Here is a 144,179-nt window from a genome sequence, read left to right as displayed (position 1 = left end):
TTATATATATATACTAGCTGATGTTGAAGTATAAATCGACTATTGGAAGAATGGAAATAAGTAATAGAGAGAGAGATCCCGGTTGAACATTCGGAAAGATCAAATAAAATAGAGGGAGCATAGCTAGGCCACATGTATGGTGCTGAGTGCACATCATGTGTACAAGAAAGCTACGAGATACTATGTAGTAGCTAGGTCACATGTGTGATACGAGATGTATCCCATGTAGACAAGAGAGCTACGTGAGAGATAAATGTAGCTAGGTCGCATGCGTGATTCCAAGTGAAGGACACCATATAGACAAGAGAGCTACGAGACAAATCGGCTAGGTCGCATTAGTGGTACTAAGTGTTCACCATGTGTACAAGAGAGCCGAATTAAATGAAATATGATGGTGGGGCTGTGTGCTGAAACCATCAAGTATCGAGGATTAATCCGAATTGTTCAACGGGATGGCTTTGTGGTGACATTGTAGTCATGGGCCTATACTTGTGATGTATGAAATGTGGTGAAAATGATTTGTGATATATATATATAAGTTAAAATGAGGTTAGTACAAAGAATGTGTGAAAGAGTGAAATTAGCATTAAAATTGTTTTGGACAGTAGCAGTGACGTGATTTTTAAAAATCACCAAAAATAGATGAAATTTAATTAGAGGTTTAATAAGATGTGAAATTAAATCTTAATGGGTCTATTTTCATATAAAAGAAACAGATCAAGCAAATGATTTCTATATTTTGAGATATTTACAATTGTGTATGACTTGCTCAGGATGACTATGTGATCCCCTGTTCCAACTTTGAAAAATCATTAAAAATTGTACAAAACAAATTAAGAAATATAGTTTATATTCTTAAATTCCTTATTGAGTCTAGTTTTAAATAAAATAGGTTTCATAGTTATTTGAATTGTGAACTGAGAGAAATTTAATTCGAAGTGAACAGAGGTCAGATCAGTTGAGCTGTGTAACAGGGAAAACTTTAACTAATAAACTGTACTAATTGGCTAAACCAAAAATTCTATAAAACAATTAGTAAGAAGTTTTATGAGTCTAAATTCAGGGAAATTTTACGGATTTAAATTTAGAGTTTCGTAACTCGAGTTATGATTTATTTAGTGATCATGATGCAGGAGGGACAGCTTGATCAAATCGGAGTAAATAGTAAAATTAAAAATATGATATAATTGAGTTATGTTGTAAACATATTAGATTCCTTATTTGTTATTTATATACTTACTTACTAAGCTATAAGTTTACTTTCTTTTCTCTCTGTCTTATAGTGTCATCCATTATACGGGAGTTAGAGATCGTTGAAGATCCGCTGCACTATCAATACTCTTCAGTATTCGAACTCAACATTTTGAAATATGGCATGTATAGCAGACTTAGTTAATTTGTTACATGTCATAATTGTCTAGGTTTAAAATACTAATTATAGTATCAAACTAATCATTTTGTACGAAGCCTTTGAAATTGGTTTGTATTGTTAATGGCATATGTTATAATGATTCATGATCAAATTGCACGCCATATTTTTATTGGGTTTTATTTAATAGTATATATTATAATTTATTAATACCTCGTACCCTGTTCCGGCGATGGATACGGGTAAGAGGTGTTACATTTAGTGGTATCAGAGCCAGGTTTAGTCGGTTCTCAGACTAATAAAGTGTGTGTAAAAGTCTAGCTATACATGCCATAAAAATATTGTGATAGTGTGGTGACTCCTGATTATTCTAAATTGTGTTTTGTTTTAATATAGTAATGGATCCTAAAGGGCTGCGGTGATGATCTTTGCTAGTAATGCGGACTCACACAAGGGAACGCTACTGTGGAAAGTAGACGAGACATTGAGACAGGGAGATGAGGCTCGGGATGCCTTTCTCCAAATGATGAACAATTGGTATACTGAGTTTATTCGAGCAAATCCAAATGCTCAACCTCCTCCACCTACTCCCATACCTCAGACAATTCCTGTAGCTGCTCAAGGCATAGATTTGGTAAGAACGAACAAGCCTCCGGTTGACAAGATTTGAAAACAAGGGGCAGAAGAGTTTAGAGCAAAGATTGATGATGATCCTGAGAAAGCGGAGTTCTGGCTTGAAAACTCTACCCGTGTATTTGATGAGCTCTCATGTACACCCGAGGAGTGCTTAAAGTATGCTGTATCACTTTTGAGAGATTCGGCCTACCACTGGTGGAAGACTTTGGTAGCAGTGGTGCCAAAAGAAAGAGTTACTTGGGAATTCTTCCAGGAAGAATTCAGAAAGAAATACATAAGTTAGCGATTTATTGATAAAAAACGGAAGGAGTTCCTTGAATTGAAGGAGGGCAAGATGTCTGTGGCAGAGTATGAACGCGAATTTGTAAGACTCAGCAAGTATGCAGGAATGTGTGTCCACCGAGGCCATTATGTGCAGAAGGTTTGAGGATGGGCTAAATGAGGACATTAAAGTGCTTGTGGGAATTTTGGAGTTGAAAGAATTTGTAGTATTGGTTGACCGAGCTCTTAAAGCCGAAGAATTGAACAAAGAAAGAAGAAAAGCTGCTATTGAGGCTCGAGATGCCAGAAAAAGGCTAATAAGAAAGCCATTTCAATCTCAATCAAAGAGGTCCAAAGAGACAAACCCTCGAATAACAGTTTCAACTGGGGATTCACACAGAGATCATGGTAGAGCATATTCAGGGTCTAAAGCTCAAGCTACTTTGGTGGCAAGTGTGGGTAATGTGCGACCTAGAAAGCCCGAGTGTCAGCAATGTGGCAGGCAACATTATGGTGGGTGTTGGGGAAACGAGCGAGCTTGTTTCAGGTGCGGTTCTTGCGAGCATTTTATTAGAGACTGTCTAGAGAAAGTTAAAGAAGAAAGATTTCAGAGTGCTAGATGAATACCACCGCTAGCTAGAGGTAGACCACCGAGAAATCTTGGAGGTGGGACTAGCGATAAAACTACGATGAAAGATTCATGGCGAGATCGAAGCTAGGCGCTGCTAGAGCTTATGCTATACGTGCGTGCGAGAGGATGCATCATCTCCGATGTCATTCTTGGTACATTTTCTCTATGATACTATTGTTATTGTATTGATTGATCCGGGTCCACTCATTCCTATATTTGCATGAATTTAGTATCTAATAAAAGTTGCTGTTGAGTTCTTGAGTTTACGATTAAAGTGTCGAACCCCTTAGGCCAATATGTGCTAGTTGACAAGGTTTGCAAGAATTGTCCATTAATGATTCAAGGTTACTATTTTCCAGCTAATCTGATGCTGTTACCATTTGATGAGTTTGACATTATTTTGGGAATGGACTGGTTGACATTGTATGATGCCAAGGTAGATTGTAAACAAAAAACACTAGATTTGAAATGTGAAAATGGAGAAATTCTGTGGGTTGAAACAGATGAATCAAATAAATTGCCTATGGTGATTTCGCACATGTCTGCACAGAAATACATGAGGAAAGGGTGTGAAGCTTATCTGGCTTATGTAATGAATACTGAGTTGCCTCAACTAAAGTTTGAATCAGTACCGATAGTCTGTGAGTTTCCAGATGTATTTCTAGAGGAATTACCTGGGTTGCCTCCGAACAGAGAGATAGAGTTTGCCATTGATTTGTTGCCGAGTACTGCACCGATCTCGATTACTCCATATAGAATGGCTCCGACTAAATTAAAAGAATTGAAGGCTCAGTTGCAAGAGTTAACAGATAAGGGATTTGTGAGACCGAGTTTCTTTCCCTAGGGTGCTCCTGTATTGTTCGTAAAGAAGAAGGATGGTTCAATGAGACTTTGCATTGATTACCGTCAACTTAATAAGGTGACTATAAAGAACAAGTACCCATTGCTGAGGATTGATGATTTATTCGATCAGTTAAAGGGGGCCACAGTGTTTTCAAAGATTGATTTGAGGTGCAGTTACTACCGGTTGAGAGTTAAGGAGTCGACGCGTCGAAAACCACCTTTAAGACAAGGTATGGACATTATGAGTTTCTTGTGATGCCTTTCGGCTTAACAAATGCTCCAGCTATATTTATGGACTTGATGAACCGGATCTTTCGGCCATATTTGGATAAGTTTGTAGTAGTGTTTATAGATGACATTTAATTTATTCTCGGGATGAGTCTGAACATGCCGAACACTTGAGAACCATATTACAGATCTTGAGAGAAAAGAAACCGTTTGCTAAGTTTAGTAAAAGTGAGTTTTGGCTTCGTGAAGTCGGATTTTTGGGACATATAGTCTCAGGTGATGGTATTCGGGTGGATCCAAGCAAGATTTCCGCGATCGTTGATTGGAAACCACCAAAGAATGTATCCGACGTTAGAAGCTTTTTAGGCTTGGCCGGGTATTATAGACGTTTTGTTGAAGGACTTTCGATGATTGCCTCTCCTATGACTAAGTTGTTGCAAAAGAATGTTAAGTTTGAATGGACTGATAAATGTCAGCAGAGTTTTGAAAAGTTGAAAGCACGATTGACTAAAGCACCAATTTTAGTACAGCCCGAGTCAGGAAAGGAGTTTGTAATTTATAGTGATGCATCATTAACAGGCCTTGGATGTGTGTTGATGCAAGAGGGTAAAGTGGTAGTGTAATATCCTGAATTAGGGCTTAATCGGAATAGTGGTTTCGTGACCACAAATTCGAGATAGAAATAATTATTTTATAATTATTTTGATGATTATGATATGATTGCATGATTGTGTGAAAACTTCGTGATGAAATTCTATGCCTAAAGTGCTTAAATTGAAACTAGGGACTAAATCGAATAAGTTGCAAAACTTGCATTCTAGAAGTTTTTAGTATGAAATTGTTTTGGAATATTAATGAGGAGGTCTTAAATAGAAATTTGACCAATTTTAAGTTCATGGACAAAATTAGGACATGGAAGGAATTTTTGGAAAGTTTAGTTGTAAGGGTATTTTGGTCATTTAGTTATTAAAATGAATTAAAAACAAAATTAAAAGCCAATTTTTATCCATCTTCTTCATTAGGCTGAAATTTCAAGGGTTCTCCATAGCTAGGGTTTGTTTCAAGCTTCCAAGCTCCATAGTAAGTGATTCCAAGCCCGCTTTTAATGTTCTTTACGTTTTAGAATCCGGTAGCTCGATTAAGCTTATGTTAGCAATAATTCAACCTAGGGTTTATATTTGGAAAAATACCCATAGGTGAAATTTGTGTATTTTGATGTTTTATGATATAATATGAGGTTTTAAATTATGTTAGACAACTTGTGCTACTCGGTTTTGAGTGAAAACGAGTAAAAGGGCTTAATCGACAAAAATACCTAATAGTCACAAGTATATGTTAGAGAGAGAATTTGATGTTGCCATAGAAGGGAAAAGTGATCAGCATGTTATAAAACATAAGAATAAGGAATAAAGTTTAATTCAGAGCCTAGGGCAAAAGTGTAATTATGCAAAAGTTTAGGGGCAAAAGTGTAATTTTTCCAAAGTTCGTATTAAATGTTGTTTTGATGAATGTATGTATTAAATAAGATTAATTTGGCATCATAGATCAAGAGAAACGAGATTCAAGTCGCGATCGAGGAAAAGAAAAGATTGTGGACTAAATTGCAAAATCTTTATATTTTGGTACCAAGGTAAGTTCATGTGTAAATAATGTAGCATAATTGTTATTTTTAAGTTATTGATGTTAATTATATGATACGTTGATTTTTAATCGTGAAATATTATGCTTTGTGTTTAATGTTGAGTAATATGCAAATCATGTTTACTACTTGATAAATATGAATTGCTACCGAGTATTGGTTAGATATTCCATGGAAGGCGACAAATGTGAGATCGAGGAAAAAGCCCGTTTGAACCTTAGGAATAGATTAGGATACAAGTGACATGTCACTAGGATGGTTGAGCATCCGAACTCGTTGAGTTGAGTCCGAGTTCACCTATGGATGCGAATGTCCGAACTCGTTGAGTTGAGTCCGAGTTCGTGAGATGTAACTAGGCATCTGAACTCGTTGAGTTGAGTCCGAGTTCACTTATGGATGCAAACGCCCGAGCTCGTTGAGTTGAGTCTGAGTTCACTTAGGGGCGGGTTACATGATTGCTTGATTACATATGAGGCACTTATGTGCAAATTATCCGTGTATCCGAGTTGTATTCCGATGTGTTCAACGAGTGAAATTTCTAGTGAAATGGAAGAACACTTAAGATGCAAGTGACGTTTTGGTAAGTGTTGTGAAATGGACACTTTGGACAGGTATGTTCTTAACCCTCGGGTTGAAAATAGATACAACAACGATAAGGTGGTAAGATGATGAATGATGTTTAGAAATATGACATATGTTTTGGTGATACCATGCTAAAGTTGTTTGGTATATTTGTATTGTTATGTTACTTGTTCTTTACATATGAACTTACTAAGCATTTATGCTTACTCCTTCCTCTTTATTTACTGTAGTTTTGAACAAGCCAGCTCGGGAATCGGGACGGGTCGAAGGTTCGATCACACTATCCAAAGGACTTTCATCGGGTAAATGGCTTGTAAAACTTAAGTATGGCATGTATAGCAATATACTTATTTTGTGTAAATAATTTTATGATATGGCCATGTTTGGTTGAGAAAATGTTTGATATTGATAAGTCATGGTGATGGCTAATTTAGATCATGTTTGATATTATGGAAGTTTAATAGGTTATCTAGTTCATAAAAATTAATGGAAAGATGAAACTTGCCTTAAAAAATGAATATTATTGTCATGATAATGACATGAATTTGAAAAATCACTAAAATAGTATAAATGGAACTAAATAATGAGTAAGTTATGAAATTTAAGCTTAATGAGTCTATTTTCATGTGGATTGAACAAAACAGGCATATAAATTATATTTTATGAGATATTTAAACTTTTGTGAAACAGGGCGAGTGATTTCGGATCCCCATTACGACTTTAAAATTCATAATAAATTTTAAAACAATAATTATAAGTTTTTCTTTATATGTACAGATTCCTTATTGAGTCTAGTTTTAATAAAACAAACCTCGTAGTCATTGAATTCGTATAGAGAGATATCTGATTCGTAATACAGATGTCGAGCGGTCAAACCACGAAATAGGGAGACTTTAACTAATAAACTATACTAATTGGCCCAACGAAAAATTCTAGAAAAAATTAGTAAATATATATATGAGTCTAGATTTAGGAAAATTTACGGATCTTGATTTCAAGTTTCAGTAACTCGAGATATGATTTTTCTTGTAAGCGTGGCGTGGGTAGTTAGAAAGTGTGAATGTAGAAACAAATGATTTGAAGTTCTTAATTTGATAAATTATGTTCAGTAACCCCTCAAGCTCGACTCCGGTGACGGTTTCGAGTGTGGGGGCGTTATATTTAGTGGTATCAGAGTAGGTTTAGTCAGTTCTCGGACTACGTGTTGTATGTACGGATTTTGCGATACATGCCATATGTATGAATTGTGATAGTGTGATGACTTCTGACCTTTTAAATGAATTTTATATAGTAAATGGATCCCGATCCAGTTGTGGCAGATGAAGTAGAGAGTAATGCGCCACTCCGGCTAAAGGGCAAGACCGATCGAAAACCCACCTCCTACTTTTGGTCAGGGAGGAGGAGAAAGGGATCGGGAAGCCTTTCTCCAAATGATGAGTGCATGTTACACTGAGTTCGTTCGTACAAACCCAAATGTACGACCTCCCCCACCTCCCTCAATTCCTCAACCTATGCCTCCGATGCCTCGGGGAGTGGATATGATAAAATTTCACAGAAACCAGATTGATGAATTAAGTAAACAAGGGGTGAAGAATTTAGAGCAAATATTGATGATGATGCGAGAAAGCGAGTTACGGCTTGAAAATTCTATCCGGTATTCGATGAATTATCTTGTACACCGAAGAATGTTTGAAATGTGCTACATCTTTGTTGAGAGATTCACCTATAATTGGTGGAAGACTTTGATTTCAAAGTGGTACCGAAAGAGAGGGTAACACGGGAATTCTTTCAAGAAGAGTTTGGAAGAAATATATTAGTGAAAGATTTATTGATCAGAAATGTAAAGAGTTTCTTGAGCTGAAGCAAGGTAATATGACAGTCTCAAAATATGAAAGATAGTTTGTTCGATTAAGTAAGTATGCCAGGGAATATGTTCCTACAGAAGCCAAGATGTGCCGACGATTTGAAGACGGGCTTAACGAAGACATTAAGGTATTTGTTGGGATCCTTGAACTAAAAGAAATGGTGGTACTTGTCAATCGAGCTTGCAAGGCTGAAGAATTACTGAAGGAAAAGAAAAAGGTAGAATTTGAAACACGAAATTGGAAGAAAAGACCAATGAGTAATGCACCCTCACAAAGAAACCGGAAAGTCAAGAAATATGAATCCTCGTTCCCAAGTTTCATTTGGGCAATCATATGGAAATTTTAAGAAGCGAAATGTGGGTCCTAAATCTCGGACTATACTGCGGCTAGTGTGGGAAATACGAGATTTGTTAAACCCGAGTGCCGGTGTGGTAGAAATCATTTTGGTCCGTCAGAGCAAATGAATGTTTTCTATGTGGTTCTCCGGATCATTTTATTAGAGCGCTTGAGAGAGTGAGAAAGAAAAATTTGAATGTAAAATCTAGTGGTGCAGACTCGAGGAAAGGTATTCGAGAAAAGTGAAAGTGAAACAAGCGAGAAGAATGTAGCCAGAGATGCAACAGTTAGATCTGAAGGAAGAGCTCCAGCTAGAACTTATGCTATTAAAGCGCGTGAAGATGCTTCCTCACCCGATGTGATTACCGGTACATTTTCTCTTTGTAATACTAATGTTATTGCTTTGATTGATCCCGGTTCTACTCATTCATATGTATGCATGAAACTGGTGTCTAGTATGAATATACCTGTTGAGAACACAGAATTTATGATTAGAGTGTCGAACCCGTTAGGCAAATGCATGATAGTTGATAAAGCATGCAAGAAATGCCCTTTAATGATTCGGGGTCATTACTTTCCGGCTGACTTGATGTCGTTGCCGTTTGATGAATTTGATGTTATTTTGGGTATGGATTGGTTGACATTGCATGATGCTATAGTAAATTGCAAAGAAAAGGTTATAGAATTAAAATGTGAAAGTGGTGAAATCTTGCGAGTTGAACCAGACAAATCAGAGGCAATATTTAGTATGATTTCTTCGATGTCAGCTCAGAGATATTTGAGAAAGGGTTATGCAGCTTATTTGGCGTATGTAATTCATACAAAAGAAGTTGAAAAGAAAGTTGAATCAGTGCCGGTTGTGTGTGAATTTGCGGACGTATTTCCAGAAGAATTACCGAGTTTGCCTCTAGTCAGGGAAGTAGAATTTGGTATAGATTTGATATCGAGAACAGCTCCGATCTCGATTGCTCCATATAGAATGGCACCCACATTGTTGAAAGAATTAAAGTCGCAGTTGCAAGAGTTGACTGATAAAGGCTTTGTGAGACCAAGTTTTTCACCTTGGGGTGCTCCCGTGTTATTTGTGAAAAAGAAGGATGGTTCTATGAGATTATGTGTTGATTATCGGCAGTTAAACAAGGTGACAATCAAAAACAAGTATCCATTGCCGAGAATTGATGATTTTTTTGATCAACTAAAAGAAGCGACATGGTTTTCAAAGATTGACTTGAGATCTGGGTATTATCAGCTGCGAGTGAAAGAGTCGATGTGCCTAAACCGCTTTTAGAACAAGGTATGGTCATTATGAATTTTAGTTATGCCATTCGGGTTGACAAATGCTCCTATTGTGTTTATGGACTTAATGAATCGCATATTTCAGCCATACCGGACAGATTTATTGTGGTGTTTATAGATGATATTTTAATTTATTCAAAAGATGAGACAGAGCATCTTGAGCATCTTGAGCATTTGAGGACGCTTTGCAAACTTTGAGAGATAAGCAATTGTATGCTAAGTTTAGTAAAAGTGAATTTTGGCTCCGGAAGTTAGATTTTGGGTCATATTGTTTCGGTGATGGTATACGGGTTGATCCTAGTAAAATTTCAGCCATTGTTGATTGGAAACCACCGAAAAATGTAGCTGAAGTTAGGAGTTTCTTGAGGCTAATGGGTATTATCGGTGGTTCGTAAATGAATTTTCTATAATTGCTGCTCCTATGACTAGACTACTCGAAAGGATGTTAAATTTGAATGGACGGAAGAATGTCAATGAGTTTCAAGAATTGAAAAAGTTATTAATGAAGCACCGGTGTTGATACAACCCGAATCGGTAAAGAATTTGTGGTGTATAGTGACGCTTCTCTAAATGGTTTGGGGTGTGTCCTCATGCAAGAAGGAAAAGTGGTGGCTTATGCTTTGAGGCAGTTAAAACCTCATGAGAGGAATTATCCTACTCACGATTTGGAATTGGCCGCAGTGGTGTTTGCTTTGAGGATTTGGCGACATTATTTGTATGGTGAAAGTACCGAGCATATACCGATCACAAAAGTCTTAAATACTTGATGTCACAAAAAGACTTGAATTTGAGATAGCGAAGATGGTTAGAGTTATTGAAAGATTACGAGCTTGTTAGTGATTATCATCCGGGAAAAGCGAATGTGGTTGCCGACGCTTTAAGCAGAAAGTTGTTGTTTGCTTTGAGAGTTATGAAAGCTCAGTTGAAAATTTCAGATGACGGTTCGATTCTAGCAGAGTTAAGAGCAAGACCGATGTTTTACAAGAGATTTCAAGCTCAAAAAATGATCAAGATTTGCTAGCCAAAAGAAAAAAATGTGAAAGCGTCACGGATCGATTTGAATCGGTTCGATGGTTGTTTGATGTTTAAAATCAGATTTGTGTATTAGAAAAATGATGAGTTGATTCAAAAGATTTTGCATGAAGCACATAATAGTTGTTTGGCGGTTCATCCGGGCAGTACGAAGATGTATAATGACTTAAAGAAAATGTACTAGTGGAGTGGAATGAAAAGAGATATTTTCGAGTTTGTATCAAAGTGCTTAGTTTGTCAACAAGTGAAAGCTGAACACCAGGTACCTTCGGGATTACTTCAGCCTATTATGGTTCCTGAATGGAAATGGGATAGGATTACTATGGATTTTATATCAGGGTTGCCGTTAACTCCAGGGAAGAAAAATGCCATCTGGGCAATAGTTGACAGACTGACTAAATCGGCTCATTTTATTCCGGTACATACAGATTATTCTCTTAATAAGTTGGCTGAATTGTATATCCGAGAGATTGTTAGACTTCATGGGATACCTTTGTCAATCATTTCGGATAGAGATCCGAGGTTTACCTCATGGTTTTGGCAAAAGTTGCAAGAGGCATTAGGTACAAAGTTAAATTTCAGCACTGCCTTTCATCCACAAACTGATGGACAATCAGAGAGAGTAATTCAGATTCTTGAAGACATGCTCAGATGTTGCGTATTGGAATTTCAAGATAGTTGGGAAAGGTACTTATCATTGGTAGAATTTGCTTATAATAATAGTTATCAGACAAGTTTGAAGATGGCACCTTATGAAGCATTATATGGTCGTAAATGTCAGACGCCATTGTATTGGACTGAACTCAAAGAAAGTCAGATTTATGGAGTTGATTTAATAAAAGAAACCGAAGAAAAGGTGAAAGTGATTCGAGATTGTTTGAAAGCTGCTTCAGATAGACAGAAATCTTATGCGGATTTGAAACGAAAAGAAATGGAGTTTCAAGTTGGTGATAAGGTATTTTTGAAAGTGTCTCCATGGAAGAAAGTCCTTAGATTTGGACGAAAGGGCAAGTTAAGTCCGCATTTTATTGGACCGTATGAAATAATTGAAAAAGTTGGACCGGTAGCATATCGGCTAGCGTTACCACCCGAATTAGAGAAGATTCATGATGTGTTTCACGTATCTATGTTACGCCGGTATCGTTCGGATCCTTCACATATAATTTCACCGACAGAAATTGAACTGCGACCGGATATGACTTATGAAGAAGAACCGATTAAGATTTTAGCTCGAGAAGTCAAACAACTAAGAAATAAAAGTGTTGCACTTGTGAAAGTGTTGTGGCAAAAGCATGGGGTAGAAGAGACTACATGGGAACTCAAGAAACTATGAGAAACCAATATCCACACATTTCGGTAAGATTTTCGAGGACGAAAATCCTTAAAAGGGGGGGAGAGTTGTAATATCCTGAATTAGGGCTTAATCGGAATAGTGGTTTCGTGACCACAAATCCGAGATAGAAATAATTATTTTATAATTATTTTGATGATTATGATATGATTGCATGATTGTGTGAAAATTTCGTGATGAAATTCTATGCCTAAAGTGCTTAAATTGAAAGTAGGGACTAAATCAAATAAGTTGTAAAACTTGCATTCTAGAAGTTTTTAGTATGAAATTGTTTTGGAATATTAATGAGGAGGTCTTAAATGGAAATTTGACCAATTTTAAGTTCATGGACAAAATTAGGACATGGAAGGAATTTTTGGAAAGTTTAGTAGTAAGGGTATTTTGGTCATTTAGTTATTAAAATGAATTAAAAACAAAATTAAAAGCCAATTTTGTCCATCTTCTTCATTAGGCCGAAATTTCAAGGGTTCTCCATAGCTAGGGTTTGTTTCAAGCTTCCAAGCTCCATAGTAAGTGATTCCAAGCCCGGTTTTAATGTTCTTTACGTTTTGGAATCCTTAGCTCGATTAAGCTTATGTTAGCAATAATTCAACCTAGGGTTTATATTTGGAAAAATACCCATAGGTGAAATTTTGTATTTTGATGTTTTATGATAGAATATGAGGTTTTAAATTATGTTAGACAACTTGTGCTACTCGGTTTTGAGTGAAAGCGAGTAAAAGGGCTTAATCGACAAAAATACCTAATAGTCACAAGTATATGTTAGAGAGAGAATTTGATGTTGCCATAGAAGGAAAAGTGATCAGCATGTTATAAAACATAAGAATAAGGAATAAAGTTTAATTCCGAGCCTAGGGCAAAAGGTAATTATGCAAAAGTTTAGGGCAAAAGTGTAATTTTTCCAAAGTTAAGTATTAAATGTTGTTTTGATGAATGTATGTATTAAATAAGATTAATTTGGCATCATAGATCAAGAGAAACGAGATTCAAGTCGCGATCGAGGAAAAGAAAAGATTGTGGACTAAATTGCAAAATCTTTATATTTTGGTACCAAGGTAAGTTCATGTGTAAATAATGTAGCAGAATTGTTATTTTTAAGTTATTGATGTTAATTATATGATACACTGATTTTTAATCGTGAAATATTATGCTTGTGTTTAATGTTGAGTAATATGCAAATCATGTTTACTACTTGATAAATATGAATTGCTACCGAGTATCGGTTCCGATATTCCATGGAAGACGACAAATGTGAGATCGAGGGAAAAAGCCCATTTGAACCTTAGGAATAGATTAGGATACAAGTGACATGTCACTAGGATGGTTGAGCATCCGAACTCGTTGAGTTGAGTCCGAGTTCACCTATGGATGCGAATGTCCGAACTCGTTGAGTTGAGTCCGAGTTCGTGAGACGTAACTAGGCATCCGAACTCGTTGAGTTGAGTCCGAGTTCACTTATGGATGCGAACGCCCGAGCTCGTTGAGTTGAGTCCAAGTTCACTTAGGGGCGGGTTACATGATTTCTTGATTACATATAAGGCACTTATGTGCAAATTATCCGTGTATCCGAGTTGTATTCCGATGTGTTCAACGGGTGAAATTTCTAGTGAAATGGAAGAACACTTAAGATGCAAGTGACGTTTTGGTAAGTGTTGTGAAATGGAAACTTTGGACAGGTATGTTCTTAACCCTCGGGTTGAAAATAGATACAACAACGATAAGGTGGTAAGATGATGAATGATGTTTAGAAATATGACATATGTTTTGGTGATACCATGCTAAAGTTGTTTGGTATATTTGTATTGTTATGTTACTTGTTCTTTACATATGAACTTACTAAGCATTTATGCTTACTCCTCCTCTTTATTAACTGTAGTTTTGAACAAGCCAGCTCGGGACTCGGGGACGAATTGAAGGTCGATCACACTATCCAAAGGACTTTCATCTGGGTAAATGGCTTGTAAAACTTAAGTATGGCATGTCTGACAATATACTTATTTTGTGTAAATAATTTTATGATATGACCATGTTTGGTTGAGAAAATGTTTGATATTGATAAGTCATGGTGATGGCTAATTTAGATCATGTTTGATATTATGGAAGTTTAATAGGTTATCTAGTTCATAAAAATTCATGGAAAGATGAAACTTGCCTTAAAGCAGAATATTGCTACTGAGAATGACATGAATTTGAAAAATCACGAAAAATAGTATAAATGGAACTAAATAATGAGTAAGTTATGAAATTGAAGCTTAATGAGTCTATTTTCATGTGGATTGAACAAAACAGGCATATAAATTATATTTTATGAGATATTTAAACTTATATGAAATAGGGCCAGAGTGATTTTTGGATCCCTTGTTCTGACTTTAAAAATTCATAATAAATTTTAAAAAATTAATTATAAGTGTTTCTTTATATTTACATATTCCTTCTTGAGTCTATTTTAATAAAACAAACCTCGTAGTCATTGAAATTCTGTATAGAGAGATATCTGATTCGTAATACACGGATGTCGAGCGGTCAAACCACAAACAGGGAGAATTTAACTAATAAACTGTACTAATTGGCCCAACTAAAATTCTAGAAAAAATTAGTAAATATATATTTGAGTCTAGATTTACAGAAAATTTATGGATCTTGATTTGAGTTTCAGAACTCGAGATATGATTTTCTTATAACTATGACCCGGGTAGTTAGAAAGCTGTGAATGTAGAAACAAATGATTTGAAGTTCTTAATTTGATAAATTATGTTCGGTAACCCCTCAAGCTCGACTCTAGCGACGGTTTCAGGCGTGGGGGCGTTACAGGTAGCTTATGCTTCGAGACAGTTAAAACTGCATGAGAAGAACTATCCTACACATGATTTGGAATTGGCCGCTATTGTCTTTGCCTTGAAGATTTGGCGACATTATTTGTATGGTGAAAATGCCAAATTTTACCGATCACAAAAGTTTGAAGTATTTGATGAATCAAAGGATTTGAATCTGCGACAGCAGAGATGGCTTGAATTATTAAAGGATTATGAGCTAGTGATTGATTATCATCCGGGAAAAGCAAATGTAGTTGCTGACGCCTTGAGCAGGAAATTTCTTTTTACTTTGAGAACCATGAATACGGGGTTAGCATTGTCTGATGATGGGTCAATCTTAGCAGAGATGAGGGCTAAACCGTTATTTCTCCAGCTGATTTGTGATGCTCAAAAGAATGATAGTGAGTTGCGAACCAAGAGAACTCAATGCAAATCAGGTTACGACTCAGATTTTCGAGTTGGACCAGATGACTGTTTGATGTTTCGAGACAGGATATGTGTACCGAAAAACGATGAATTGATTCGAAAATATTACATGAGGCGACGGTGGTCGTTTATCGTTCACCCCGGTAGCACAAAATGTATAATGATTTAAAGAAGTTGTATTGGTGGCGGTATCAAAAGGACATTTCTGAATTTGTAACCAAGTGTTTGATCTATCAACAAGTAAAAGCTGAACATCAAGTGCCTTCAGGACTACTTCAATCGGTAATGGTGCCTGAGTGGAAATGGGACAAGATTAACATTAATTTTGTAAACGGTTTGCCTTTGACTCCTAAAAAGAAGGATGCTGTCTGGGTAGTGGTTGATAGATTAACAAAGTCAGCCCACTTTATACCAGTACATACCGATTACTCACTTGATAAATTAGCTGAATTATATATTGCTAAAATTGTGAGGTTGCACGAAGTACCTATGTTTATAATATCAGATAGAGATCCGAGATTTACCTCAAGATTTTGGAAAAAGTTACAAGAAGCTTTGGGTACAAAATTGAACTTTAGTACCGCGTTTCATCCACAAACAGATGGTCAGTTGGAAAGAGTAATCCAGGTACTCGAGGATATGCTTAGATGCTGCGTCTTAGAATTTGGAGGTAGTTGGGAGAAATATCTATCTTTGATTGAATTTGCCTACAATAACTGTTATCAGTCAAGTATACAAATGGCACCGTACGAAGCCTTGTATGGTCGCAAGTGTTGGACTCCTTTATATTGGACCGAACTTAGTGAGAAATAGATTCACGAAGTTGATCTAGTTAAAGAAACCGAAGAGAAAATAAAAGTAATTCGGGATTGCTTGAAAGCTGCTTTAGATCGACAAAAGTCATATGCAGATTTAAAAAGAAAAGAGATTGAATTTCAGGTGGGTGATAAAGTGTTCTTGAAGGTGTCACCATGGAAAAAGATTTTGAGCTTTAGCCGAAAAGGCAAGTTGAGTCCGCGTTTTATTGGGCCGTACGAGATTACTGAGAGGATTGGACTAGTGGCATATCGGTTGGCCTTACCGGCAGAGTTAGAAAGAATTCATAACGTGTTTCATGTATCAATGTTGCGATGTTATCATTCTGATCCTTCACATGTGATTTCTCCAACAGAAATTGAGATTCGACCGGATATGACCTATGAGGAGGAACCAATAAAGATTTTGGCTCGGGAAATTAAACAGTTAAGAAATAAAAGTATAGCCTTAGTGAAAGTATTGTGGCACAGACATGGGATAGAAGAGGCTACGTGGGAACATGAGGAAGCTATGAGGAAACAGTACCCGAACCTCTTTACCGGTAAGATTTTCGGGGACAAAAATCTCTAAAGGGAGGAGAATTGTGACAACCCGAATTAGGGCCTAATCAGAATAGTGGTTTTGTGACCACAAATCCGAGATAGAAATAATTGTTTTATAATTATTTTTGGGTTTATGATATGATTTCGTGATTTCGTGAAAATTTCGTGATGAAATTCTATGCATTGAGCGCTTAAGTTGAGATTAGGGACTAAGCTGAATAAATTGTAAAGCTCATGTTTTAGAAGTTTTTAGTATGAAATTGCTTTGGAATATTAACTAGGAGGTCTTAAATAGCAATTTGACCCATTCCTAAGTTATGGACAAAAGTTGGACATGGAGGGAATTTTTGGAAAGTTTAGTAGTAAGGCATTTTGGTCATTTGTATATTAAATGAAATAAAATGGGAAAAATAACACAAAATTGGTCATCATCTTCACTAGTTGCTGCCGAAATTTGCTCTCCTCCATAGCTAGGGTTTCTTCAACTTTCAAGCTTCATAATCAAGAAAGGCGTGGAATCGACCTCGAACGGGGGAAGGAGAAAGCTTTGGACTAAATTGCAAAATTCTCATATTTTGCACCGAGGTAAGTTTGTATGTAAATAATACATTAATTTCATTTACATTCTTATATTTCAGCCTATTATATATATACTAGCTGATGTTGAAGTATAAATCGACTATTGGAAGAATGGAAATAAGTAATAGAGAGAGAGATCCCGGTTGAGCATTCGGAAAGATCGAATAAAATAGAGGGAGCATAGCTAGGTCACATGTATGATGCTGAGTGCACATCATGTGTACAAGAAAGCTACGAGATACTATGTAGTAGCTAGATCACATGTGTGATACGGGATGTATCCCATGTAGACAAGAGAGCTAAGTGAGAGATAAATGTAGTTAGGTCGCATGCGTGATTCCAAGTGAAGGACACCATGTAGACAAGAGAGGTACTAGACAAATCGGCTAGGTCGCATGAGTGGTACTAAGTGTTCACCATGTGTACAAGAGAGCCGAATTAAATCAAATATGATGGTGGGGTTGTGTGCTGAAACCATCAAGTATCGAGGATTAATCCGAATTGTTCAACGGGATGGCTTTGTGGTGACATTATAGTCATGGGCCTATACTTGTGATGTATGAAATATGGTGAAAATGATTTGTGATATATATATATAAGTTAAAATGAGGTTAGTACAAAGAATGTGTGAAAGGGTGAAATTAGCATTAAAACTGTTTTGGACAGTAGCAGTGATGTGAATTTTAAAAATCACCAAAAATATAAGGAATTTAATTAGAGGTTGAATAAGATGAAAAATTAAATCTTAATGGGTATATTTTCATATAAAAGAAATAGAGCAAGCAAAGGAATTCTATATTTTGAGATATTTACAATTGTGTGTGACTTGCTCAGGATGACTATGTGATCCCCTATTCCAAATTTGAAAAATCATTAAAAGTTGTACAAAACAAATTAAGAAATATAGTTTATATTCATAAATTCCTTATTGAGCCTAGTTTTAAATGAAATAGGTTTCATGGTTATCTGAATTGTGTACTAGGAGAAATTTAATTCGTAGTGAACAGAGGTCAGATCAGTTGAGCTGTGTAACAGGGGAAACTTTAACTAATAAACTGTACTAATTGGCTGAACCAAAAATTCTAGAAAAATATTAGTAAGAATTTTTATGAGTCTAGATTCAGAGAAATTTTACGGATTTAAATTTCTAGTTTCGTAACTCGAGTTATGATTTATTTAGTGATCATGATGCATGAGGGACAGCTTGATCAAATCGGAGTAAATAGTAAAATTAAAAATATGATATAATTGAGTTATGTTGTAAACATATTAGATTCCTTATTTGTTATTTATATACTTACTTACTAAGTTATAAGCTTACTTTCTTTTCTCTCCTTTGTCTTATAGTGTCATCCAGCTAGTACAGGAGTTAGAGATCGTTGAAGATCCGCCCGCACTATCAATACTCTTCGTATTCGAACTCAACATTTTGAAATATGGCATGTATAGCAGACTTAGTTAATTTGTTACGTGTCATAATTGTCTAGGTTTAAAATACTAATTATAGTATCAAACTAATCATTTTGTACGAAGCCTTTGAAATTGGTTTGTATTGTTAATGGCATATGTTATAATGATTCATGATCAATTTGCACGCCATATTTTTGTTGGGTTTTATTTAATAGTATATACTATAATTTGTTAATACCTCGTACCCTATTCCGGCGACGGATATGGGTAAGGGGTGTTACAATATTTCTCACACTAAGTGTCATTCTCAATATCTCGCACACTAAGTGCCATTCTCAATATTTCATACACTGAGTGCCATATTTGATTGCCCGCACACTAAGTGCCACATTTAGTCGATATGTCGTCAGACATTAAAATATTCACGTATATAAAATTTATACAATATTAAAGCATTAGAAGCATAAATTTAACAATGCTTATTGCATACAAACTTGCCTGGCTAAATTGTAGAGATACCAAAATTTAGGGGCATTTTGGTAATTTTCCCATTTTCTTTTATTTTCCACCCGATCTTGATCTAAATTAATAATTTCATTCAATCTATTAATTTAGACAGTTAAACACTTCATTTCATACAATTTGGTCATTTTTGACATTTTTATAAAATTGCCCCTAAAGTTTTACTTTTATTCAATTTAGTCTCTGAGCTCAAAACATGCAATTGAACCATTTTAAACCAAAATTAAGCTTAGCTGAATGTTCATAGTTTCAAAACAGCCTATAATTCACTTTATGGTAAAATTATATTTTTCCCCTAATATTTCAACTTCTTTACAATTTAATCCAAAATTGACATTTTTACCAAAATTCACTTAACAAAACTCATTAATCTAACATCAAAGATTTATTTTCTATCATTAAACATCAAGATACTCAAACATTCAATAATGGCATCATCCAAATACTTTAACAATTTTAAAATCGGAAGTACGGGCTAGCTAGATTACGAAGCAACGATCTAAAAAATGTAAAAATCACTAAAACCCGAGTCAAAATGGACTTATCAATTTAACATGCAATGGCCGAATACTTTGAAGCTTCAATGGCTTCTTTTTCTTTTAACTTTCGGCAATAGATGATGAGAATGAAGCCAAATTTTTTATTTTGTTTTATTTATTAAAACACTTATTAGCTATTTTACAATATTAACCTTTAAAAACATTTAAAACTACTCCAACTACCCTTCCACTATCATCCATTAACACAAAAAAGGTCTAATATCCTTATAAGGACTTTCACTTTAATAAACCATAGCTATTAGACACCTTAACTAATAGCATACAAGTTTTAAACTTTACGTGATTTAGTCCTTTTTGCTTAATTTACTATCGAAACGACAAAATTTTTCAACAAAACTTTAATACCATCTTATTGCCACTCCGTAAATATTTATAAAAATATTTACGACTCGGTTTATAGAAATGAGGTTTCAATACCTCATTTTCTAAACCCACTTGACCTTAGGGTCATACCACTTAAATTTAATAAATCGCTTATAAAACAAAAATAACAATATCAAAAATATTTTTAAAATCAAAATTAACTAGTAAATATTAAATATAATATTTACAAACCTACTTGTCGAATTTGGTGGCCCCGAAACCACTGTTCCAATTAGCCCTAAAAACGGGCTGTTACAGTGATACCTGAGTGGAAGTCAGATAGAGTTACGATGGATTTCTTATCGGGATTACCCCTATCTCTTAAAAAGAAAGATGCTATCTGGTTATTATTGATCGTTTGATGAAGTCTGCACACTTTATTCCAGTACGTACGAGTTTGATATAGTTCTGGGTATGGACTGGTTGACTTTGCATGATGCTGTGGTAAACTGCAAAAGAAAGATTATTGATTTACGGTGCTAGAATGATGAGATTATTCAGATTGAATCTAATGATTTGAATGGTTTTCCGGCAGTGATATCTTCGATATTAGCTCAGAAATATGTGAGTAAGGGTTCTGAAGCTTACTTTGCGTATGTGCTTGATAGTAAAGTGACCGAAAGAAAAATTGAATCAGTACCAGTTCTGTGCGAGTATTCGAATGTGTTTTCCTGAAGAATTGTTGGGTTTGCCACCTATCCGAGAAGTAGAGTTTGTTATTGAGTTAGTGCCGGGGACGACTCCTATATCGATAGCTTCGTACAGAATGGTACCTACTGAATTAAAAGATTGAAAGCTCAGTTGCAAGAGTTGACAAATAGAAGTTTCGCGTGACCGAGTTTCTCTCCCTAGGGTGCACCAGTTTTATTAGTGAAAAAGAAAGACGGAACTATGAGAATATGTATCGACTATAGACAGCTCAATAAGGTAACTATAAAGAATAAATATCCGTTGCCACGGATTGACGACCTGTTCGATCAACTGAAAGGGGCTGCAATGTTTTAAAGATAGTTTTGAGATCAGGCTACTATCAATTGCAAGTTAAAGACTCCGATGTGCCAAAGACTGCTTTCCGAATGAGGTACGGACACTATGAGTTTCTGGTTATGCCTTTCGGACTTACTAATGCAACTATTGTTTTCATAGATTTGATGAACCGGATATTCAAAGAGTAATTAGATCAGTTTGTGGTTGTATTCATAGATGACATATTGATCTATTCCCGTGATAAATCCAAACATGTCAAACATTTGAGACTTGTGTTATAGACTTTGTGAGATAAACAGTTGTATACAAAGTTCAGTAAATGTGAGTTCTGGTTACGTGATGTTAGTTTTCTGGGACATGTTGTATCAGCTTCGGGTATTCAGGTTGATCCGAGTAAGATTTCGGCTATACTCGATTGGAAACCTCCGAGAAATGTTTCTGAAGTCTGAAGTTTTCTGGGACCTACTGGTTACTATAGAGGTTCGTGAAAGGTTTCTCTATGATTGCAACCCCAATGACGAAGCTATTACAAAAAGATGTTAAGTTCAAGTGGTCAGAAAAGTGTCAGAAAAGTTTTGATCAGTTGAAAGCCCTTTTGAATGAAGCTCTAGTACTAGTTCAACCAGAATCAGGTAAAGAATTTGTTATTTATAGTGATGCATCTTTGAATGGTTTGGGGTGTGTTTTGATGCAGGAAGGCAAAGTTGTAGCTTATGCCTCGAGATAGTTAAAACCGCATGAAAAGAACTATCTGACGCACAATCTAGAATTGGCATCTATTGTGTTTGCATTGAAAATATGGCGTCATTATCTATTCGGTGAAAAATGTCACGTTTATACTGATCACAAAAGTTTGAAATATTTGATGACTCAAAAATATCTAATTTGAGACAGCGACGATGGTTAGAGTTTCTAAAAGATTATGAGCTTGTGATTGATTACCATCCGGGAAAGACTAATGTTGTTGCCGATGCTCTAAGCTAAAAATCACTATTTGCTTTGCATACAATGAATGCGCATATGGATATGTCTGATGGTGGTTCGATTATAGCTAAGTTAAAATCAAGACCGTTATATATTCAACAAATTTGTGATGCTCAGAAAGTTGATAATGATTTGTTAGTAAAGTAGGGCTAATGTGATTCGAATGTTGATTCAGAGTTTCAAGTTGATGATAAGGGTTGTCTGAGGTTCAGAAACTGAATATGTGTTTCGAGAAATCCAGAGTTAATTGTAGATGATTTTGAATGAAGCTCATAATAGTCGATTATCTATTCACCCGGGTAGTATGAAAATGTATAATGATCTGAAACAGCTTTACTTATGGTATGGTATGAAACGAGACATTTTTTACTTTGTTTTGAATTGTTTAGTCTGTCAGCAAGTAAAAACCGAGCATCAGGTACCTTCTGGATTGCTTCAGTCGATCATGATACCTGAATGGAAATAGGACAGAGTCACGATGGATTTTGTATCTGGTTTACTGTTGACACCGAGCAAGAAAGATGCGATTTGGGTTATTGTGGATAGATTGACTAAATCGGCTCACTTTGTTCCAGTTCGCACAGATTACTCGCTTGATAAGCTAGCTGAATTGTATGTTTCTCAAATTGTGAGATTGCACGGAGTACCTATTTCTATTTTTTCGGATAGAGATCAGATGTTTACATCTCTGTTTTGGAAAGAAACTGCAAGATGCACTAGGTACCAAACTTTACTTTAGCACCGCTTTCCATTTGCAGACAGATGGTCAGTTCGAACGAATCATTCAGATACATGAGAATATGTTGAGATGTTGCATTCTCGAGTTTGAAGGTACGTGGGAATGATACTTACCTTTGATTGAATTCGCAGACAATAATAGTTTTCAATTGAGTATCAAAATGGCACCTTACAAGGCTTTATACGGTCGTAAATGTCGTACACCATTGTATTGGACTGAGCTCAGTGAAAATAAGTTACACGGTTTTGATTTGATCAGAGAGACTGAAAAGAAAGTAAAAGTGATCTGTGAAAGTTTGAAAATAGTGCCAGATCCTCAGAAATCGTATGCGGACTTAAAACGAAAAGATAAAGAGTTTCAAATCTGGGACAAAGTGTTTTTAAAAGTCTCGCCATGGAAGAAAATTATTAGATTTGGTCGTAAAGGTAAATTGAGTCTGAGATTTATTGGACCATATGAGATAATTGAGTGTATCGGGCCAGTTGCGTACAGACTGCTATTGCCACCTGAGTTAGAAGAGATCCATAATGTATTTCATGTTTCAATGCTTCGACGCTACAAATCCGACCCTTCACATGTGATTAATCCGTCAGAGATTGAGATTAAGTCTGATATGACATAGCAGGAAGAACCGATTAGTATTTTGCCTCGCGAAGTTAAAGAATTACGAAATAATAAAATTATGTTAGTGAAAGTACTGTGGCATAGGCACGGAGTTGAAGAGGCAATGTGGGAGCTAGAGGATTCAATGAAAGAACGTTATCCGAACCTATTCACTGGTAAGATTTTCGGGGATGAAAATCCTTAAGGGGGAGAGTTGTAACAGCCCGATTTAGACCCTCTTTGGAATGGTGGTTTCACGACCACGAATTCGAGTTAGAAAAATATTTAAAAATTATTTTCTGTGTTTATTATGTGTGAATTTATGTGTGTGAAAATTTCATTAGAAAATTTTATCGTTTGAGTGTCCTATTTAATAAAACGGCTTAATCGCATAAAATGAAAATTTGATAGTTTAATTTGTAATGGCTGAATTGTGGTTGTCTTTGCAATTTGAAGTTTTTAAGTTGTAATTAGACCATAGTTAAAGGTTATGTACGGTTGTGACCTTATTTTATAATGGTTACATATTAATTAATAAAGGTTAAAAATGTAAAATATTAAATAATATATATGTTATAATAAAACATAAAATAAACACATGCATTCATCTTTTTCCACCATGACCGAATGCTAAAAGAAAAGAGAAAGAATAAGCTTTGAAAGTTTCGGCCATTTGGTAGCATAATCAAGGTATGTAACTAGCTCAGTTTTTTACATTTTTACGTTTTTAAGATCGTTGCAGTGAAATGTACAAAGCCCATGCTTTAATTTTTTATTTTGATGAATATTTTCAGTTATGCCATTGATGAATAATTGAGTTTTGTGATGTTCGTTGATGAATTATGAATGATATGTTTTAGATTAATATGTTTTGTATTGGAATTTTCGATGAATTTGAGTAATTAGGGCTAAATTGTAAAAATAATAATTTGAGGGACTAAAATGTGAAATAAATGAAATATATGGACTTGTATGAGCATAAGGAAGATTCGGCCTAAGCATGGTGTACTCAAATTTTGCATGTTTTGTGTTTTGTGCAATTTGGACTAAATTGTAAAAAGTGTGAAATTTCAGGGGCAAAATAGTAATTTGCCAATTTATGTGTTTTTGGACTAAATTGAATGAAATTATGTTTGACGGAGTTTAATTTGAATATGTTTAGATCAAGAACCAAAGAAATCAGATTTAGATCGGGGGAAAATCAAAGTTGTCGAATAATCATCCCGTTCCGATTATCGTTGTCCAAGGTAAGTTTATAAGCAAATAGATGTTGTTAAATTTCAATATATATGATCTATAAACAATTGTAATGATTATTAGTAAGTTATGAATCGGCATTGAGTAATGAAAAATGTGAATGTGGTATGATTTGTGTGTTATATGATCTTATAATTCGATTTTATAATGGTACATTTTTTAGTTGGCATTGATATGTGATTCCGATATATGATTACGTGTAAGACCATGTCTGGGACATTGTCATCGATATGTGATTACGTGTAAGACCATATTTAGGACATTGGCATCGATATGTGATTACGTGTAAGACCCTGTCTGGGACAGTGGCATCGATATGTGATTACATATAAGACCACGTCTGGGACGTTGGCATTGTACGATATGTACAACTATCCGAGTATCCTATTTAATTCTGAATGGTTCAACTGGCAATGATAAGTTAAGGCCAAATGTAATATCAAGTTAAAAGGCTCAGGTATGTATTCATACTAAGTTATGAAATTATGATAAGTTGGATGTCTGAATTGATGATACAAAAGTTATATGTTAATGAGAACTATGTGTGTGCATATTTGGATGTATACATTCAACCAAATAATGTAATTTTGATGTAGAAAATGAAGGTTAAACATGCTAATGTTCAATTGAGTATTCGGCCAAAGGAAAACTTATGCAAAATTTTATGTCTTGAGATATGAAATTATAAGTTTGGAAATGTATATGAATTTATGAAGGTTTATTTTAGTTTAGCTAAATTAAATTATGAATGTGACTGAATGTCTTATTTGCTTATGACTTACTAAGTTGTGAAAGCTTACTGTGTGTGTTTGCTCTATGTTTTATAGATTGTGGAAGCTAGTTACGGGCTCAGGAATCGTCAGAGAAGTATATCACACTATCGACTATTTTAGTACTTTTATAAGTTTGAACTTGAACTTATGGCGTGTATAGGCTAGTTTATATATTTGATTTTGGGGTATGTAAATATGAGCCATACGAAAATGGCTTATTATTTTTTTAAGCTTGGATTTTATGCTTTGATCAAATGATAGTTATGTTTGGTTTTGGTGTTTCGACTATGGCTTATATATATAAGTATATTTATGTGAATCTTGTTTGATATGCTTTGTTAAGGTTTTGTTATGTGAATTGTTATTAAGGTAAATTTAGTTATGGCATATAGAGGAAGTGAAGTTGATATGATTTATTAATATTTGAGCTTTAGTATGTTTGATTATGGATGAGTTTATTTTGGTAAAATGTTAAAGATATATGTGTTTGATGAATGTATTCGGCTATGATTTTAAATTTAGGAAATGAATATAAGTTGTTTAAGATTCGACAATAGATTAATTAGGAAAATAATGTTTACTCATAAATGTCTATGATTAATATTAAATTTTATGCATTTTAACCATGTTTATATTTATATGATTTATTGATATGTTTGTTTTTATTTGAGAGTTTGGTTAAATTATGTATATATATATAAACTTGTGAAGTGCTTGACATGAAATGCAAATTATGGTTGATGTATGGAATTTATTTTATGAAATGTTACATGCGTGCGATATGGTTGAGTAAAATGAAAGTGGACATTGAATAAGCATATGTATTTAGCAAGTTTATATTCAGCTAAGGCATTGGAAAATGACCAAATGAATAGTAATTTAAGTTATAAGGAATCATGATTGTTTTAATGCAATTTAGGTAAGTTGATTTTTGAGTTTAAGTTATTAATCAAATGGTTCCTACTAATATGTACCATGTGCATAATGTTATAAATTTTGAAATTATGCTTAAGATAATTGTGAGATTTATTAATGTAGTATTTGTTTTATGTTTAATAGTTATGAATTAATAATTGTTACTATATGTTTCAAAGCATGGTTACACATTATATTTATATGACTGTTTTTGAAGATGACAGTGTTCGAGAATAAAATGAGATGTTTGTTTAATGTTAATGTTTCGTAAAATTTTACTATGTGTTTTATAAATTATTATGTATGCATTCGTAATGACCTAAGAGTTTATGTGATCATTTGGAAGTTGTGTCTAGTCTAGTAATACCTCATAATCCCATTCCGGTGACGGATTTGGATTAGGGATGTTACAAACTTACTAAGCTTAATTGCTTATTCTGTTTAATTTTTAGTGTTTTATAGTGATTCAGAAGCTCGCTCGATTTGGAAGTTGTCGGAGATTGCATCACACTATCAAGCTCTCATTTTGGTACTTTTGGACTTAATTTATTTTGGTTAAATGGCATGTATATGTCATTTGGCTAATGGAAAACTATATGTTTTGTTACATAACTAGCCATTTAATGTGGCTTGATTTGGTATATATTGGTATGTATATATATATGTGTGGCTAGCCTCATCTTGTATGATTTATGATTGGCATGGGAATGCTTTGGTTGTGTATTGGTAGATTGGTACTTAATAGGTGAACTTGATAAATGGTATGCGTGTTATATTTAGGCAATATAATGCATATATGTACTTAACCATTTAGGTAGTTTTTGGAGGTATTTTGCATGTTTTTAAAATGATCATTTGAGATGCCTAAGAGCTTAGGATTGTTGGTAATGAAATTGCATGATATAGACTTGGTTGTGATTGGTTTGAATGCCTATTGATAATATAGTCATATGCTATTTGGTATGTGTAGGTTGGTACCACATTGGGTGAGAAATAAGGCTTGGAAAATGACCTATTTTTGTCCACAAGGGCTGAGACACGAGCGTGTGTCTCAATCATGTGTGACACACGATCAGGTGACATGGTCGTGTGTCCATTGATACTTATTTAGAAACCAAGATAGTAGCTTCACACGGCCTAGCACATAGAAGTGTGGCTTGGCCATGTGGCACAAGTCAGTATACTCTCTAGTTTTCACTCAGCTTAGGACATGGCCAGGCACACGAGTGTGTGAGGCCAGTCCAAAGGGTACACAGCCTGGCACATGGGTGTGTGGTATGTTCGTGTGGCCCAAGTTAGTGAGTTACACGGGGTTAGACACGGGTTGAGACACGGCCATGTGATCCCATTTCAAATATCCAAATGGCCTGTGACACAAGCGTGTCTCTTGGCCATGTGAGACACACGGGTGTGTGTCCCCTACACTTTGAAAATTTTCCTTGTTTTTCTAAAAATCTCTTAAGTACTTGGTTTAGTCTTGAACCACTTCTAATGTTTGTTTTAGGCCTCGAGGATTCATGTTAAAAACTATATGACTGAATTTGAATGACTTGTGTTTGGGTATAAGAAATGAATATGAAATGTATGATTGTTTAAGTGATAAGTCTGGTAATGCTCCGTAACTCTATTCCGGCGATGGACACGAGTTAGGGGTGTTACATAATATGGTTGTGTCGTTTCCAATTCGAAAGAAGATTGATGCCCTCAATTGGAACTACTTTTTGATGCACAATCATTACCTAAAGAGGAATTAGTGTGAGAGTTCTATGCCAATTTGACTAAGCCAGATGCTACTAAAGTTCTTGTTCGTAAGAAAAAGGTACCCCTAACCTTCTAAGTTCATTAATGATTTGTTTAACCTACTTGATGTTGAAGAAAATAAGTACTTTGTCATGATGTCAAATATAAATTTGGAATTTCTTCAAAAAGTGCTTAATGTTGTGACAAATCTGGGATCCCAATGGATTATAAGAAAGTATGGTAATCATTCTTGTCGAAAGGAATATCTAAAACCATTGGCTAAGGTATGGTTCTACTTTGTTCGATATAACTTCATCCCTATCTCACATAGTTCCACCATCTCGATGGAGCGAATACTTTTGTTGTATACAATTATGATAGAAAGGTCTATCAATGTTAGGAATATCATTCTCAAGGTAATCCATGATTGTGCTAGAAAAAAGATCGGAAGTGCTTACTTCCCATCATTGATAACTTCACTTTGCTTAGGAGCCCAAGTTCAAACAAAAGCAAACCTGAAGGGCCTGTATGTTAAGGTTGCATCATAGCTCATGATCTTCAAAGGTTAGTGGAGAATGCCCATGAATTAAACCCACCTGAACCGAGTGAACCAACAAAATCAGAAACTGATGAATCATCGAACAAATTTGAAACTGAGGCTAACTCAGTTACGGAGACAAATAAAGCAGAATCTGAGGAAGAATCGAACAACCCAGAACTTATAAAAGAACCGGAGTCTCTGAACTAAGAGAAGAGTCGAATGCTGATGAGCTAGTTGAACCAAGTGTTGATCCTAAGTTGACAATTCCTAGGCCAACTTTTTCAAACACGGTGAAGAAATCAGAATTGTCAATTATGATGGATATGATGAAATTTATGCATAAGCAACATAGACTTATTGGATTTATGAAAAAATTAGAGATGATTTTGTAAGAAATTCTTTAAAAAATATCTCTAACAATTTTGTTCCTGAGTTCCCAGATTTTATCTTCTAGTCATAGAAGGAAGATGAGAATGAAAGGATTAAACATCAAAAGAGGAAGATGAGTAGAATAAGTCAAATAAATAAAAAGGGGGAAATTCTTCTCTTTATATTTATTTCTTTTTAGGTGTTTATTTTTATTTTCTAGTTAGAATTTTTCTTTCGCATAATAAATAGCAAGCATGAATAAAATAAGCTCTATGCCTCTTCAATAGGGAAAGCAAAGTGATGTGGTAATGAACATGTCTAGGATTGGATTGTTGAGAAAGATTTGGTACATAAGCAGTCTTTATGACTCACCTATCTTTTCTTACAACCCTACCTAGTGTTCAATTTTCGTTCATTACTTTGTTTTCGCAATGAGGACATTGCTTCTTTTTAAAGGGGGTAAGGCATTTTGCATGAATTTTAAAGTATGTTTCAATATTTTTACCTAAGTATGCTAAAATGAATGAATGTTTAGAGAGAATTTTTGTTCATAAGTTTGCTCAAATGCAAGCATGATTTCTGATTTTATCTAAGTTATTATTATGTTATCTTGAGTGATGGAATGCTTGTATGTTCTTTAGACTTATGTAGTATTTTCCATGAAAATTTTATTTCTTTAGAAATAGACATGTATGAAGGTTTAAGTCTTTAGGATTCACTTAGTAACTTTCTTGAGCTGAAATCCTAGGAGGTATAAGAATCTAATATGATATAGGCACACTTTCTTTGGATCGTTTAAGCCTTTCAAGCCGACCTTATTAAATTAACCTTTGAAACTTAATTATTGAGCTTGGTGGCTTGTTTATTGCAAATTACCTACATCATAAGTCGTATTATCATCTTTTTTATTTTATCCTATTCTTTTGCACATATCTTAACTGAATTTGTCTTGGTGATCAAAGTTTGAGGAAAAATACAAAAAGATGTACATGTTATTCTCATGTTTACAAAAAACACAAAAGAACAAAGGTAGGTTTTGTTCAAAAGAATAAAAAGCAAGGAAACTTTTTCTCAAAGTCTAAAAAATAAAGGTTGAGCGTGAGTTCAAAATAAGTTTGGGGGTGTTCCGAAGACCCATTTCATAAAGGTTATGATGCAAAAAGATATGAGACAAAGTTAAGGTTAAGATGATTGAACCTAAAAATTCACTTCTCTTTATCCCTACTTTTAGCCTAGTCCCATTAGAACCTAATAAAAGACCTATTGATTTGATGATTATACCAACTATATTAGTGGAAAGGAATTGCTAAGTTCAACATATGAAGACCAAGAATTAAACCTTGTTATTACTATGTTTAGTTGATAAGGAAAGCATACTGATTGGTGAATATCATATATGATTTGGAAATGCATGCATGCTATGTCTCATGTTGACATTATGTTGTACTTAGTATAAAGTTTGGGAAAATATTTACATTCAAGCTACTTATTAATAAAAAGTATTTGGAGCATGATTTTGTTGATGCATGATTATGTGCGAAGATTGATGATGCTTTATCATTTTGCAAAATCGTTTTAGCAAAAGTTGTGTTGCGCATGAACATTACTAGAGATGAGCAATGCTTTAAGTTTGGGGTGTGTAAACTTGAAATTATATAGTGTTTTTCTATATATTTTTACCACCTTTTGACTTAATAAATATGTTAATCTTGAGTAATTGTTGTTTAATTAAGTGAATTTTACTTAAATATTAATATTGGACATGAATTTATAAAGTATGTGAAATTATAATTTATTACATAATTTTTATGCATAATTTATATTATTTTCATGTTAATTATTATTATGTGAATTTTCACTATGCAGTAGGACCATGGAAGATGAGATTAATAAATGTTGCATGGACATGCATACATCCACCTCATCTAGACGGTAACACCATGCAAAACTAGGTCATAATGATGTTAATTTGACCCAATAAAAGTGCTACTATATGATGGACATGTCTGATTAATGATTGGACTAAGAAACCATCCAACAAGGAGGAATTAAAGCCCAATTTTGGCACAAGCAAATGGCTGCTCAAAAATTAGATTTGTGATCTTTTGTTGAAGGTCCCTGCAGTTGCAAAGATGTCATAAATTAGCACACAAGTTCACCCTTTGAAATCGTCCACCTTATGGCTATTAATAGCAAAGTTTTGAATTGAAAATGCAGGAACCAAGTCATCCTCTTTTCCACAAATTGTGGTTGGCAAAGCATGACAGAAGGAGGAATTTTCAGGCTCTTATTTTAGAGGAATTTTCAAACTCTATTTTTAGTAAACTTTACCCTTACCTTCACCTATAAATACCACACAACTTTCACCTTTCAAAGCATCCCTTAATCATTCATTCACTAGCATTCTATCATTTCCTCTCTTGTTCACTTTTCCCCACGCCAAGCTTTCCCTTTTTCTTTCAATTCTTTAGCCAACAAAAGCTTTGTCAAGACAATACCTTAGCCAGCCACATTAAGAAACCTTAGCAAAAGAGCAATGAGCAGAATGGATGAACACCTCAATCAGAAAGATCTAAAAGCCTGCTAAACTGAATTAGAGTTTACTCTTTCCTTCTTATTATTTCATTTAATTATGTTTGCTATGCGTTTATTGTTCTTGACATCAACAATGTTGTTTAATTATGTTTGCTGGGATGATTATGCTAATTTAATGATATTTAATGACTCATGTTTAACATGTTTGTGCCTCAGTCGATCATGTTTTCAATTAAAATCAAAATGTATTTCATTCATACGTGATTGGGTGCATTCAAATTAGTTGAGCGATCCTAATCAGATGATGGCTAGTAGACACATAATTAAAAATTACAATGCTCAATTTAGATCATTAAACCTGACTAAATTAAAGGTTCATAATATCTTTAGTTATCTCTATTATCTGGCATAGTTTTTAGTTTCTGTGATTAAACTATTTCAAACGTAAATGTCCCTATTACCTCACATAAATACTAAGAAACCCTTAGTTTAATATGATTACTAAAATGCATATTTCACTAAGTAAAAGATTCCGATAAGACTTAATTTGGTTTCCAAACTCATGAAAGATCGAGTTGTCATATAATGTTTTCTGAACACTGTTAAGCATGATGAAAATGAATTGAGTTGATTAATATAATTATCCTAACCTATTTTATGTTGATTGTTTTTGTTGCTAAAGCCATTCATTCATAAAATTTAGGTCATTCGCATTTAGATTTAATTGCATAGGGATCATCCTGTATTTAGATAATTTAATTTAATCATCCACCACTCAAAATATTGTGTTTTTACCACCAAATTGTGAATTTATAATTTTGCAAATAATCGATTAACATACACAGCCCCTGTGGAGCCGGTAACTCATTTTACTTATTACTTGAACGACTGTGTACACTTGCACAAATCTCGTTACAGTTGTAAAATAAAAAAACTAGGTGCATAATACATGCTGGATCATCAAATGTCAAATAAATTCATTCTTCAAGGTTCGTCTTTGTTTATGCATGTTTTGTTTGTTTGTGTAATATCCCGAATTAGGGCCTAATCGGAATAGTGGTTTCGTGAGCACAAATCTGAGATAGAAATAATTATTTTATGATTATTTTGAGGTCTATGATATGATTGCATGATTGTGTGAAATTCTCATGAAGAAATTCTATGCATAAAGTGTTTAATTTGAAGTTAGGGACTAAATTGAATAAGTTGCAAAACTTGCATTCTAGAAGTTTCTACTATGAAATTGCTTTGAAATATTAATTAGGAGGTCTTAAATAGAAATTTGACCAATTTCAAAATTTATGGACAAATATTGGACATGAATGGAATTTTTGGAAAGTTTAGTAGTAAGGGCATTTTGGTCATTTAGGGGTAAAATGAATTAAAATACAAAATTAAAAGCCAATTTTGCTCATCTTCTTCACCATGGACGTGTATACCAAGGAGACTCCATGGCTAGGGTTTCAAGCTTCCAAGCTCGATTGTAAGTCCTGTTCTAGCCTCGCTTTTAATGATTTTACGTTTTGGAGTCCGGAAACTTGATTTAGCTTATGCTAGCAATAATTCAACCTAGGGTTCATATTTGGAAAAATACCCATAGGTGAAATTTGTGTATTTTGGTGTTTTATGATATAATATGAGGTTTTAAATTATGTTAGCAACTTGTGCTACTCGGTTTTAAGTGAAAACGAGCAAAAGCGCTTAATCGGTAAAAATACCTAATTGTCATAAGTACATGTTAGAGTTAGAATTTGATGTTTCCATAGAAGGGAAAAATGATCAGCATGTCATAAAACATAAGAAAGTAGGATGAAGTTTAATTTCCGAACCTTGGGGCAAAAGTGCAAATATGCAAAAATTTAGGGGTCAAAATGAAAATTTTTAAAAATATGATTTTTGGACCCGTATGAATAGTGTGACTAATTATTAGGCTAAATGTGATATTATAGATGAAGAAAATCGAGATTCGGGCTTAAATCGGGAAAATACAAGGTTATGGACTAAAATGGTAAATTGCTGTTTCTGAATCGAGGTAAGTTCGTATGATAATAATAATGCAATGTTATGTTTGAATTATATTTCTTACTATTATTTCATATATTTTATGATTTAATATATTGGAAAAGTTGATGGAATGGTGTTTATGATGTGGAAATATGACATGAAAGAATGTTACATGAAATGCAAGAAAATAAAGATACATGACAAGTGATATATGAAATATGTGATATATGTTATGTAAATTCTTAAAAGCTGATTTGATATTTGAGTTGTGTCTTATTATACTATGAATGGACAATTGGTACTATGGATAGTGAGATCGACACTTGAGTAAATTGTACATAAATAATCTATCGATTCTTTTTATGTTATTATATTTTGATATCATATGAAATGTGGCTACCTATCAAATGGTTATTTGATGTAAATTATGAATTTAAATTGATTACGGACAATTTAGTAAAATGTTGAAAAGTGAGGAATTTCCGATTGAACCTTGAATAAAAACGATCTGAATGATCTATTGTGAGGTCGCATGTGTAGTACTAAGTGCGTGCTACTATGCGTGCAAAAGCTGTGATCATGTGTGTAGTACTAAGTGCGAGCTACTACGTGTACCAGATTGTTGGTCGCATGTGTAGTACTAAGTGCGAGCTACTATGCATACCAGATAGCTTGCTACAAGTGTGGAAATGGGAAAATGTGCAGCAATTGTGTATCTGTTATTATTCGATGAGTTCAACGGAAATCGATTAAATGAAAATACATGTGAAAGTGATTATGTGATGAACAAGTGCAAGTATATGTTTATTTGAATTTATGAGCAATATGCTCAATATTTGAGCGAACCTCGGTAAAATGGAATGGATTAAGTGAAATTGTGTAAAAGTGAACTTTAGTAGTAAAACAAGATAGACAAAGAAGATTGCTCGACTTTCAAAATTTACCAAAAATTGTGTAAGTTGAATTAAATTTAAAAAAAAATATGTAAATAAATCTTAATGAGTCTATTTTCACATGAAAGAAACAAGGGAAGCAAAAGAATTCTATATTGTGTGATATTTTAATTCTTGTGAAACAGGGTCTGAATGAATTCGAGATCCCCTGTTCTGAATTTAGAAATTCACCATAAATTGTAAAAAAATTATTGAGAGTCATACCTTACATGCATGGATTCCTTATTGAATATAATTTTAAGGGAAACAAATGACATGGTCGTTGGAATTCTGTATAGGGAGAAATTTGGTTCGTAGTGTACAGGGGTCAGAGTAGTCATACCCTGAAACAGGGGAGACTTTAACTAATAAACTGTACTAAATGGCCCAACGAAAAATTCTAGACAAAAATTAGTAAGTATAAATATGAGTCTAGTTTCATATAAAATTTACGGAATTGGATTTCAAGTTTTGTAACTTGAGATATGATTTTTTTTTAACACCGGGACTCCAGAAAATAGCCTATCCTGAATATATGTGTAATTGTACAATTATAGTGTTTTATCTTGAAAAGCATGGTAGTAATTGCTTATTATTTTCATATGAACTTACTAAGGTAAAGCTTACCCATCCTCTCCATTTCTTTAGTATTGGCGGGTCGGCTCGGGGTTGGAGATCATTGGAGGCAAAATCACATTATCAAACTATAATTTTTGGGAAAATTAATTCAAGCCACAAGTTGTGGTATCGAGATATCAAAGCTAAGGTAATGCAATACCACCTAAAGACTCGAAATGGAGAAGATTTGGGACCAAACTACAGGGTTATCAGGATATCCCCTTAGGGTATCTCGATACCCACCTCATGACAACTCTCCCTGTGTATTCTGACTAAGGTATCGCAATATCCTCACCTAGGTATCCCGATATCCCTACCGCGTGAGGACAAAAAATGACATTAGGGACAGAATTTGTCCAACCAAAGCACCAACCAAAATCCAATGTTTAAGGGCAATTTAGGCAACATTTTTAGGTAAAAAATAAGCTATTAAAAGCCACTCTTGGCTGAAAAAAAAAGGGAGGTTGTAGTTTAGGTTAGAAAGCTCCTTAGTTTTAGGGTTTCTTTCATCTTTTAGTTTAGGTTTAGTGTAGTTTTATTTTTAATAACTTAGGGTTTACTTTTCCTACACATTTTCTTGTTTTTCTTAGTATTAATGGCAGTTAGTTTAGTAATTACTGTAGCTAGGTTTATTTACATGTTTAGTACTTTAAACTTGGTTGTAATCATATTTTAACCTTTAGTTTAAGGCTATTTCAATTTTATTTCTTTTTATCTGTTAAAGATCTCATCTTTATTGATCTTCTTTCTTTATCTTTGTGTTAATTGCTTTTTATTTAAGTTTTGTAAGTTAAAAATCAAAGCTTTTACCTTTTTATTCAACTTTATGTGAATTGTTGCCATGTTTTCTTATTTCATGTTTATTAGCTTAGTTTTTAGCATGGGTAACTAAACTCTAAAGGGGATTGATTGATGAACATGTGGGTGACCTAATTTTTGGGTAAAAAACTAAATTGTAATAAATTGGTCTAAATTGAATGAACCTAAAAACTTAAGATTAACTACCTCAGGGGAACATCTAGGCAAGTGAAACTGAGAGGATATCTTGTTGGGAACCAAATCATTTGTCCCAGGTTAACCGATGAGATCAAGAGATAATCCAGATTAATTTGTCCAACTTGATAAGATTGAGACTGAGAGGTAAAATGGAGCCATTTTTGGAGTTCAAGTAGTTCAGGACCTTAGTTCAAAGATTAATGAACCTCATCAAAGTTAACCAACAGCCGATTGTTAGTTATTTGTGAATTTCTAGTACTTTTACAATTTTTACAATTTAACCCTTAGGGTTTATGGATTAGGGTTTGATTTCAAGCATGCATTATGCACCACGCTCTTTTATTGTACAATTCCTAAATTACTTCCTAGGGTTGTCAATCCTAGGGTTTAATTGCACATAATTTAAACCAACTCAGAATCAAACCCTAGTTCTTCCGTTAATTATTCCCACATCTGATCGTTAATATCCCTAAGGAAGTTAGCTACTTATGGATATTGATGCAATTTTCTCTAATTTCATATTCAACATACAAGACTGATAATTAAATAGAAAAAGGGAATAAGGAATTTTATTCATTTCAATATTGATTTGCACGTGAAAGCCGAAATTCCTTTGACATTTGCAAAGAAAATCTCAATTACAATTGGAATCCAAAAAGAAATTAATAAAAACTACTTAAATAAAAGATTGGATCTAAATCTAATCCAAGTTAAATAAAGGGAATTTTTTTGTTTTGTAACATAAAAGGACTAAATTGAAATAAAAGTAAAACTAAAATAAAATCTTAAAACTAAACTAAGCGACTCACTTAGCCAATCCTTCTTAAAGTGAGGCTAAACACCTCTATTTATAGCCAAAATGTTCTGCCCTAACTAGGTTAATTAACAGCCCTAAAATTGATAAATATTCATTGTGCAGACGAAAACACCCTTGACTAAAAATTCCAATTCATCACTCGGTGTCGCGACACTGTTGTATCGATGCCGCAAAACTACCTTTCAAGGGTGAATTATTTGGATTTTAAGTATGGTGTTGCGACACCGCATGCCAGTGTCCTAATGCTACCACTATCCATCTCTTTCACAGCCCCAAAATAGTATCTTGTGCACTTGGTTGCCTTGTTAGTTCATCCTTTGGCCTGTTAGGTCATCACATGGCTAAAAATTGTGTAAAAACACTTATTTTACTAAAATTAAACTAAAACCACTAAATATTGGAAAAGTAATAAAAACATATAAAAAGAGATAGAAAACAAGCTCGTTAAGTGCCAAAAAGACTCTAATTTGCCACAACAAGTTTTGTAGATTAGAAGGGAAAGTGGAAACACATAAAGCCAGACTTGTGAGGAAATGCTACACAGAGAAAGAAGGCATCGATTACGATGAGACCTTTTCTCCTATAGTCATGCTCAAGTTTATCAGCATACTCTTATCCATTGCGACTACTCCCGATTACGAGATCTGGAAAATGGATGTTAAGACAACATTCTTGAATGGCAAGACAATTTACATGGCTCAACCCACTACTATGTTGTCAAGGGAAAGGAGCAGAAAGTTTGCAAACTGTTGAGATCTATTTATGGGTTTAAGTCAGCATCTCACCCATGGAATAAAAGATTTGATCAAACGATCAAGACTTTTGGGTTTGAGCAATACATTGATGAACCTTGTGTTAATAAGCATATAAAGGACAAAAAGGTGGTCTTCCTTGTTCTATATATCGATGATATTCTGCTTATTGGAAACAACGTAGGAAAATTATCATCAGTTAAACTGTGGTTAACTCAACAATTTAACATGAAGAACTTGGGTAAAGCTAGTTATATTCTTGGAATTTGAATCTTTAAGGATAGAAAGAATAAAACAGTAACTTTATCACAAGCTTCATACATCGATAAGGTATTGGAACAGTTTGTAATGACTGACGCGAAGCCAACCTGTCACACCCCAAAATTGGCATATCTAAGAGTGAGGCAAATACATGTGAAGGTTACCTATTTCAGCACGCTATTGTACTATAGTCTGCCACATTTTAGAATTTTGGCAAGTTAAATCTTGGCCCATAATGTATTTTCCCTTGTAGAATCAGAGGTTTTCATCACGGGATGTTTCTTAGAAATGAAATAGTGCACCTATGAGAGTGTGCGCCTATGAAGGGATCTGCCCCAGAGTTTTGTATATTGAGAACCTATCAAGTGTGAGGAAATTGTAGAAGACGCCTTATGAAAGTTCTCACTAAAGGTATGGTACGTCGATTTGCTCGATTGTTGTGCAAAGTGGGTACTATAATGTGATTGGTTGGGAGCCAATTGAATGGATTAATTGGTCAAACAACACCCGTATTGGATTCTCTTTAATATTTCTCCCGATTCTTATATGGTATTTAAAGGACAATTTCTATATACATTTGACACTTATCAAGATCCACTAAGAGGAACTGAGTATATATATATGGTAAGAATGGAACATTCAACTGGTTTTTCTTCCTTTTGTTCTACACTCTGGTTTTTCTTATTAAACCTAAATATTCTCTTCTTCCTCATTAAACTAGAAGTTAAGGTTTTTGGGTTAATTGATAGATGTTTCAATATCCTAGTAAGTCTGATAGCTCTGCATGTTATGATTCTGAAAGAGTAAGGATATTAAGAAGCATAACTACAGTGGGTAATGAATAGGAGGCCCTACATGGGGGTTGTATGTAATTGATATATTGGTAAATTATCTGAAAAAAGGTTTTTACTGGTACTCTCATGTTCTTTTAAGCAGTTGTTGTTACTGGTTAGAGAAGGAAGATCTGATTTGGAACTCCGATCTACAGTAAAGGTGAGTTTCAGGTGAGTTTTTATCTTAACTCATACATGTTAGTTTATAGTGGTAAATTGTGTGTTGATGTCTTCTTATATAGTTGGTGAGTGTATGTGTGCCAAAATTATCGCAAACGTTTTGCATAATTGAAAATGAGATATATGATTTGCTGCATGAATAAGATGATGTGTGATACGCATGTGAAATCAGGTATGAGAGATTATGAATTCATCAGGAGTATGAATGAATTTAGGTAAGTGTATTTTATGTTAAATGAGTAACACAACCATTTGTGATGCCTCTAGTAGGGTAGGTACATTGCTACTCAGACTGACATATCTTGATATGAAAATATGTGTAAGACCATGAGGTAAAGACCCATAGCATCATATGATAATGAAAATACTCATGGTGTAGCCTCCAGTAAGATGTAAGCCAAACTGGCAGATCATAACATGAAAATATGTACAAGACCAAGTGAGAGAAACCCATGGAAACCTCTGAAATAGTCTGTCAGGACAATAAACACATAATGTTTTGTAAAGCCTTTGTGGTGTATTCTATGATTTCCTTTGTGGCATATTTTGTAAAGCCTTTGTGGTGTATTCTGTAATGCCCTTGAGGTAAAATCTAGATAACCACCTTTGTGGTGAGGTCAGGGTAAGTTTAGAGGCTTCTTCACTTAGATGACTCTATGGTAGAGACCTAGATAAGTTTGAAAATATATCTATTTTGATAGCCTTAATATGAATTTTGAATATGAACTAAGGGCATTTCCTAAAAGATTTCTCAACAGTGTTTCTGAAGGGGAAATCTACCAAAAATAATATTAGAGAGTACACCATCCTGGGTGAAGTGTTTAGCAACTATCTATGTGATAATCCATCAACAGTAGATTTTGTATTAATATCCTTCTAAGAAATGTATCTGTTTCTAAAAAGAAATGAGATCTGTATTGAGTGGTGAAATCTATACTCTACTTAAGGAGTGAATTGGGTATGTGGTGGTCAAGTATAGAAGTTGGCGTATATGTATGTGCCTATATTAGAAAGTATCCACCGAAAACTAAAAAGAAATACAGAATCTTCAAGTTGGGGAATGCAACAAAAAATATGCCAAGGTAATCTGGGTTAATATTCACTAAGTTCATTATAATTTACAAGCATCTATTTACAATGCAGGTTTAGATTTAAAGAGTAGGTACGCTAGGAGAGACCAAGAGAGGAATACACCAAGGTCACAATTCGAGTTGTAGTATTATGCATACTGATGGTGTTAGATCTAGTGCCTTAAGTGTAGTCTTTTTTTCAATATACACTTGTAATTTTTTGAACAGATTGGTTAATAAAACAAATTCATTACGATTAATATACTTTTTTATTATTCTCCTCAAATGGTTTTTGCACGCAAAGCAAAATGGAAGCAAATGTTGCTCATTGGTTGTCTAATGTTTAACTAATACTAAGTGGTATTATGTGGCCGAGTCATAATTTGGAAAGACAGCTTGTATTAGTATACAAACCTAAACATGCCCTTAGTCTAATTGGAAATAAGCAAACTGATTGAAAGACTAATATGTCGTGTATCAAGTCCAATTGGGAAGATGCCTTGTCTTGGGCATAGGAGCAGTTGACTCCTAGAAGATAGAGCAATAGATGTGACTGACTAGACTAACAATTCATCGGACAGGACCCAAGCAGAATAGATCCTGAATTCGTTTATGGAATTATTCACTTACGGTGTTAAAAGTGTGGCATACCCAAACCCTAAGTGATGGTGGACTATGTATGCGTGACTCATGCACTTTGATGTAAGTAAAAGCCTGAGTTTAAATAAATAAATGACCGAAAACTGGTGTGTTGGGTGTACAACTTATCTTGTATATAGCCCAAAAAATAGGTAAATGATATCCTCTCATTGGCATTATATGGTTGATATAAATGTGGCCATGGGTCGTTCCGCTTTGTAATGGATTACTTGATCACTATTTAATAGTGATTGAATTTTCATGAAGGAAGAAGTAATGGTTATCATGAGATAAAAGAGAATCATATTAGGAGAACGAATATTATCCCAAAGAGATCAAAGATATCCTATGAGGGTAACACACTTATGACAAAGTCATTAGACAAGCAATAAGTAGTTGCTTTCGTAATAGGATGTTGTTGAGGAGAGCTCAATCACAATAGTGGAAAATGAGCTTATAATTAATAGGCAAAAAGCCAGAAATTAATTGTAAATCATTTGACTCTCAATCATATATGTACGATCGATCCCTCCGGTAGCTCATTGAAATGAGAAATGAATTACGTGTTTGAATAGAAATGAACAGAATGAATAGAAAAAGAGAAATGGGAAACATTCAGGAATGATTATGGTTTTCTCTGAAATGGAGAAATGGAGTCATTGGGAAATGAATGTAGTTTTCCAAAAATGGAAATGAAAATGGAAATTTGCAATCCTATATAGGATTACTTAAAAAATGATGGAAGAATGAGTTTATGTTTTTGGACTATTTTTGAGCCCGAAAATAAAAATAAATCATTCAGCCATAATGAGCATGTTGAGTTGTGACATATTGAACAAAATTTCTCAAAATTTTACCAAGGGTAAAATTACCAAAATTTTTATTGGGGTAAAATTGTGATGAGAAAATTATGATCTGCTCATTTCTACCATTATTTTGAGCTAGGATTTATGTTTAAAAATTTACCCATGAATGATATGCATGCATTTTGATGTTTAATGGTAGAATATGAAGCTTGAAATTGTGTTAAACAACTTTTGCTAAGCGATTTTACGTGAAAACGAGTAAAATGGTATAATCGGTAAAAATACCTAATGTTCATAAGTACATGTTAGAGTGAGAATTTTATGTTGCCATAGAAAAGAAAAATGATTAGCATATCATAAAACATAAGAAAATAGGAAGAAGTTTAATTTTCAAACCTTGGGGAAAAAGTGCAAATATGCAAAAGTTTAAGGGTCAAAATGCAAATTTGTAAAAATATGATTTTTAGACCCATATGAATAGTGTGACTAATTAGTAGGCTAAATGTGATATTATAGATCAAGAAAATCGAGATTTGGGCTTAAATCGGGAAAATATAAGGTTATGGACTAGAATGGTAAATTGTCGTTTCTAGATCTGAGGTACGTGAATAATTATCGATTCTTTTTATTTATTATATTTTGTTATCATATGAAATGTGGTTGTCTATAGAATGATTATTTGTTGTAAATTGCAAATTGAAAAAGGACTATGAATAAATTGTAACATGTTGGAAAGTGAGGAATTCCCCAGTTGAGCCTTCGGAATAGAAACGATACGAATGATCTATTGTGAGGTCGCATGTGTAGTACTAAGTGCAGGCTACTATGTGTCTCAGATGGTTAGGTCACGTGTGTAGTACTAAGTACAGGCTACTACGTGTACCGGATAATTGGTCGCATGTGTAGTACTAAGTGTAGGCTACTATGCGTACCAGATAGCTTTGGCTACAAGTGTGAAAATATGTGCAGGTAACTGAGTACCAGTTATTATTTTGAAGAGTTCAACGGGAAAATCGATTAAGTAAAAATACATGTGAACATGATATATGATGAATAAGTGCAGGTATATGTTTAAGAAAATTTTGAGCAATATGCTCGATATTTGAGTGAACTTCGATAAGACAAAATGGATTAAGTGAAATTATGTAAGAGCGAATTTTAGTAGTAAAATAGTGTTGGATAGCAACAGTTTTGTGACTTTGAAAATTCACAAAAAATTGTGTAAGTTGAATTAAATTTCAAATAAATTATGGAATTAAAGCTTAATGAGTATATTTTCATATAAAAGAAACAAGGGGAGAAAAAGAGTTTTATATTATGTGATATTGTAATTTTTGTGAGACAATATCAGAATGAATTCGAGATTCCCTATTCTGACTTGGAAAACATTGTTAAAAATTGTAGAAAAATAATTATGGGTTATAATTTATATGCTTAGAATCTTTGATGAGTCTACTTTTAATAGAAACAAATGGGAAAATTATTTGAGTCTCGTACTATGAGATAAATAAATTTTAGTGAAGAAAGGTCGAAGCTGTTAAACAGCAAAATAGGGGAGACTTTGAATAATAAACTGTACTTATTGGCTAACCAAAATTTCTAAAAATTTTATGGTGGAAATATATATGAGTCTACTTTCTAGTAAAATTTATGGATCTTAATTTGGAGTTCTGTAACTCTAGATATAAATAATTTAGTGACTGTGACTCAAGAAAGTAGCTTAACCAGAACATGTGTAAATGTACAATTGGGTTAGTAAATTGGAAAGCATGTTAGTAAATTGCTTATTATTATTTCATGCGAGCTTACTAAGCGTAAAGCTTACCCCCTCATTTCCATTTCTTTTAGTGTTTTCAAGTTAGCTCAAGGTTGGAGATCGTCGGAGGCAGCATCACACTATCAAGCCAACACCTTGACAGTATAAACACATATGCTAGAATTATTAAGTGAGTGGCATGTATAGGGACCTAGTTTTATAACATGTGTTATTATAATTTGGCAAATTATATTGGTCTTTAGTGAGCTAATGATTCTGACTTATAAATCTAGCTATTTATGTTATGTTTGATATTGGTGATGTGCATAAGCTTGTTTGTCATGCATGGTTGGTAATATGTTATGTGTTGTTGTGAATGTTTAAGTCCGTTAACGCCTCGAACCCTGTCCTAACTTTGGATACAGGTGAGGGGTGTTACAACCCTAGTAGAAATACAAGAGTGAGTGTAACACCCTATACCCGGTCCAGTCACCTAACCCGAGCTATAAGGTATTATAACTATAAAACTTTAACATTATTCACTATCTTGCCATAAATAATTAAATAATTTGATTCATAATAAAATTACAATCATTTCCAAGATATTCAATCATATCCAAGATTAAATCGAGCATATGAAACATTTAAAATAACCTGGGAACAAATCTAGACTAAACTGAAACTTTTTCATAAATTCAGGTAAAAAATGAAAATAGGGGTCACGCGGCCATATGGTCAGGTCGTGTGACAAAGTTTAGTCTATGTGGTCCTAAAACATGATCGTGTGCCAAACCGTGTCATAACATTTAAATCGTGTACTCCAGGGTCACATGATCTTGTCCCAGGCCATGTAACTCTCTGTGACCATGTGAACAAACCTACACCAAAATTTAACTGTGTCATCCAGCTGTGTGTGTCACACGGTCGTGTGGCAGACCGTGTCATAGGCCGCATTCACCTAAAAGTATCTTCAAAATCAAGTCATTTCACCTACAATTCCTTAAGTCTCAAGTCATGCAAGTAGCATCACTTAAACCTACTCAAAATGTACCAAAACATGCCAAATAACATTCAACCTAAGTGTCTAACCATTCAAACATTAACATTAACCATTCAAATCAAAACATAATTTAACTTATCAAGCTTATTCACTCAACAACTAAACCACAAATACCAAATGCCAAAATCGTCCATTCATGACATATACATGTTTACGTCCCAAATGGCACAAAATATCACCAAAATACCTATTAACATACACATGCGAAAACCCCTATTTACATGCCATATATAATTGGGACAAAATAAACAACTAACTACCAATAGAGTTGTTGGATAGTGTGATCTCCAATGATGTTCCAATCGACAGCAAGAGTCCGACAATCTACAAAAAAGAAAACTAAAAAGAGGAAGCTTACGTAAAGTATAGTAATTTTGTAAAACAAAACATTACATACCTATCAATTTAAGTTTACAATTCATACATAACATAGAAATTACATTCATTTGTCTTGTTCCATAATTTCTACCATGTTAATGGTTAAGCCTGGATAAATAAAATCATCAGAACATAACATGCTGGATTCATATACCAAACTATACTTAATCTAACATAAATCATCATGTCATCTTATTTCACTATTTTCCCTAGAGAACTATAGTAAATTGACTTCAGATACGCGAGAGGATAATGCTCACACAAGCTGACAAATAGAACATTAACCAATACACAATGCTGCTCACACAAGCTTCACATAATTTGCAACACATGCAGGATCTCCAACCATCAATATGGTATCCACAACCGGTACATAGTACCTGAAACTGTAAACATCAGCACAAAGTGCCTGGAAGTGAAACACCGGTACATAGTACTTGGAACTATAATCATAGGCAACTAGTGTCTAGAATTCCCTAATGATATGTCATTTGTATCCTAGCTATTCGCTAAGTTCAGACAGGCTTTATTCTATTTTCTGATGTCATCACATGTTCAAACATTAACCATGATTGATAAACCGTAATTCATACATATTTTTATCCCATGCTTAGCACATTTTATGGATGATTTTTCCTTGAAATTGGTGAATTCGATGCCCATAATGCCTTAATTTCATGTTTTATACTTAGGTGAGCATAGTAATTTATCATACTTTTCCATTTCATAACTACCTCAATTAATCACATTAATTATGCATATATATATGATCACATACATAATTAAATTCAAAAATCATCAAACATATTGAACTTGGTACAAACTTACCAAACACAGTAACTACAGACACCTACACAACGACTATTCGATGACTTTTCCTTTCCTACAATTATCAACCGATTAATTTGTTTCTTGATCTAAGTATAATAAATTACTTCAATTAACCAATTAAAATATCTTAAAACACTTAAATTCACATATTAGACCCTTAATAAACATTTTACGCTTTTACCCTAAACTTTTACCTTTTATTCAATTTAATCCCTAAACCCGAAACTTTCAAATCTATCACAATTTAATCAAATCAATGCTAGTTTAATTCTATATAGTCCCTATACAACCCATATTTATCAAAACTTCACAAGAATTTCATGTAACTTTACTATTTTAACAACTTAATCCTTAAACTTTAAAATCAACCAAAACCACTTTACAAAATAGTCCTATTTAACTATCAAGCTTATAAATCTATCATCAAACTTCAAAAATATAAAAAATTCATCAATGAAATAAATCAAAACATTTAACAGTTTTACGAGTTAGACCCTAGGTTAGCTAGATTAAACTACAACGATCTCAAAAATATTAAAATCACTAAAAACGAACCCAAAAACACATACCATGCAAGAAACTTAAAGCTTGGTCAAATGCTTCCTTGCTCAACAATGGAGTTTCGATAATGAGAGGTTGAAGAAAGTGGAAAGTAAAATGACTATGCCTTTGTTTTATATTTCTAATTCATATAGAAATTATTAATCAATATTTTATTGATAAATTTTACACTAATTAAGCACAAAAATCGGCCACTAAAATCCAACAAGGTTAAATTGCCTTTTAAAACCCCTTAATTTAGATTTTATAACCACTATACACAAATAAACTGATAGCGATTAACTTTTGCAACTATTACGATTTAGTAATTTTTTCTTAATTAACTATCCAAACGTCAAAAATTTCTAGACCAAATTTCAATACACCTATGTTATCACTCCGTAAATATTTAATAAAAATAAGTACGATTTCATATTACAGAAATGAGGTCACAATACCTCATTTTCTAAAACCACTTGACTATAGGGGCAAACCACTTGTACTTAACTATTCATTCAATTAGCAAAAATTATCATATCAAAATTTAGTAAAATACTATATTTGACTCATAAATATTAAATAACAATATTTATGGACTCACTCTTCATATTTGTGGTTCTGAAACCACAATTTTTGACACCATTGAAAAATAGGTTGTTAAAGTGAGTCATCCACCCCTCCTACACCAAGTAGGATGTTGTTTTTCTATTTAAAATAAATCTCTACAACTCTACAAGGGTTCTACCTTCTCTTTTTATAAATAGACGGCATTAGTAGAGTTATTAAAGACAACTTTTGGGAGATTGTTATTTTGTCAAATAATAGAGAGAATTTATTTTCAACTTGTAAACATATTTTTCAGAATAACAATTTTACAGGTTTCTATTAAGGAAGAGAGAATTTTCATTTTCACCCCAAAAGGAAAGCTTTTTCTAGTTTTGTGTTTTAATTCAATTGGTTCAAGCCCACACTCGAAGCAGTTCGTGGTACAAGAATAGCGAAGAAGATATTTTTGGTTAAATGCCAAAAAAATCAAGGATCTATTTATCAAAAAACACATGTATGAACTCAATTAAGGTTTATTGCTATAAATATCACAAACCGAGTTGATTTTCAATATTTTTATTTTTCGCTGTGTAAGAAAATCATTTTTGAAATTGGGTTTTTTTTTTCCAACAAAGGGCACCATAAAGGTATGGCGCTTAGTACTTTATGCCATGTTGAGTCTGTCTTTAACATAGTTTTAAGCTATAACGTCATATGTTGCTTTTGAAATTTTGATGTATTCTTAAACATTTTATTTATTTAGTCTTTTGTTTTTATAAAAATAAATAAATAAGAAGTATGTCTAGATTTCCTATACATCTATTGTAAAACTTTTGGTTAAGTGTTTTTGAGTTGTAACATCTTATGTAACAGCCTATTTTTGGGTCAAATTGGAACAGTGGTTTCGGGACCACAAATCCAAAGTAGAAATATTTATTTTATTATTTCTTTAAGGTCCACAGCATGATAGAATAATTATGTGAAATTTTTGTTAACAAATTTTATCGATTAAGTGCTCAGTTTGACTAGAAGGACTAAATTGCAATAGGTGCAAAACTTGAATTCTACAAGTTAAAGGTGTCTAATTGTTATGAACTTTTAATTAGAGGTCCTTAAATGGAAATTAGACCATTATACCTTAGGATGGACAAAAATGGACATGGTTAGGTGAAACTTCAAATTTATGCATTAAAGGTATTTTAGTAATTTGGCTAATAAGGACAAAATTAACTAAATAAAAGATGTCCATCTTCTCAATTTCACCCCCCCCCCCCCCCGTAGCCGAAATTCACAAGGAATCCATAGCTAGGGTTTTGGCCACTTTCAAGCTCGACTGTAAGTCTGTTCTTGCCCTGTTTTTAATTATTTTTATGTTTTTGAAGTTGTCTTAACCTAATCTAGCCTTTCTAAGGACTATTTGAAAAAGGATTAAAGTCTAAAATTTGACCTATGTTGAATATGCTTGTATTTTGATGTTTGATGGTAGAAAATGCATGTTTTTTGTTTGTTAAACGACTTATGTAAAGTGATTTTCGGTAAAAACATCAAATAGGGACTTATTTGTAAAAGGTTGTAAAATGTGTGGTAATGTAACACCCCACACCCGTGCCCTAGCCAGGATGGAATACGAGGTATTACTAAACTTTAACACATACATTTCCAACATTTACAAATCATCAAGGCTTGATCAAATTTAAAACTTTTTCAAACTTTGTCTAAACTCCTTATTATAGGCTTACGAGGCCCCAAGCATCCATTGGAAATCATTCGGGACCAACCCGGGTCCTTTAACTAACTTTAGAAAAATAAATCTTGAAATAGGGCACACGCCCATGTGGTCATTATAACATGGTCGTGCTGATGGCCCATGTAACACATACGACCTAAGCACCTAGGGACACGCCCGTGTCCTATGCCCGTGTGAATTAAATTCTAAATTCGAACCTATAGGGATTTTCACACGGCCTGACACACAGCCGTGTCTATTTCCCGTGTCCCTTACACAGCTATGACATGCCCGTGTCCTAGCCCGTGTCTAAAAACCTTGACATTCTGTTTCTGACGTCAGTAACCTTTAAAGGTCACACGGTCAAGGCACACACCCGCGTGCTAGGCCGTGCCCTTCACACGGCTGAAACACACGGTCGTGTCTCCGCTCGTGTGTTTACTACCATACATATTGACTTGTAAAATTTACGTGCAAGGGACACACGGCCATGTAACATGCCTATAGGGCTGACTGTTTGTCACACACGGCCTAGACACACGCTTGTGTGTCTACCCGTGTGGACAATATAAGGCTATTTAGCAAGCCCTATACCACCCTAAAACAAAATTTTATACCAACCAACATACCAAAGTCTAACTTAATATGATTCCTCAACCAACAACCATAGCTAAGGCCTATATACATTTCATATATTCAACCATGCCAACAATTTCACATTAATGAAAGACTATCTTGTATTTATATAATGACTTTTAAAATTAGCCATTTCATGACCTTATACAAAATGAGTCAAATACTAAAACAAGCCAACACATTTGGCCCCAAAACAATGTGATAACTAAATAAAATCAAAAGTTCCTATACATGCCATAATCAAAATGATAAAACTCGCTATACTAAGTGCGTCAAGGATAGTGAGGCTGGCTTCCCCGACGTAGGCGATGATCTACAAGCTACTTTTGTGGCACTATAAGAAAATGGAAATGAAAAAGGGTAAGCATGGGAGCTTAGTAATTACATATATGCAAATAAGTGTAATTGAAAAAAAAAAATTCATCAAATAATGGCTTATCATACTTAAAAGATATATCATTTTAAGGTCACTATCTTACTCTTCACTACCTTTATGCATACTTACTACATCTCATCATACACTAAGGTCTTGTTCATGGGTTTAGTATACATACCTGTAATCATCCATAAAATATCTCAATTTCATTCTCTCTAATAACATACCTTATTCAAATTTTCCCCAACTCGTTCTTCAAACTACCCATTGAACACTCGAAATACTAATGGATACATGGAAAATTTACACTTAAGTGTCATATAAGTAGTCAGAGCTACCTCGTACTTTGTAATGCTTGCATTTTGAGTTACTCACGGGCCTTTTTGCGATGTCAGTACCGGACCCAATAACTCTATCATGTAATGCCCCCTCATTGAGCTACTCACGAGTCTGCATTTAAGGTCAATACTCGAACCCACATTACATATAACATTTATCTTATGAACTCAGACATAACTCATGAGTTCAAACCATATAGTTCCTCATGACATACCTTTTGTATCCTATAGTATTTCTGAGGTTCAACGGGATTTCATATTTAACCTAATGTCGTCATACTTATTCATCATGAAGATTACTCTTATATCACAATGTTTATCCTTCTATGATAACAAGTAAGATTATAATACATGATAATGATAAAACGTTTAAAAATAAGCTACAATGACACATTATTTACATATGTACTTACCTCGGCACATAGTGATGGGAACGAGCCTAATCCTCCTAAATTTTGTTCTTCCCTCAATCAAGACCCGAATCACTTTTCTCTTGATCTAAAACGTCAAAATTTAGCTTATTTAATACAAAAATCATTCAATTCAACTTGAGACTCATACTTTGGTAAAATGATCATTTTGCCCTTAAACTTCGCAAAAATTTCAATTTTACCCCTAGGCCCGAAAATCAATTTTTATCAAATTTCCTTATTATCCAAGCCTAACCGAATTCATTTTATAACTATAGCATCTCACATTTCTCATTATTTCACACATTTATCACCTATTTCATAGCTTATGCAAAATGGTCCTTAGTTAGGGTTTCCATGAAAACTACTTCACAAAAGTTGTTTATTTCACAACTAAGATTCATTTTCTTCCATAAAATTTTAGGAAACAACATGAATACTCTCATGAAAAAACCCTATACTTTTAACCAACTTGCAATATAGTCCCCTCATTAGCTAGCTCATGCCATAAGGTCCTAAAAATGCAAAAATCATTAATAAAAACCATCTAAATCACTTACTTGCAAGGATAAGAAGTAGCTGAAATTTTGAGCTTCTAAAATCCCTAGAATGGCCGAAAACTTCGATCGAGAGGTGAGGAAGATGATAGCCTTTTTTCTTTTGTTTTATTTTAATCAATTAAGTCACTAAATGTCACCTAACTTTGACATTTTGATGAATCTTGTCCGCTATGGCCAGCCACCTTTATTTAAAAGAGCCTAATTTCCTTTTAAAGGCCTTAAATTTTGGTTATCTAGCTATTTAACACATTTGGGTAGTAAAACAAAACTTTTGCCTTTTATATGATTTAGTCCTTTTTCGCAATTAAGCATGAAATAGCTAGAATTATCTCACCAAAATTTCCATGCATTCATATAATCATGCCACAACACATACAATATTAATAAAATAATTTCTCCAATTTCAAAATAGTGGTTTCTGAAACCACTATTCCGACTAGCCCCAAAATCGGGCTGTTACAAGTAAAATGTGAATAAATGGAAAATGTGGGTTATCATGAGCATGAAAAAGGTTCAATTAGGCTTGGGTTGTGAAAAAATTGAAAGAAATTCATTTAAGAACTTACGGACTAATTTGTAAAATGTTAAAAAATTAGGGGTAAAAATGTAAATTTTGCCATAACGTGTTTTTGGGCTAAATTGAATAATGTGATGGTTAAATAAGTTAAATGTGGTATTATAGATCAAGAAAAATGAAGTTCGAGTCTAGATTGGGGGAAAAGTAAAGTAATTGACGAATAGATCCTTTTGGCCATTTTTGTAACCGAGGTAAGTTCGTATGTTAAATATGCTTTATTGTAATTGTATTTTAAATGCTTTAATACTTATGAATTTTGTAAAAGACAATACGGACACGTTCAACGATGTTTTGGTAAGCGGGAAATCCCAGTCGAACCTTAGGAATAGATTAGGATACAAGTGACATGTCACTAAGGTTTTATGTTATGTGATCCGGGTGCTAGTCCTGTACGTCCTACCAGTGGCTGAGTATACCTACATATGTTACGGTTACCTGACAAATTGTGTGAACAGCACCGAGTAGCTACATCTTGACTGACATCTTGTGTGAGCAGGCCCGTTAATGGCTCGAGAATGAGCATATATGTGTTATGAGATAGAGAAAGCAATGGCTACATATGTGACACCTTGTGTGCAAGGTTTTCCCAAGTATCCGATATTATTATTCCAAGTGGTTCAATGGGTACATCAATGATGAGAATAAGTATGATGCCTTTATGAGTGGTACATGTATGTACACAAAACTTATGATTTATTAAATTCGGGAAATGAACTCAAGGTAAGATGTGATGGAATGAATTATGATTATGAGAATATGGTAAATTACATTTCCTTATGTTATATTACTTGAATGTTAATGTATGGTGAGGTTAGCTTATTTCTTTCATATGAGCTTACTAAGTTATATAGCTTACTCTGTTTTATTTCCATGTTTTATAGTGTCACCAAGCTAGCTCAGGTTGGAGATTATCGGAGTTCGCATCACACTATCAAATTATTATTTTGGGTACCGATGATTTTAAACATTTTGAGAATATGGTATGTATAGGGACTTGGTCATTTTGTTATATGTGTCATCATGATTTTAGCCAAACGTATCGGCTTGTAATTGTCAAAGGCTTGATTTGGTATTTGGCCATGTAAATTGGCTCATTTTGATTAAATTGGTTGTAAGCTTAATTATATTCGTACATGTGCAAATATCTCCTTTATGATGTGGTCTATATATGATTGGTGAATGGTTGAATCTGACTTAATGGTTTTGTTGTTGAATGGTTGAGATTGGCTCATTGGTATGTTTGAAAATATAAGAAGAATTATGCATGGTAAAAGTATTTGTGTTGGTACTTGTGGATGTGAGTTTGGTATGATTTGGTTTGGTAGAAAATGATGTTGTAAGTATGTTATGTGTGATAATGAAATGATATGTTCTAACCTTGATTATGAATGTTTTTGTTGCCTAAGTATACCATGATATATGCCATTGAACTTGTGTGTGAATAGGTGTAAATGAGGGTGACAAATGGCCTGGTAAATAGCCTTTATTTTGTCCTCATGGGTAGACACACGGGCGTGTATCTAAACCATGTGTGACATACGGCCCATCCGATAGGCATGTGTTTTGTTCATGCGTCCCCTGCACCTTAATTTTGTGAAACAGAATGCTTAGAATTGAGCACACGGGTAGACACACGGGCGTGTGTCTCAGCCGTGTGAGGGACATGACCTCAACCACGGGCATGTGTTCCAATCATGTGAAGTATGCACCTATTTTATGAAAATTAAATTAACCACACGGCCTAACACACAGGTGTGTGCCTTGGCCGTGTGACTTTAACTTGTTCATGCTTTGCAAAACAGAGAGTTACACGGGTTAGGGACATGGGTGTGTGTGACCACACGGCCTACCCACAGAGGCGTGTCCCAAACCACACAGGTATGTGACCCCTGTTCATAGCAAAAATCTTTTAAGTTTTGTAAAAATTTCCTAAGTTATTAGTTTAGTTCTGAACCATTTCCAAAGCATGTTTTGGGCCTCGTAGGCTCGTATTAGGGACTTTATGATTGAATACAAATAGTTTTTTTTATGAAAATTTCTGACTCAGAATTGTATGTTTGTTTGCGATGTAAGTCCAGTAATGCCTCGTACCCTGTTCCAGCGTTGAATATGGGTAATGTAACAGCTCATTCTTGGGTCAAATCAGAACAGTGGTTTCGGGACCACAAATCTGAAGTAGAAATAGTTTTTTTACTATTTATTTAAGGTCTAGAGCATGATAGAATAATTGTGTGAAAATTTTGTTAAGAAATTTTATCTATTGAGTACTCAATTTGACTAGAAGGACTAAATTGCAATAGGTGCAAAATTGGAGTTCTGTAGGCTAAAGGTAGTAAATTGTTACAAAATTCTAAATTAGAGGTCCTTAAATGGTAATTAGACTATTATACTTTAGGATGGACAAAAATGGATATGGAGTAGGTAAAATTTCAAAGTTTAAGTGAGGGGTAAATAGGTAATTTGGTAAATAAAGCCAAAAAAACTAAATAAAGATGTCATCTTTTTCAATTTAGTCCCTTATAGCCGAAATTTTGGAGGAGACCATAACTAGGGTTTTGGCCAAGCTTTCAAGCTCGATTGTAAGTCCATTCTTATCCCATTTTTAACGATTTTTATATTTTTTAGGTTGTTGTAACTTGATTTAGCTATTTCATGGACTAATTTGAAAGAAAATTAAAGTCCAAAATTTTACCCATGTAGGATATGCTTGTATTTTGATGTTTGATTGTAGAGAATGCATGTTTGTTGTTTGTTAAACGACTTTTACAAAGTGATTTTCGACAAAAAAGTCAAATAGGGACTTATTTGTAAAAGTCTATAAAATGTGTAGAGAAGTGTAAATAAATGAAAAATGTGGGCTGTTATGAGTACAAACAACATTCAGCTAGGCTTTGATTTAAAGAAATTGAAAGAAATTCATTTTACAAGCCTAAGGACTAAATTGTAAAATGTTGAAAAGTTAAGGGCAAAAATGTAAATTTTGTCGTAATGTGTTTTGGGGCTGAATTGAATAATGTGATGATTAAATAAGTTAAATTTGGTATTATAGATCAAGAAAAACAAAGTTCGGGTCTAGATTAGGGGCAAAAAAAAAGTTATTGACGAATAGATCCTTTTGTTGTTTTTGTAACTGAGGTAAGTACGTATGTTAAATAAGTTTTACTTTAAATGTGTTTAAATGCTTTAATTTATGCATGAATTATGTAATCGACCTTATGGACACATTTGACAACAATTTGGCAAGTGAGAAATCCCAATCGAACCTTAGGAATAGATTAGGATATAAGTGACATGTCACTAGGGTTTTATGTTATGTGATTCCGGGTGCTGGTCCTGTACATCTTACCAGTGGCTGAGTATACCTGTATATGTTGTGGTTACTTGACAGCTTGTGTGAGCAACACCGTGTAGCTATGTCCCGACTGACAGTTTGTATGAGCAGGCCTGTTGATAGCTCGAGAGCGAGCACATGTGTGTTATGAGATAAAGGTAGCAATAGCGACATATGTGGCACCTTGTGTGCAAGGTTTCTCGTGTATCCGATATTATTATTCCGAGTGGTTTATTGGGTATGTCAATGATCAGAATAAATATGAAGCTATTAGGAGATGCTACAGGTATGCACGCAAAGCTTATGTTTAGAAAATTTGTGGAATGATGATTTCAAGACAAGTTATGATGGAATGAATTATGGTCATAAGATTTTGGTAAATTGCATTAGCTTATGTTAAATTACTTGCATGTTAATGTATGGTAAGGTTAGATTATTTCTTTCATATGAGCTTACTAAGTTATATAGCTTACTCCGTTTTATTTTCCATGTTTTATAGTGTCACCAAGCTAGCTCAGATTGGATATCGCCGGAGTTCGCATCACACTATCAAACTGTTATTTTGGGTACCGATGATTTTAAATATTTTGAAAATATGGCATGTATAGGGACTTGGTCATTTTGTTATATGTGTCATTAAGAATTTGGCCAAATGTATTGGCTTGTAATTGACAAAGGCTTCATGTGGTGTTTGGCCATGTAACTTGGCTCATTTTGGTTGAATTGGTTGTAAGATATATATATTCATATATGCATGCATGTGCAATTACCTCTTGTTTGATGTGGTTTATAAATGCTTGGTAAATGGTTGAATGTAGCTTAATGGTTTTGTTGTTGAATGATTAAGATTGGCTCTTTGGTATGCTAAGAAAACTAAGTAATATTATGCATGTTATTAGTAGCCATATTGAAACTTGTAGAATGTGAGCTGGTATGACTTGGTGTTGAAAATGTGTTCAGTGAGGATAATGAATGACATGATTTGGCCTTGTTTTGTAGATGTTTGGTTGCCTAAGTATATCATGATCTATGCCATTGAACTTATGTGTGTGTAGGTGGAAATGAGTGTGACAAATGGTTTGGTAAATAGCATTTATTTTGTCCACACAAGTAGACGCACGGGCATGTGTCTAGGCCGTGTGTGACACACGGTCTGCCCTATGGGCATGTGTTCCGACTGTATGTCCCCTGTACCTTAATTTTGAGAAACAGAATGCTCAAAATTGAGCACACGAGCAGAGACACGGGCGTGTGTCTCAGTCGTGTGAGGGACATGGCCTCAAGTACGGGCGTGTGTTCCGATTGTGTGAAGTCTACACCTATTTTATGAAAATTAAATTAACCAAACGGCCTAGCACACGGGCATGTAACTCGGCCATGTGACCTCAATTTGTTCATGCTTTACAAAACAAAGAGTTACACGGGTTAGGGATAAGGGCATGTGTGACCACACAACCTGCCCACATAGGCGTGTCCCAAACCACATGGGCATGTGACCCCTGTTCATAGTAAATAAAATTTTCCTAAGTGCTCGGTTTAGTCTCAAACCACTTCCAAAGCATGTTTGGGGCCTCGTAAGTGTGTATTAGGGACTTTATGATTAAATACAAATGGTTTTAATTTGGATTCAAATTTATGACTCGATTTGTATGTTTGCTTACGATGTAAGTCTAATAATGCCTTGTATCTTGTTCTGGCATCGAATACCGGTAGGGGTGTTACATTTGATATACGAGTCTAGTAATCTAGGTCAGGTAAAGGGTGTTACACAGGCGTTCAATTGACTACATCGAGCTTTATCTTTCTTTGGATGACTATCTTAATACAATGGAAGAAAGAGAGCATTCGTAAGGTTTCATATGATTCGACAGTTGGAAGTCTTATGTATGCGATGCTCTGCACATATCTAGATATCTATTTTGTGGTGGGAATAGTTAGTCGATATCAAGCGAATATTGGTCTTAGGCATTAGCAAGTTGTAAAGCAAATATTACGGTATCTTTAAAGAACCAGGAATTATATGCTTGTGTATTCTGGGGAGAATCTTACTTCTATTAGATACACGACTCAGACTTTCAATTCTATAAAGATTCGAAGAAATCAACATCAAGAAGTGTATCCATCCTAGGCGGTGGAGTCATAGTATGGAGAAGTGTAAAACAAACTTACACTGCTGACTAAACTATGGACACCGAGTATGTGGCTACTTCTGAGACAACAGAAGAAGTCATATGGCTTCTGAATTTCTTAACTAATCTTGAAGTCATTCCTAGTATGGAAAAAGCTATAATATTATATTGTGATAATAGTGTTGCAATAGCTAACACCAAGGAAATGAGGAGTCACAAGAGGACCGACCAAACACATTGCTCAAAAGTATCACTTGGTATGAGAGGCAGCAAGTGAAGGGATAGTAGATATGGTGAAAGCAGCTTCTGAAGATAACCTTACGGATCCAATTACTAAGACTCTTGTAACTCGAAGTTTTAACGAACACGACGAGAATATGGGAATGTGAAACATGATGTATTTACTTCACTAGGGAAAGTGAGAAATTATTGAGAAATATGTCCATATTGTAGTAAAAATGTAATAGTGTTTTATGTATTTGAACAATGAATGAATAAATACAGTTAATATCACATTTCACTATTATATCTTTTATGTTTCTTTCTTTCATGTTTTGAATACATAGTAAATTTATGATAAACAAATGTTAGCTCATTGATTGTCTAAGTTCAAACTGATGATAAGTGACATGTAAAAATGTTTACAATGTGAGAAAGACAACTTACTTCAGTAGATAATCTAAACGAGTCCATAATCTCGTAAAAGAATCAAAATGAGCATTTGATTCAAATACTCAGAAGGATTATTATGTCATCTACAATTCCAATTAGGGAGATGGCTAGTCTTGGCTATCGGAGCAGTTGACTTCACGGGTAGAGACATAGATGTACTTATTGGGAGAATAATACATTAGACTAGGCCAAAGTTGAATTAATTCTAAATCCGTTTATGAATTAATTCACTTGTGACATTCATGGTGTGACTTACCTAAATCCTGAGTTAGTCACTGACCATGCGCATGTAACTCATGTATTTTGATATAAGTGGAGGTTTATGCTCTAAAAATGATCAAGTTGATAGCCGGTATGTTAGGTATAGGACTTGTGTATGGCATGACTTTACTAGCAATAATGGAATTCATAGCTTGATTAAAGAGTTAATGATATCTTCTCATTGGCATTGTGTAGATTGATAAATATAGAACGTGGTCACGGGTTGCTTGTTCTCGAACAAGAAATTTATCACAATCATTAGTTGACAATGGTTATATTAATCATTAAGAAGACACAATTGTGACAATGAGATAAAACAGAATTGTATTGAACGGACGAATTTAAATCAAAGGAATCAAGGATATCATATGAAAGAAACACAGATGGCGAGGTCATTGGACAAATTAGTTGGATGAATTGTTTTCGTAATGAGTATACAATAAGGAGTTTTCAATCATGGTACTTCTTGTAGACTAACTCCATGATTAAGTAAATTGTGAATTATCGGAATGATACTTTTAGACATAATTGCAATTAGTCGAGTCTTGTAACACCCCTTACCTGTATTCAATGCTGGAACAGGATAAGAGGCATTACCGGACTTACATCTCAAGCAAAGATACAATTCCGAGTCTTAAATTCCAACCAAATTAAAAACTATCTGTATTCAATCATAAAGTCCCTAATACGAACCTACGAAACCCAAAACATGCTTTGGAAGTGGTTCGGGACTAAACTGAGCACTTAGGAAATTTTTACAAAACTTAAAAAAAAATTCCATGTGCAAGGGTCACACACCGGTGTGGTTTAGGACACGCCCATGTGGGCAGGCCGTGTGGTCACACACGCCCGTGTCCCTCACCCGTGTAACTTTCTATTTTGCAAAGCATGAACAAATTGAAGTCACACAGTCAAGGCACACGCCTGTGTGCTAGGCTGTGTGGTTAATTTAATTTTTATAAAATAGGTGCAGACTTCACACAGTCGGGACACACGTTCGTGCTTGAGGTCGTGTCCCTCACACGACTGAGACACACGCCTATGTCTCTGCCCGTGTGCTCAATTCCGAGTATTCTGTTTCTCAAAATTAAGGTGTAGGGGACACACGACCAAAACACATGCCCATGCAGCAGACCGTGTGTCACACACGGTCTAGACACACGCCCATGTGTCTACTCGTGTGGACAAAATAAAGGCTATTTATCAAGCCATTTGTCACCTTCATTTGCACATACACTGTAACAGCCCGGTTTTAGCTAAATCGGAATAGTGGTTTCGAAACCACAAATTTGAGGTCATAAAATTATTTTAATATTATTTTTGGTGATTATATCATGTGAATATATATGTGTGAAAATTTTGTGAGCTAATTTTATTGTTTAATAGCTCAATTTGAGAAAAAGGACTAAATCGGGTAAAATGTAAAAGTTGCATTCTATATGATAAAGGTGTCTATTTGTAATGGCTTATTAAATGGGAGGTTCTTATGTTGTAAATAGACCATTGATAGTGGAATTTTATATAAATGACCATTTAATGAATGATTTAAATGGTTTTAAATAAGGTTAAAATGGTAATTAGATTATTAATGATATATTAAATAAAAACAAGTGAAATTATCATCATTTTAGTTCATTCTAGCCAAAAATAAGAAGAAGAAGAAAGCCATTTAGGGCTTGTGATATTCGGAACACATTTGGCTTGATTGAGGTGTGTATTTTACTCGGTTTTTAATGATTTTTACGTTTTTGTAACCGTTGCTTTGAGTACTAGCTAGCCCGTACCCTAATTTCTAAAATTTTTGATGAATTTGTGAGTTTCTATTGATGAATGCTTGAGCTTTTGAATGATTTTTGATGAATTTTGAAAGCTTGATGGTAGATATTAAAGTTTTGTGAAGTGATTTTTGACAAAAATGTCAAATAAATATTACATTGTGAAATTTGCAAATTGAAGGGTTGAAATGTAAAATAAATGAAAGTTTTGGGCTGCTAGGGACCTATATGAAGTTCATCTAGGCTTGGGTTTAGAGAAATTTCATGAATTTTGTGTATTTGTGAAATAGGGACTAAATTGAATAAATGTGGAACTTTAAGGGCTAAAGTGTAAAAATGCTTAAATATGTGTTTGTGGATTAAATTGAAAGTGTTGATGAATAAAAGAGTTAATTTTGAATTTATATAGATCAAGAAAGACAGGAATCAGATTTAGATCGGGGAAAATAGTTGATCTGATTCGTCAATTCTGAGTACGAGGTAAGTTCGTAGGTGTTAATTCCTTTATAAATGAATGTTATATGCTTTGATATTGCATAAAATGTGTTTATAAGATTTTGGATAATGCTTGAATTGTGAATATGACTATACGGAAGTGTTCAACGATGAAATCGACAAGTGAAACATCCCAGTTGAACCTTAAATACAGTTATGATGATAATAAAATGTCATTAAGTTAATGCATTGACTTTGGGCCATGATATCGAAACTTCGGGTGTGAATAATACCTTGATTTGGCTACGAGCCATGATATAGGTACATTGAGAAAAGCTACCCTAATTTGGCTATGGGCCATGGTATAGGTACTCCGGGATAAGTTACCTTGATTTGGCTACGGGTCATGGTATAGGTACTTATCGATTGTGATTCTTGAGTGTCCGATTTCTATCCCTAATGGTTCAACAGATAAATGAATGCTATGGTTGAGAAACAGGTTAGTACGAGGTAATACGGGTATGTACAGAACTTATTCAAGTACTACATTGAGAAAGTTTAATGAAATGGTATTTAATTATGTTTGAGATATGAATAAGGTTTGTGTTAAGGTAATGTTGATTTGGTAATGTGCAAATGGTTGAACTATATTATTTGATGAATTGAGTTATTTACTTACAAACTTACTAAGCTATGAAGCTTACTGTGTGTTATTTGTCTATGTTTTATAGATAGTCAAAGCTAGCTTGGACTCGAGGATTGTCAAGAGCATTGTCACATTATCGATCATTTTGTTGGTACTTTTGAAGTTTTGTATATATGGTATATGGCATGTATAGGCTGGTGTCATGTTGATATATTTTGAGCTATGATATTAACCATGTGTACTGGTTTGTTAATGATGTAAATGTTTTTGGTCTGTTTAGCCATTTAAGTTGGCTTAAGTTAAGTGTTGATAAGTAATATGTGTGATGTATATATATTGCCTTATGTGTTGACTTGTTTGGCATGATTCTGGTTGTGAATTTGAGTAGTGAAATGTTGACTATGAAATGGCATGAAATGTAACACCCCGTACCCGAGACCGTCGCCGGAGTTGAACACGAGGTGTTAACAGACTTAATTCATTACTTAAACAGCTCAAACAATTTATTTTTAAATTTTCAGTCAAGCTAACAATCTGCGTCATAGTCGCTTAAAAATTCATATCTCGAGTTACGAAACTCGAAATCCAATTCTATAAATTTTTCCTAAAACTAGACTCATATATCTATTTACCAATTTTTTTCTAGAATTTTTGGTTGAGCCAATTAGTACAGTTTATTAGTTAAAGTCTCCCCTGTTTCAGGGTTCGACTGCTCTGACGTCTGTGTATTACGAATCAGATATCTCCCTGTACAGAGTTTCAATGACTATGAAATTTGTTTCTAATAAAACTAGACTCAATAAGGAATCTGTACATATAAATTATGACTTCTAATTATCTTTTAAAAATTTATGGTGAATTTCCAAAGTCAGAACAGGGGATCCAGAAATCACTCTAACCCTGTTTCACAAAAATTTAAACATCTCATAAAATATAACTCATATACCTGTTTTGTTCCATCCATATGAAAATAGTCTCATAATTCTTCAATTCCATATTTTATTCACCATCTAATTGTATCTCTACTATTTTTAATAATTTTTCAAACTCACGTCACTGCTGTTGTCTGAATCTATTTTATGGTAAATTTTACCTATTTCATGTTTTCCATGGATTAGCTAGTAATTTAGCATACATAACACCAAATATGATCATGATTAGCCATTCCAATGGCTAATCATTATCAAGCATTTCCATACCACTCAATAACCATATCATAAGACCATATATACAAAATGATTATAATGCTATACATGCCATACTCAAAATATACAAGCCATTATGCCAAGATGGTATACAGATAGTGTGAGCGAACCTCTGACCGTTCTCAATTTCCGAGCTGGCTTGTCAACACTTCAAGGAATGAAAAGGAGGAAGTAAGCATAAATGCTTAGTAAGCTCACATGCAAATAGCAAGTAACACAACTATATAAGCAAACATAAAACATCATTTGCATAATCATCACCGAGACATTCATATCACATTTTTATTTATCATCTTACCATATTCTTGTTATATCGAGTTTTCAACCCGAGGGTTAAGTACATACCTGTTCAAAGTATTCATTTCACAACACTTACCAATACGTCCCTTTCATCTCGAGTATTCCTCCATTTGAGTGGAATTTTACCCATTGAACACATCAGAATATAATTCGGATACATGGAAAGTTTGCACATAAGTGCCACATATGTAGCCAAGCTACCATGTAACCCGCCCATAAGTGAACTCGGACTCAACTCAACGAGCTCGGGCGTTCGCATCCATAAGTGAACTCGGACTCAACTCAACGAGCTTGGATGCCTAGTTACATCTCTCGAACTCGGACTCAACTCAACGAGTTCGGACATTCGCATCCATAAGTGAACTCGGACTCAACTCAACGAGTTCGGATGCTCAACCATCCTAGTGACATGTCACTTGTATCCTAATCTATTCCTAAGGTTCAAACGGGCTTTTTCCCTCGATCTCACATTTGCCGTCTTCCACGGAATATCGGAACCGATACTCGGTAGCAATTCATATGTAACAAGTAATAAACATAATTTGCATATTACTCAACAATAACCACAAAGCATAATATTTCATAATAATAATCATCATATCATATAAATATCATTAAGTTACTTAAAATGACAATTATGTTACTACATTTACACATGAACTTACCTCGTATGCGAAAATGGCTAATTTTACCATTTCGTCCACAACTTGGTATTTTCCCCATTTTAGCCCGAATTTCAGTTTTCCTTGCTAATCGAGCTTGGAAGATTGAAAAACCCTAGCCATGTTTTCTCCTTGCTATATTCAGCCATGGGGTTGAAGATGAGCAAAATTGGCTTTTAATTTTGTATTTTAATTCATTTTATCCCTAAATGACCAAAATGCCCTTACAACTAAACTTTCCAAAAATTCCATCCATGTCCAATTTTTGTCCATAGACTTATAAATTGGTAAAATTTCTATTTAAGACCTCCTAATTAATATTTCAAATCAATTTCATACTAGAAACTTCTAGAATGCAAGTTTTGCAAATTATTCGATTTAGTCCCTAATTTCAATTTAAGCACTTTATGCATAAAATTTCTTCACGAAATTTTCACACAATCATGCAATCATATCATAGACCTTAAAATAATCATAAAATAATTATTTCTATCTCGGATTTTTTGGTCACGAAACCACTATTCCGACTAGGCCCAATGTAACAACCTGCTTTTAGGGTTAATCGAACGATGGTTTTGGGGCCACTAAATCGATGAGTAGGTTTGTAAATATTATATTTAATATTTATGAGTTAATTGTGAGTTTAAAAAGGTTTTTGATATTGTGATTTTTGTTTTATAAGCGATTTATTAAGCTCAAGTGGTATGACCCTAAGGTCAAGTGGGTTTAGAAAATGAGGTATCGAGACCTCATTTCTATAAACCAGTCGTAAATATTTTTATAAATATTTACGAGTGGCAATAAGATGATATTAAATTTTCGTTGAAAAATTTTATTGTTTTGATAGTTAATTAAGCAAAAGGACTAAATCGCATAAGCGTAAAAGTTGTGTTCTATAAGTTAAAGATATTAAATAGCTATGGAATTAAATAGTGGGAGTCCTTAAGTGGTAATTATTTCATAATTGTTGGTAGTGGAATTCCATGGCTTGGTATAATGGAAATTATTAATGTATATTAAGGTTAAATATGGTATTTGGTAATTATAATAAAATAAAATAAAACAAAAGCCAAATTACATGCTATCATCTTCATCAATAGCCAAATGTGAGAAAGAAAATAATGTTCTCAAAGCTTTGAAGGTTCGGCCATGGTTGTTCATGCATGTAAGTCCATGTCGTCTCGGTTTTTAATAATTTTTACGTTTTTGAGATCGTTGCTTCGTAATCTAGCTGGCCCGTACCTCTAATTTTAAAATTTTTAAAGTATTTGGATGATGCCATTATTTAATGTTTGAGTATCTTGTTGTTTGATGATGAGTAATAAATCTTTGATGTTTGATTTTCATGTTTGATTAAGTGATTTTTGATAAAAATGTGTATTAAGGACTAAATTTAGAAATTTGTAAATTGAGGGGTCAAAACGTGAAATAAATAAAAGAAATGGGTTGCTAGAGACCTAAGGTAAATTCGCCTAACATGGGTTTGATGAAATTTTGAGTAATTTGTGTTATTTTGAAATAGGGATTAAATTGTAAAAATGTGAAATGTTAGGGATAAAATGCAAAATGCCCAAATTATGTGTCTTTAGATAAAATTTAATGAAATGTTGAATAAGTGAGTTAATTTTGATATTAATTAGATTGGCAAAAGTAGAATTCGGATTTGGATCGGGGGGAAAATCAAAATGGTCGATTAGTCGTCTCGTTCTGATTATCGTCTTCCGAGGTAAGTCCTTAAGTAATTATATTTGATTTGCTGCACGCTTAAGATTATATAATATGATAAGTAATTATTTGACGTTTACAAGTTGGAATTGCAATAAGTATATTGAATTCCGGCTATAAAGCCGAATATGAAATGGATGATTTATGTATATAATGTGGCCGAATGACTATTAAGTGATGATGTGAAAGTGTGTAATATGTGTATACAATTTTATTGTACTTGTTTGTATAAAGTCGAATGTGAATTGAATGATATATATGTGGTGACAGAATAGCTATTATGAAACAAAGTCAAAGAATGGGATATTTGTATAATAGATGAATTGTGACTATTGTTCCTACTTGATCGAGGTTGTGTGTGAAATAATTTGTGAATATGGCATATAGTCGAATGGTTATTAAAAGTGAAACTAGGATAATGAAAAGATTATGTGTTCCTTGTGTATGATTATTGAACCGAAAGTTAAAAGGTAGGTGTACATTTTGTGCTTATATTCGAATGAAGCAATTAAATTGCTAATGTGAAATGTTATGTGAAATGTGTTAACATGTGAATAAATATGCAAGACATCGAAAATGTATCCGGCTAAAGTCCATGAGCTTCGTCTTTGAAATGTATCCGGGCTAAAGTCCCACAGCTTCGTCTTTGAAATATATCCGCCAAAGTCCCGCGAGCTTTGTGCTGGAAATGTATCCGGGCTAAAGTCCCACAGGCTTCGTGCTGGAAATATATCCGGGCCAAAGTCCCGTAGGCTTCGTGCTGGAAATGTATCTGGACTAAAGTCCCGCGGGCTTCGTGCTGGAAATGTATCCGGGCCAAAGTCCCGCAGGCTTCGTGCTGGAAATGTATCCGAGTTAAAGTCCCGCGGGCTTTGTGCTGATAATATAATTTCGGGTTTTATACCTAGTGGGCCAAGTGCCGATGAATTTGATAAAAGTATACAATTACAAGATCCTACACTAAGTTGACAAATTGAAAGTGCATTACATATTAAGTTGGCCAGGTATGTATCATGTACTCGTATGCGATTTTGATTTGAATTAAATTATAAATATATAAAGTGATGCATCTGTGAATAAGTGTTATGACTATAAATGTGATTGTGATATATTCAGTAAATATGTGAAGTTATGTGAAGTGATTCTATGTTTATATTCAAATATAAACACTTGGTCCTTGTGGAAAGGTTTGTGGAAGTATATGATTTTATTTTTAGGTGATTACGATCTTGGAAAATTAAATGTGAATATGATATTGTTTTTCATTCATTTCAATTGAACTAAAGCTGATAGTGAAGCATTTTAATGCCTATGTTATATGAGTTCGATCTTGAATGACATGATATACATGTTTAGATAATTTGAATGCAAGGAATGTGTGAAAGACCAAATTTGTAATAAATCTGCTTGGGACAACAACTGTAGCATGATTTTGGAAAATCACCATAAATTATGAAAATTGAATTAGAAGCTGAATAAATTATGAAATTAAATCTTAATGAGTCTAGTTTCTTATAAAAGAAACCATGTAAGCAAAAGAATTTTAGATAATGAGATATTTGAAGTGGAGTGAGACAGAGTCAAAATGACTTTGAAATCCCCTGTTCTGTCTTTAGAAAATCATTGTAAATTGTACAATGATGATTATAAGATAAAATTTATATTATTAGACTCCTTAATGAGTCTAGTTTCAAATTAAGTAAACGATAACATATTTCGAATTCTGTATAATGAGAAAATTGATTTGTAGTGAAGAGTGGTCAGAATAGTCAAACAGTGAAACAGGGGAAACTTCAATAAAAATCTGGTATTTATTGGTCAAACCAAAAATTCTGAAAATTTTATGGATGGAAGATATATAAGTCTATTTTCAGGAAAAATTAACGGACTTTATTTGGAGTTTCTTATCTCCAGTTATAAATAATTTAGTGACTGTTGCTCGGGAAAACAAATTGTAGTGAATTTGTGATTTTGTTGCAAACATGGTTAAAACTAGTTAATGAGATACTTTTCGAGTTCTTATGATCTTATTTGTGATTTCAATATTTGGTTTTAATTGAGTTCAGATTCAAGTGAGGTGAATTTGCTAAATATGCATTATGTTCATGGATACTTAGCCGAAATGGCAATTACCTAGGAATGATTTCTTGAAAATTTGAAATAATCGAGCTATAAGTAAATTAATTGTTTGCATTGCTTAAAACTTACTAAGCATTGAAGCTTACTCCGTGTTCTCTTTTCCATTCCTTATAGGTTTATCCTTTAGTTCGAGTTGGAAGAGCCGGAGATATCATCACACTATCAAGTCATTATGTGAGTTGAGAAGATGGTATATCATCATGATTTAAGGCATGTATAGGATAGACTATAGGTAGAATGATATTTTGTCTTTGTATACATTATAGCCATGCGAAGATAGCTCGCTTATTTTGTTTAGAAAAGCCTTATAATTGAACTAATGTGTTGAAATGTTTTAGTTATAACTTGATAGTAGTTAATTTGTTATTAGATATTCGGTTATGTTTTGATAGTTAGTCATTTTGGAAATTTATAAGAGCTCTTATGAAAAATCAATGAGACAGGTTGCATTGTTGATAATTTATGTCTGGTAAATATCTTTGACCTTATAGAAGTTTTGTTCAGTCAAGTAATACCTCATAACCTTATTCCGGCAACGGATACGGGTTAAGAGTGTTACACCCAAAATCAGGATATTACATGAAATGTGTGTGAATTGGTATGTTTTGGCTACCTATATATGTATTGAAATGATATCATATTGATGGCTAGGTGCGCATGAGAAAAGGGTGGCAAATTGGCTTTGTAAATGGCCTATTTTTGTCTACACGAGCGTGTGTCTCAGCCATGTGTGACACATGATCATGATACATGGCCGTGTGTCCCCTGGGGTACCTTTTGAATGAAGGCAATATACCCTACAAATTTGACACGGCCTAGACACACGGCGGTGTCTACTGACAGTGTGTGTCACACGGACTCACACACGGGCGTGTGACTGACCATGTGACATAAGTCAATATACCCCCTAAATGGCACATGGCCTAGGACACGAGCGTGTGTGGCTATTTTGCATGGTACACGGGCTAGACACACGGGCGTGTGGTCAGCCGTGTGACCCAAGTCAGTAACCCATCCAGATTTCCTACGGCCAAGGCACATAGGCATGTCTCCGGCAGTCTGGTGCAAGTCAATATATATGTCCTGTTTTCACATGGCCTATGACACGGGCGTGTCTAGTAGCCGTGTGAGACACACGGCCTGTTCACACGGGCGTGTGACCTATGATTTCATGAAATTTTTATATATGATCGGTTTAGTCCCAGACCACTCTTAAGCATGTTTTAAGGTCTCGTAGAACCTTATAAGGGACAATATGAGCGTTTGTGAATGGTTTATAATAATGAATGCATAAGTGTATGAGAATGAGATGTATTGTCAGGTACTGCCTCATAACCCTATTCCGGTGACGGATACAAGTTAAGGGTGTTACATCCACACCCACAATCTTAATGGTATAAACCATGGCATATTTAGGCAACCAAAACATTCACAAACAAGGCCAAATCATGTCATTTCACTATCCACGCTCAACATTTTTACGACATCATATTTTTCCAATCCAAATCATACCAAACTCACATTCTACAAGTTCCAATATAGCTACCAATAACATGCATAATGTTACTTAGTTTTCCTAGCATACCAATGAGCCAATCTTAACCATTCAACAACAAAACTATTAAGCCACATTCAACCGTTTACCAAACATTTATAAACCACATCACACAAGAGATAATTGTACATGCATGCATATATAAATATATATAAGCTTACAACCAATTCAACCAAAATTAGCCAAGTTACATGGCCAAATACCTCATCAAGCCTTTGATAATCACAAGTCAATACATTTGGCCAAATTCATAACGACACATATAACAAAATGGCCAAGTCCCTATACATGCTATATTCTCAAAATGTTTAAAATCATTGGTACCCAAAATAACAATTTGATAGTGTAATGCGAACTCTGATAATCTCCAACCCGAGCTAGCTTGGTGACACTATAAAACATGGAAAATAAAATGGAGTAAGTTATATAGCTTAGTAAGCTCGTATGAAAGAAATAAGCAACCCTTACCATACATTAACATGCAAGAAATATAACATAGGATAATGTAATTTACCAAAATCTCATGATCATAATTCACTTCCATCACAGCTTACCTTAAAATCGTCATTTCACGAATTAATAATCACAAGCTTTAAGTACATACCTGTACCATCTCGTAATAATTTCATACTTAGTCTCATCATTGTTATACCCAATGAACCACTCGGAGTAATAATATCAAACACTTGGGAAAACCTTGCACACAAGGTGCCACATATGTAGCCATAGCTACCTCTATCTAATAACACATATATGCTCGCTCTCGAGCCATTAACGGGTTTACTCACACAAGCTGTCAGTCAAGACGTAGCTACTTGGTGCTGCTCACACAAGCTATCAAGTAACTGTAACATATGCTGGTATACTCAGCTACCGGTAGGACGTACAGGACTAGCACCCAGATCACATAACATAAAACCCTAGTGACATGTCACTTGTATCCTAATCTATTCCTAAAGTTCGATTGGGATTTCTCGCTTGCCAAAACGTCGTCGAATGTGTCCATAGAGTTGTTTATACAATTCATACAATATTAAAGCATTAAAAATACAATTATAATAAAGCTTATTTAACATACGAACTTACCTCGGTTACAAAAACGGCCAAAAGGATCTATTCGTCAATTACTTTATTTTTCCCCCAATCTAGACCCAAACTTCGTTTTTCTTTATCTATAATACCACATTTAACTTATTTAATCATCACATTATTCAATTCAGCCCAAAAACACATTATGGCAAAATTTACATTTTTACCCCTAACTTTTCAATATTTTACAATTTAGTCCCTAGGCTCATAAAATGAATTTCTTTCAATTTCATCACAACCCTAGCCTAGCCGAATATTATTTGTACTCATAACAGCCCACATTTTTCATTTATTCACACTTTTCTACACATTTTATAGACTTTTACAAATAAGTCTCTATTTAACGTTTTTATCGAAAATCACTTTACAAATGTTGTTTAACTAACAACGAACATGCATTTTCTACCATCAAACATCAAAATAAAAATATATTTAACATGGGTAAAATTTTAGACTTTAACTTTCTTTCAAATTAGTCCTTGAAATAACTAAATCAAGTTACAATGATCTCAAAAATATAAAAATCATTAAAATGGGACAAAAATGGACTTACAATCGAGCTTGAAAGCTTGGCCAAACCCTAGCTATGTATTCTCTTGCAATTTTCGGCTATGGGGGACTAAATTGAAGAAGATGGGCACTTTTATTTGTTAATTTTGTCTTTATTTACCAAATTAATAAAATACCCTTAATGCATAACTTTGAAATTTCACCTAACCATGTCCATTTTTGTCCATCTAAGGTATAATGGTCTAATTTCCATTTAAGGACCTCTAATTAAAAGTTCATAATGATTAGACACCTTTAACTTATAGAATTCAAGTTTTTCACCTATTGCAATTTAGTCCTTCTAATCAAATTGGGCACCCAATCGATAAAATTTCTTAACAAAATTTTCACACAATTATTCTATCATGCTGTAGACCTTAAAATAGAAATAAAATAAATATTTCTAGTTCAAATTTGTGGTTTCAAAACCACTATTCTAATTTGACCGAAAAACGGGCTGTTACAAGTCTAATTGTATATGTCTGATTGGCCCCTCCTTTATCTCAATAAAAGCTTGATCAGACTAGATTTGAATCAGAATAAAATTCTATAACTTTGAAAATAATTTAATTGGTTTTATTTAATCGATGTGGAATTAAATTAGACAGTTGTGAGAATTTTTCAACTAGAGAATTTGATTAAAGAATTTTCTTGAAAAATTAATTTGGAAAATCTTAGCGATTTTTGGGAAATTAATTTTAATCTAGTAAAATTAAATTAATCAAATTAATTAAAATAAATATGATATTTTTGGAAATTAATTTTCAAGTCAAAGAATTGGCTCAATAGGTAATTGAACTTGAAAATTGGACTCGAGATCAAAAATTGAACCTGAGATCCAAAATCCGAGACTAAAATCCAAAAACTAGTTGAACCAAGCCCTGTGTATGAAACTAGGTCAATGGTTCAACTGGTGGCTGGACTGAATTGATCGATCTGTCACTGGCTCGGATTGAACTGGCAACAGTCGAATCAGCCATGCCCATCCAGGCAAAACAATGACGGTTCAAGGTGCCAGTAGAAGCCGTAGTGAGAGTCGTGTTAATGGATGGTCGACAGCGGCTGTTCTTTGGCAATAGAGTAGTGGAAAAATTAAACTCTTAGTAGGCCTCTACCGAGTAACATGATTTTAAATTAACTTTTTCAAAGATAATATTGTTTTAATGAATTTAATATTTAATTTAATATTTATCTAGATATTAATATGAGATATTAAATTAAATTAAATATTTATTTAATAGTATTTTATTAATTTAATATTTATCTAGATATTAATATGATATATTAAATTTAATTTAATATTTATCTAGATAATATTTTATTAATTTAATACTAATGTGATTAATTCTAATCCTAATTGAACTCTTTTAAACTCCCCTATATAAAGAGAACATGGGTCATTATTCTCATATACTTGAAATCAAGAAAAGTTATAGAGGAAAAGTAGTCTGAAGAAATTATTTTAGAAAATTTCTAAAGATATTCTTTTTGTTTACAACTTCACTAAGAAGTTTAGATAAATTATGATACTACCCCACTAGTAATTTTGTGAAAAAATTTCTGATTCGAAGCGAGCCCACACTCAACAGACATGAACTTGAGGATAACGTAGAAGACTACTCGGTCGAAGCGTTCCTCCTAAACGAATCATAAAAGTATGATTTTGATTAGGTGTTTATTACTTTAGATAAGACGATCAAATTCTTATTTTTGGAAAAAAATTTAACTCTAGTTTTCCCTTAAACCTATTTTCCGCTTCATTTTTCGAACCCGGTTTTCCAACAATTGAGAGTACGGATTTATCCCAAAGAGATTAATGATATCCTATGAGGGTGACACACTTATGACAAGGTTATTGACATATATTAATCGAGTTGCTTTCGTAATGATATGTCATTAGGGAGAGCTCAATCATGATACTATAGTGGAATGACTTTGTGACTCAATGAGTTCATAATTAATAGGCGAAAAACTTAAATTTAATTATAAATCATTTGAGCCCTAATCAAATATGTCCAATCAGTCCACCCCCGGCATTAGCTCGTTGAAACTATAAATGAATTGCATGTTGAATCAAATAAACAAAAATGATAAAGTTGGAGAAATGGGAAACATTCAAAAATAAATTTAGTTTTCTCACTAAATGGAAATTATCTGAAAAATTAATTTATGGGTTTTCAAATAATTAATTAATTAATTAATTGAAGTTTGAAAATGGAATTAAATTAATTGGTCATAGTCAATCTGTTGAATTTAGAAATACTAAATATATTTTCTCATAGATTTTTTATGGTAAAGTTGCAATGATTTTAATGAGATTAGAATTGGGTTGAGAAAATTATTTAATTTAAATTAATTTATAATATTTATTTTGAAAAAAAACTTATATTGGGTTGGATTAATTATAAAGTACTGGGTTAGAATTTCAGGAAGTACTTCTAATTAGACATAATACAAGAGAGGCCCAAAAGCCCCTTATGCTAATACATGGGATGACAAACCCTAGTATATTTAACTAAGGTTGTCGCCTCTCTCTCTCCTAGTTAGACTAAGATTTTTATTAATATTGAAATAAACTTCTGCTAATGCAACAAATGTTTCACTTCTTCTCCCTATAAATATATAGCATCGGTACGGTTAAACACACAATTTTGAGATATTGTTATTCTGCTCAAAAATAGTGAGAATTTAATTTTTAAGTATAAATTCTATTTTCCGGAATAACAATTCTACCTATTTTTATTAAAGAGAGATTTGATTTCCCACTGATAATAAAGGAAATAATTTATGGTTCTATGTTTGATTCGAATTCGTTTGAGCCCACACTTGAAGTAGTTCGTGTTACGATAGTAGCGGAAAGGTCATTTTGTTGAAATTCAGGAATGACAATGATCCCTTTAGCTGAAAACACATGTGCAACTTCGATAAAGAACATATTGATATAAATATCACAAATCGGCTCGATTTTTCTTACTCTTTAAAAAATTACTCAAAATAGTAAAAACTGCAAGAAAAATATTTACTTAATTAAAAAACATATTGGTAATTATATTATTTTATATATCACTTAATTAAATGTTATTGGCTATTGATTAGCATTTGTGGTGATAATATGCTGGGTCTGAATTCAACTTAATTGATATAAATTTATTATTAATTTAGTGTGAATTGATTGGATTTTCTCTTAACTTTAATTTTAAAATTAAATAACAATAAAAAATTCAGGGTATCATTTATCAGTAATAATTGAATTATCAAATTCAATTCATTAATAACATTATAAAAAATAAAAATAAAGAAGCTAAAACCATACTCATAACGATATAGTAAAAACTTTTGAACTATTTACTAGTTTAACTAATTTTCAGTGCGCAAATATAGGTCAGTAGTATATAAATGGCTATACAAGACTAGTTTTTCCAACTTGACAACAAACCCACTACTCCATCGCTATATATGTAAACAAGAAAAACACAAGACCTTGAACAGGATGACCTGTCTGGTTGTTGTATTGTTATTCTATGAGTAGCTTGGGAATAAATTATTCAACCAGAAAGGTTCTTCATTAATCTGCACAGAAAATTTGTAAGAATCGAAGTCCAAATTTTGGGCTTAGCCAGCTGAATATATATCGTTTCATTTAAGTAGCAGTACCTTATGGCCTTAAGATTCTAGTTTGGAAGGTACGGGATGACTTATGGTTAATGAAATTGATGTTATCCGACCGAAAAATTAAAAGAACCGTCGCCTGAAAGATTCGAACTCTCGCGGGGAAACCCCATGTACTTAGCAGGCACACGCCTTAACAACTCGGCCAAAGCGACTTTATCGATCTCTGCTGTCCATCCAAGCTTATATATTTAATTAAATAGTTGTTGATTAAAAATATTGCTTCTTTAATATATATATATTTTCATAACAATCTTTTCTTTTCTGGGTATATATGTAAGAGGTGATTAATTTTCATTCATCAGAAAGAATGAGACCCATATAAAGAAAGTGATGGTAGAGAATTTTCACTTGGGCTCAACTCTCAATACATGAACCGATATTTTATAAACCAAGAAAATGTTAAATCAGAAACGGTCGCATTAGTTGCTATTCAAATAACAATCAATCCTATCAGGTTTCTCTGGCAACAAAAACCGGTCGCCAAGATTGTGACTTATTCAGCTTAAATCTAAGGACATAATAATTGCCTTTTTTCATCTGCAGTAAAGGGTATTTTATCAGCCTCTCGTCTTTTAGCACGGGAATCGAAATCAGTCGCGCCTTGCAAAATAGCCTATCCCTCTTGGTGGAATCAGAGCACCATCAACAGCCTAAGGGGGAATGAATTCTCAAGGATATAAGCAATGTCCAATGCAGAAAAATGATTTGAGGATTATGCATAAAACCAGTACCACCATTTGGAGCAACACTAACAACTGACTTACCTCCTAATTCTTGAGAACTTTAGGACATCATGGCCTTCAAATCATCCCTTGCTTAGAAAATGGGTTTATTTGCCTTGGGGTGTTTTTTAAGCGTGGATCTTATCTTTAGGGTTATTGGCTACTGTCCGGTCCTCTACGTTTTTCTCGATTTCGAGCAGTTCGGACATGTTCTATTCCTTTGCCTTTGCCTGAGCTTGCAACAGCTTGACTTGAACCACGGCCTTTCTCATTGTCTGGACTTTCATTTGCAGTCTGGCTTCGCTGTTCCTATGGGAAGTTAAACCGAGTAATCAGTTTTGTAAGTGCTGAAGTTGTGAATCGACTCCCTAAATAACAGTCACATTACCAAATTGCACCAAAAGAAGTAAAACATACCTCACCCTTTTTAGCTAACTTCTTGGAATTACTCGAAGCATGGGATTTCTTTGAATCTGTCTCTGCTTCATTCATACGGTTGCTGTTATTTTCTGAATGATCTACCTGTTGGTTCGGAGGTGGATGTTTACTTTCCAAAGATGATTCCTGCTTCCTCCCTTTCTCAAACTCTGCTTTGTCCACATACATATCCTGCTGAAACAGATTCTTGGTTCAGAGAATTTTGTTTAAAACAAATACTTGGATAACACACAGCTAAGCTTAACTTGAATGCTTATAAAGGAAAGCCCCAAAGTATGAGGCATATTTTGATGATATCACTAAGTTCACAACTATTAAAAGAAATTTATAACTATGAAGCAGTAGATATATTAAATTCAACCATATAACTGATCAAATCCCTCGGAGCCTGTCCAATTTTTTCTTCAACTTTCCACATCAACTTTCACAATCACAATTTCTCTTGAGGTGAGTGCATCAAGAATCTTCATACATCCATAAGCAACAACTAAGGTTTATGCACTGACAGAGTAGTGGCTTATCCCCCATTTGACCATTCATTGGAATTTATGCTCAGATGACTTTAAGTAAAACTGATTTTGCTAACTAATACTATTTCCATACTAATAAAGGCAGACACTCAAAAATTCAATAAATAGGTAGAGTTATTTGGATTTTGGAGAAAATGGAATACAATCATCAAAGTAAAACAACAGGATCAATTCCATTCGTTTTCTAGTAAACTACAGTACTGCATGCTGTCTCAAATGAATGTGAGTTTACCTTGCTTCCTGACCCTTTAACAACAGCTCCAGTACCCTTTGGCTTATCCTCTCTGTATAAAGTGTAAAAGCAGCATAAATATAGTTAAAAAAAAGTTAAAACAACTCCAGATGAGGATGTGAATTGTAAAAAATATGTCAAACAACTCCAGATGCATTTTACATTAAAGTTTAAACAATTCCAATCACTACAAGGATGACAAGTACTTATCACCAAAGAGACAAAAAGAAGAAATGTTTTGCTACATATACCCAAAAAAATATGACATTGTGATAGAACCAACTGAAAGCTTACATTTTTGCATGATGATTTGGTTGACGTTGACTGCATGAATCATTCATGGAAGCATATCTTTTCTCAAGCTGTTGATTAAGCTGCACCTCCAGATCTTCAACCGTCTTTTTCAAATTAATTATATCTGCCTCTGCTAGAGCTATGTCATTGAGATCTGCCTTTGTCTTCATAATAGTCGCAAGTTAAAATTTGATGCAAGTTAAAGATTAGGTGGATTACTTAAATCAGAGTCAGGCCATCGTATACCTTTTCGTCAATCTTAGCTGGGAGAACTGTGGGTTGTTCTTGAGATGAGTTAAGAACGGATTCCAGAGCTGTCCTCTTATCTCTCTCCCTTTGCAACTCTTCCTTTAATATTGCTACCTATTAAGTACAATCAAGAGCAACAATCAAGGTTCACGACGGTTAATTTATAAAGCAAATACAAATATTAAACTCCATATGTTGCAAAAAAAGAACCAAAAGAGCTTCACATTACAAACGTACTTCTTTCTCAAGACATAGTTGACGCCCTTGCAATGTCTTCTTTCGTTTTTCCACACTGGCTTTGAGTTTGGTATTACCTTCAATCTGTATGAGAGAGATGCCTTTGTTATGAAAAGTTTCCATACAAGTCAAGATAATAATAATAAGTTTTCGAAAGGTGGATAGGTAGCAGAACCTCTTCTCTGAGTCTGTTTTGCAAGTCAGATTTTTCATCCTCAACTGTCTCAATTTCAAACCTAAAATAAGGCCAAATTGATAAATACAAAAAAGAAAATAGAGCCGTTATCAATATAAAAGGTCTGACTCTAATATTTTTGTTATTTCACTTTTAGCCATGTAAATTATGTTATGTGAAGGATAGATTCCATCATCCTAAGCTTGAAAGAATACTTTAAAAGATGCTTGCAAATTTTAGTTGGTATTGTGTCTTTGTAAGGTATATGAAAAATAACCAGGAAAACAAGTCGTTGAAGGCTAATTTATACAGGGCTTTTACATACAGATCATAGGAACATTGCTTACTCTTCTCCAAATGGATAATCAATGGATTCCATAGAAAGGTTCTTCCTTGCCTGAAGAAGCAAACCCAATAAATTAATAATTAGTAAATGCATGACTATAAACATATTGACCAATATGAGCAGTTATAAGTTTTTTTTTTCTTTTTTTGGTTCATTATAAGTTGATTAATCTAAGGTAACTCCCTAATGCTCAAATTCATTCTTGGAAATACTTGTTAGCTAACAAGGCAAGTCAAACGAACCAGGCCAAAAGCATAACACATCAAAAATGCAGAAAACAAACACTTACAGAGGTACGTCCCCAAACAGCATTACGCCTAGCTCTGTGTGCAGCAGCTGCGGATTGCTGGCTGATTGGGATTTGAGTATGATGAGCTAACCTATCCTCCACATTGGTTGGACCATGAACACCTTTTGATAGCTCAGCAGACTTCTTGATCAATGTTGCTGTACTTTTACTATGATTACCCTTGCTCCTCTGTGAATCATCATTTTCTGACGATGGGTTGTGAATTGAACTTGAAAGCCTTTTGGTGGCTTTTACATCATGACCAGTTTCAGAGGACTCAGAACTTGAGCTCGAAGAATCAACATCCTGCAATTTTACACTCGGTGTGCATTAAATTTTATTACTGATTTATTGCTCTTTTCACCTTTACAAAAGAAACAGAAAGAATACTCAAAATCTACCTGAGGACCAAAGAATGTAACAGCATGCATGTTACTGGCCGAATCTATGTTAGGAAAGGCAGTTTAATTTGGGTTCTTTAATTAAAGCTAAGAGTACATTTTTATTCCTTTCCTTAGGTTTATTGATTATGTTTTTATTGTTGTTGATTTATTTTCCTTAGAATAGGTTTTCTATTTATGTAATAAGACTAGTCCTTATTTAAAAGGATGTATGAAATAATAAAACTTAAGTAGAACTTCTATTTATGTTTTTAACGAGTCCTAAAATTTCAGCCTCCCCTTGATGATAAAGGTTTCAATCTCTTTCATGAGTAGAACTATCAATTACATAGATTGTAACAATTTGGCATCAAAGCCAACGATCCCTGGCAATGGTAGAACAATGACCCGCAAAATGGCACACCGGAATACACAAGAAGCTTGAGCATATACAAACAAAAAAGGATCATATATTAGATTGTACATTGCAGCATGCTCATGAAGTATTGCTAATACCAAAACACAACTGTTTGATCAAATGCGTAAAGGAGTGGATAAAATAATTGCTTGTAAACAGGTTAGTAACTCTGGTATACACGAAGTTAGATTCTTTAACCGAAAAAACCAAACCTCAACAGTCTTTACCAATCTCTCTTCATTGTACTATGCCTAAAACCCTTCTAAACCCATCTCGACAAAAACCATGGTAACCACAACTCACAACCAACTTCACTTCCTTGTCTTATTAATTAACCGCTCCTAAATTCATATAAAAAAACCGATTATACCCAATCCAAAGAACCTTTAACTCATATTGGAAAAGTTTAATGGGTCTGAACTTTCTGTGTTATTTTTGAAAATATTCATGTTGGTGAGAAGTTTGAAAAGATTTATTCAATGGTGTTGATAAATGAGAATAAATTTGTGGTCTATGACCCGCTATTGATTTCGACTATTAGCAACGTAAGGGATCTTTGCAAAGTTAATCCTGACTTCGAGATTGATGACAAGCTCTAACCAAAGCACTTTCCAAGAACAAGTTTGAGTTTCAAAGGATATTGGAAAAGTTTCAAGAAAAAATCTTAAGGAGTCTTAGGAATTAAGAATTTTTTGGAAACTCCAAGATTTAGCAGATGCTTTTTGGATATTTTGAGTTATTTTTATTTGATAGTTTCTTATGATGTAATGAGTTGTAAATTATGCGACATGTGCTATTTTGTTTAATATTAGATTTTTTTGCTAATTGTGTGGCTGTAACCAAACATTTATATATTTAAAGCTTTGTAAAAAGATGATGTAAAAAAATTTGTCAGCAATTTATTTTCTGAAGTTAGTCTTCTCCACCTTCATCTTTTGATTTCTGTGGCAATTTACAGCTGCAATTTGATGTTCTGTTTTTTTCTGAGTTTACCAACAGAAAGCTTTTAGCTGTTCCAAAATCCATATTAAATTTATTGCTTCCACCCTTTTTAAATTTTATAAACTATAATAAAATGTAAATTCCATTTGAAAACGGTAGAGGAACAAACCTTATCAACATCCACATCATTGGTAACAGAGTGACCACTTTCACTGCCTGTTTCACTTGCTGCATCACCATCATCATCATCATCATCGTCACCATCCTCATCCTCATCATCATCATTGGATACATCAGAGCCTTCTGTTCCATCATCGCATTCATCGTCTTCATAAGATTCATCTTCGTCATAGGACTCACTATCATCTTCAGCTGCCTCCTCACTTTCACTGCCACTCTCTTCTGAATCAGAGTATATATCAGAGGAAATAGAACCTTCCTGCCAACAAAATTCTGATCTCGTAACTACAATGTAAAAACCAAATCCAAACCAAAGTAATAAGAATTTGGAATATGAACAAGACTCATATTTTTTATGTTTTTAAGAATATTGGGAAAAAGAAACAATTTTGACTTAGTGATCATATTTGCTCAAGAAGAACAGATAGAAAATAAAACAGATCGATAGTGTACATACTTGTCTTTATAGCGACTACAGAAAGCCATATTGAAGTTTAGTGAAAAAGAAGAAATAATTGGGGCTCACCCCAAATATTTGATCATACTCTTCCAATAGTGTTATAACAATGGCTTGAGCATGATTAGCTGCAGCAGCGGCTTGTAGCAATTGCATAGAACCATCACCACCCACATCAAAATCGGTTTCAATCTCACAATCACCAGCTAGAAGGGGTCGAAGAAGTAAGGGTGCCATGCATGCCGCCACGGCTGAAGTGCTCATTAGGTTTTCATTTTTGTGAGAAGCCACAACTTGCATCATCATTAGAATTCTGAAATAAAGGAACAAGACAAGTAAAATACGGATAAAGCCACAACAGGGCAAAGAGTGACAGCGATGAATCAATTACCTCTGTAGCAAATGACGGTTTGGTTCAGGAAACGTGTCCAATACTGCCAAACGCATAGCATTGACTCTAGAACCACGTTGAGTTCCTAATCATTGTATGATGTCCAATAACAGAATAAAAATAAAGAATAAGGATTATCCAACGTATACTTCCCTTTGGAATAGGAGGCATCAAGAATCCAATTACTGTGAAGCATGTTATCAACTGAATTTGTTAAACAAAGAACAGTTGAACAAAAGACTTACGGCATGCTTCTAGTAGCGCATTGCAGCATGATGCAGGAACAGGAGATGATGGCAACTCTCTGAGGATATACTGGAAAATGGCATTAAGGAAATTAGAAAAAAAAGTAGCAGGAGCAGTATATGTTGCAATTTAAATGAAACAATCTTCTGGAAACCAATATAGCATACCTTGACACAATCACCAATGACATGTGCATCCTCCTCGGAAGAAAACTCAGTTTTTCCTGCATTAAAAAGCATGGCCTAAAAGAGTTAGAAGGCTGAAGAGAATAGTTGAACTACAAGTATATATATTCTACTTTTTACAAAGCTACCCTTGACAGCATTGTTTACAGCCGAACATTAAATATTGAATATGTAAATCCAAAGAAATTGTAAGAACACAACCTATGGTATATGTAACCAGTGTTAAAAAAAATGAATATAGAATATAGTCAAGGAGAATGTGTCTGAACAAACCCTGTTCATATTCCTGAATTCGACGCTTAACATCTTCAACATCTGCGGCTTGTCGTAAGATCCCTTCTACTCTGACACCTTTTAAGTTATTTTAACATGATTATATATGCATAGACAGCTATCCAGTATAGGGAATTAGAAATTTAGAATATTACTTAAATGCAATTGTAGTAATTAAAAGAAAAGAAAAAACTCACCATGCTTTTCAATAAATTTAAGGGCCTTCTCCAAAAATGTTGGAGCTCCGTCAACGTCTTCCAGGGCAAGTAAAACTGGTCTGCCTATGACTGTAGATCTAACAGGCGGTTTATCATTTGCTAACGAAGAAATAGAGAAGAGCATCAATATCTCAAATTTGAGGAAATCAAGTTAAAAACTTGACAGGCTTGTGAAAAAACACAACAGAAAGAGATAAATGAAAACTAGAAGAAAAGGACCATACGGTTAAACAAGGATAGAAATAACTGACAGCCAAGAATCAAAAGCACTAACATGCTTGAATTCTTCTGATAATTTACATTGTTCCAATAAACTGATAGCTCTCTCACACACACACACATATATATATATATATGCATGTGTGTGTATCAGTTCAAAGTTGCACAAAACTCAAAAAAAGAGGCTGCAGAATACCTGGTTCCTTAGAAGCATCAACTTCCTCTGATTGATCATTCCTAAAAATGCCATTTTGTCCCATCGCATTAGCAGAACTTGGTGCTTGAGACAAAGCATTCTCAAGTGCAGCTTTCCACTCATACAAATCGTCCAATGTTTCAGCCTGGAACATCAACAAAAGAAATCATCATGTCATCTAATTTCTATCTATTGAAGTAAAGAGAGCCTTATGAAATAGCTCCATTGATTTATTGATAAAGGTAAAGATAGATAGTTACATATAAATTCAAACTACTAATTCAAAAATATAAAAAATTGTTAGATTACAGTTTCCTAATTAAGGAATATTTAAGTGTATCAGATAGGAGTCTGTAAATATTTTATTGATTACTATCCCTAACTTTAAGGCTGTTTTTAGGGACAGCATCCCTAGAATTAGTCTGTTTCCTAGTATAGAGTTTCCTAAGTTAAGCTTGCTATGTGTATAAATATTTATGTAATTTCTTATGAATAAACAGAATGAAAATAGTCTTTTTTTGGTATCAGAGCCAATTTTTTAGCTCAAATTCTGGCCTTTTTTTTTTGTCTGACAACTTTTTCTCATTCTCAATCAACCCTCAAGACAGTAGAATTTGTTCAAAAGAAACATGGCTGAAATTGTCAAAACCAGCAACACTAGAGAAGGAAATTCTCAAGAATCATCTGTTGAGTTCAATAAAAAAAATTGAGAAGTTGAAGAATCTGTTGGGATCATTAGAAAAATCTCCTTCAAAAGGTACTTGTGGTTTGGTTTTTTCATGTATATCCTCTTCTCAAGATTCTATAATCTCGGATATACCCACCAAAAGTTCTTGGGTCATTGACTCTGGAGCTACAGACCACATGACCTATTCCTCACAAAAATTTATTTCATATATACCTTGCCCTAGTAATAGAAAGATAACATTGGCCGATGGTTCTGTGATCACAGTGGCTGGTTAGAGTGATATTGTTATAAATAAAAATCTTACTCTTAGAAATATCCTCCATGTTCCAAAACTGTTTACCAATCTTCTATCTATCAAGAAAATTACTAAAGACTCTAACTGTAGTGTGGTTTTCTATCACAATTGATGTCTTTTTCAAGAACATAATACGAGGAGAATGATTGGACATGCTAAGGAAGTAAATGGCCTATACTATCTTGAAGAATCCAGTGGAGAAGTTAGTGCTCTGAATTCCTCACCATTATCTTTCATATTCGAATCTATTAAAACCAATAAAGACCAAATTTGGCTCCATCACCTCTGCCTTTGTCATCCATCGTTTAGAGTCCTTAAAATTATGTTTTCTTCATTGTTCAAAGGATTAACTGTTGAAAAATTCTATTGTGATGTCTGTGAATTTGCAAAACATAAACGTACCTCTTTTCTGGTAAGCAATAAAAGAACATCCGCTCCTTTTACTCTTATTCATAGTGATGTTTGGAGACCATCCACTATTTTAAATATTTCTGGGGCTCGATGTTTTGTATCCTTTATTGATGATTATACCTGTGTGTCTTGGATATTTCTTTTAAGACAAAAATCTGATGTAAGGTCTGTCTTTCCAACCTTTTATAGCATGATCAAAATACAATTTGGAGCTGAAATAAAAAGGTTTAGGTCAGACAATGCCAAGGACTATTTCAATCAATTTCTCTCACCATATTTCCAAAAAAAGACATTATACATGAGTCATCTTGTATTAGCACACCTCAACAAAATGGTGTTGCCGAAAGAAAGAATGGTCACATTTTAGCTATTACAAGAGCCCTCTTGTTCCAAAAAAATGTCCCTAAACAATACTGGGGGAGGCTATTTTAACTACTACTCATATGATAAATAGATTGCCTACAAAAGTCCTTGAATCTCAAAGTTCTATGCAAGTTCTAGCAAAATTCTTTCCTGATTTCAATACTTCAAGTAACCTTACTCCCAAATTTTTTTGTTGTGTTGCCTTTGTACATATACATTCTCAAAAAGAGGAAATTTTGATCCACGAGCTGTCAAGTGTCTTTCTCAGTTATTCTTCCACTAAAAGGGGTACAAATGCTATCATCCAGCCACAAAAAAAATTTATGTTACTTTTGCAGAACAAGAGAATTTCTTTACTTGTCCTTATCTTCAAGGGGAGATCTTATTCACATAAGATAAGGACAGAGAATTCTTTCTTCTTGACATTCCAGCTCCTGTCCAGCAACCAAACACTCACATTCTAGCTCCTGTCTAGCAACCAAACACTTCCACTCAGTCCTTGCCTGTTAACCAACCTGCCCTACTCAAAACTATGGCCCCTATGCAACCTGAAACAAAGCCTAGACCCAAATCACAAAGAGGGATTCAGGACACTACTCGTCTTTTACTGGTTTACTCAAGGAAGAAGGCACCGGTGCAAGTTCAATCATCTTCTTTTTCTATACAACCTGCTACTATACAATCTGAGGTAATTGTTGAACCTACTTTGAATACTAATACTAAAACTACTGAAAATTTAGATGATTTTCCCATTGCTATTAGACAAGGGACTAGAGCCTGTATAAAACATCCCTTGTACTTATTCATGTCTTACAAAAATTTGTCCCATAACCACGAAGCCTTTCTTACTAGCCTAAATTCTATCTTCATTCCCAAAACTGTATCCGAGGCATTAGAAGATGAGAATTGGAAAAATGCCATGAAAGTTGAAATGGAAGCTCTTGAAAAAAATAAGACATGGGACTTGGTGAAATTACCGAGAGGAAAGAAACCAATGGGATGTCGTTGGGTGTACACAGTGAAATATAAGTCAGATGGTTCTTTGGAGAGGTACAAAGCAAGATTGGTTGCTAAAGGGTACACTCAAATGTATGGAATAGACTACCTTGAAACATTTGCCCCTGTTGCAAAGATGAACACTGTGAGAGTGTTGTTGTCACTAGCTGCCAACCGAGGTTGGAAATTATAGCAATTCGACATCAAAAACGCCTTTTTTCATGGTAATCTTGAAGAGGAAGTCTATGTGGATGTTCCACCAAGATTCAGTCCAAAAACAAGATAGGTAGTTTGCAGACAAAAAAAGGCTTTGAAACAGTCCTTGAAGGCTTGGTTTGGAAGATTTACCAAAGTAATCTCAAGTTGGGGTATAAACAGAGTCAAGGAGATCACACTCTGAATGTAAAACACTCATCTTTAGGGGGAGTGATTGTTTTATTAGTCTATGTAGATGACATTATAGTGATTGGTGATTATCTGGGAGGAATGGAGAATTTAAAAAAATGCCTAGTAAAAGAATTTGAAGTCAAAGAGCTTGGTAAGTTAAAATACTTCCTTGGTATTGAAGTGGCACACTCTCTGGAAGGAATCTTCGTATCTCAGTAAAAATACATAGTTGATTTGTTCACAGAGATCGGCAAGTTGGGATGTAAACCAGTAGAGACACCCATAGAGGTGAAACACGGACTCGGAGATGCACTAGAAGATGCAGCAGCTGATAAAAGTTCATATAAAGACTTGTGGGGAAGCTCATTTACTTGTCTCATACCAGACTGGATATTTGCCTATGCAGTCGGTGTTATAAGTCAGTTTATACACAACCCCAAAGAATCACATCTTAGAGCTGTGTATCAGATTCTATAGTACTTAAAAGGCACACCAGGCAAAGGAATCCTATTTAAAAAGGGGAAGAATTTAACCCTTGCAGCCTATACTGATGCAGATTATGCAGGGTCTATGGTTGATAGAAGATCAACCTCAGGCTATTGTACTTTCCTAGGATGCAACCTTGTGATTTGTAGGAGTAAAAAATAGAATGTTGTGGCTAGATCTAGTGCAGAAGCTGAATTTAGGGCGATGACTCTTGGAATTTGTGAGTTATTATGGCTAAAAATTATTTTGAAAGATTTGAAGATCAAGTGGGAAGGTCCAATGAAGTTGTATTGTGATATTAAGTCTGCTATCAATATTGCACATAATCCAGTTCAACATGATCGTACGAAGCACGTTGAGGTTGACAGACATTTTATACAGGAAAAACTGGACAATGGCTTAATTTGCACTCCATTTGTGTCCACTGATGGTCAACTAGCAAACATACTACCAAAGGATTGTCTGGGAAGTAGTTTCAGAAACTAGTAAGCAAGCTGAGAATGGATGATATCCACTTCCCAACTTGAGGGGGAGTGTTAGATTACAGTTTACTAATTAAAGAATATTTGAGTGTATCAAATAGGAGTCTGTAAATATTTTATTGATTACTATCCCTAACTTTAAGGATGTTTTAGGGACAGCATCCCTATAATTAGTCTATTTCCTAGTATAGAGTTTCTTAAGTTAGGCTCACTATGGGTACAAATATTTATGTAATTTCTTGTGAATAAACAGAATGGAAATAGCCTGTTTTTAACAAAAATAATAATAATTCAAAAATAATTTAAATTTAAGACAACAGTTTTTTTGAATATTTGAATGTTTAAAATACTAAAACCAAGCTATTATGCTCCTGCAAGACTGATGGTCAATAGAGAAACAATCTTGGATTGATGATGACTAAAAAGCACAAATAGTTGATGAAAAAATAGGGGGATTTTCTGACTGAGGGTGCTATGATAATGGGCCATTGTTATGAGTTACGTCAACAAGATCGAGAATATTGTGATTTTGGAGACTGCTGATTGTGAAGTAATATTGTGAGTTATGGAGCTGCAGTTGGTTTATCCAATACATGGTTTGATATCCATTAAACGAAGTCCCTCGACCGGCTGCCAAGAAAGTCGGGCACAAACCTGGCCTCTTGGAACTGGTAATTTGTTGGCTTTGGTGAATAAGAATTGGCATTGTTTCAGCAGAAAAAGTATTGGAGTCATATGAAGATCAAAGAATATGCTCATTTGAGCAAAGGAGTAATAAAACATGTTTGGGCCAAGATTGAGAACTAAGTTGTTAGACAGAGTACTCATATAAAATTGAAGTAATGAGAGGCTTATGAAATAGCTCCATTGATTTATCCATCAAAGTCTCTATTAATAGAGAATAATAAATTGAAATTTAGAAATTCAAACTAGTAATTCAAAAATATGGTAAAATAATATTTAAAAAACAATTTAAAAGATAATAACAATTTATTTGAACATTTGAATGTACCAAATTCTAAAGCTAAGTTATTAATTTCCGAACATCTTACTGTTTCTTTAAAACCAGTGATCTTGCTAAAGCAGTTCGTAATAATGGGTTTCACAGGATAAAAAAAATGCTCTGTAGGGTATTAAGTGACAGAGTTAAATAAAACTTCTATAAAGATAAAAATTTCATGTTCATGGCATTCTGATCACATGCAAGCGTTGGTCACTCAGAACAAGGTCTTCTGCTTTCATTAGAGCTCAGTGTTGGTCAGATTCATTTGATCATTTTTACATGCAAGAATGTCCTTTTACTGTTTTGGCAGAATCATGATATGTGCTGTTCAAACAGAAAGCTCACAACTATTTATCAAGCTAAGGAAATGTAAAACTAAAGGGCCATGAATCTGACAAACCACTCAAATAAACAGTAGAGTTAAAATAGTATAAAAAGAATCAAAGAGAAATTATAGATGAAGAATGGGAGGAAGAACCTTGAGTGTGAAGGTTCGTCCATCGGGGCCATCTTGAAACTGTACTGTTATAAGTTTTTTATCAGCTTTGACAATCACACTAGAAATGTTGAAAGCCACCACAAGTTAGTAATTCCAACTTTAAAGATATTTGCAACTTGAAGAAGAGACCAAGAATTGGTAATCTTTCAGATATGCAAGCCAACCTGCCTGAATTGTTGAGATCAATACCGCCAAGAGTTAAGTTCACTTCATTCCCCTTCTGAGAAACGGCATTCTGAGAAGTAAAACAAAAGTAGATTAATCTTCTAAAACCTTATACATACAAAATGCAGCAAGAAAGAGAGAGAGAGAGAGAGAGAGAGAGAGAGAGAGAGAGAAATTGAGCTGTGCATGGGAATGTGGAGACAAGAGAACAGGTTACCATCAGGATAATAACATCTAACCAATAAATATCAACACTTCTAGACTTTATTTCCCTTTTTGATTCAGAGATTGCATACTGAAATTCTTCTCCAAATCGAAGCCTAAGTCCTTTCCTCAACCAAAGCATCATTTCTTTGTATTATTCTTCAAGGTGAAGCTCTCGAATGTCACACATTGTAGAATAGTGCATCTAAATAAAGTCTAACCCAATTATAAATTAGGGCCAACCTAATGCATTTCCATCTTTCATTTTTAGGCTTAATTTGCTGGTGAACCAAAGAAGAATTGGCAAGTGAAATGATATATTAACTGAAGTACCATAACTATCAAATAAGCAGTGTTTAATAACAATCAATTTTCTAGTACACTAAAAATGTACGTTTGTATAAATTACCATAGGTTCCACTAACTTAGCACTCTATCCTACTTGATAAGTTTATAACTAAGTTCCATTAATTTATGTGGAGTAAAAGTTACCAGTAAAGTTTAACTTTGAACTATTAGCTTCGAGTCCTACAATCTATAATTCATATGTGGGTTTTCAATCAAATTTATCACGATTAGTTAATTAGTTAATTTGAGTTGAGATATTTATTGAGATAGTTGTTTAGTTTAATATTTGTAATTATTGATTCTGATAAAAATGATTAATATAAGTATAACTTTTTTTTTAAAAGAAAATCTCCTTCACTATTTAGAGGTAAACTTTATTAATTTAGAGCCGCAAGAATGATTTAATTTTGAGGTCATATTTCCCAGTTTCTTTATGTTTAATCTAGCTTGAGAGTTTCCAGAGCTTATTTAGTCTGTCCAAAAACAAACTAAAAACTGCAAAATCACCGACGAAACGCGCAGCATGAAATAAACATGAAAGTTTCATATTCTAGCCACTAATAATTATTCATAGAAGAGAACATGAAACTCAAAATCAGATGCTCTAATTGACAGAGTAGTGCAAATAAAAGATAATCATAGCAAATTAATATCATCTCGATGATCTTAAAACCTAGTAGAGTAAAAAAAACAGCAGATCGCTTTATCTTTTACTGTATCCTTACAATAATTCAATTGTTGTGCCAAGAAAAGAGCAACAAATATGTAAAAAAAAAATGGATAAGCAAGCACAAACATCCATGTTGAGAGTTTAGACCGGCACTGCCAGAGTAAAGGAACTTACAGGGTCGCTTCTAAAGAAAACCAACGAAGTATGTGTCAAAATAAACCATCTTTTCTTCCATGACGTCCACCCAATTCCTTTAATCAAAGAAAAATAGGAAAAAGAAAGAAATAATAATTCGTAAGAATTCAAACTATTGTCCTGAAACCTTGATTTCAACATAATGCGTATTTTATAATAAAAGTAAAAATTGCTTCACAAAACTGTAAGATGAATGGCAAACGAAGAACTGAGTTTAATTGCAAAAGCAAAGTTAACAAACCTTTGGATGATAAAAAAAGTGGCCCACTCTTTAAAACCTGCGAGAAAGTTTAAAAACCTTAAAATGCACTAACTTTAATAATTTTAAAAACTACATGCTTAAGAAACAGGGAATGCAGGTCGGGAAGGTAAAATCTAGCAAACACTTAAAATAAAGAAGACAATTCATTCTCTAGCATCAAAGTTCCTGATGGCCGCTTAAAAGTCTAGGATTAAACTTAGTGGTTATTAAAAGCTAAAATATACTGCGCAACAAAAAAAATAGTTGCAATCTACTTGATAATAAACAGAGAATAGCTTATATACAGGCAGTCCTTCCATGAAATGGTTCAAAGCGTTTAGTTGACATCTCTCAATGCCCAAGCACATAAGATGTTGTCGAGTGATGAACAAAGATAATTGTCGACATGATCTTAGTGATGGCAAAGATTACCGAATGGTAATTTAGGGAACCAATGCTCACCTACAACTCTCAATCAACAACTCTAAATTCAGAACATTAATTAAACAGTTCATAGAGGAGAGAGAGTGGTTTACCGTATTTCCGGACCGAGAGTTCTGATGCTCCAATGAGCCTGGAGCAGCAGCTGCTGCAACATCTCCCTTAAGAAAAAAAAAAATGATTTTCAACCCATAGTCAAACTTTAAAAATTAGAGTTTAGGTTTTGTTTTCTCCTGAAGGTTGAAAACCTTTCCTAAAAGAAAGCAAGATTGATCTACACCTGATGTCCTTGAGATGGCTCTCGATCTTCCCTTTTGGAAGCCATCCTCTGCAAACAACATTACACCCAAACAATAAAGAGCAAAACAAAGAAGTCCAATTTCTTCATAAAAACTATAATGTAAACCAGAAAAGAAAAGAAAAGGAAAGAAGGAAAGAGAAAAAATGCCTGTTGTAATACAGAAGGGTCTTCCTTTTTGTTAGCCATTTTCTAAACAAGAAAAAAAAGAGAGAAGGAATTAACGTAAAATCTCCGTAAATCTACAGAACACCAAAATCTTCGAAAAACGAATAGAAAATTAACAGAAGGGGAAAAAGAAGAGAGTGATTGATCAAAACCAGTTGCCCTGGAGACGGCTCTTCCTTTCTGCTAGCCATTTTCTGAAGAGGAAAATTAAAAATAAATTAACATAAAATATAAGTTAAATCACAATGTATTTCTTCCCTGTTTCTGAACACCAAAATCTTCTAAAAACGAATAGAAAATTAACAGATTGAGAGAGAGAGAGAGAGAGAGAGAGAGAGAAAGAGAGATTGCTCGAAACCAGTTGCGCTGGAGACGAGTCTTCCTTTCTGCTAGCCATTTTCTGAACATGAAAATTAAATATAAATTAACGTAAAATATACGTTAAATCACAGAGTATATTTTTCCATGTTTCTGGACACCGGAATCTTTAAGAAAAAAAAAACAACGAATAGAAAATTAACCGAATGCAAAAGAAAGAGAGAGAGAGCACAACCAGTTGGGATTGAGACGGCTCTTCCCGTTTGCTATGTATTCTCTAAGGACATTAAAAACAAAAAGTAAAATCTCCGTTACAAACACAAAATATAGTTCTTTCTCTTCGACACAAGTAAAAGCAAAAAAGAAATAGGTTGATGAAAACCTGCTGTATCAGAGATGGTTCATCCCTTTTGGTAGCCATGATACTCTGATAACTCAGAATCAGAAAATCACATACCAAACAATTCACAAAAGGAAATGATCAGCAGCCTCTGCATCAATTTTAATTACGCTACAATATTTTTAAACAAACAAATACAATTTCAAAACTCAAAAAAGAAAAACATTTTGAATTAGGAACGTACTTTGTGAAAAAAAGAGGAAAAAAGAAAATTAAAAGGAGATAAGGAGAAGGCAAAGGGGAGAACGGAGAGACATTTTTTTCTTTCTTTGTTTGAGAGTGCGTTGGCTCAGAATTCTTTGCTAGGCGGAAACCCCGTTCGGTCAACCAAAGGGATAGCCTAAAAGCAGTGAGGCATTCCCTCCATAACGGAAATGGGATGGGAATTATGTTGCTGTTGTACACGTCAACCCCTATTTTTTATCTCTATTTTTATTTTTCTATCCCTTTTTTTCTTATGAAAATATTTGTGTTTTAGGAGGGAAATGGCGTTTCCGGTAAATTTTGCCTGTTTACAACGTTCCTTTTGTCACTCGTGAATTGACGTGTTGGGCCCATCGGCAAACATTGCTCAGTCTGTTATGGGCCCCTTTGCGTTAAAACTCAAAGGTCAAAATTTTCTATCAGACCTTATACTTTGCATAAATTTACAATTTAATTTAATTAATTTTAGTTATTGTACTTTTAGAAATTTGAAATCTACATCTAATTAAACGGTAGCAATTAAGTATGTCTGTTAAATTTTATTATTAATAGTGTATTATGTGTAAAATTAGATATTTAGTCCATGTTTTCACTTGAATAATTTTTAGTCATTATTTTTTTATTTTCAAAATTTCAATTTTAATGTAAATAATAATCATTAAATCTATTAACTATTTTTTCATTAATATGTAAAGATAGTAAGCTAACATGATATTACATATGTGATAATATATTTGACACATTAAATTTTCAAAATAACAAATTTTAACTTAATGAATTTAATAACCATCATTTAGTCATGACTAAAATTTTAAGATTATAAAAGTAAGGAGATTAAAATGACCAAATTAAAATATAAATACTAAATTAACAACTTAAGCAAAGTATAAAATCTAATAAAACCAAACTTAAAACACAAAGTATAGGATATAAAGGTTCTTTTTTTCCTCTGTAAACAAAGAGTGCAAAGGAAACCCAAAAAAAAAAAAACGGAAGTGTGAAAGCTAAACACCAACTAAAGAAAAGCTTCCTTTGAATATGAAACCTGATTATAAGTTAACAAAGCTTCTTAAATAAGTAATTTTTTAATGGTATTAAATAATTTCTTATTATTTGATAATATTAAAATATTTTGGTTAAAATGCTCGGTTACTATAATTTATAAAAGTTGTGGATTTAATTTTTGTAATTTATTTTAATTATTTTTAGTTCTTATACTTTTTAAATTTTAAAATTTTAGCTTTCACCAAACGATAAATGTTAAATTTTGTTATTTCCAAAATCTGATGCGCCAAATATATTATTATATGTGCAATGTCATGTCCACTTATTATTTTCACATATTACTCACTAAAAATCTAGTTAATGAGTTAATGACTATCATTTGCATCAAGACTGAAATTTCAAAATTTGAAAAGTATAGAGACCTAGGAATGGTCTAATTGGAGAATGTGGACTAAATCTTCAACTAAATGCACAATACAATACTAGTGGTTGAATTTAGCCAAACGAATTTAACTCTTATTGTAACACCATTTAACCCTAATTCGTTGCTAGAACAGGGTTACGGAGTATTATCGAACAGTTCAAAACAAATACGAACAATCATATAATAATATAACATACACATCATAATTTAATCATAATCTCCCTTTATTGAGCCCTCGAGGCCTAAATCATGTGTTAGAAACAAATCAGGACTTAATCGGAAGTTCAGAAAATTTTTCGTGAAATTTCAAAATTTTTCCTAAGGACAGGGCTCACATGCCCGTATGGCCCAGGGGCCCGTGTTTCAGGCCTTGTCCGACCTAGTGTAACTCTCTAACTTAAGCCACACGGCCAGCCACATGCTCGTGTGCTAGGCGGTGTGCCTCACATGGCTGAGACACACGACCGTGTGCTAGGCCGTGTACCTCACTTGGCTAAGACACACGCCCATGTCTCTACCCGTGTGTAATTTCCTGGGCATTCTGTTTTAAATTTTTAAGATGCAGGGGGCACACAGCCAACCCACACGCCTATGCGCTAGCCGTGTGTCTCACAAGGTCTGGTCATACTCTCGTGTGTCAGGCCATGTGGACTGAAAATGAACCTTAAACATCAAGTTTACCAACCCTGCAAACTTAAACAAAAAGCAATTCAATAACCAAATGTTCAACCAATCCAAAACACATTCAAATACATCTAAAATATATCAAAATCATTAGTCTAATGACTTAACCAATGTACTCTCATAGGTACTTCACATATATTATTCAATTCAATCTAAATGAACACCATTCAAACCAACTCTAATTTCATATAAATTTTCTACTTTAACTTATCATTTGATAACCTTAGCATGTCATATATAACCAACCATTATCATTGTAACATCCCAAATCCGGCCTAGACATTATGGCCGAATCTAGCAGTGTCACATTGATGTGTTTTTCATAAAGTGTTATAACATTGAAAAACCCTTAATATAATTGTCCTCTTTATGTGCTCCTAATGGTGAGACTGAGATATTGACGTTCATTTCAAAAATTACGTCACAATCAAAAGGTATTTACTTTAAAAACGTTTTGAATATCAAAATATCATTTTATAGCGGAAGCTTTTAAAACATGTTGCGTAATATGGTGTTTGAAAAATAGTTATCTTTTTGAAAACTCGTGTCCTACTGCTAGCAGTTATAATTCAAAACAATTAAAACCCCAAATTAAAGATTAAAAATTTAAAGAGACCTTATTACAGTCAAAATACCCAAAATAAGATTACTTATAAAAAATAAAGGAAATATGATAGTAAATGCGGTTGTGTGGCCGCCTTTGATTCCCTCACAGCACCTATCCGCTTAAGCTTGGGGATTACCCGTACAGATAAACAGATAGGTGAGTTTACGAAAACTCAGTGTGTAATCCAATATAAGCAAATAGTCAGAAAACAATCAGAGTCTGGGCCTAAGCCCTTTTTAGTAACAGTGACAATATCAGTTTGGCTTTAGCCCATCTCAATACAGAAACAGGCATGTGTTTGGGCCTTGGCCCATTACAGTAATAGTAATAGTATACAAGTCCTACCCATCCAGCCTCTACACTCCATCTCCATCCAACCCTACACTCCATGTGGGGATATAATCAACCCACCTACCCCTACACTCCAAGTAGTACCGATTGTGGCACTAAACAGTATTTGCAGTAGAGCTGCCAGTACAATACACTTCCTCCAATCATAATAAATCCATCCCCATGCAATGCATCATACAATCATGTCATGTCATATCATATAATCATACATGTAACCAATATAGTTTAAATAGCATGCTAAAATACAGTCATACATGTACATATATATATGTGCATCACATAGGGGCAAAACAATCATCTTACAATATAAGGGTAAAATAGTCATTTTATCATATATAGGGGGTCTAGGTAAACTTACTGACCCAACAGTAGGTCCACAGTCTCTCGGGTGACCCGTGCAATCTTAACAGTCAAACAGTGAAAATGGGCCTACGAAGCCCAAAAATGGCATTGGCCGTGTGGATTACACAGCCTGGTCCAACATCCTCCACACGTTCGTGTAGGGCCCACATACCCGTGGGCCTATAGAGCTTAGTTCGGCCCAAAATAGCCCAAAATGGCCTTGGCCCATGAAATCGCTCATGGCCGACCTCAACGATTATATGCCCTTGTTTAGGCATGCGGACTACCACACGAGCGAGCGCACGCTTGTGTAGCGTCGACGGTCACTTATTTTGGCTTTTGCCGATTTACTATTAGGGGCAGTGTTTTTACACACCCACACACCTGGTTTCGATTCGTCACGCAATGTCGCTCAGGCCCACACGAACCTCTAATCGAACCACTGTGATTCCCGAGGATTTAATCCCTGGCGATTGATTAAGAGTTTTCTATACCTTCCTCAACGAAAAGATCAAAAGACCCAACTGATGGAAGCAAAAACGTGATGGCCAAGGAGTGAAACGAAAATAGTGAGATTAGTGAGAAAGCAAAATCAGCACCAGCACAACCCCTCACCCTCGATTTACAACTGTCAAAAACCATTAAACAAAACCCCAATTTAACAACTTAAAAACTGAAACTTCAAGTATTATACTACTTACCAAAAGAATTACGATTAACCCCTGCACACAGTGGAGGCTCGAAATGTAAGAGGAAGGAGAAGCAATATCAATTCAGTAGAGGAAGAGGAATGAATTTTCGAACAAGGAGAAGGGAAAAAGGACTTTCGGTAGCGACAAGAAAATGGTAGTCAGAAATGAAGAAGAAAAAAATAATTGTTTAGCAAAAGCAAACAAAACTGGCAAGAGCAAGACTCTAGCCGAAACACACCTCCCAAAATTTAACAGACAAAAGAAGAAAAGAGGGGAACCGACAGACTTAAGAACAAAGATCACCAAAAATAAACTCAATTTGCAAAAGAGAGAGAAAAGAGAGAGGAAGCAGTAGAAGCAATCTCGACCAAAAGAGGATAGTTGGCCGAATGTTGAGAGGACAAAAGCCAAGCCAAATTCTATTGAGAAAGAGTTCAATTTTGGCACACTACTCTTCCACTCCGTTCAAAATCCCGAATTTTCCTCCCCAAATCACTCAAACCGTCCACCAAACCCTTAATCCACTCTTCAAATCTATCCTCCAATCTCTCAATTATTCAATTCAAATTCCACTACAACTCTGCAGTATTTCGGTCAAACTCTACGACCCACACGGCATAGGCAGCAAAATAAAACCCTCTTGCGCAAACTAGGACTCAAACTTCAGACCTCAGACATTAGTAACACGCCACTTATCCCCTAGACCAGCAGGCCCATTCTGTCATGTTATACCCACATTTATGTAAAAGCCTACTGCCTAGAGACAGTGTTTATTCACATAAAAACAAAAATTTTGCACAAGCCAAGACCCAAGACTTCTCAGACATATCCAGAACACTGAACCACTGAAGCAGATACACACTTGTGTCACTTTCTTGCACAACTAAACATTTATGTGCAGCCTCCTACCTATTCCCATGCTCAAGACCTAATATTTCTAGGCCCAAAATTCGGGGTGTTACCATCATATTATAACATCATTTATAAGCATTTCCCAAAATGACAAACAAATCATCCTAGGTATATGCCATTATCGAAAAAAATTACTTCACCACTTTGAGTTCGGGATCGGCCTTTGATGCTGATTCAACAATTTGACTTCAACCTAACCTGCGCACGGAAATCAAATCGTATGCTGAGTTTAAACTCAGTGGTATTTCTATAATCTGAAAACTTTAAATAAATTTATAAAATTAATGTTATTTACACATTCAATCATACAAATACTATAATTATACAATAAACAATTCATAGCTAAATCATTTATAACACATTCACTTCCGGTTAATTGCTATCCCAGATAGCTTTTCACAATGTCAACACATATCACTTGAGCCATAATATTGATTATTCGTATTCAATTCAAAAATTCTCAATTCATATATCTCTAACTATAATTCATTTCATTATTCAATATCATTCATATCGATCAAATCTTCCAATTCATTATATACCCCTATTAACACAACTCAGACTTTGGCGGATACACGGATCCAACCAAAAAACACCAATATGGCACCCAGTGCCTCATCGGATAATTCGAAGTAATAAATTGACACCTAGTGTCTCATCGGCCATGTCGAAGTAAGTTGGTACCTAGTACCTCGTCAAATTTATCTGAAGTAATAGTTTGACACCCAGTGTCTCATTGACTCGAAGTCCAAGTATCCTTGAACACTTTCAATCCTATGGCATGCCAACTATATCTGACTCAGCTTGGTACAGTTAATAGGTTTCAATTTACTTTTCAATTTCCAACCAATGTATACATTTCAATTTCAAATATTCACAAATACTTATAAATTCAATACAATTTGTTTCAATACCATAATACCAATTACTTACCTTAATCTACTTACCATACACATTAAGTAATAAACTCAACAATTATGTATTAAATTCAGATTATAAAAATACAAACCGTAATTTATCGAGTTACTCCTCGTCAACTTTTTCCTTTCTCTTCTTAGCCGAGGTCTCCAGTACAACATTAGCTACGAAAATTAAATTAGTTTAAAATCATCAATACACACAATTTCACATTAAATATTTCAATTGTTATTCAACTGTTGCTCACATTTCAATTTAGTCCCTAATCAAAACTAACTTAATTTTATTTAAAACTAATTTCATATTTTCATTCAAATCACACTTTAGATTAATTTCAATTTTCAAATTTCACCATAAACCCTAATTTTGAAATTCTCTCAATTTAGTCCTTATTACTCAAAACTTATGATTTATTTTACAATTCAATTCCTTTTTCACTTCTAACTTGAAATTCTATCAATTTAACCCCTAACACTTAAATTTATTCAACATGAACAACTTCTAAAAATTCACTAACTTCAAAAATTTTAACATAAATCAAGTAGTATTTTGTTCTAGAATTCTAAAAACATCGAAAATGGGCTAAATTGACTTACCAAATTAACTTTGAACCTAAAAGTGTAGTTTTTCCTTTTTCTTTTCTTTCTCATTTCTCCTTCTCTGTTTCGTTTTCTATTCTATCTTTTTATTCTTTTTGTTTCTTTATTTATTTGTTTTAATTATAATAATATAATATAATAATATAATAATATTTATATATACTTAAATTTTAAAAATGTATATATAATATAAATAAATATATGTACATTATATATACACATGGAATTATATTTTCCATACACTTGTCACTTATGGTTTAATTCCTAATTTAGTCCCTTCACTTTTCCTTTAATCTATAATTAAACTTTTACCCTTTATTCAATTTAGTCCTTACACCTAATTACCCTTAATTCAAACTAATTCACCTAACTAATACCTTATTAACCATACAACTAGCTTCGTAAATATTTATAATAAATATTTACGAATCCATTTTTCGAAAACGAAGACCTCAAAGTACACTTTCTGGTAATCGTAAATTTCGGGTCATTACAATTTTCTCCCCATTAATAAATTTCGTCCTTGAAATTTACCTGAAAAGAGGTGGGGGTACTGAGATCTCATTGTTTGTGGGGGTACTGAGATCTCATTGTTTCTTCCAATTCCCAAGTTGCTTCCTTTATACTATGACTTTGCCACAACACTTTTACCAATGGAACTCATTTATTGCGTAATTCTTTCACCTCTCGAGCTAATATCTTAATCGGTTCTTCTTTATATGATAAATCAGGTCAGATTTCAATATCCTCTATCGAAATAACATGAGAGGGGTCTGATTTGTATCTTTTGAGCATTGAAACATGAAAAACATCGTGAATCTTTTGTAATTTCGGAGGCAAAGCTAAATGATATGCTACCGGTCCAACTCTTTCCACAATCTCATACGGCCTAATAAAATGAGGACTTAATTTTCCCTTTCGACCAAATCTCAAAATTTTCTTCAAAGGCGAGACTTTAAGAAATACTTTATCACCAACAGAGTACTCAATATCCCAACATTTCAGGTCTGTATATGACTTCTGTCTGTTGAAAGCTGCTTTTAGTCTGTCTCGGATATTCTCAACTGTATTCTCTGTTTCTTGAATCAATTCCGGCCCAATCATTTTTCTTTTATTCAATCCCATCCAACACACAGGTGATCGATACCTTCGACCATATAAAGCTTCATACGGAGCCATTTGAATACTTGATTGGAAACTATTATTATATAAAAATTTAGCTAATGGAAGATAACGTTCCCAACCTAATTCAAAATCAATGACACAAGCTCGAAGCATATCTGCTAAAATCTGAATAACTCGCTCATCAGCTTGTGGATGAAACGTTGTGCTAAAGTTGAGTCGATTACCAAGTAATTCATGCAACTGCCTCTAAAATCTCGATGTAAACCGCAGATCTTGATCAGAGATTATCAATACAGGAATACCATGTAATCTCACAATTTATCGAATGTAAACTTCAGCAAGCTTTTGAAGTGACCAATCAGTTCTGATTGCTATAAAATGAATAGATTTTGACAGCTGATCAACAATCACCCAAATAACATTTTTCTCACTCGCTGATAATGGTAACCCCGTTACAAAATCCATTGTGATACAATCCCTTTCTATTCAGAATATTAATAAGATGAAGTAGCCTAGTAGGAACCTGATGCTCTACCTTTACTCACTGACAAGTCAAACATTTAGCCACATACTCAACTATATCTCTTTTCATACCTGGCCACTAATATAATTCTTGTAGATTTCAATACACTTTTGTTCCTCTAGGATGCAAAGCAAAAGGACTATTATGAGCTTCCCAAAGTATCAACTCTTTTAGTTCAGAAACATTTGAAACACAAATTCGATTACAAAATCTCAAACAAACATGTTCATCAATGCTGAAATTCTCTATCATGCCATTTTAAACCATTTCTTTATTCTTTACTAACTTGTCATCTTCTAACTGTGCTGATTTGATTTGGTCAAACATAACTGGTTTAATTCTTAATTTAGCCAACAGACTTCCATCATCATTGATACTGAGCTGTGCAAACATTACTTGTAATTTAATTGCTACTTTTCTACTCAATGCATCAGCTACAACATTTGCCTTTTTTGGATGATAATCAATAACACAATCATAATCTTTTAAAATTTCTATCCACTGAAGTTGTCTCAAATTTAACTCTTTTTGAGATAATAAATACTTGAGATTTTTATAACCGGTATAAATATAGCATTTCTCACCATACAAGCAATGTCTCCAGATCTTTAGTGCAAAAAACATGGCAGCTAGTTCCAAATCATGCATTGGGTAATTATGTTCATGCAGTTTCAATTGTCGAGATGTATATGTTATCACTTTTCCACCTTGCATCAGAACACAACTGAGACCATTTAAAGAAGCATCACTATAAATAACAAAATCCTTTCTCGACTCTAGAAAGTTAAAACTGGTGCTTCAGTCAGCATTTGCTTCAACTTCTCAAAACTTTCTTGGTATTGATCATCCCAAACAAATGGAACATTCCTTTGCAACAGTTTTGTCATTAGTAAGGCTATCTTTGAAAACCTATTTACAAATCTTTGATAATAACAAGCCAATCCCAAAAAACTACGTGTGACACCCCTAATGTGACCCTAGTCGGAAAGTGGTTTCGGGACCGCAAAACTGAGTCACAAAAATAATTAGATGTTATATTCTGTGCTTATTATATGTGGGATTTGTATGTGTGAATATTTCGTGCCTTGATTTTATCAATTAGGTGCTAATTTATAAGAAAGGACCCATGTGATAGGACTTGAAAATGTGATAGGTGAAATTTAAAGTGGCCAAATAATGCATGAATTATTGACATGAGGGACTTGCATGTCAAATTAGCCAAAAATCTAAATGGTGGCCGCCATGCTATGGGGTAAGGCATATTATAGACATATTATGTTAAAATGTGTGGGAAGAATAATAAATAAAGAAGGGAGTGGGAGGAGAAACCAAAGTTGTCTCCCCCATTGCCGTGAATGGAAGAAAGAAAGACTTCAACTTTCATTTTCTATCTTGCTTCCTTGTCTCTTGCAAAGGAAGCTAGAGAAGATAGGCCACTGCATGTAGTGGAAAACCATGGAATTTGTTTGCTTCTAAGTTGAAATTTTCAAGTAGAAGGCTAAAAAGGGGGATTAAGGTATGTTAATGCTCTTTCATTGAAAATCTTTGTATATTTGGAGGGGTCATCAAGTATAGAAGCTAGCTCATGGCAAATGATTTTTTTTTAAATGTGTGAAGATGACAATCGGCTATGTTGAAGTGCTAAATGAGTGCTAAATTGAGCTTAAGATAGTAATTAGAATTTGGGAAATTCATGCATTTTGTGGTCCAAGGGTGATAAGAACCATACGGTTATGGCATGTAAGCATGAAGATTGTGGAAGTCTTAGAATTGACTCAAGTGTTTTCGTCATTAACATATATATATTGCCGAATGTATGCTTGAAGGGTTGGTTAAGTACATTGTTGTTAAATGCTTGTTGATTTGTATAATTGTTGCTTAGCTACTAAATGAACTTAGGATATTATGGATAAGTTCAAGAATGGCAAAATTGAAATGAAGTTGCTTGTGCGAATGTACATATAAGTAAGGGAGTTATGTTATAATAGAACTAAGTGTGGCTAGTAAAGCCTATTTAATTTTCTTGCTATGTTGGACCATAAATATGATACATATTTAAATCTATTGTTCTAGATATAGATTAAATGATATGTGATTGCCAAATGTGATTGTTAAGTGAATAATATTAGTTAAGTACCTAAGCAAATCTATTATTGTACTTAAGCTTAAACGCAAAGAGGACCAAAGTTGGATAAGGAAAAGGAAAAAGTGATCAAATAGCCGCCGAGATCGTTCGACCACATCCGAGGTAAGTTTTAAGTGATCAAACGTTGAGTAAATTCAATCAAAATAGGACATAATGAGTTGATTTAATAAGATATGATGTGGTCATGATATGTTTAAAGCTCAAATGGTAAGTTCATAAGTGTTTGGACTTGGAAATTTAAGAGCAAATTGTAATAGTTTGCTTAGGACAGCAGCAGTAACGTGATTTTAGAAAATCACCATAAATTGTTGGTGTGGAATTATAGGCTGAATAAAATATTTAATCAAAGCTTAATTAGTCTAGTTCCTTATAAAAGAGGCCGTGTGAGTAACGAAATTTCCTATAAAGAGATATTTAAAGTTGTGCGGGACAAGTGTCGGAATGACTCGAAATCCCTATTTTGTTTTTGGAAAATCACTATAATTTGTACAAAAATGGTTATGAGATAAGATTTATATGCTTAGACTCCTTAATGAGTCTAGTTTCAAATGGAATCAAATAGAACACATTATGAATTCTGTACAATGAAAAATTTGATTCGTAGTGAAGAGTGGTCAGATTAGTCAAACAGTGCAACAGGGGAAACTTTAAGAAAAATCTGGTATTGATTGGCCACACCTAAAATTCTGAAAATTTTATGGATGAAAGATACATGAGTCTACATTCGGGGAAATTTAACGGTAATTGATTTTGAATTTCGTAGCTCCAGTTATAAACAATTTAGTGACTGTTGCTCAGGAAAACTGCTTGTAGTGAATATGTGATGTTGTTGTAAACTTTGATGAAACTATTTGAGTTGCTTATAAGCTATTGCTGAAATTGATGTACAAGAAAAATATGAAATTTGTATGAGGTATATATATGTGATAAGGCCTAATGGCCGATGTGATGAATGTGAAAGTGTATATATATGTGATAAGGCCTAATGGCCGACGTGATGAATGTGAAAGTGTATATATATGTGATAAGGCCTAATGGCTGATGTGATGAATGTGAAAGTGTGTATATATGTGATAAGGCCTAATGGCCGATGTGAAGAATGTGAAAGTGTATATAAATGTGATAAGGCCTAATGGCCGATGTGATGAATGTGAAGGTGTATATATGTGATAGGGCCGAATGGCCAATGTGATGAATGTGAAAGTGTATAAATGTGATAAGTCCCGAAGGGCATGTGTCAAGATTATATCCGGTTAAAACCCCGCAGCTTTATGCGAGAATATTATCTGATTAATGTCCGTAGGCTTCGTGCTCGCATTATATATCGAGCTTTAAAGACCCGACGGCTAAATGCTAGGATTCAAGTAAGACTTTGATATTGAGTATCTCGCATTAAGTTACCATCAAATAAGTATTATGTACTTAAGATGTTCAGTGCACGTATCACTTACTCATCGGTGGAGTGATTTGAGGTGAATTATCAGTATCAAAGAGGTAAGGATTATGATTTGTAAGCTTAAGTATGGATGTGATTATAAACAAGTGGAAAGGATTATTGAAAGTCGATAATCGATGAAGCATGTGCTTTGGAAATATTTGACCATCTAGGTCATTATTATTCGAAAGTATATATGTGGCAGCCAAGTGTTGCGTTTAATGACATTATAGATCGAGATGAAGCTCTAGATTAACTTCATCGAACAGTTGAAATGAATGACCAATGATAGTGATTGAGAACACTTTGTTTTACTTAAAACTTACTAAGCATAAATTGCTTACTCCGTTTCTTTGTTCTTTGTTTTATAGATTTTGCTCGTTAGTTATCGGATTCGGGATCATCGAAGTCGAAGTCATCCACACTATCAAAGCCCCCTATTTTGGTACAATTTTGGTTGCACTTTGAAATGGCATGTATAGGACTACCCTTTTGCTGTAGGTCATGTACCTTTTGGTTTGTGTAAACTTGGATAGCCATGCGAAAATGGCTCATATACATTTTTAGCATAGTACTATAATCGTTTGTATGTTGATCATTATGAGGTATGATATTGTTTTGAAACGGTTAGCCATTGGAATGGTTAATCATGATCACTCTTTGTGCTATGTATGCAAAAAGGGCCAATTGAATCATGAAATCATGAAATAGGTAAAGCATACCTTAAAGGCAGATGCTGACAGCAGCAGTGATGTGGATGTGAAAAATCATTAAAAATAGTAGGAATGGTATTAAATAGTGAATAAATTATGTAAATGAACTTGGATGAATCTACTTTCATATGGAAGAAACGAAACGGTCATATGAGTTATATGTTAAGAGATATTAAAGTTCTCGTGAAACAGGGCCAGAACGGTTTCTGGATCCCCTATTCCGACTTTGGAAATTCATTGTAAATTAACCAGAGATAAGTAGGAGTCATGCCATATATGTATAGATTCCTCTCTGAGTCTAGTTTATATAGAAACAAACGGCATCAGTATTGAAGCCCTGTACAGGGAGATATCCAATTCGTAACGCACGAAGGTCAGCATAGTCGATCCCTGCAACAGGGGAGACTTTAACTAATAAACTGTACTAATTGGCTCGACCAAAAATTCTAGAAAAAAATATGTATATGGACATATGAGTCTAGTTTCAGGGAAAAATTACAAAACTAATTTTCAAGCTTTGAAACTCAAGATATGATTTTTAAGGCGACAGTGACGCAGTAACCAGCTTGTCTGGAAATTTCTAAATGGACTGTGAAAATAGTTAAGTCTGTGTGCACCTTGTGTTCGATTCCGGTAACGGACTCGGGTACGGGGTGTTACACTACGTACCTCTAACACATTTCTCGGTGCTTTCCACTAAACTATTTCTTCATTCTTATTCGAATCAACTCTAATTCCATCTACCGAAACCACATGTCCCAAAAATACAACCTATGATAATCAGAATTCACATTTTCTAAGCTTTCCATACAACTATTTTTCCAGTAATATTTGTAAAAAAAATTTGAGATGCTGCTCATGTTCAGATTCAAACTTCAAATAAACCAAAATATTATCAATAAAAACCACAACAAACTAATCCAGATACAGTTGAAAAATACAGTTCATAAAATCCATGAAAGATGCTGAAGCAGTTGTCAATCCAAAAGGCATTACTAAGAATTCGTAATGACCATACCTTGTACGAAATGTTGTCTTCTGTACATCACTTTCTTTCACCTTCAACTGATAATATCCCAACCTTAAATCAATCTTTGAAAACATAGAAGCTCCTTTCAACTGATCAAATAAATCATCAATACGACGTAACAGGTATCAGTTCTTGATTGTCACATTATTCAATTGCCAATAATCAATACACAACAGCATTGAACCATCTTCCTTTTTAACAAACAGTACTGGAGCTCCCCAAAGTGAAATACTGGGACGTATAAATCCTCGATCCAGTAAATCATGCAACTGTACATTCAATTCTTTTAACTCTGTAGGTGACATATGGTATGAGGGTATTGATATTGGAGTTGTACTAGGATAAACTTCAATTGCAAATTCGACTTCCCGATCTGGTGGTAATCCCGGTAATTCTTTAGGAAAAACTTCAGGAAATTCACAAATAGTTTGAATTTTACTGCATTAGCATTCAACAAAATCTGAATTGATAACGTAAGCTAGAAAAGCTGCACAACCCTGATGAAGAAGTTTATTAGCCTGAATCGCTGAAATAATACGAGTTGACCCCCTGGTTCGAATACCATTTACTTCAATCTTATCCTCGTTTTCACTTTGAATAATAAACTTCTTTTTATAACAATCTAAAACCACCACGTGCTTAGATAGCCAATCCATTCCCAGTATTATATCAAAATCTCCAATTGGCATTATCAACAAATTAGCAAAGAAGATTCTATTCTGTATCATTAATGGACATCTTTGACATACTTGATCCATTAGTATAGTTTGCCCCAATGGACTAGATACCGCTATTGACACTCTAGACATTTCATATTTTAAATTTCCAGACTCAACTAATTTTGTATTAACATATGAGTGTGAAAATCCTAGATCTATTAAAGTATAAACAAGTTCTGAATGTAATAAAAATATACTTGTCACTACATCATGTGCATCACCCTCTTCACGGGTTCGTACAACATATGCTCGAGCTGGTATTCTGGCTTTTGATTGTTGAGTAGCAACATCACTTCCTCTTCTAGCACCACCCTTGGAAAATGAACCACTTTTTCCTGATCCTCTACCTCTAGAAGTAAATACAGATCTCTAATATGTAACAGGTACAACATTTTCATTCTTCAGATAGTCTCTAACAAAATGATCTGTAGATCCGCAACGGAAACAACCTCGAGTCAATTTCCAAAATTCACCTCTATGCTTTTTCCCGTAATGTTCACAATCTAAAATTTCAGTATCCCAAGATGGACCTTGTATACTACTAGTAGAAACTATCATCTGTCTTCTACAGTTTCTATCACCTCTGTTTGATTTGAAACTCGATCTCCAACTACCCCAGTACTTGTTCAACCATCTTTACCCTCTCAACCAAATCTAAAAATTTAGTGATTCTGTGGGATACCAGTTTCACCCATAACTGATCACGTAAACCCCGTAAAAATCACTTGTAACTGTTAGCTTCGATTGGCACAAATTCAGTTGCATATCTACCGAGTCATGAAAATTCCCATTCATAGTCAACTACAGACATCTCACCTTATTTTAGCATAAAAACTCTTATATTCTATCATCAATGTACAACTCACCCATATACTTCTTCTGAAATTCTCTTTTAAAGAAATCCCATTTTACCTGTTTTTCCGGTACATGTAACCCCCTTACCCGTACTCAATGCCGGAATAAAGTACGAGGTATTACTGTACTTGAACGCAATCAAACACCCAAAATCGGACCATAAAATTTCATTCCAATTAAGGTTATTCAAAAACATACTTAACATCCCTTATACGGGCCTAAAAGACCCAAAACATGCATCGGGAAAGATTTGGGACTAAACCAGGAATTTTTGGAACTTTTACAATACTTAGAAAATTTTCATGTTTTGGAGAGTCACGCGCCCGTGTGGGTAGGCCGTGTAGTCACACACGTCCGTGTGGCTTGGGACACGCCCGTGTCCTCAGCTTGTGAAACTCTCTAACTATGACGTCATAGCTAAAAAAATGTCACAGGCCAGGGTACATACCCGTGTGACGAATTAAATTCCAAATTTAGGTGCAGACTTCACACGGCCTAGGCACACGCCTGTGCTCTGAAGTCGTGTCTCTCACATGGCCGAGACACACGGTCATGTCTCTGCCTATGTGTTTACTACTGGGCATTCTGTTTTGCATTAATTAGGGTGCAGGTGACACATGGCTGGATCACACGCCCATAGGGCAAGCCGTGTGTCACACAAGGTCTAGACATACGTCCGTGTGTCTACCCGTGTGGGCAACTTTAAGGCTATTTCCTAAGCCAATTGCCACCCTTATTTATACAAACACATATATGGTTTCAATGATACCTTAACACTCATAAACATAGCTTATGCATGACAAATTCTCCTTACATTATACTTGTTTAAGACTCCCTATTATGATAAATCAAATCTTACCAACATACATATACAAATAAGCAATATTTCTTAGACTTTCGTGCATGCATTTCCATACCATCTTATACACACACATATCATTCACCAACATTCAATCATCAATAACCATATGCCATATCATAATGGAATTGGTACATACATACATAGATGAATAGGTTTACAACCCAATAATCATTATGAGCCATATCTCATGGCCATACACAAAATAAATCAACTATCATTATAAGCCAACACATTTGGCTAGACCAATATGACATATAACAAAAAGTCCAAGTCCCTATACATGCCATAATCAAAATATTGAGACTAACTATACCCAGTTAATCTAATTGATAGCATGAACGTGCCTCCGATGCACTTTGATCCCCGAGCTAGCTTGGCGATACTATAAGAAAATGGAAAAAAAGGGGTAAGCATAAAGCTTAGTAAGCTTGCATGTAATTAATAAGCAATAAGAATATGCATTTTCATACACATACACAACATAATTTGACTCATCTCATTCTCAATAATCATTGTAGTCATACCCTACCTCATACAATTTACATAATATTCAATAGAACTCAAGATCATAATTTCTTTATTCTCCTCTTACCGAAGTTTTATCATTTCATAATCTCAATAACTACTAACTTGATGTACATACCTGTACTCTTTCAACATGATCATACCTTGTCATTTTTTTTGAAAAATCCTTGGACTACTTGTTGAGCCACTTGGAATACTAGGGGCACTCGAAATTATCATAAACAATAAGATGCCAATGTCATGTCCCAAACATGGTCTTGCATGGGATCTCACATCGATGACAAATATACAATTCATACAACATTAAATGCTAAATGCATAATAAAAAGTCGTATCAATCACACACAAACTTACCTCGGTACAAAAATATGGACAATTAATTCGATTTAGTCCAAGATCTTGCTCTTTCCCCGGTCTAGGCCCGGACTCTGTTTTTCTTAATATGTAGGGGGTTTATTGTGCTGAAAATTTCAAGCTCTCGTGGGGGTTTTTCTCCTTAAAATTTCGGTGGAAGAAGATGGAGATGAAAGATGACCATTTTTCTATTGTCATCAAATACCAACCCTACCAACTTTGACTTTTTGACTTTTCTTCTCCATGTACATCTATTCGCATATAATGGCCTATTTACTTATTAAGGACCTCAACTTTTAAGTTTTATAGCTATTTAACATATTTAGCTAATAGAACACAACTTTAACACTTTACGCGTTTTAGTCCTTTTTCACAAATTAAGCATTCAAATGATAAAGTTTCTTAACAATTTTTTTTTACACAATCCTATTATCATGCTATAGACCTCAAAATAATAATAAAATAAATTTTATGATCTTGAATTTGTGGTCCCAAAACCACTGTTCCTACTAGGCCCAAAATCTGGATGTTACAGTACATGTCGGGTTACTGATTCCCACCAAACATAGGCTTCCCCTTGAAGTAAAGAGACAACACACAATAAACTTTCTTGGGAAGTACATTCAAGCTGCTGTAAAATTCTTTTTGTAGATTCTATCCAATTTTCAACTGTAGATGGATAAGCTCCTTTTAAACCCAGAAATTCAGTTGCACTATACTTACGCAATTCTTTAATCGGGGCTTGTCGGGTAGTAAGAGCAGATATCGTAGTAGATGCAGTTCCTGCTAATCGTTGAAGAGCATCAGCTATAACCCTAAGTAACTGTGAGTCATCTCTCTTTCTAGCATTACTCCGTTCAACATTAGGTGGTTGATTACCCACTAGGTTTACTCTCGGTGTTGCAGACTCTGTTTCATCTAATTCATGAGACTCTTCATCTCTAGTATACAATTTTTTATCAATATCATCATTATAATCATTCGAAAACTTTAACTATAAAACATAAATAAATAAATATATATATCAACATCCAAATCCCGACTCAAACTTGACTCAATTATGGCATATACCTCTAGACTCAATTTCAAGCTCGATTTAGTCCAAGAATCGATTAAACTTGCATAGCTCTGATACCACTAAATGTAACACCCCTTAACCCTTATCTGTCGCTGAAACAGGGTTACGGAGTATTACCAAACATTTGAGAACAAATACATACAATCATATAATAATATAACATACACACCATATTTTAATCATAATGTCCCTTTATTGAGCCCTCAAGGCCCAAATCACGTGATAGAAACAAATCAGGATTTAATCAAAAGTTTAAAAAAATTTTCGTGAAATTTCAAATTTTTTCCTAAGTACGGGCTCACACGCCCGTGTGGCCCAAGGACACGCCTGTGTTTTAGGCCATGTCCGACCCCGTGTAACTCTCTAAATTAAGCTACACGACCAGCCATACGCTTATGTGCTAAGCCGTGTGCCTCGCACGACTGAGACATACACCCGTGTCTCTGCCGTGTGCAATTTCCTGGGCATTATGTTTTAATTTTTTAAGATGTAGGGGACACATGGCCAACCCACTCGCCCATGCTCTAGCCGTGTGTCTCACACGGTCTAGTCACACGCCCGTGTGCCAGGCCATGTGGACTAAAAATGAACCTTAAACATCAAGTTTACCAACCCTGCAAACTTAAACAATAAGCAACTCAATAACCAAATGTTCAACCAATCCAAAACACTTTCAAATACAACTAAAATATATCAAAATCATTAGTCCAATGCCTTAACCAATGTAATCTCATAGGTACTTCACATATATTATTCAATTCAATCTAAATGAACACCATTCAAACCAACACTAATTTCATATAAATTTTCTACTAAAACTTATAATTTGATAACCTTAACATGTCATATATAACCAACCATTATCATATTATAACATCATTTATAAAAATTTCCCAAAATGACAAACACATTATCCTAAGTACATGCCATTATCGAAAAGAAATTTACTTCACCACTTTGAGTTTGGGATTAGCTTTGGATGCTGATTCAACAATTTGACTTCAACCTAACCTGTGCATGGAAATCAAATCGTACGCTGAGTTTAAACTCAGTGGTATTTCTATAATTCGAAAACTTTAAATAACTTTATAAAATTAATGTTATTTACACATTCAATCATAAAAATACTATAATTATACAATAAACAATTCATAGCTAAATCATTTGTAACACATTCACTTCTGGTTAATTGCTATCCCAGATAGCTTTTCACAATGTCAACACATATCACTTGAACCATAATATTGATTATTCGTATTCAATTAAAAAATTCTCAATTCATATATCTCTAACTATAATTCATTTCATTATTCAATATCATTCATATCGATCAAATCTTCCAATTCATTATATACCCCTATTAACACAACTCAGACTTTGGCGGATACACGGATCCAACCAAAAACACCAATATGGCACCTAGTGCCTCATCGGATAATTCGAAGTAATAAATTGACACCTAGTGTCTCATCGGCCATGTCAAAGTAAGTTGGTACCTAGAACCTCATCAAATTTATCCGAACTAATAGTTTGATACCCAGTGTCTCATTTACTCGAAGTCCAAGTATCTTTGAACACTTTCAATCCTATGGCATGCCAACTATATCTGACTCAGCCTGATACAGTTAATAGGTTTCAATTTACTTTTCAATTTCCAACCAATGTATACATTTCAATTTCAAATATTCAAAAATACTAATAAATTCAATTCAATTTGTTTCAATACCATAATACCAATTACTTACCTCAATCTACTTACCATACACATTAAGTAATAAATTCAACAATTATGTATTAATTTCGAATTATAAAAATACAAACCGTAATTTTTCGAGTTACTCCTCGTCAACTTTTTCCTTTCCCTTCTTAGCTGAGGTCTCTAGCACAACGTTAACTACGGAAATTAAATCGGTGTAAAATCATCAATACACACAATTTCACATTAAATATTTCAATTGTTATTCAACTATTGCTCACATTTCAATTTAGTCCCTAATCAAAACTAACTTTATTTTATTTAAAACTAATTTCATATTTTTATTCATGTAACGCCCCGAATTTGGGCCTAGAAGAAATGGGCTTCGTGTATTGAAGGAATTGGAATTTAGTTGTTCAAGTGAATGACACAATTTATTGTCTGCTGCAGTGGTTAAGTGATTAGGAGTGTTTAGGAGTGTTGGAGAATTCCTGGTTTCAAAATTGGGCTTTCGTAAAATTTTGGTTTTAAGTGAATAAAACCCTGGATGCATGGATGAAGGCCTTTTAAATTATTATGTTAAATAAATGATACAAGTAAGCATGTGGTCTAGTGGTTGGGGTGTCATTAAGGTTGTAAGGGAGCCTGGGTTCAAGTTTTGGCTCTTGCAATTTATTTTAGTTTTTATCTTATGTGAATCTGGATGGTAGCACATATGTCTTATAGTTAATTGAGAATAAAATGTGATACAAGAGGAGCCTGTGGTGTGGTGGCAAGGTGGCGTGTAAGGGAACCTTAAGGTTTGAGGTTCTAGTATGGCACAGTACAAATGAGGTATTTATTTTGTAATTGGGTTCGACCAGTGGTTGACTTGTAGTGGAATTCTTATGGAGGAGGTTGTTGAGGAGAGAATTGAGGAGTGATCTTAGGAGTGGATCATGGAGAGATAAGGGGAGGATTATGTAGAGAAAATTGTGGAGTTTGATTGGGAGAGGAGTTGCCAAATTTGGGAGTCTATGGGTCCCTATTCGGTCATTGACTTAGTGCTGCATTAGTCATGGACTTTGGGGGTTTCGATAGTTGTTTTCTTTTGCATTCGTTTTGCTTTTGTTGACTTGGCCAAATATTTCATTTTGGGGATCGTTCTATATTACGTTTTGGTTTAGCCGAATGTGTCTGTCAATTTGAGTTCCTTTCACTTTGCTATCTTCTTTTGCCGAAAGTGTTATGTGCCAAGCCTCTTCTTGACTCTTCTTATCTTCCATATTCCCCTTTCTTCTAAGATTATTGTGTCTTTTATATTACCATTCTCACATTTCCTTAACAGTGGTCGAATAGTCTCTCTTGGATCATCTCTGTTTTCGATTCTCTTCTTTTTTTCTTAAGGAAATAACCGAATATATTTTCCCTTTCTCCCTAACATTTCATTCTTTCTTTCGATCTTTTCTGAGCCGACCGTCCCTCCTTCCCCTCTTATTTGTTTTTGGTTTTTTGTCCTTTATTCAGTGTTTGGTTGATCGTTCGGTGCACTGTGATATAGTGGTTCAGTTTTGCTGAAGATTTAACAATCGGTATGTGGTTGTAAAGTTTATTCTTTGTTTCTCTGACAATTCTGTATGCACTTTATTTGTCTTCTTCTATCTTTTTCGAAAGCCAAATTCTTCTTAATATTATTGATCGTGATTTTTATTGTTCCCTCCCCTCAAGGTGGGGTGCGTTGGGGTAAGAAGTCCTGAGGAGTGGAAAAGGGCAAAGATTATGCAAGGTATCAAACTCTGCCGCTCATTATTCGTATAAGGTAAGATCGCTACCTTATTCTTACTTTGGGCCATATATTCCTGTGGTTGGTAAGTTAACGTCTGTAGACTGAGGCCACATATTTGATCACTGTATGGGTTAATAAGATCTATTTTAATACAGATATTCGACATTCACGTGTGATCAATCCTGATCAGAGGTCTTAAGAGATTAAAGTCATTCGTTAATCAATGTTGGGACTTGGAGATTTTTATCACGTGATTCTGCAAACAGGTGTGTAACTGTACACTGTAAGCCATTACTATTGAAAAGCCAGAAAAGGTGTGTAACTGTATACCATGTTCGCTAATCGGCTGAAAAGCCAAAAATGTATGTGTTGTTTACTCTGCTATGACTGTAGATCAGCAAAATGCTGAAAAGCCGAGAATATGGCTATGGTGCCATATGAGCGTGCGATCGCGCGTGTGGTGAACTGAGCTCACGAAACGTGGGCATGAGACGAGGAAGGTCACCATGAGCGAATTCATGGGCTTAGGCTGTAGTGGGCCACTGGAGCCACGAAATGGGCCGAATAGGCCCAATGGGCCTGTGGGCCCGCTTGTGTCAAATTAGCTGCTAGGTGGAATATGGTTGGTGCGTACATGGCATAGGCCGTTCTGGGCAACGTTGGCCTGGACTGGGCTGTGTGGGCCCAATGGGCTTATGGGCCCACATGGATAAAATGTATGTTATATGGTATGCTTTGGACTGGGCTATGCCATTCATACAGCCTGAATAGTTCTGGGTTAAATGGGTCGTATGGGCCCAATGGGTCCGCGGGCCCGCATGGGTAAATTGCGCTATTAAGCGGGAAGTAGATAGACTTGTCATGTCGCGCACATGACCTAGGTTGTTTTGGGCCTCGATGGGTCGAAATGGGCCGTGTGGGCCCAATGGGCTCGTGGGCCCATACGGATAAAATCTGCAGTAAGTGACTATTAATGAATCAGGCTATGGTGTACACATATTCTTATCTAAATTTGGCTAAATTGGCACACGAGCGTGTGGGCCCACTTGAGCCGAGTAATGGGCCTTAGGCCCATTTACACCGTTATGTTTGTTTAGGTTACTTAAGTCACTCGAGGCGACGGTGGACTATCTGTCGAGCCGTTGAAACCCTAAATTTTAAAATTATCGAAATACTCTCGATAGGGTAAAATGACCGTAATGCCCTTGTAGGGTAAACTGACGATTTTGCCCTTTTGTTCAGTATGACTGATGTCTTATGATTTACATATATGATTGTACTGAGTATGACTTTGCATACACATAATATTTGTGACATGACATACTGCATGGGGTTGGGACTTTGATACGGAGGAAGTTTTGTACTGGTGACTAAGTTACATTCACTGTTACTGATAGCTTTGCCACATTTACTATTTCTGGCAGCTATGCTGCATTATTATTACTGGCAGCCTTGCTGTGATATTGGTGTGCTAGCTAGGTGGGTCGATTTATATCCCCACATGGTGTGCTGGTTGGTACAGGTGATGCGTTGGTTGCATTCGGGTGGGATGCATAACTGCATTACACGGTATTGATACTGCATATGACTTAGGCCCACACTACTACTGTATAGGGCTAAGGCCCAAATCTGACTGACATCAGATAGGGCTAAGGCCCGCATCAGATCGACATGAATAGGGCTCGTGCCCGCATCATTCCGATCTAGGATTAGGCCTAAACTGTGTTATTCACTGTTTGTTTGTTATTGGGATTACACATCGAGTTTTCGTAAACTCACCCATTTGCTTTAACTGTTCAGGTAATCCTTAAGCGGATTGGTGCTGCGAGGGACTTGGAGATGGCCACACTACTGCTTATGTTTCTTTTATTTGCTATTAGATTTTGTTTTGGGTTTAATTTATGTAATAAGGCCTCTCTAAATTTCTAGTTTGTAATTTGGGATTTTTGATTATCATGTTGTATATCTGTTAAGAGTAGAACGTGGTTTTCCAAAACGATAACTGTTTTCAAAACACTACGTTTTCGCAACACTTATGAAATGCTTCCGCAACAAACAAATGTTTTAAAGACAATGACAATTTTAAATGAATAACGAATTTTAGAATGTTTCAAGTTCTAACAAAGAGACTTTAAATTTCCAAATGGGTTTTCATCAGTAAAAGCAAGTCTTCGAAAAGCACTCCAATGTGACACCGCTAGATTTGGCCATAATGTCTAGGCCGGGTTTGGGGTGTTACAATTCAAATCCCACTTTAGACTAATTTCAATTTTCAAATTTCAATATGAACCCTAATTTTGAAATTCTCTCAATTTAGTCCTTATTACTCAAAACTTATGATTTATTTTACAATTCAATTCTTTTTTCACTTCTAACTTGAAATTCTACCAATTTAACCCCTAACATTTAAATTTTATTCAACATGAAAAACTTCTAAAAATTCACTGACTTCAAAAATTTCAACATAAATCAAGTAGTATTTTGTTCTAGAATTCTAAAAGCATAAAAGATACAAGAAAAAGGGCTAAATTGACTTACCAATTTAACTTTGAATCTTAGAACCCTAGTTTTTCCTTTTTCTTTTCTTTCTCTTTCTCCTTTCTGCTTTTGTTTTCTACTCTATTCTTTTTATTCTTTTGTTACTTTATTTATTTGTTTTAATTATAATAATATAATAATATATTATATAATATTTATATATACTTAAATATTAAGTATGTATATATATAATATAAATAAATATATGTGCATTATATATACACATGGAATTATATTTTCCATACACTTGTCACTTATGGTTTAATTACTAATTTAGTCCCTTAACTTTTCCTTTAATCTATAATTAAACTTTAACTCTTTATTCAATTTAGTCCTTACACCTAATTACCCTCAATTCAAACGAATTCACCTAACTAATACCTTATTAACTATACAACTAACTTCGTAAAAATTTAAAATAAACATTTACGGATCCATTTTTTAAAAACGAAGACCAAAAAATACACTTTTCGGTAATCATAAATTTTGAGTCATTACAATTATTGTTTGGGTTAGGACTAAATTTTTTGTAATAGCCCACCCGACGTAGATCATTCCGATATGCTGTTGGCATATAATTGAGTAAGCCAGAGTAGTAATAGGGTGAATAATCAGTTAAAGTGTTAGGTTAGCGTGTTGCGTGAATTTATCAGTACGCCCTTATGAGGACGTATTGCTAGAATTCACCATTTGGTGAACTTTAAGATTGTTGAACTCTAGGGTTCGACAGACTCTTTTCTAAGATGATCCGCCAACCCTAGATGTTCTAGGTGAACTTGTTAGGTGAAGTGATAGGATTGTTTTATGTGGAAACCTAACTAAGTGAGTATCGTTAGAGTTTAGTTGAGACCTAGTTGGAATTGAACTAGAGTACTGTTGTAACATCCCGCTTGGTAGAGTCTTAGTATCCAAACACTATTCAGAGAATGAGTCAGATGAGATGAGTTAGAAGTGAATAGTGTTAAAACTAGTTTAAAGGTAAGAACCATTGTGAGTGTGCCTGTGACACCTTAATGCTGACAAACATTAGGTTAGAACAAAATGAATAATAAGTAAGTCGTTAAAGAAAAGATTGCCCCTAGAAATCTTTATTGGCGTGCATAGGATAGGTGGAGTCTATTATAGGTAATGAAGAAATAAGTCTTGCATTGAGAAGTTTATGTCAATAATGATGGCATTTAGTAATGATGGCCTTGAGTCGGTTAAGTTATAAGGAAACAATAGTTAAAGTTTAACTGAATATGAACAAAATAGTTAAGAACGAAAGGAATGCACTTGATTAATTTCTTGGATTTTGTAGGATTTGGATAAGACCACCAATTGACTGATGTGACATTTTGTTAAGTCCTAATAAAGTCAAGGGACAAGTCCAAGTGTATAAGATAAGAAAAATATCTTATCTCTCTTCTAAGGAGAGCAAAATCAAAAGAAGATGGAAAATCTTTTCTAGGTTAAAGGATTGACGAATGGCAGGCTCTGTAGCCTATAGGAAAGCAAAATGTTATCCACCCCACTAAGAATTTTGACGTACATGAGGGCAGACAGTCTATAATGAAACTTGATGCAAAACATCGTTAGGAAATAATGCCCAATAAAGCACATAGTGGACTCGAGTAATAAAGTCACCACCAAGAAGGTGTGATGTGCCAACGCATGATCAGTTGAGCTATCAACTATGCCCTAACGAAGGATAGGTTAAGGCCCAAGACTGATTATACCCGTACGTGTTTCTTTTACAGCTATCATGCATCTGACTAGTGATCATGAGGATTATTACACGTGTCAAACATCCACTGGAACAAAGGAAAGTATCTAGTTGAGCGGTTAAGTGCTAGGAACTATTCATTACTTCCTTAGGAAGTATTCTCTGCCTATACAAGGATGAATTGAGTGGAGAAACCCTCTCATCCTTTAGAATGAGCTGGGAATGAGAGGATCAGCTCTGAAATGCCCCTTGTAAGGTAAGTTTCCCAACCTTACATGATAAGCTGCTGAAGAGTGGATCTGTTTAACTTGATAGAGCAAGTTTGGTAGAGCTTTACTATGAAATTTTAGTGTTGGAAGGAAAAGGAAAAATGAGTTAGGTGAGTAAACTTTGATAAGGTTTTTGTGGTTTAACATTTAGGGGCTTTTGATCTACTCGATGGAAGCCCAAGACTGATGTTTGAAGCTGCCAAAAGTGAGTAGTGTGAAGTTGTTAAGGTGAGGATTATGTGAGGATATCATGAAGGTCCTGTGAGTACATTACGAATCTCTAACTGGTCTCATTGTGTATACATGTATGTTTGTATATTTATATGTTGATTTCTCCGTGTTTATGATTGTTTTGTGAAATGAGAAATAAAGGCATACAAATGTGATATGCCGATGTTGTGAAGATGAATGCTTGATAAGCTATGCTAGTGTGATATGTTGATTCTATAAAAATGTGTATCTAATAAGTTTACATGTGTTCCTTGATGCCTAAATGACAATGCGCCTTTATTAAGAAAGAGAAATGTATGCACAATGAATGTGTAAAGAAGGCGTAAGCCTGATGATATGTTTCTACTCCGCAGAAGAAAACGTAAGTGTAAAGAATGCATATGAAAGTATGTTTATGTCCACTATAAGTATGTACATGCATAAACACACTTGAAATTTTGATGGAGTCTCTGCATGAGTAATGTTGGGATCACCGGTATGCCCCGTGGCACAATAGAAAAATTATTCCAGCAATCCACAACAAAGGTCCATGTACGAGGAACGAATCGGGTTGAAATAGGGTTGAAAATATACCTTCTTTGGAGAAAACTTTGAAAGAATGTTTCTAATTCGATGTCAATTCCAAGCAACAATGAAAACATCTCGACCTCTACGTAGTCCACCCTGTAAAAAACAAACAACCATTTTCTCTTAAACTTTTCATAAAGAATAAAAAACAGTTGTTAGACCTTTATTTTATTAAGTTGGTAAGCTTAACACATTAAGGGATTATCATCCTTTTATCCTCTTTGTGTGACTGCCCTAATGTGACCCTAGTCGGAAAGTGGTTTCGGGACTACAAAACCGAGTCATAAAAATAATTAACCGTCATATTTGATGCTTATTATATGTATATATGCATGTGTGAAAATTTCATGTTTGAATTTTGTTAATTGTAAGTGAATTTTATTAAATAGGACTTGTGTGAGAAAATTTAGAAATGTGCTAGGCAAATGTTAAAGTGGCCTATTGATGCATGTTAGAAAATGCTTGTACTTGCATGTCAAATTGGCCAAATTCTAGATGGTGGCCGGCCATGTTATGGACTAAAACATATTATAATTATTTTGTGTTAATATTTTATGCTAATAATTTTATGTTACAAAATGAAATAAGGAATAAGGTTAATAAAATACTAGTTAATGGGAGGAGAAACCAAAGTTTCTCCATCCTTGCTCCTCATTGCAGTAACTAGAAGAGAAAAGCTTTGAGAAATTCAGCTATGGTGGTTAGCTAAATCAAGGTAAGTTCAAGGATGATTCTTGGATTTTTAGCATTCTTTTGAGTTAGTCATTAAGTTCTTTGCTTAACCCATGACCAAATTTGAAATGGTGTGGTGTCTTGAGCATTCGGCCATGGTAGGAAATGGAAGAGATATATGGTTGTTTTCATGTTTAATGAATAAGTTACAAATGGTTGTTAATTAAGATAGTTTAAGGTATTTGTAAGTAGTTTGAATAAATGAACAATAATAATAATAATAAATCATCTAGTGAATTGGTGTAATTGTCGAATTTGAACTAGGAAATTATTGAGTAATGTTTGTATTTTAAGTGATAGAATAGAGTGAATGCTTGGAATGTGATATGTATGAATTATAAGTTGGATTAAATGTTGTTATATTGCCTTATCAGTTTCGGAAATGTGCTTTGTCAAAGAAATTGAGGGTTGATGTTTAAGTGAGGTAAGTATAGGTATATTCGGCTTGTACTTTTATAAATGTGATATGAGTATTTTGTTTTGTAAATGAGTAGTAAGTATGTTAAGAATGGTTCTTGTATATATACGTATATGCAATGATGTTTAAGTACGAATGTATTTGGATGGATGTGCTTATAAGAATGACTTGAGACAAAATGGTATTTAGTCAATACAAATAACCATATTTGTAGAATGTATTAAATATATAATCGGCCTTAACATAGATATGCATATATCTATAAAAATTGTTAATGCCTAAGTAAGAAGTTGGGTTGTGCATGACTAGAGAATATATATATATATATATATATATGCGTATGGTGTTTGATAGTTAACCATTAAGTCATATGTACCTCAACCTTATAATATACATGTATTATATTAAATCGCCTATTTGATTTGAAATTAAATGAATTCAATTGTTTTAAATTAAGCTCAAGAGCAAAGAGGATCTAGATCTGATAAGGGAAAGGAAAAAGTAATCGAATAGCCATTGAAGTCGTTCGACAACATCCGAGGTAAGTCTTCGAGTAATGGAACTTAGTTTATGATTTGATTAAGTCATGACATATAAGCATAACAAATAAACGGTGATATAATGATTCTACTTGAATTATATATTGAGGTAATTGGTTTATACTTATGACGGGCAGCCGAATGCGTATAGAGATTATGTTATAAATCAAATCAAAATCATGCCCTTTGTATGTGGCTATTGAGCTGAAAATGGTAATGGATGATAAGTGTCTTGTGTTTGAGTTCTAGTAATGAAAATGAAATATAGATGTGTTATGATTTATTGATATATGTGCATGATTATTCGGATGATAACCGGACTAAGATCCGAAGGCATTTGTGCTAGTGACTATATCCGGGCTAAGTCCCGAAGGCATTCGTGCGAGTTACTATATCCGGGCTAAGTCTCGAAGGCAATTGTGCGAGTTACTATATCCGGGCTAAGTCCCGAAGGCATTTGTGCGAGTTGCTATATCCGGCTAAATCCCGAAGGTACTTGGGTTTGGAAATGAGCGATCTTGCTGTAATAATTTCAATTAATATGCTCATAAAATCCAAACGATAAGGTATGTTTCGTATATGTATAGGACTAACCTTTGTTGTTAATCAAGTACCTTTTGGTAATGTATATATTCTGATAGCCATGCGAAAATGGCTTATATATATTTTGAGCATAGAATTATAATCATTTTGTATATTGTTCATTGAGTGGTTGGAAATGCTTGGTAATGATTAGCCATTGGAATGGTTAATCACGATCATTTTGGTGCTATGTATGACAAATGGCTAGTTGATTCATGGAAAACTATGAGATAGGTGAAATTTACCTTAAACTAGATGCTGACAGCAGCAGTGATGTGAGTTTGAAAAATCACTAAAAATAGTAGAAATGTAATTAAATAATGAATAAATTATGTAATCTAATCTTGATGAGTCTATTTTCATATGAAAGAAATGGAACGACCATATGAGCCGTATTTTATGAGATGTTTAAGTTTTCGTGAAACAGGGCCAGAGCAATTTCTGGATCCCCTGTTCTGACTTTGGAAATTCACTATAAATTAACCAGAGATAATTAGAAGTCATGATTTATATGTAAAGATTCATTTTTGAGTCTAGTTTCATTAGAAACAAATGGCATAACTATTGAAGCCCTGTACAGGGAGATATCTAAGTTTTAATGCATGAAGGTCAGAGTAGTCGAACCCTGAAACAGGGGAGACTTTAACTAATAAACTGTACTAATTGGCCCAACCAAAAATTCTGGAAAAAAATTTGTAGATGGATATATGAGTCTAGTTTCAGGAAAAATTTACGGAATCAGTTTTCGAGTTTTGTAACTCGAGATATGATTTTTAAAGTGACTGTGATGCAGTTAGCCAGCTTGTCTGGAAAATTTAAAATGAACTGTGTAAGCAAATGAATTAAGTCCGTTAACACCCCGTGTTCGACTTCGGTAACAGTCTCGGGTACGGGGCGTTACACTTTGATATCACATATTAAAAAGGAAAACCAGGATTATTCCTTTATTAATAGAGAAGGCAAATGAAAAGTTAGAAAAATAAATTACATTCTTTCCAAAAGAATACTAATTTCTATGTCTTCTATATTTTGATCGAAATTAATTAATATAACTGTTTATATTAACAAATTCAGTAAAATATATTTGAATCAAATTCATATATTAATTATATTCTTTCCAAAAGAATATTAATTTCCATCTCTTTATATTTCGACCAAAATTAATTTTATTAATTAATTTCGGTCAAAATATATACAATTAATATTTTGTATGAATGAAATTCATATATTAATTATATTCTTTCCAAAAAATATAAATTTTCATGTATTTTATATTTTGACTAAAATTAATTATATTAATTAATTTCAGTCAAATATATATAATAATATTTTGTATGAATCAAATTCATATATTAATTATGTCTATGTTCTTTATTTGTGTACAACAAGTTTGTACATATAATGTGTTTAATGTTTAACCATCAAATTAAATAAATTTAAAATTAATTTAATTCATCGACAACTAAATACAGTACCAAATGTATTCAGATTTTGTTCATTTCAACTATAGGGTGTGTCCCTGTAGGCTCTTGTAATGTTGGTAGTAATAGTAGAACATTTTTAACATTACGAGCAACGAGTGACATCTAGCAATGCACCATTACCACTCAAATTAGAAGAAGTCGTGATTCCACATAACCTTTTTATGATAATCTTTTCATGTATTATATCCTTTTATCCTTAATATCTAGATTGGACACAAGCCATGGAATAGTCACACTTGTATAGTCCAATATCATATTTGTTAATTTTCTGAGTATACTACAATAAACAAAAAAGTGTGATATTTCATATCAACTTATTTGAGCATAGCTATGCATTTCTGGTCTCAGACCATCAAGAGGCCTAAGATATTGCTCCTATTATGTAGGAGGGATAAATCCTACCTTGACCAACCATATCTGTAACAGCCCTCACCCGTATTCAACACCAAAATAGGGTTACGGAGCATTACCGGACTTACAATACATTTAATCATACTTTTCACATACATTCAATCATTACAAACAATCATCATTCAATATCTATCAATTTGTCCCTTATACAAGCCTACGAGGCCTTAAACATGCTTTAGGAGTGGTTTGGGACTAAATCGATATCTCAAGAAACTTCCACGAAACTTTGAAAATTTCACTCAAAATAGTGGACACACGCCCGTGTGGCTAAGCCGTGTGTCTCACACAGCCACCAGACACGCTTGTGTTATAGACCATGTGGACATTCAAAATTGGAGCACATGGCCGTGTCCCAGCCTGCGTCTGACCCCGTGTAACTCTCTGACTTGGGTCACATGGCTAACACACACACCCGTGTGCCTTAAAAATGGCCACACACGCCCGTGTGCTAGGCCATGGCAAACCTATAGGGTATACTGACTTATGCCACACGGCCAAGTCACTTGCCCGTGTTGAGGCCGTGTGGAGCATACTGACTTGATTTTAATTTCTACACCAGGGGACACATGACCGTGTACTTGACCGTGTGTCACACACGGCTGAGACACACACTCGTGTGGACAAAAATAGGCTATTTACCAAGCCAATTTGCCACCCAAATATGCATATACCTACACAACCCAAATGTCATGAAACTTAGCATCAATAGACATATAATTCACTTCCAAACCAAGCATGATTTATACCATTTTCAACATCAATCACTACAAAACATAAAAACTACAAATAGTCATCTAATTTCATACCAATCCTTGATTTTTCAATTCACTAAATAACCATTATCAAATATGCATTATTTGACATAATTTCACAAGCATACCTATATCCACAAATCATCAATTTACCATTCATAGTACCTATTATCACCAATCATCACATAACCAACAACCAACTCAATTCACAAGACATAACTATACTTATATGTACATTATTCAAACATACCATACAAACCAAAATAAGCTATCACACATGGCTATATATATACATGGAAAAACATAAACATTTTGTAACACCCCATCCCCGATACCGTCGCCGGAGTCGGACACGAGGGGTTCTAGGACCAACTCTCATGTGTCACACAGACTATTTTTCACATTTCCAGCCTAGCTGGCAAACTGCGTCCCTGTCACCTTAAAAATTATATCTCGAGTTACAGAACTCGAAAACCAGTTCCGTAAATTTTCCCTGAAACTATACTCATAATTCCATCTACACATTTTTTTCTAGAATTTTTGGTCAAGCCAATTAGTACAGTTTATTAGTTAAAGTCACCCATGTTACAGGGGTCGACTACACTGACCTTCGCGCATTACGACCTGGATATCTTCTCGTACAGAGCTTCAATGCTCATGTCGTTTGTTTCTAATGAAACTAGACTCAAAAGGGAATCTGCACATATAAGGCACGACTTCTAATTCCTTTTGGATAATTTATGGTAAATTTTCAAAGTCGAGACAGGGGATCCAGAAACCATTCTGGCCCTGTCTCACGAGAACTTTAATATCTCTCAGTATACTGCTCATATGGTCGTTTCGTTTCGTCCATATGAAAATAGATTCATCAAGGTTCAATTTCATAGTTTATTCACTATTTAATTCTACTTCTACTATTTTTAGTTATTTTTCCATCTCACCTCACTGCTGCTGGCAGCATCTGTTACTAAAGCAAACAATGACTATTTCATAATTCTTCCATGGCCAACTATTACATCATACATAATACAAACTATGGCTACCTTATCAAAATTAAGGTTTCTAAGGCTCGTGACTATAGGTTTTAGAATCACACTCAACCGACCACATAGGCCATTTTCGCATGGCTTAAAGTTTACAACCCACAATTCAACAAAACAAAATAGCCTATACATGCCAAACGTTCTCCTAGTTCAACTACGACGACAATACCAAAGATTTCCAGCCGGTGTGATGACTTCAACGACGGTTCCGAGCACGCAAACGATACGAGTCCAAGAGACCTAAAATGGGTGACAAGAAAACACCGAGTGAGTTTATAACTCATGAAGTCATAAGCATTCGACAACCACCCATTAATAAAGTTATCACAACATGAAACAAGAACGAAGCTAGGTACTCCATCCATATCGAAACTATACCATAATTCCTCGAACCTTTCGGTTCAATCTCATACCAAGTCATACATCCACATTTCAATTTCTATACAACAAGATATTTGAGGCATTTTCACACACCAACTCATTTTCACCACAATCATACAATTGCAATCATCACATAGATTTAAAGCTTACCAAGCTCAACCCCGAGCATGAACATATTGCCTATTCGTCATGAGCTCAAGGTACTTACCCGATCCATTGTATGGGATTAACTCGATAATGTCGCACACTCAGTGCCAATTGTAATGCAAGAGCATATAGTGAATCCGCACACTTAGTGCTATATACATTCAGCTCGCACACTTAGTGCTATATAATCAAACTCGCACACTTAGTCTTTGTACAATTTAAACCCGCACACTTAGTGCCAATCTTGTCACCGTGTCCATTTATACCGCACACTTAGTGCCGAGACCAATACCTTATGTATTTTGCTGCCTTTATACATTCAACAATGGCATCATTCCATACACATACATTTCCATTTACACATCAACTCATTTAAACACATTTGCATATATATTATGATCATTTAAATCAACACCAAATATATGCTTAATGACTTACCTTGTGTTGGGTAAAATAAATTCCAAGTCGGCTACTCGATGACCTTCGTTTTCCCCTTGTTGGACGCCTCTCCTTTAGGATCTTGAGCTTAAACAATTAAATTAACCCATTCAACCACTTTGTAAAATATTTGTATTAAACATTAAAATTTCATTTCATAGGATACACATGACAAATTCTTATCCTTCTACCCCATGCTTTTGAACTATTCGGTTCACAACCTTAGGCTATCACCCTATTGCCAACTATCCTAATCAAGGATAGTATCACAAGTGTGTACACCCATATGGCCGAATGTGCAAGATCAAATTCAACACCACCTATGTGCTTAATTAGGTGGCCGAATATACACATAAGCACATTTAGCATTTGATAGATTCGGCCTTAGCATAGATTTCATTAAAAGTCCCTATTAGCCACTTCACCATCAATTATCTCATCTACTTAATATTTCATACTCATCATGCTAGCCGAATATTACTTATTTAAGTTCAACACCCTTATATACCACACTATCATCAAATATGATATCTAATTCTTCTCTTTCTCTTTTCATCAAGACAACCTATATGAACATTTCACTAATTCAAACTTCACCATCTTAATGCCCATTATGACCGAATGTACCAAGCATTTATCATTTTGCATCATGAATTCTATAGCATGGCCGAATACTCATGCACATACACACACAACAACAAGAACTCGATGACCTAAAAATCTCCAAAACACAAATCATACCTATCATATTTACTTATATGGCCGAATATACATACCCCCATATAATACCATTTTCATTTCATTTAACACTTAATTTCTACCACATAAACACTTGGCCGAATAATCCTAACTAGCAAAACTTCACATTTGTTCATAGCATCTTTTAGATTAGCATATAGGTTACAATAGTAGCTTGACTACTAGCTAGATTCTCATAAAATCAATAGAAATAACATGAACTCCTACCTTATTTAACCTCCAAGATAGCCGAATGCCCTAGACAAGTTCCTTCCTCTTTCCTCTTGTTTGGTGTGCAAGAAAGTAAGGAAGATGAACACACTCTTACCTTTCTTTCCTTAAAGGTGATCAAAAATGCCTTAATCTTCAATTTCCTCTCCTTTTTCTTTTCTTTTGGTACGGCAAAGGGGGGGAGAAGAAGGATGAATATCTTTTTTTTTTCTAACACTCTTCCATTCCTTTTAATTATCTTTTCTTCCATACCATAAGGCCATTAACTATTATCATGCTAACATAAAATGTATATAATATCTATCCACCATCTTGATGGTAGGCCACTAAGTTAAAGTGGTCCATTTGACATGCAAGTCCCTCATGTCAATAACTCATGCATTATTTGGCCATTTAAATTTCACCTATCACATTTTCAAGTCCTATCACATGGGTCCTTTCTTATAAATTAGCACCTAATTAATAAAAATCAAGGCACGAAATATTCACACATACAAATTCCACATACAATTAGCACAGAATATAACACCTAATTATTTTTGTGACTCGGTTTTGTGGTCCCGAAACCACTCTTCGGCTAGGGTCACATTAGGGGTGTCACACATTTACAATGCCAAATTATATGGCCAATATCCTTACCAAAACATAACGAAAATTACTCAAAGTCCCTATACATGCCATATGACCCAAAACATAGTTTCAAAAGTACCAAAGTGTCAGTGGATAGTGTGATGTAGTCTCTGACGATCCCCCAGTTTGAGCTAGCTTTGAAATCACTATAAAACATGGAAAAGCAACAAAGTAAGCTATATAGCTTAGTAAGCTCGTATGTAATATCCTGAATTAGGGCCTAGTCAGAATAGTGGTTTTGGGACCACAAATTCGACATTAAAATAATTATTTTATGATCATTATGAGGTTTAGGATATGACATTAACCATGTGTTAAAGTTTCATGAAGAAATTCTATGTGTAAGGTGTCCAATTGGAAATTAAGGACCAAATTGAATAAATAGCAAAACGTGGGTTCTAGAAGCAATTTGTATGAAATTGCTTTGGAATGTTAATTAGAGGTCCTTAAAGAGTAATTTTCCCAATTTCTAAGTTTTTGGACAAAAATGGGCATGCATGGAAAATTTTAGAAGTTTAGTAAGGAAGGGCATTTTGGTCATTTGGTTAATTAAAGAATAAAAAGGGAAAAATAAGCCAAAATCATGTCATTCATCTTCTCCATGCTGCCAAAATTTTCATGCTCTCCATAGCTAGGGTTTTTAACATTTCAAGCTCAATAGTAAGTGCTCCCTAGCCTGTTTTTAATGCTATTCAAAATTTTGAGATCCTCGTAAGATGCTCTTTCTATTTCTACCCATATTTCAAGCTAGGGTTCACGTTCAAAAATTTACCCATGCATGAGATGTTTGTGTTTTGATGATTTATGGAGTAATATGAGAGTTTAAAGGATGGTAAACAACTTTTACTAAGTTGTTTTTCATAGAAATGGCTTAAGGGACCATATTTTCAAAGTTGTGAAAATGGGTAGAAAAATGTGAAATGAAAGAAAATGTGGGCTGCGATAGGCAAGAAAAATATTTGGCTAGTTTTGGCTAACTTAGAAACTTCATGCATTTCATTATACGAGCCTTAGGACTAAATTGTAAAAGTGTGAAAGGTTAGGGGCAAATTGGTCATTTTGCCTGGGGTGAGTCTTAAGCCGAAAATGAACAATGTGAGGTATTAATAATTAATTTTTACTAACATAGAACCCGAAGAACCAATTCCGGAGGTCGACCATGGTAAACGAAAGGTTTTGGAATAACTGAAATACGAAACCGAAGCAATTACCAAGTAAGTTCGTATAACCTGAAGTAAACTCTTAATGTAATAGCCCGATTTTGGGGCTAGTTAGAATAGTGGTCTCGGGACCATAAATACAAAGTCATAGAAATTATTTTATTATTATTTTGGAGTCATAGCATGTTTATAATGGTACATGAAAAATTTGGTGAGTTAATTTTGACGTTTGTGAGCCCAATTGCGAAAAAGGACTAAATCGCATAAAGTGCAAAAGTCCTAAATTGATAGATAAAGGTGTCAAATAGTTAGAGAACCAAAATTGGAGGTCTTTAAAGGGAAATTAGACCCTTAGGCAATAGCTTGACCGGCCATGGGAGACAAATTGGAGAGAAGGTCAAAATTAGGTGAAGCTTAGGTCGTCAATTTTGACTAGTTGTCTTTTTAAATAAACAAAAAGGAAAAGCTATCATCTTTTATCTCTTCTTAGCTAAAAATATCAGCCATTTTATGGGTTTGAAAGCTTCAAAAATTTCAGCAACTTTGAGCCCTCTCAAGTAAGTGATTTTGATAGTTTCTCTTAATGATTTTTACATTTTTGAAACCCTAGAAGCATGAGCTTTCAAATGAGGGGTATATCCACCAAAATGGTTGAAAGTCTAGGGTTTTTCCATTAGAGAATTTAGGGTGTTTTCTGAAATTTTATGGAAGAATATGAGTCTTAGTTGTGTAATAGACAGCTTTTGTGAAAGGTGTTATCATTAAAACACCTAAAGAGACCATTTTGCACAAGTTGTAAAATAATTGATAAATGTGTAAAACAAAGAGATTGGGGTTGCTATAAGCTTAAAAAGAGTTCAGCTAAGCTTAAGATGCGAAGAAATTGGATAAAAATTGATTTTCGAGCATAGCGGTAAAATGGTCATTTTCCCAAAGTCTAAGGGCAAAATGGTCATTTTATCGAAGATGTGAATTTTTAATTGCTTAATTTTATTTAGAAATTATATGAGTGCATTTTTATATTTTAGATCAAGAATTTCCAAATCCAAACCTAGACCGGGGAAAACCAAGCAAATCGACTAAATCGACTAGTCGTGTACATTTTGTAATCCGAGGTAAGTTGTATGTAAATAATACAACTACATTATTAATGAATGTACTGAATTGTATTTGAATTAATATAGCATGAAATGCTTGATTGCGAAAATGAGATGGTATGAAGATAATAGAGATAGTAGAGTTCCTGTTTGAACCTAGCAGGGAAATCGGATATTCATGCCGTGACATATAGGTTATTGTTGCCTAGTGTAAGACATGTCTGGGACATGCATCGACCACATTATGAGAGCCAGTGTAAGACTATGTCTGGGACATGGCATCGGCATTGAGACGAGAGCTAGTGTAAGACATGTTTGGGACATGCATCGGCCTTGAGACGTAAGCCAGTGTAAGACATGTTTGGGACATGCATCGGCTACGAGATGATAGTTAGTGTAAGACCATGTCTGGGACATGGCATCGACTTAAGATGTGAGCCAGTGTAAGACCATGTCTGGGACATGGCATTGACACTTTACCTACGTTTGAGGCTTAATGAATATCTGGTAGTGTTCCAAATGGTTCAACGATGAACGTTGTGTTCTTAAGCTAATTAGGAAAGTATAACCGTGTTGTGAGTGGTACAGATACCTAATTGGTATGTATAAGATATGAGCTCATTGAACAGTAGGTCACTAGTATGGATGGTAATGAGTAAGTTATGCTTATGCCTACTTTGGTATCATGAGCATGTTGATCATTGATAAAATGTTGTTGTTGTGTACGTACTTATGTGCAACTTACTAAACTTTTATGCTTACTCTCTTTCCTTTCCATTTACTTTCAGTGCCGCCTAACTAGCTCAAGGATCACCGAACGTCAGAGATATCGATCACATTATCAACTGATAAACGCCAAATTATACATAGTTTTACCCCAAATACTTAGCATATTTATGGATGTTTACTACTAGATTTGTGGATTTGGTGCTCTTAATCCGGTTATTTCATTTTTGTACTCAGGAGAGCACCAGGAGTCAAAAGGAGCCAAAAAGGAGCTAAAAAGGGACAAAACGGACCAAATCGAGAAGATCACACGGCCTAAGCCTTGCCACACGGGCAGCTCACATGCCCGTGTCCTACGAGGGTGTCGACCAAGGCTCTCACGATTCACACGGCCTGGCCATTGACCCACACAACCGTGTGCAATTTAACGGATCAAACACGGCCTGAAAAATACGTCACATGGCCGTGGCACACGGGCGTGTCCCTTTTTCAAAGAGTTGTATTTTACACAGAAAAGGGTACTTAGGGAGGAATAAAGCTAATCCAAAGCCTATATAAACACCTTAAGTGTGACCTAATAAGGGGGCCTCTTCCAGAACTTTTCTGGAAAACAGAACCACTCGCCAGGAATTACTTGAAGGAAGCCAGACGATCCATCCCAAAAGCCGGAGCTACTCCAAGACTGAAGATCTCTCTTAGAATTCCTTCAGGGGTTTTAGAGTTTTCTTCATGTTTTGTTATTTTTATACTTTTTAGATGTACTCTTATTTTATTATGAACTAAACCCCTTAGATACCTAAGGGGGATAAAACCTATGATGGATCTTGTTATTATTATCTGAACTGTATGATAAATACTTGATTTGTTCTTAATTATGTGTTCTTAATGCTTGAGTTAATATTCTGGGTATTAATTCATGATTTGATGTGCTTATGCAGAGGAGGAATAGACCCTGCCTAAGAGTAGATTTGGCATAATTAAGCGGAGTTGATCGAACGCTTAGAAATAGGGTTACGAGATTTTGCCGGATTAGGGTGAAACCTAATATGGGAGTCCATAGAGTGATTTACTGCTTCCCTAGGGGTTTTAATTAAGAAAGAAATTTTGATTAATTCAACTGAGGGTTAGACGTTATTAGTCTCGAAAGGGATAATAAAGTAGGTTAGGGAATCTTACGGGTGAAGTCAAGTGAACAAATCGTCTGGTTCAGAGTCAGATAACAAGTGAAATCTAGGTGGATTCCTCCTTGGGTGTCGTCTTTATCAATTGCTTTTCTTCAAGTCTTTTTCCAAATTTTCTTTTTGCTTCAATTAAATTAGTTAATTAGTTTAGATAATTAGTTTAATAAACAAACCCTTTTATTCTTAGGCTAGATAATAAAAAGATAGTTATTACTAGTACTTTTGGGTCCCTTGGGTACGATATCCCAGTCTTGCCATTACAATACTATTGTTCGATAGGTGCACTTTCCTTTTCGTCATGATAAGAGTTAGTCTAAGTTTGATCTTCATTATAAATATTTATTACTTGTTACAAATCACGCGATCAAGTTTTTGGCGCCGTTGTCGGGGATATCAAAATATTAAGAACGCTAAATTTTTATTACTTTAGCCATTTATTTTTCTTGCAATTTAATTTTAGTTTATTATTATTATTATTTATTAATTTACTTATTTTTTCTTTTGGCAGGTTTTTATAGTTTATGACTAGAAGAAACCCGTCAGGACCATTACTTTTTGACGAAGAAATGATCGCACAGTTCGTAGAAATTAAAGAGAAATAAAGTGTAGCTTACGACACACGGAGGATGAGCGAGAAGATGATACTCAACCCCCAACCGATGAGATGGCTGAAAACCAAGGCAATCAGCTACCTCCTGCAATTGTGGCTAATCAAAATCCTGTTCCACGTACCATGTATGATTATGCTAAACCTTCTTTAACAGGAACTGAATCTAGCATAGTTAGACCTGCTGTAGCTGCAAATACTTTTGAATTAAAACCTAACACTATTCAGATGATACAACATTTTGTTTAGTTTGATGGTTTACGGGATGAAGATCCCAACTATCAATTAGCAAACTTTCTAGAATTTTGCGATACATTTAAAATCGATGGCGTTTCTGATGATGCCATACATCTTCGGTTGTTTCCCTTTTCACTGAGAAACAAAGCTAAACAGTGGTTGAACTCGTTACCATGAGAGTCTATCACTACTTGGGAACAAATGACCGAGAAATTTTTACTAAAATATTTTTCCCCGGCTAAAACGGGTAAATTACGTAATGATATCTCTTCTTTTGTGTAGATGGATTTAGAAACACTTTACGATGCATGGGAGAGATACAATGACTTACTAAGAAGGTGCCCTCACCATGGGTTACCGCTTTGGCTTCAAATACAAACATTCCACAATAACCTGAATCCCTCAACTCGGCAAATGTTTGACGTATCTGCTGGTGGAACCATAAAAAATAAAACACCGGAATATGCCTATGAATTTATAGAGGAGATATTACTGAATAACTATCAGTGGCAAGTTATGAGGACAAAGCCAATAAAAACAACAGGCGTTTATAACATCGATTCAGCCACCATGCTCTCTAATCAGGTAGAACTTCTCAAGAAAAAGATTGATGGTTTACTTGGTTCTACGCAGGTACATCCAGTAATGAGGTGTGACTCAAGTGGCGGAGGTGTGCATACAGAATACCAATCCTTCAATCCTACAACTGAAGAAGAACAAGTCAACTATAAGGGTAACAATAACTTCCAATCTCAAAATAACCCATACAGTAATACTTAAAATGCAGGTTGGAGGAACCACCCAAATTTCTCCTAGGGTGGTCAAGGGAATGAAAAGCCACAAAATCCTCAGGGTTTTCAATAGCCACCTTATCAACAAGAGAAGAAACCAAACCTTGAAGAGATGCTTTCTAAATTTGTAACACCCCAAACCCGTCCCAGACGTTATGGCCGGATCTGACGTGTCACATTGAAGTTTTTAAGAAAACCCATGCCTCTTTCAACGTCCTTCTTAGTGTTTTAAAAGATAGTCTTTGCTAGGTTAATAAAGTGAATGAAAGCTGTGCGCCAGGTAGGTATCCGAAACAGAGGAGGTGAGCCATGAAGGCTGCTTAAGAACCAAGCTCTTGATTGGATCCAATCCTAGACATGCCCACAACCATTGCCACACTTTGGTGCTAGGTTAGGTTTTGAGAAAACGAGTTGGAATTCATTTAAGTAGATATTTTGATAAATCGATTAATTGTATCGCTCGTTATTTTGAAAACAATTATCATTTTGGAACGCTACCTAGGTCTAACTCATATTTTATCGAAAAATATAGGGTATAAAATAAAATAATCCTAGAAAAATAATTAAAATGGCCTTATTACAACCCAAAACCAAATAATAATATTAATAAGATAAAACTTATAAAGAAATAAATCGGCTACTTATTGCAATTAAAAGAAATGTAAATGAGAGTGTGGCCATCTCCGAGTCCCTCGCAGCTCCAAACCATCTAAACTTAGGGATTACCTGCACAGTTAGAAACGGGGTGAGTTTACGAAAACTCAGTGTGTAATCCCCAACAACAAACAAACAGTGAATAACACATTGTCAGTACAATCTAGGCCAAAGCCCTATTTAGTTTTGACATATACTGGGCCGAAGCCTTTCCATAAATCATATCACTGGGCCGAAGCCTTTTCATAAATCATATCACTGGGCCGAAGCCTTTACTGTAAACGGTATAGCCTTTAGGCCCATTTCAATATCACATGTAATGTCAATGGATGTATGCAAGCCCATTTCAATATCACATGAAATACCAATGAATGTATGCAATCCCATTTGAGGAGACTACTCAACCCACCATCCGCTACTCTCCACCCGTACCAACCAACACACCATGTGGGGAATAACTCAACCCACCCAACCAAACTCTCCACTGGCAAGATAGTTGCTTTATCATATAACCTGGAGGCCTAGCCTCTTTTAATAATCGGGCAAAGCCCTTTTGATAAACCGGGCAAAGCCCTTTTGATGAATCAAGAGCCCTTTAGCACTTCCTCCATCAATATAACCCATATCCCATGCAATATGTCATGTATGCAGAATGTCATGCCCATATTTGAATAAAAAAATCACAGTCAAGTCATTCATATCACCAACATATATTCACAATCAAATCCGTCAACCTCACAGTCCAAGTCAGTCACTTGCCCACAAGGGCAAAATAGTCATTTTTCATATTATAAGGGTATTTTCGTAATTTTACCAAAAATTAGGGTTTTCCATGTTCATTACAATTGTCAATATTTCCGAGTGTTTAAACAATGATCTTTAACCCACTTATCAAATTCAGGCTTTTAGGCCCAAAACCCCTAATGGGCCCTACGAATGCTGATTTAGCCCACTAAGCCTGCTTAACCCAAATTTTACAACAATACTAACCGTGTTAACATGCAACTTTTCCAAATTCCATTTTCTATCAATTTTACCCAAATGGGCCAAAAAGCCCATTTTGGCCCAATTCCAGCCCATTGAGACCCAAATTACCATCGTGCACAAAATTGAGTTCTTACCCGTTCCATCGATCCAAACACTGATCTTATCGTATTTATCGCATCTATACCCACACGCAACATTACAAGTTCCTAAATCTGGGTATTTTAGCATTTCGCTTCTCGCCAGATATTAATCTAAGCTACTACGAGGTTAGTACACACCGTTATGGGTTGAAGTTGAAACGTTTCCATAATCAATCACCTATGATAACCACCACCTGTCACTCAAACTTAACTAATCCAATATCAATATATGTAAATCCTAAGCACATTAGTCATACGGAACATAAGGGCATATTCGTCATTTTACCATACAAGGGTATTACGGTCACTTTACCCTACAGGGGCTTTACGGTCTTTTTACCTATTAGGGGTGTTTTAGTCATTTCATCCTACAAGGGTGTTTTGGTAAATCTACAAACCAAGGGTATTTCAGTAATTTTGTAAACTAATGGTATTTCTATAATTTTTAGAAAATGAAGGGTATTTTTGTAATTTTGTAGATCAAGGGTATTTTGGTAATTTTACAAATTGAGGGTATTTCGGTAATTTTACAAACCAGTGGTATTTCGGTAATTTTACAAACTAGGGGTATTTTGGTAATTTTACAAACTAGGGGTATTTTGGTAATTCTATCCTACAGGGGTATTTCAGTAATTTCACAATCGAGGGTAAAACGATAATTTTGTAAACTGAGGGTAAAATGGTAATTTTGTAAATCGAGGGTAAAACGGTAATTTTATAAATCAATGGTAATTCTATAAATTGAGGGTAAAATGGTAATTTTGTAAATCGAGGGTGAAATGGTAATTCTATAAATCGAGGGTAAAATGGTAATTCTACAAATCGAGGGCATTTCAGTAATTTGGTAAACTAAAGTATTCTAAACAGGGATCACAATATGAATGGACCTAAAGCCTATTCTCGGCCCAAATGGGCTCACACGCTCGTGTGGCCCTTTTAGCCTAAATCTAGCCACAAATATGAGATTCACCTAGCCTAGTCCAATATTTACTACACAATCCAACAACTTATCCAATTGGGCTCGTAGGCCGATTAGGCCCACATGACCCCTTTCGGCCCATCGCAGCCCGAAGTAGCCATCCTACAGCTAGAGTAGTGAGAAAATACACTCCTGATAGGAGACTGGAGTTAATCCACACTCCGAGCACTCTTAGCCGACGCCGAACCCAAACGAGCACGCCATACAGCGAAAGGGATCAGCCAAGAAAGGTACCTTTACTCTCCTCATGGTTCCTTCTATTTAAAGCCAGCTTCGCATCCACTCTTATGTTAACTTCTCGATGTGGGATCCCTCCAACATCAGAGTTTAAATTCAACACCAACTCTTTCCGCCCCCTGTTAGCAAAATAAATGCTCCTTGCTTGCCATGGGATTCGAACCCATGCCTCCCCTCAGATGCTCCACACGCTACTTACCACTATGCCATAAGGCTTTTTGTGTCATATTTTATCCCCAATTAATTATAAGGTCTAAAGGCCAAAGTCCAGGTTCCCTTAAAAAAAAAACCAAAATAAATTGCAAGAGCCAAGGTTTGAACTCAGGCTCCCATACAACCTTAATGATGCCACAACCACTAGACTACAAGCTTCCTCGTGTCATTTATTTAACACAATAATTTAAAAACCCTCATCCAAGCATCCAGGTTTTTTTTTTCACTTAATACCAAAATTTTTGCTAAAGCCCAAGTTTGAACCCAAGATTTCTCTAACACTTCTCAGGGCCATTAACCACCAAAGCAGACATTTAATTGTGTTATTTCATTGCACAATTAAATACCTATATACAACCTCCTTACCGACCAGCACTCAAGGCCCAATACTTCTAGGCCCAAATTCAGAGTGTTACAAAATTCATCTTGGTGTCAGAAACCTGTTTCCAAAATATCGAGACAGCACTTAAGAATCAACAAGCATCGATCCAAGGACTCGAAACTCAGATAGGACAGCTATCCAAACTAATCTCTAAACGACCACAAGGTGGCTTACCAAGTAATACTGAACCTAATCCGAGGGAACACCTTAATGCAATTAGTACTCAAAATAAGGAAGGATTCATTGCATCGGATCTAGAATTATAGCAAGACAACGAGATAAACAAAGGTCAAGAAGAGGTAAACGATAATGATCCCAAATAGGTAAGTACGAATCATGAACCTCGTGTGCCATATCTTAAAGAGATGACGAAAGACAAAGCAGAAGAACAATTCGGTAAGTTTGTCAAACTCTTAAAGAAATTACATATTAACTTACCCTTTATTGAAGTTCTGTCACAGATGCCCAACTCAGCAAAATTCTTAAAGGAACTTCTGAGCAATAAAAGAAAATTAGACACTACATTGCATGTGGAACTCAATGTATCGCTTTCACTATTCTAAAGAATAAGCTACCGACAAATTGAAAGATCCAGGGAGTTTTACAATTCCTTACTTAATTGGTAGTTTATCTGTGAATAATGCTTTAGCTGATCTAGGGGAAAGTATAAATGTTATGCCGTATAAAATGTTTAAATGACTAGGTCTCGGTAAACCCAAACAGACTAAGGTGAGCATACAATTGGCTGACAAAACAGTTAGATTTCCTAAAGGTATTATTGAAGATGTTCTCGTTAAAATTAATAAATTTATTTACCCAGTAGACTTTGTCGTCTTAGATATGGATGAGGATAACGAGGTACCTTTAATTTTAGGACGACCCTTTTTAGTAACTGCCAGAACCATTATTAATGTAGGCATAGGAGAGCTAACACTTCGTGCAGGAGACGACGCAGTAACACTCCAAGCACACGATTTAGTCAAAACTTCTAAGACTCAAGATAACCCTATGAAACTTGTCAATGATAAAACTAATATTCAATCGTCCTTACAGGAACCTCCTTGAACCAAGACAATGGAGATAGTGCACTATTATCAAGTAGCAAACAAAGACACCCATAAGGAACGAAGGCTTCAAATAGAGGAGCTAGATGAATGGCGAGCACACAAACCAAGAACACATGATAAACTGAAACTACGCCAAAACAAGCCCAATACCTCTCCTAATCAACTTAAAGTTGGCGATAAGGTCTTACTAGATGCCGCAGATCCCCACATTGTCACTACCACACCAAATGAGGAAATCCCTCTTACGGTACTTAGTATTTTTCCATTCGGTATGGTGGAGGTGAGTCATCCCAAGTTCGGCACTTTTAAGGTAAACAACACCCAATTAAAACCTTATTTTAAGATTGACAGCAGGAATGAGGAGTATGAACTCCTCAAACCACCATGATCATTCAACGGAGAGGTAAGTCGAGCTTAGACTATAAATAAGCGCTTCTCGGGAGGCAACCCAAGCACTAACATATTTTTATTTTTTTATTTTTAATTTCTAACACTTTGAATCATTAACTTAATCTCTGAATTGTAAAGTTTTCAGCCCACACGGCCAGACACATGGGCATGCCTAAAGCCGTGGCCAAATAGGGGAAGAGACACGACTGTGCGATACGGCCGTGTTGAAGCGGGACATGATTTCCCCAAGACACGGGGTGCGATAAATCCCCACGGCCGTACGACATGGCCGTGGGTGAACTTGATAGGAGACCACGGGCGTGGGAATGGAAAACAATGGGAGTGCCAGTGATAAGGCTCGATTCTGTTTCTTCGACACGGGCGTGAGACACGCCCATGCCGTTCAGCTGTGTACAACAATACACGGGCGTTCTACCATAACACACGGTGTGGGGGAAGCGAACAAAGCTAGGCACGACCGTGTGACATAGCAGTGTTCGACACACCCCAAGATACATGGGCATGGGATAATAGCCGGGCACGACCTAAATCGCAAAATTCGAAAAACACGGGCTCACCCTCAAAGTACACGGGCGTGGCCCTAGGCTATGTGAACCTCCCCTAGATAAGCAAACCACTGTTCATCTTCTTCCCCTTTTCAAAATCCTAGCCGAAATCTACCCTTCCTCATTCCCTAATCCCTATTTCGGCCACTATTCCCCAGATTCTCACTTCCCCAACCCCCCAAACCACCCTCAAATCCATTCCCCTTGCATTAATCCCCACTTTCCCCTCTCTATACCCTCCATTTTTCCTCTACACGGCTATATCCCAGCGTCACACGCCTGTGCTTGCCACCAACACGCCCCTGCACCGCCCTACAGCAGCCTTTGGTTCACTTTCTCAACCTTATTTTTGCAATTTGTGTTGCTACATTAGTATTCTACGTGCTTTACATAGATATTGTTACTATTACAAATATGTTTTAGACAAGTTAGGAATTTGCTTTAGAATTTTCTATATTTGAATTGTTTAAGCTACTAAATAGCATATACTAGTTTTCGGTCTCTTGCTTAACTACTGATGTATCTTGGATTCTATCAATGCGCATGTATTTTTAGGAACATTATGTCATCATCGAGAGGCAAGAAGGCCGTGGTCCCATCCTCAAAAAGACGTAGGGGACTGGGTTCTTCCTTGGTACGTGCTATAACCGAAGTTTGGCAGAGGTTCCTTGAATTTCCACAAGCTTCGCAGGAGGAGCTATTTCAGATACTACGCACACGGCCCCTTACTACAGGTCGCTGCATTGACTGGGCTGCCATCGAGCAAGTTCAGCAAGCTGATGCCATCCGCACCCTCCTGTACACAGACCCATGGGAACGGTTCTTCACTATTACCGAGCCCACTTATTTAGAGCTAACTTTAGAATTATGCTCTACTTTTCATTTACAGGTGGTGATGACGAACAATGACGACCCAGGCACCATTCACTTTCGATTAGGCGGTCTAGTTCGCGTAATGAGTGTCCCAGAATTTGGAGTTGCTCTGGGACTTTACACCGATGAGTTTATGGAGGAGGAAGACATGAATGCACTACCACGAAATATCCACATTTCTCCCTCATTGTGCTAGAAAGCTTTGGCACCACTCTCTTCCACCTACGACCCCAGCCGCTTGATAGCCTCAGCTCTCGCTCCTTCCCTACGCTATCTCCATGCCATATTGTTACACACATTAACCGGGAGGAGAGAGAGAACTGACGTTGTCAACACCCACGACGCCTACTGTTTATGGTCCATGGCGAATGCACACGAGACTGACTTGGCATACTTCATTGCTTTCGCCATTCGCTATCAGACCGAGCGGCATAGGAAGGGAGTGATGTCCATAGGCCCCTATGTGAGGCGCCTTGCCAGACACTTTGGCCTCCTCAACACCGTGGCCCAATCATCAGCGCTTACCCTGATAGGTCAGATGTCCCCACAGGGTATCACGACTATGTTACACATGAGGATGATCGAGTGCCGACGTAGGACCGATCCTCCTTAGTACCGTCTCTCTTATGGCATTGACGAGGAGGATCTTGAGGACATTCCTGATGATGTTCCCCCACAGCATGAGGAGCCTTCCACCGTGCCACCTAGGGAACGACCAGTTCGTGCGGCTGCTTCATTGGCACACTTTTCTGACCGACTTGCCCACTTCGAGCAGTACTGCACTACACAATTCGAGATGAATCATGAGCGAGATCGGCGACGAGATTGACAGATGGATGATATGCAGGCCATGATGCAACAGCTTGCCAGCACTTTCACATCGCCACCCCAGCGCCACCACCTAAGGGCCCCACTGACGAGGATCATTGAATCCTCCTACCTTTTTATTCTTATTATTTTTATTTATTTATTTTATTTTATTTTTATTTTCATTTCAATTTTATTATTTTATTTTGAAAGACATATCTATATTAGTAAATTTTACTTTTTTCATTTTCTGGTATTTTTAACAAGTAATCCCACTACGCTCTCTTCCACACCAACTCTTAATAAGCTTTTCATGATTCTACAGACTTCCAAGCAAAGCTGCTAGGAATATTTTACGGAATGAGGAAACAAATGGGAAACAATACCTCACGAGTGCCCTGTTCAATGACCCAATTTCTTCATCTAGCCAAGAATAATGGCAGTTACTACTTTCCCCAAACACTCCAGCCTCAGAATCAAGCTCCGTATCCATATAACAAGGAGTTTCACCTCTTTTCCTCTTATGATTTTCTTTATTATTGAATAATATATCTTTGTACATTGAGGGCAATGTACATCTTAAGTGTTGGGGGGAGGGTGAACATGAAACCTAAATTTTTGCATTATTCTCAAATCCCTAAATTTGGTCTTGTGCTTAAGTAATTTTCTCATAATATTGATAGAATGAATTCTGATTGATCTATAATTATTTTTGATATGTCGTGAATTAGACCAAGGGAATTATGCATGATTATTTGATTATAGGACCTTAAAGAATCGAGCATGATAAGTTTATATTTTGAGAAATAAAAATTTCTAGACTATTTTTCCTAAATTGAGGTATTATCTTGAAATCTTAAGTATACAGGAATGACATCAAAAACTCAAATTTTTGGTGAGATTTTTGAGCCTTTTGAGCATATAGCTTTCTTTTTTGCTCACTTCTTTTGTGGTTTGAGTGTGTCAACATTGAACTGTTATTCTAGAACTTGCTTCGATTATACATGTCGAGATCACATGTATGATTTGATACATTGAGATGATAAAGGCACTTAGGATTCAACCCATTTACTCCATAAAAAGCCTTTCCATATGTGAACCCCCTTTGAGCCTACTAACCTTTTTTATTGATTAACCTTCATCATTAACCCATTAACCTATTATTGTTGAAATCCTCTTACTTAATTTACTTTTTTTAATCGAGATTAAATTTAATACTGTTACCTCACTATGTTCACCATTTTTTGTTTCTGAATCATGAAGTATGATTTCTATATTGTATTGACTTGATTTGTTCTTAAAAAAAAACTCAGTATTATTATTGTAATCCTCAGCAAGCTAAAGTTGTCATGAACTCATGTAAAATAGTTCTAGATATTTGTCTGTGGTTCAGTAATTAAGTTTTTGATAATGGGGTAATATATTGAAATTATCTCTATTCTAACCCTTGTCTCTTCAACTTGTATCCATACCTGTAACCTAAACCTCATTACAACCATGCAAAGACCATTTGATTAGTGTATCATATCATTTACAAGTGGTGGAGATTTGATTTTCATGCAAGCCTATAGTAATAACTTTTCATGTTAGACAATCGAGTGCTTAATCTTGAACCTTAAACACTTTGAGTGATTTGAGTGAATCGTTAGTGAGGATGTCATCTCTTGTATATTTAGGACTAAAGTTAATTACTTGAATGAAGGAGATTACCTATAATTTTGTTATCAAAGTATTCGATTTAGATTGTCTGAGGTTTTTAATGCCCCTATAGTTGAATTTTCACTGTATGATTTTCTGTGGAATAACTTGTAACATTATCTGTAATGATTATGTGATTGGGAGGAATGAATTCTAGCAGTAAATAAGAGTTTTGCTTGAGGATAAACAAATGCTTAAGTGTGGGGTATTTGATAAACGCCAAATTATACATAGTTTTACCCCAAATACTTAGCATATTTATGGATGTTTACTACTAGATTTGTGGATTTTTGGTGCTCTTAATCCGGTTATTTCATGTTTTGTACTCAGGAGAGCACCAAGAGTCAAAAGGAGCCAAAAACAAGCTAAAAAGGGACAAAACGGACCAAATCAAGAAGATCACACGGCCTAAGCCTTGCCACACGGGCTACTCACACGCCCGTGTCCTTCGAGGGTGTCGACCAAGGCTCTCATGATTCACACGGCCTGGCCATTGACCTACACAACTGTGTGCAATTTAACGGATCGAACACGGCCTGACAAACACGTCACACGGTCGTGGCACACGGGCATGTCCCTTTTTTAAAAAGTTGTATTTTACACGAAAAAGGGTACTTAGGGAGGAAGAAAGCTAATCCAAAGCCTATATAAACACCCTAAGTGTGACCTAATAAGGGGGCCTCTTCTAGAAATTTTCTGGAATACAGAACCACTCACCAGGAATTACTTGAAAGAAGCCAGACGATCCATCCCAAAAGCCGGAGCTACTTCAAGACTGAAGATCTCTCTTAGAATTCCTTCAGGGGTTTTAGAGTTTTCTTCATGTTTTGTTATTTTTATACTTTTGAGATGTACTCTTATTTTATTATAAACTAAACCCCTTAGATACCTTAGGGGGATAAAACCAATGATGGATCTTGTTATTATTATCTGAACTATATGATAAATACTTGATTTGTTCTTAATTATGTGTTCTTAATGCTTGAGTTAATATTCCGAGTATTAATTCATGATTTGATGTGCTTATGCAGAGGAGGAATAGACCCTGCCTAAGAGTAGATTTGGCATAATTAAGCGGAGTTGATCGAACGCCTAGAAATAGGGTTACGAGATTTTCCCGAATTAGGGTGAAACCTAATATGGGAGTTCATAGAGTGATTTACTGCTTCCCTAGGGGTTTTAATTAAGAAAGAAATTTTGATTTATTTAACTGAGGGTTAGATGTTATTAGTCTCGAAAGGGATAATAATGTAGGTTAGGGAATCTCACGGGTCAAGTCAAGTGAATAAATTGTCTGGTTCAGAGTCAGATAACAAGTGAAATCTAAGTGGATTCCTCCTTAGGTATCGTCTTTATCAATTGCTTTTCTTCAAGTATTTTTCCAAATTTTCTCTTTGCTTCAATTAAATTAGTTAATTAGTTTAGATAATTAGTTTAATAAACAAACCCTTTTATTCTTAGGCTAGATAATAAAAAGATAGTTATTACTAGTACTTTTGGGTCCCTTGGGTACGATATCCCGGTATTGCCATTACTATACTATTGTTCGATAGGTGCACTTGCCTTTTTGTCGTGATAATAGTTAGTCTAGGATTGATCTTCATTATAAATATTTATTACTTGTTACGAATCACGCGATCATCAACCGAAGCATTCGGTATAGTTGGATTTATATTTTTTATTATGGCATGTATATGACTTAGACTTTATTATTTTGTGTCTTTGAGAATTGGCCAAATGTGTTGGCTTGGGTTGGAAGTCCTTCAAATTGTATTATGCCTTGAATGATGGCTAACATTCATTTTGAATTTATAAAAGATGCATTATCATGGTGTAATGAATGTCTATTATGGCTGACTTGATTTTAGAAATTTTGCTCGTTTTAGTATTTGTTAGAAATTTGTATGGAAATAGGTAGGTAAGGGTGGCAATGAGGCTTGGTAAATTGCCTTATATTGTCTACACAGGTAGACACACGGGCGTGTGTCTAGGCCGTGTGTGACACACGGTCTGCCCCATGGATGTGTGTCTAGGCCATGTGTCCCCTGCACGTAAAAATTTCAAGTTAGTATGCATGGTAATAAAGACACGGGCGGAGACATGGACGTGTGTCTCAGCCATGTGGAGGACACGGCCTAGTACACGGGCGTGTGCCATGGCCATGTGTCATTTTGGGAATGCTGACGTCAGAAACAGAATACCCAGGTTTTTTCACACGGGCCAACATACGGGCGTGTCTTGGCCGTGTGAGGAACACGGGCCAATGACACGGCCGTGTGAGGAACACAGGCCAATGACACGACCGTGTGTCTGGCCGGGTGAAAACCTCTGTAGGTGTGAATTAGAAATTAAGTCTACATGGGTGTGGGACATAGGCATGTCCTAGGGTGCTTAGGCCGTGTGAGCCACACGGGCCATCAGCACAACCATGTCGAGTTGGTCACACCGGGGTGTTGCCCTTCTAGACGGGCATGTGCCCTGTTTTAAGGACAAAATTTTCACAGTTGGTTTAAGGACCTGGTATAGTCCCAAATGGTTTTCAACGGTCGATTTGAGGTCGTAGGCCCATAATAAGAAGTTTAAAGTAGAAATTGAAAAAGTTTAATTTGGACCGAGTCTCGATGACTTGAGATTGTTTGTATGCATGAGTTCAAGTAAAGGTAATGCCTCGTACTCTGCCCCAGCATGGGTTACAGGTATGGGTGTTACATTTAATGGTACCAGAGTTATGGTTTAGTCGGTTCTAGGACTGACCTAGCGAGAGTACGAGTCTATCTATATATGCCATAACTATATATTGATAGTGTGATGATTTTTGATGACTATAAATTATGTTTTTATATAGTAAATGGATCCTGATAGAGCCACGGCGGATGACGTGGAAAGTAATGCCCCGGTTCCTACTAAAGGGACTGCACCAGTTGAGAGCGAGCCCATGACTATGGGCCAAGGCAGAGGGGCTAGAGAAGCCTACTTCCGAATGATGGATACTTGGTACACTGAGTTTGTTCATGCGAATGCAAACACTCCACCTTTTCAACCTCCTCTGATTCCTCAGTGTGCTTCGGTAGCTCCACAAGGCGCGGACATGTTTAGAAGAGAGAAACCTCTGATAAATAAGATCAGGAAACAAGGGGCCAAGGAATTCCGAGCTAGCATTAAGGTATTTGATACCATTAAATACCATTAAGGTATCTGATAAATAAGATCAGAGTTTTGGCTAGAAAATACCATTAAGGTATTTGATGAACTAGCATGCACACCAAAAGAGTGCGTGAAATACGTAGTGTCGCTTCTACGAGATTTGGCTTATCAGTGGTGGAACACTCTCGTGTCCATCGTACCAAGAGAGAGGATCATGTGGGAGTTCTTCCAGGATGAATTCCGGAAAAAGTATATTAGCCAAAGATTCATAGACCAAAAGAGGAAGGAATTCCTAGAGCTAAAGCAAGGCCGAATGTCATTGACAAAATATGAATGTGAGTTTGTGAGGCTTAGCAAGTATGCGTGGGAGTGCGTATCTACAGAAGCCACCATGTGTAAGAGGTTTGAAGATAGCCTCAATGAAGATATCCGAGTGTTTGTCGGCATCTTAGAGCTGCGGGAATTTGTAGCACTTGTTGAAAGAGCCTGTAAGGCCGAAGAGTTGATTAAAGAAAGGAGGAAAGCAACTTTTGAGCACAGGATTCAAAAAAGAGACAGATGGGGAAATCACATCAGTCCTCATCTAAAAGATCGAGAGAGTTCACTACTCGATTGAATGCTTTGGTGGGGTATTCGAATAGGAACAAGAATCGAAAGAACACAACTTCTAAAGCCCAGACCACTTCGATTGCAAGTCTTGGTAGCACTCGGCCAAATAGGCCAGAATGCTCACAATGTGGTAGGCATCATTTTGGCAAGTGCCGAGGGAATGAAAGCGGCTGTTTCAAGTGTGGATCATTGGAACACTTCATCCATGATTGTCCTGAGTTGGATGAGA

General features: G+C 34.8%; 2 protein-coding genes and 2 non-coding genes across 16 annotated transcripts; all 4 read right to left on the bottom strand.

Moving 5' to 3' along the window:
- Window positions 1-73,400: 73,400 nt before the first annotated feature.
- TRNAS-GCU (transfer RNA serine (anticodon GCU)) lies at window positions 73,401-73,482 on the bottom strand. Its single transcript has one exon. It is a non-coding gene; the product is annotated as a tRNA-Ser (tRNA).
- A 189-nt stretch (window positions 73,483-73,671) lies between these two features.
- Window positions 73,672-90,629, bottom strand: LOC108453479 (rho GTPase-activating protein REN1-like). Of its 13 annotated transcripts, none has more exons than XM_053029297.1 (30): window positions 90,190-90,629; window positions 89,988-90,116; window positions 89,841-89,882; window positions 89,646-89,687; window positions 89,440-89,481; window positions 89,270-89,311; window positions 89,102-89,149; window positions 88,917-88,982; window positions 88,381-88,417; window positions 88,119-88,195; window positions 86,722-86,792; window positions 86,537-86,615; window positions 80,948-81,092; window positions 80,512-80,631; window positions 80,315-80,392; window positions 80,024-80,079; window positions 79,856-79,925; window positions 79,611-79,695; window positions 79,289-79,532; window positions 78,752-79,021; window positions 76,843-77,148; window positions 76,555-76,604; window positions 76,208-76,268; window positions 76,033-76,116; window positions 75,793-75,909; window positions 75,547-75,710; window positions 75,253-75,304; window positions 74,470-74,664; window positions 74,095-74,361; window positions 73,672-73,980 (listed from the first exon to the last, which is right to left on the bottom strand). In XM_053029297.1, exons 2-29 carry the CDS (start codon window positions 90,024-90,026, stop codon window positions 74,206-74,208), a joined length of 2,838 nt encoding a protein of 945 aa, XP_052885257.1. In that variant the 5' UTR covers window positions 90,027-90,116; window positions 90,190-90,629; the 3' UTR covers window positions 73,672-73,980; window positions 74,095-74,205. The 13 variants fall into 13 exon arrangements, with proteins under 13 accessions (XP_052885257.1, XP_052885253.1, XP_017607090.1 ...); XM_053029293.1 differs by having other exon boundaries at window positions 89,988-90,096; XM_017751601.2 differs by having other exon boundaries at window positions 74,470-74,661; window positions 89,988-90,096.
- Window positions 90,630-103,840: 13,211 nt separating this feature from the next.
- On the bottom strand, window positions 103,841-138,992 carry LOC128280548 (uncharacterized). The gene is made up of 4 exons (XM_053018731.1): window positions 138,886-138,992; window positions 107,581-107,971; window positions 104,632-104,803; window positions 103,841-104,121 (listed from the first exon to the last, which is right to left on the bottom strand). The coding sequence occupies exons 1-4, from the start codon at window positions 138,990-138,992 to the stop codon at window positions 103,841-103,843; spliced, it is 951 nt and encodes a 316-aa protein (XP_052874691.1).
- On the bottom strand, window positions 130,663-130,769 carry LOC128282549 (small nucleolar RNA R71). The gene has a single exon (XR_008272853.1). It is a non-coding gene; the product is annotated as a small nucleolar RNA R71 (small nucleolar RNA).
- Window positions 138,993-144,179: the final 5,187 nt, after the last annotated feature.

This window comes from Gossypium arboreum, chromosome 1 (genome assembly GCF_025698485.1).
Source record: "Gossypium arboreum isolate Shixiya-1 chromosome 1, ASM2569848v2, whole genome shotgun sequence".
Taxonomy (NCBI): Eukaryota; Viridiplantae; Streptophyta; class Magnoliopsida; order Malvales; family Malvaceae; genus Gossypium; species Gossypium arboreum.
This window is presented reverse-complemented; position numbering and strand designations above follow the sequence as displayed.

Excerpts from the sequence above, each read along its gene's own strand:
- LOC108453479 (XM_053029297.1), bottom strand. The coding sequence starts at position 90,026 with ATGGCTACCAAAAGGGATGAACCATCTCTGATACAGCAG. Across the intron at positions 89,688-89,840 it reads AGCCGTCTCAATCCCAACTG|AAAATGGCTAGCAGAAAGGA; the intron begins GTTGTGCTCTCT and ends TTTCATGTTCAG. Across the intron at positions 89,150-89,269 it reads ACCCTTCTGTATTACAACAG|AGGATGGCTTCCAAAAGGGA; the intron begins GCATTTTTTCTC and ends TGTTGTTTGCAG.
- LOC128280548 (XM_053018731.1), bottom strand. The coding sequence starts at position 138,992 with ATGGATACGGAGCTTGATTCTGAGGCTGGAGTGTTTGGGGAAAGTAGT. Across the intron at positions 104,804-107,580 it reads CCTATGTTTGGTGGGAATCA|AGATCTGTATTTACTTCTAG; the intron begins GTAACCCGACAT and ends GTTACATATTAG. Across the intron at positions 104,122-104,631 it reads TGCACATGATGTAGTGACAA|TTTTTCCTAAAGAATTACCG; the intron begins GTATATTTTTAT and ends AATTTCCTGAAG.